The 144179-nt window shown below is 41.8% G+C and overlaps 1 protein-coding gene and 1 long non-coding RNA gene across 5 annotated transcripts; both read right to left on the bottom strand.

Annotated features, from left to right (window-relative positions):
- Positions 1 to 29403: 29403 nt before the first annotated feature.
- LOC112668651 (uncharacterized) lies at positions 29404 to 80791 on the bottom strand. Its single transcript, XR_004808447.2, has 4 exons — positions 80672 to 80791; positions 36393 to 36546; positions 34653 to 34845; positions 29404 to 29674 (listed from the first exon to the last, which is right to left on the bottom strand). It is a non-coding gene; the product is annotated as an uncharacterized LOC112668651 (long non-coding RNA).
- Positions 80792 to 84602: 3811 nt separating this feature from the next.
- EOMES (eomesodermin) lies at positions 84603 to 120577 on the bottom strand. Of its 4 annotated transcripts, none has more exons than XM_025461058.3 (6): positions 120381 to 120577; positions 88951 to 89105; positions 88179 to 88300; positions 87574 to 87732; positions 87424 to 87485; positions 84603 to 86470 (listed from the first exon to the last, which is right to left on the bottom strand). In XM_025461058.3, the coding sequence occupies exons 2-6, from the start codon at positions 89099 to 89101 to the stop codon at positions 85732 to 85734; spliced, it is 1233 nt and encodes a 410-aa protein (XP_025316843.1). In that variant the 5' UTR covers positions 89102 to 89105; positions 120381 to 120577; the 3' UTR covers positions 84603 to 85731. The 4 variants fall into 4 exon arrangements, with proteins under 4 accessions (XP_025316843.1, XP_035560651.1, XP_025316841.1 ...); XM_035704758.2 differs by lacking the exon at positions 120381 to 120577 and adding an exon at positions 91337 to 91473; XM_025461056.3 differs by lacking the exon at positions 120381 to 120577 and adding an exon at positions 90094 to 91330.
- Positions 120578 to 144179: the final 23602 nt, after the last annotated feature.

Raw genomic sequence — 144179 nt, 5'->3', positions numbered from 1 at the left:
GATGCCAAAGTACTTGATAAAGTCCATACTTTCTCTAATCGCTTAAACCAACAGGAACTACTTTGACATTATTTTTGTAGAAAAAACAAACAAACAAACAAACAAACAAACAAACTGTGGTCAAACTCTTTCCAGGAAAGAGTGATCTCACATTTTGAAGGGAGAGCAGCATTTCTCAAAATGTTGAAATAAATGAAATTTGTTTCGGATGAAAAGCCGGGGGTCTTGGGGGCCTGCACCTGGTGCCTAAGCCCAGCACCCACGGCGTGACCATGAATGGTGCTGTCGTCAGCAGCAAGATCCGGAGTGCCATTATGAGAAAATTGCAGGAATTAGGAGCTGATAGAGATGAAAAGCGTCCTGATTGCATTATGGTGGTGGAGGCTGAGACAAGCCGGGAGGACAAAGGACGTCCTATATGAAGGGACAATTTGCTTCCCTTGAGGATGTTTCCAGATGTCTGCAGCATGGACCAACACAGCAGCATTATGTCTGTAAACAGCAGGAGCAGCGGTTAGGTCAGGGGCTGATACTGCACCAGGTCGAAGGGCACAGATTTACTTGAGAGGCGGCCTGCCTAGATTTAAATCCTTATTTTCTGTTTACTGGCTATGTGATGGGAGCAAGTTACTCAACCTCCTGTGCTTCATCTTAAGTGAATTTTCGTTGTCGTAAGGCTTGCAGGAGACATCGTTGGCATTTTACCAGACTTCTTGGCAGCCCTTCAGTGTTTTCTGCCTCCCTTCTTTGGCTTCTCTCTATTTTTGCTTCCACCTGCACACGAACACCCACAAGTCTCTTTGGTGGACTTCCTCCGACCACTGGAGCTGTCCACCTGCAGGGGCAGAGCACTAGGAGGCCTCTGGGTTGTCTTTACCCTGGTCCCAGTTGTGGACCGTCGGGGGTCTCACTCTGCAAAAAAGCTCAAAAAAAAAAAAAAAAAAAAGAAAGAAAGAAAGAAAGAAAAGAAAGCTCAGCAGTCCCATCCTTTACACTGCAGCGCTCCCGAGTGCGATCAGACCGGCAGGATTGTGCCAAAATCGCCCCCTCCTCTCCTTTTTCATCCTGTTTCTCCTACTCCCTTATGGGTTAAGGCGCGCTGCTTTTAATACATCACTTGCACTTGAATCTTGCTTCAGGAAATTTAAATGAGTTAATACACGTAAATTACTCAGAACAATGCTGGTGCGAAATAAGAGCTTAATAAATGATAACAGATATTCCACTTAATGAGTCTTATTATTAAATGCTGACTTTGTGGTGTGTCACTTACACTCATTTTCTGATTTTATCCTGCTCAAAGCTGTGTTTCCTCCATGAGGGGAGGAAAAGCCAGAAAAATAAGCCAAGCTTGAGCTGGCAGGAGACGAAAGAGGACCCAGTACCAAAGTAAGGATTCAATAGCCAAAGATTTGAAGAATGGATGTTGGGGTAAGGGGGCAGCATCAAGTCTCAAGTATTGGTGGAGTTCACGGCCTCTGTTTAGAAATGGGACAGGGTGTGAGTGGATCAGTGTGTGGGCTGGTGAATCCTGGGAACAGCCTGTCCAGTTGAAGTGGATTTTCTGACAGATGGGAGAATGGAGTCCTAGGAGGTGGAGTTGCGTGCAGAGGGCAGCACAGAGAGGACCACATTTGCTTGCTGCACCCCCTTTCCAGCTGTGGGCTCCTAGCTTCCCCTGAGCCTGTCATAGATGAAGATAGGACACTACTGATGTCCCTAAGTGGAAATGAAAGAACTTATGAAGGAAGCACCAAGGTAGAGTACATTCCCAGAAGCAGGGACCATCCATCAGTCCCTGTCTCTCTGGTTTGCCCAGAGGCCACTGTCTGTAAGACGTGTGGCCATTATGTAGGATCCGATACAAATTTTTTTTTTCTTTTTTCCCCGCGTCAGTGATGAAGGGTAGCAGAATATGCCACCCTTTGACGCATTGGTTATTTTGAACCATTGACACTTGAAAAACAGCAATTTCAGGGAGAGAATTTCTCTGAACTCCCCACATCTGCCTAAGACACATCCCCTGAGAGGAACCCAGTTGTCATCGATCCCCTCGGGGAGAGTGGCATCCAAGGTAGGACTGAGTCCCATTGCAGAGGAAGAGTCTAGATGTTGATGTTGACTCCACCCTTTCAGAAACTGTCCTATCTCCCATTTGTTCTTTGAAGGGCCCATTCGTATTTCCTAAGAATCACTGACTCTCCTCTGAAAGGCCTATGTCCTCCTCCCCTTCCCTACTAAGCTACTTTTAATCTGAATTTTCATTAAGCCACCTGGGGAGTTACTCCATTTTCCTGGGGACATCCACATGTATACATAAAACACACATGTAAATAAACTTTGGATTGTTTTTCTTTTGTTAATTTTTTATTATGGGGTGATCCAGCAAATGCTCAGAAACATAAAGGGAAAATTATCTTTCCTTCATCACAATGGCAGAGACTCTTTTTTTTTTTTTTAAGATTCTATTTATTTATTCATGAGAGACACAGAGAGAGAGGAAAAGACATAGGCAGAGGGAAAAGCAGGCTCCATGCAGGGAGCCCAATGTGGGCTTGATCCCAGGACTCCGGGATCACCACTTGGGCCAAAGACAGACACTCAACCACTGAGCCACCCAGGTGCCCCAGGAGGGACTGTAATTTATGCTTTTGGAAATTGCCTATGGTTTTAAACACTGGGCCTTCTACATAGTGGGTCCTCAACAGTATTCAACTGGTTCATGTTTCACTGCATGGGTTTATCCTATAGAAACAGAACTGGAAAAAAAAAAAAAGCAATGCAAATTGTTACTGTTGCATTACAGTGTGATACAATTCACCAGTCCTATCTCCAGCTCCCATTTCCTAGTCTCCTCTATGTTCTTCTTGTATGTCAAATAGGGTGGTTATGTGTGGGTGTCTTTTTGTTTGTTGTGTGTTTGGGGGGGTTTTCTTGCAGAGAACTGATATCTATATTAAATTGAATTATTTAGTCCATAAACACAGTCTGTCCCTCCATTTGTTTAGATTTTAATTAATTTCTATCAACAATGTTTTGTGGTTTTCACTGTGGAGGTCTTACAAATCTTTTATTAGATTACTAGGTGTTTGATGTTTTTTATCATTTTATTTATTTTTTACTTTTCATCATGATAAGTGTACTCTTTTTTAAAAAAATTTTTATAAGTGTACTCTTTGACCCCTATCCCCTATTTCCCCCATCCCTTTAGCCACCTTGCATCTGGTAACCATCAGTTTGCTCTCTATAGTTAGCAGTCTGTTTCTTGGTCTGCCTCTCTCTTTTTTTTTTTCTCCTCCTCTGTTCTTTTGTTTTCTTTCTTAAATTCCATATATAAGTGAGATCATATGGTATTTGTCTTTCTCTGACAGACTTATTTTGCTCAGTGTTATACTGTCTAGATGCATCCGTGTTGTTGCAAATGGGAAGATTTCATTCTTTTTTATGGCCAAATAATATTCCATTGTATACATGTATACCATATGTTTATCCACTCATCTGTTGATGGATGCTTGGCTGCTTCCATAGTTTGACTATTATAAATAATGCTTCAATAAACATCAGGGTGCATGTATCCCTTTGAATTAGTGTTTTTGTATTTTTTGGGTAAATACTCAGTAGTGTGATTACTGGATCCTAGGGTAGTTTTATTTTTAATTTTTTGAGGAACCTCCATACTGTTTTCCACAGTGGCTGCATCAGTTTGCATTCCCACCAACAGTGCACGAGGGTTCTTTTTTCTCCACATCCTCACCAACACTTGTTGTGTCTTGTGTTGTTGATTTTAGCCATTCTGACAGGTGTGAGGTGATATCCCGTTGTGGTTTTGATTTGCATTTCCCTGATGATGAGTGATGTTGAGCTTCTTTTCATGTGCCTGTTGGCCCTCTGGATGTCTTTGGAGAGATGTCTGTGCATGTCTTCTACCCATTTTTAATTGGATTATTGTGGGGAGGGTGTTGTGTCAGTTCTTTAAATATTTTGGATACTAACTCTTCCGGCAGGGTGTTTTCTATTTCTCCTGTCTCCTCAGTGTTTGCATGGTTGGTGGACTAAGACAACACAAGCAGCTTGCATCTGCCCATCTCCCCTTCTTCCCTTCCTCCCTCCCAATAACCTAAGTGTGTAGGTGGAACGATGTTTCTGCCTGGGGAGAAATAAGTAGAACATGATGTGCTACAGAAAACACTGAGGTGGTGATTGCTATTGACTGAATGTTTGGACCCTCCTCTTACATTCATATGTTGACACCTGATCTTCAGTATGTTGGTGTTGGGAAATGGGGCATTTGGGAGGTGATTAGGTCATAGAGGCGAGGCCCTTATAAATGAGATTAGCGTCCTTGTAAAAGAGAGTCCTCAGAGGGCTCGCATCTTCTTCCATGTGAGGGCACAGTGAATAAACTGCTGTCTATAAACCAGGAAGCAGGCCCTTACCAGAGCCCAACTATGCCAGCACCAGATCCTTCAGACTCCAGAATGATGAGAAATCCATTTCTGTTCTTTGTAGGCCACCCAATGTATGATATTTTGTGATAGCAGCCTGAATGGACTAAGGCAGTAACCAGTGTTTTCTGTGCTTTGCTGTGCCTCTACCCAGTTGTGAGGTCCTACGCAGGTCTCTGGTATGTCTCTGGGTTTCAGTGAAATGAAGGGATTGGGTTAGATCTTCACTATCCAATAAGTAGCACTAGCCACATATGGCTATTCACATTTAAATTAATTACAATTAAATTAAATTAAGAATTTGTTTCTCACACCAGCCACATTTGAAAGGCTCAATAGTCACCTATATCTAGTGACTACTGCACTAGACAGTACAGATATATACCATCCCCATTCTGCCAACAGTTGTAGACAGCACCAGACTAACGGGCTCCCAGGTCTTTTCTAGCCCCAAGATCCAAAGACTCCACACCTAGGGTAAAGAAACAAGTTCACCATAGCCTGAAAATGTGATTAAATGAATTCAATCTCTGCATGATTTCACATAACTGTGGAAAGAGAAGTAAAATGGTCATGTATTATTAAGAGGTCTAGACATACTGAAAACAAAACAAAACAAAACAAAACAAAACAAAAGCCATGAAGTACCACTTATTTGAAGAGTTTTACTCTGGCTGAAATGACCTTGAAAGCAAGAACATTTATTTTATTTTATTTTAGATTTTATTTATTTATTCATACATGAGAGACAGACAGAGAGAGAGAGAGAGAGAGAGAGAGAGGGGCAGAGGGAGAAGCAGGCTCCATGCAGGGAGCCCGATGTGGGACTCGATCCCAGGTCTCCAGGATCACACCCGGGGCTGAAGGCAGGTGCTAAACCATGACCTACCCCAATGTCCTTGAAAGTAAGAACATTTAGATCTAACATGGCACCATCAATATCCTGGCTGGGCACTGATGACATAGGATGTTTCATGGCTGCATTGGATGGTGTTCAGCGGTTCTTCCCAGGCTTCAGAGCTACATAGGGCCAGTTTATCAGTGTGCCCCTGGCTGGCTGTTGCTAGAGACAGGAGCAGCTCCTCTGAGACAGCACTCGGTAATGCTGTCCAAGACCAGCCATCACCCAGGCCAGAAAAATCCACTCTGATTCTGCAGTCACATGTGTTCCCTGTTGTTTGGAGCAGGGCTTCTTAAATCAAATGTGGTGATGTGGTCCTGTCATGATTATCTGTGAACAGAGGTGGCTGTATGTAACTAATAAAGTAAGAATGTTTGCATTCTGGTTACATTATTGTTATGTTATTATTATTTACTAAGAATAGCAATTGGTAATTATTGTTTGTGATATTGATGATGACGTCCCAGGGACTGTGCTCAATAGCATACATCTCAAGGCTCATTCATTCCTCAAAACAGCCCTGTTAATGTGGGTCTATTTTACCACTGCCCTGCTCTAAGGAAGTTGTACAGGTCCAGATGTGTGTCACATCTCTCCTAATCCTCCTGGTGTCTATGACCACTGCCTCCATCAGTACTGGGGGGAGCTTGTGAGTGTTATGGTTCATGTGGAATATGTCCTAGGAACACTGCACAGGAGCACATTGAGGCCAGATAGGCATCACTTCTGCTGGATGATGATTGGGCAGTAGCTTCCTGGCTGGCTGCTGAGGCTGGGCTGTCTTCCCTAGATGGCTTGTGCAGCTACTCAACACAGGCAGCACTTCTCATTGGAGTGGGACCTGGAAGCTCCATGGCATTAAGTACCCACACAGCCTCTTGGTGCCAACAGCAGAGGATGCTCATGCTGTCTGGTGGAGCATGGAGGACTACATGGACCCTCTAGATCTGGTTCCTCTATCCCAGGACCCGCTGATCTATTCCTATAAGCCAGAGCAGTAGTTAAACATACCCACATAGGGTCTAATTTCATAAAGTTGTTTTGAGGAATGAATGAGATATGAGATATCTTTTGCACCAGGCTTGGCATGTGCTTGGCATGTGCCAAGCCTGGTGCAAAACATCCAATACATAATTCCATACATGGATAATATGGATGCTGGTATTGTATTGTTAGTAACTCATTCTTTGCAATTCGAAAATGGATCTCATCTATGTGAATGTTGTGGAACAGTTAAAATAAAGATTTGCTCTGACTAACCATACCTTCTTCTATGCCCTGACCTCCCCCACACCCAAAGCCTGTATTTTCAATAACATTTTACAAGTGTGGAAACTGAGACTCAGAGATACTAAGAAAGTTGTCCAAATGGATACCTCTAGGAACATCACCCCCACTTTTTGCATTTCCATTACACATTCTTGAATGGGAAAGAAATGAGGGTGACAACTGAGCACATAACGTGAAGACAGCTTGTGGCAGTGTGTTGAGCATGAGGATTTCATCAGTGCTGTGTGTCACAGCTGAAAAACAAGTTTTCTGAGAGAGTAATGTGTCACTATCAAGAATGGCTCACAGAAAGTGATGATGCGGTGTTGCTGCTGGCTGAGGCTGAAAAAAATTCAACCAACCAGCCAGCCATGTAGTCAAGAAAGACAATGACATAAGATCAATGTGGCCCATCTCTGGAATCCAGTTGTTTGCTTTGCTCTAAATCAACCCAGCTTCAAAAGCTGCAACCAGACAGAATTCTTTTAATGGCTAGAGGAATGTAGAGTTAGGATCTGTGACAAATACGTGAAAAATGCCCTCTCAGGCTGGACGGCCAGTTTGGACTTTGGGCTTCCATGGTACTTTAAGGAAGAGTCTTGGGTCGATTCCAGAATTATTTCTGGAGCATGGGCCAGATCTCAGGGCTTATTCTTCATTCTGTCATTTTCATTATGCTGTTTGCATTGCTTTTATTAATGGATTGGCCAAGGGCTACCTCACTTATTACTAAGACCAGGGTAATAAAGTTTAGCTTTCATGTTTGTAAAGTGCACATTCCTTGTAAGGACAGAGAAAGCTGTAGGGTGTGGCTTCCTAAAGAGTTATTAGAAAGTAGAACTTAACAGCTCAGAGTCCTGGATCAGCAGAGCAGGGTACAAGTTCAGTCTCACTGCCTCTTGGTTATGTGATATGAAATGAGTCATCCAATTTCTTTAAGCCTCAGTTTTCCCATTTGTCAAGTTAGAATAACAAGAGCATCCGTCCTGCAGGGTGGCTGGGAAGATTCAATGAGCAAAGGTCCTTTAGGTGCTTGGCACAGTGCCGGGCTTAAGGCAAAGCAGGGTTTACACTGGCAGTGCTCAAACGTCCAAACAGCCGGTCATCAACACACTTGACAACTGGAACGAGGAGCACATGGACTCATCAGAATGGATGCTGTGATCGCCAGCATCCATGCCGACTGGTTGATACCTACACTGTTTCTGTTGTTAAGTATTTTTATATATCATTTGCTGTATTAATCATTCAATCAGTGTTCACTCTGGTTATTATCATTGCTGTTCTCACAAGGAGAGGAATCAGAAATTCACAGGGCAGAGTGCCCTGCACAGTCCGTACCCATACATTGAGCGTTGTATTCCTGAGCCTCTCATCCCCACCCCTCCTTGTTGCCAGGAGGAAAAGGCTTCACCATAGCAAACAGCGTTCATGTGCCATCCGTCAGATGGGGAACTGTTCAGTGTTTCAGCTGCAATGAAACAGATGAGAACCCCTCGCTTCCGCAGCTGAATGCTTCCAAGCATGTACAACATCATCACCAAAAAATGATCATGTATCTTCATCAAAGAGAGGTAATCTTTCCTACCCCTTTCATGCTCAGTGGAGAAATGATGAGATCAAGAACATAGAAAACAGAACGAGCATGTGAGGAGACAGAGCTGAAAATGATGGATACTCCCATTTATTAGAACAAAAGCAGAAATAATGAACAATGCCACTTTGTGTTCAGATAATGAATTCATTCATGGAAGTCTTACAATGGTCTGGCATGTGGGATAAGATTATTTCCTTCATCATTTGCACCAAAAAAATGTGTGTATTTCCAAAATACACGTGTCTTTTGATTTTCCCCCATAGGGTTACTTGGGTTGTCTGATGTTGGGGTATTGAAACAATTGCTTTTGGTGCTCCATCCTTCTTAGAACACAAGCTCTCTGAAGGGTTCCAAAAGTATGCACAAGCACAGGTGCCATGAAATAAGGTAAAAATGCATTAGATGTAAAATCTTATTTTCCTAAAAACACTAAAGAGGATCATTTTATACTTTCTCTGTGAGATTGGGAATGGTAGAAATACACATGCCCAGAAGACATTTCACAGAGAACAACAGGGAATTAGAGCATTAAAAATAGCTAGGTGGTTCAGTTGGTTAAGCATCTGACTCTTGATCTCAGCTCAAGTCTTGATCTCAGTGTCATGAGTTCAAGCCCTACATTGGAGCCTACTTAAAAAAAAAAAAAAAAAAAAAAGCTTAATTGTAGTAGGATTTCCTACTGTAGTTCTTGTTGTCATATTTTTATGTTTGAACTGGATAGTTCATTGTTATATTTGAATTTATAGCCATTTGCCCTGGAATTGAGTTAAACTCACCATTGACAGTCTATTAATATAAAGCTGTTTGTCTTTTTTTTAAGGTTTTTAAATTTTATTTATTCATGAGAGACACAGAGAGAGAGGCAGAGACATAGGCAGAGGGAGAAGCAGGCTCCCTGTAGGGAGCCTGATGTGAGACTTGACCCCAGGATCCCTGGATCATGACCTGAGCCAAAGGAAGACACTCAACCATGGAGCCACCCAGGCGTCCCTAAAGCTCTTTGTCTTTTTTTTTTTTTTATTAAGATTGTATTTATTCATGAGAGAGAGAGAGAGAGGCAGAGAAACAGGCAGAAGGAGAAGCAGGCTCCATGCAGGGAGCCCGACATGGGACTAGATCCTGGGTCTCCAGGATCACACCCTGGGCTGAAGGCGGCACTAAACCGCTGAGCCCCCAGGGCTGCCCAAGCTGTTTGTCTTAAGAAAGAAAGAGGGTAAAGCAAGTTTTAAGGCAGATATAAACTGTGGTAGACAGATCCTTGTGTGGCTCCATGTTTATACCCTGCTTCTCCCTTTGAGTTTGGGAGAAATGTATTACTTGCTTCTAACTGATAGACTATGACAAAACTGATGTAATGTCACTTCTGTGATTATGCTATGATATGCATATTGTCAGCTTGCTAGCACTCCTTGGAGACTGGCTTTCTATTGCTGGCTTCACTAAGCCACCAGAATAGGGAGAACCATGTGGAAAGGCACTGAGGGTGGCCTCCAGGTGCCGGCCACAGCCCTGCTTGAGAGTCAGCGAGGAAGCAGGGACCTCAGGTCTACAAATGAATTCTGCCAACAGCCTGAGGGAGCTTGGCAGTGGATATTTTCCCAGTCAAACCTCTTATGAGCTCACAGCCCTACCTGAAGAAAAGAACCCAGCCAAACTATGCCTGAATTTCTAAGATTATAATATGTGTGATGTTAAGCCACTAAGTTTATGATAATTTGATACATAAAAATAGAAAACTAATACATAAACTCTCATCACTCAGCAAGTATTGCTGATCTCCTCTGTGACTAGCATGTAGCAAAACAGCATGGTGGTTATGAAAGAAATATGACCCCTGTCCTGCTCAGATTCTACTTGGAGGCAGAGAATTCTAGGTAAATGGAGGATGCAGCATACTTTATGAATTTCCCTAAATCTCTCAGATAAATAGAGCGCTTAGACTACCAAAACCAAACATAGAGAGGCAACATCGACCATAAAATTGCATTGCACATGTCCTTACAAACCCTAAACACATGCGGATAAAGACAAACACCCATGTGGGAAAAAGAACTGCATGGGATGAAACCAAGGTGAGGCAAATGGGCTCCACACAGCTCCTAAATTACACAAATGCTCTCACAAGAAAGCACAGTGGGTTGGTCTGAGAACAGCCACTCCAACTGGAATATGGTTCTACAAGATTCATTATGGGTGTGCATGCAGGGAGATGGTGAGGCAATAGGTCTTGACAGTGCTTGAACCACCTGGGCCCTGAAAAGCCTCAGAGCTAACAGACAGGAGCTCTTTTCTAAGGCAAAGCCCTGCAGGAAGGCAAAACTGCTGGACATAGAATCCAAGCTGAGCAGATTAGGACACTGGGGGCAAAGGAAAAAATAAGGCCCCAATATTAGTAGGGAAGGAAGCAGCTCAGATATGAGTTGGTCTCAGAAAGTTTGAGAACACACACACACACACACACACACGCACACACACACAGAGTTTCTTATCACCGTGAAAACAACAGGACAGTTCCAGAGCCCTGAAATTAGAAAAGCTGTCCTTTTTCTTAACACAAAAGAACATGTATTTCACTTAAGCAGTTACAAAGAGAAAAAAATCGTTGTAGAATCCTATACAAAATTACTAAAAGGAAAGAGAGAGCAAGGAGCAGAATAATGTCCTTATAGACGATGAAATCATGCCAGTGAAAACTAATATTTTAAAATGAACTAAAGTACAATAAGAAAATAACAGAAACTCTGAGAGGGGGCATCAATCAGAACCAGAAAAGGAGTATTTGAAAATAATGGTGACTTGGGGTGCCGGATGGCTCAGTCGGTTAGGTGGCCAACTCTTGATTTCGGCTCAGGTCATGATCTCAGGGTTGTGAGATCAAATCCCACATCGGGCTCTGCACTGGGCATGGAGTCTGCTTAAGATTCTCTCTCTCTCTTTTCCCCTGCCCCTCCTTCCCTCTAAAAGAAGGAAAATAATGGTGACTTAACATAGGAAAGAATTAGAAATAAGAGAAAAAATCATTCCATAAATAAAGACTAAAAAACAACACAGGAGAAATAGGCCCAGTAGATAACACCTACAAAGCAAGGCAAAGGAAACAAACAAACAAAAGTAAATAAGTGAAGAGATTTCTGGTTCTGGTTCTGGTGGAGTATCTAGAACTACACTAACCCTTCTACCATAAACAGTTATAAAACTGGACAAAATATAAGAAGCAGATGTTTTCTGGCATTAGATAAGAAGCTAAGGAAGCCTAAGAGTCCAGAAAAACAGAGAGGTTCATGAAGCAAGCCCTATGTTTGTCCCAGCTCTGCCTAGGGAAAAATGTCCTGATCATGGCACAGCAAGATAGAGTCCAAGAAGAATGACATGGCCCCATTTCACTGAGGTGACAGAGATCATATCTGGGGTCATCTAAAGATAGTAGATTATATGCTGGACTAAAAAGTAAGTGTATTAGATTTCAAAAGACTGAAACTTTATAGAGTATATAACACTCTCTGTCAACAACAGAATTAAATTAGAATCAATAACAAGATCTCGGGGCAGCCTCGGTGGCCCAGTGGTTTAGCGCCACTGAGTCCCACGTTGGGCTCCCTACATGGAGCCTGCTTCTCCCTCTGCCTGTGTCTCTGCCTCTCTCTCTCTCTGTGTCTCTCATGAATAAATAAATAAAATCTTAAAAAAACAACAAGTTCTCTAGAAAATCCCCCAATATACATATATTAGAAAATTTTAAATAATTCTTGCATCAAAGAAAAAGTGACAAGGGAAGGTTAGAAAATATGTTCAACTGAATGATAATTAAAAACAACATCTCAAAATTTGTAGGATGCTGCTAATGCAGTTCCTAGATGCTAAAGTTTTAAATGCCAATATTATCAAGGAAGAAAGTTTAAAATCAATTATTTAAATTTCCATCTTAGTAAACTAGAAACAAATCAATTAAACAAACAGAAAACAAAAAGAAAGAAAGTCACTCTTTATAAGTTGATAGCACTTATAAAATGCTTTTATTTCTTTTATTTCTCACCTATGTTTAGTAGTTTCTGATGCAAAAGTTTTTTTAGCCACATGGCCTTGCATTAGGGATTCTCCTTATTATTTTTTTTAGAGAGAGAGGAAGAGGGGGTGGGTACCCCCTTATGCCTGCACACACAAGCAGATGGAGAGGGAGAGAATCTTAAGCAGACTACATACTAAGTGTGGAGCCCTGCCTAGGGCTCAGTCTCACAACCCTGAGATCATGACCTGAGGTGAAATCAAGAGTTTCACCTCTTGATTCTGGGATCCCTGGGTGGCGCAGCGGTTTGGCGCCTGCCTTTGGCCCAGGGCACGATTCCACCTCGGGCTCCCGGTGCATGGAGCCTGCTTCTCCCTCTGCCTGTATCTCTGCCTCTCTCTCTCTCTCTCTCTGTGTGTGTGTGTGTGTGTGTGTGTGACTACCATTAAAAAAAAAAAAAGAGTTGGATGCTTATGTGACTGAGCTACCCAGTGGCCCCTTCATTATAAAGGTTTAAATGAAGAACAGAAATCAATGAGATAGAAAGAAAACAAAAGACAAAAATTTTAAAACCTTAAAGTTAATTATTTGAAAAGGTTAATAAATTGATAAGCCCCTAGTGAGAAAATGAGAGAGAAAACAAAAATTATCAACATTAGGAATGAAAGAGGGAACTATCTTTATAGATCCTACAAACATCAAAAGGACAATGAGGTAATATTAGCAAAAACTTTACATTAAGAAATGTAATAACTTAATTGAAATAAACAAGTTTCTTGAAAAGCTAAACTTAACAAAATTGAATAAGAAGAAAAAAAAAAGAAATTTGAATAACCCTATATGTGTGAATTCAACAAAATATTTCAAAACCTTCCCACAAAGAATGCTCCAAGATGCAATAATTTCATGGGTAAATTCTATCAAACATTTATGGAAGAAATAGTAGCAAGATAAATAAATTCATTTAGAAGACAGAAGAGAAGTTAATGAATCTATCTCATTTTTAGACCAATATAACTCTTATTAAAATCTGACAAAGACATTATAAGAAAATTACTGACCCCCTAATGATTATGTGCAAAAATGCTAAAAAAAAAAAAATTAGCAAGTAAAATACAGCAATATGTAAAAAGGGTAATGTATCATGACCACGTGGGATTTATCTCAAGACTGCAAGGTTGAGTTGACATCTAAGCATCAATCAATGTAATTTATGAAATTAATAGAATAAAGGAGAAAAATCATATAGCTATTTCAGTAGATGCATAAAAACTATTGAAAGGGCATTTGGATGGCTCATTGGTTAAATATCTGCCTTTAGCTCAGGTCATGATCTCAGGGTCCTGGGATCGAGCCCCACATCCAGATCAGCTGAGAGTCTGCTTCCCCCTCTCCCTCTGCCCCTCCCCACTGCTCTTGCATGCACTCTCCCTCTCTCTCTCTCTCTCTCTCAAATAAATATATAAAATCTAAAAAAAAAAAACCATTGAAAAAAATACTCATTTTTTAAAAGATTTTATTTATTTATTCATGAGAGACAAGAGAGAGAGAGAGAGGCAGAGACATAAGCAGAGGGAGAAGCAGGCTCCAGGCAGGGAGCTGGATGTGGGACTCGATCCCAGGACTCCAGGATCATGCCCTGGGCCAAAGGCAGGCGCTAAACTGCTGAGCCACCCAGGGATCCCCCCTCCTTTTTAAAAAAAATTTTTATTTATTTATTTATTCATGAGAGACACATACACACACAGAGGCAGAGACACAGGCAGAGGGAGAAGCAGGTTCCATGCAGGAAGCCCCCAAAATACTCATTTATGATAAAATCTCTCAGCAAATTAAAAATTGAAGATAAATCCCTAAATCCAACAATTGGATTATTTAAGAAGCCTACAGCTAACAATACACTTAATGATGTAAGAATAAATGTTTTCATTATAAGATTGGAAGCAAGGTAAAAGCTATCCATTCTTACCATTTTTAGTCAACATAGAACAAGAGGTTCTAGCAAGAAACATAATGCAAGAAATAAAAAATTTGAGGTGCCTAGCTTGGCTCAGTCAGTAGAGCATTCGATTCTTTTTTTTTTTTTTAAGGATTTTATTTATTTATTCATGAGAGACACAGAGAGAGAGAAGAAGAGACACAGGCAGAGGGAGAAATAGGCTCCATGCAGGCAGCCCAACTTGGGGCTCAATCCCAGGTATCCAGGATCTGCCCTGGGCTGAAGGCAGTACTAAACCGCTGAGCCACCCAGGCTGCCCAGAGCATCTGATTCTTAATCTTGAGTCATGAGTTTGAGCCCCACCTTGGGTGTGAAGCATACTTAAAAAGAAAAGAAAAAGAAAGAAAGAAAGAAAGAAAGAAAGAAAGAAAGAAAGAAAGAAAGAAGAAAGGAAGGAAGGAAGGAAGGAAGGAAGAAAGAAAGAAAGAAAGAAAGAAAGAAAGAAAGAAAGAAAGAAAGAAAGAAAGAGTAAGGGAAGGAAGGAGAGAGGGAGGAAGAAAGGAAGAGGTAGGTTTGGGAAAGAAGAAATAAAATACTCTGTTCACAGGCAAAATGAGTGTTGACATAGAAAATCCTAAGCAACCTATAAGAAATACAAAAACTAATATGTGGATTTACCAAGATCTTAGGACACAAGGTCAACTGAATTTGTATATGCTAGCAACAAATAATTAGAAAATGAATTTTAAATTACGTTATTTATAATTTTTACAATAGCTTCAGATCATTAATTACTTAGGAATACATTTCTTGAAAGATCTGGAAAATCTTTACATTGAAAACTACTACGCATTGTTGAGAAAAATTAAGGAAGCTCTAAATAAATTGAAGGATGTATCTGTGGATTGGAAGGAAGTCCAGTGTCCCTAAATTGTTCTATGAAGTTGATGTGATTCCAAAACCAGTAGTTTTGTTTTTTAAGGTAATGATGAACTTATTTTAAAATTTATATGGAAACACAAAGGATGTAAAATAGCTATAAAAACAATTTGGAAAAAAAAAAAAACAATTTGGAAGATAACAAAGTTGGATGATGTGGTGGCTTTGCAGTGTCAACTTGGCTAGGCAGAACTACATTTCCCAGAATTCCCTTCTTGTATGTTTCCAGGGCCTCAAGGGAAATTTTTTTAATGTAGGATTTGGAAAGCAGATAGGATGCAGCAGGCATGTCAGAAGGTTGGAACAGGTATCTTTTGGTAGCACAATGACATTGTTGTTTATCTGCTGGAGTGTGTGGTTGGCGTAGGCAGCAGCCAGGATTGCACCTTCTCCTGGGTCCAGCTGCAGATTCTGTGTCCTGGGCCATGTCTATGAAGATGGTAGGCAGTGACACCAACATAGAGTTCCAACTCATACTCATGGATTCCAGCTTACATCTATCTTCGTTTCCTGCCTACTTGTCCCATGGACTCGAAGCTCCAGGGTCTGACACTTAGTCTTACAGAGATTGTTTAGCCAGTTAGCACAATGGCACACAATCAAATCCCTGTCATAAATCCCTTTTTAATTGTATATAATCTTCAAATGGTTCTATATAATTGAACCCTGATATGGAGAAGTTATTCGGAATGGTTTCAACACCCACTGTAAAACCTCAGTTATCAGTATAAAGATATGTAAAGACAAATAGATGCTATTAGAAAGTCCTATGGTTAATTGATTTTTGATAAAAGGATTAATGCAATTCAATGGTAGAAAAGATAGTCTCTTTAACAAATGATGCTGCAATAACTGGATATCTATAAGAAAAAAAATTACCTTCTCCCTGTACATTACACCATACACACAAATTTATTCAAAATGGATTATACATCAAAGCATGAGAGTGAACTTATACTAAATTCTGAAAGAAAACGTAAGGTAGAAATCTTAGTGAACTTGAGATAGAGAAAATGTTTTTATTTTATTTTTTTTTAATTTTTTATTTATTTATGATAGTCACAGAGAGAGAGAGAGAGAGAGGCAGAGGGAGAAGCAGGCTCCATGCACCGGGAGCCCGACGTGGGATTCGATCCCGGGTCTCCAGGATCGCGCCCTGGGCCAAAGGCAGGCGCCAAACCGCTGCGCCACCCAGGGATCCCGAGAAAATGTTTTTATATAGAACACAAAAAGCAGTATGTGAAAAGAAAAATTATAAATTTACATTCATTGAAATCAAAAGTTTCTTTTTCCATAGAATCATTAAGAAAATAAAAAATGAAAAAATAAGCCACAAAATGGGAGAAAATATTCACAATATGTGTATCTGAACACACACAAAGGATTTGTGTTCGAATACGTAAAGAACTTTCACAACTCAATCATAAGAGACATATACCCAACTAAAAAATAGTCAAAACAATTTTAATTTTATTTTTATTTATTTATTCATTTAAGATTTTACTTTTTTATTCATGAGAGAGAGAGAGAGAGAGAGGCAGAGACATAGGCAGAGAGGGGAGAAGCAGGCTCCATGCAGGGAGCCCGATGTGGGACTCAATCCAGGACTCTGGGATCATGCTCTGAGCCAAAGGCAAGCACTCAACCACTGAGCCACCAAGGCATTCCAAAAAAATTTTAATTTTAAAAACAAATTTCTTTTTTCCAGGTGTTTGTTGTCTGATTTTTATTCCAATGTGGTGAAAAATTGGTCAGTTTTAAGTAGGTAAGTGATGCAATCTGATGATTTACATAAATTAACTTTTTTCTATTTCCTGTAACTTTTAGTACTGGCATATTATTACAAAATTAACAAAATAGTTCAGCATTTTTTTAAAAAAGCATCAGAGACTTTAGACACATCACATATGGACATATGGACACAAACATATATGTGGCTGAATAGCATATATTAAAGTCTTGATAAAAGAAATAAAAATTAAAACCACAATGAAATTTTCTTTGTGTTGAGTATAATAGCTAAAATGAAAACTTCTGATAATATCAAATGTTGACAGAGATATGGAGCAACTGAGAGGCTCATAAATTTTTTTATTCAGAGTGTTAGATAACACTACCTTGGAAAGCTTTTCAATCCTTTTTTATGAAGTTAAACTGTATACATTTACCAAATGATCCAGCAATTATATGTCTAGGTATTTATCAAAGAGGAATGAAAATATATGCTCAGTAATAAATTTGCATGCATAGCTTTGTTCATAATAGTCTTACACTGGAAACAAATCAAAGGTAACTATCATAACCATCAACAGATGAATAGATAAACAAATATAGTAGTATAAGTATACATTGGAGCACTACTTGGCAGTAAAAATGAATGCTATAATGCACATTATATATACGGATATACACAACATTATGGATGAATCTCAAAAATATGCTGAACAAAAGAATGTACTCAAAAGAGTGCATACTGTCTACATTTACATGAACTTCTATAGGAGTTAAAACGAATGTATAGTGATATAAATCAGATCAGTGATTGCCTGAGAGAAAGAGGGAGGACAGTAACAAGAGGATTTTTTAGAATGATGAAAATTTTCTACATCTTGACTGGAGTGATGCTTGCATAGGTGTAAACTTTGTCAAAAGTCTTCACCTGTATACCTAAAATTTGTGAATGTTATTGTACATTAATTATACCTTAATAAGGTGGATCTAAAAGAAATGTAAATTTCGTAGGTCCGTCCACTGAAAAGGCCTAGCAACAGTAATTAACCCATTGCCAATGGATACCCTAGCATTTTGACTGTGATGCCTTGGAAAAAGTGCTAATTCCAGTCAGGAACATGTACATTTCCATATACAAAATGAGCCTACTGCACTTTGTCATGCCATAAAGCAAGGTAGTTCTAAAGACTACTAGGATTGGTTTAAAAAAACAAGTGTCATACTAAAGTTCCAAAGATGTAGCAAATTAAGCATCAATAATAAGTTAAAACTCTCAGATATGTTTAAATCCACAAATTCATTACAATACTTAAAGAATATCAACTCAACTAATTGGATTCCTTTGGAGATGCTAGAGAACAACTTCATTATTTTTTAAACTGACAAATAAAAAATCAATGTTTATCCTGACATACTAAGCAAAAAATGACCAAATAGTTGATATGAGAAGTTACCCTTTATAGAAAAATTACAGTTAATAAATAATGAGTGATAAGGGTGCCTGCATGTCTCAGTTGGCTGAGCATCTGACTCTTGGTTTCAGCTCAGGTCATTATCTCAAGGTCCTGAGATGGATTCTCAGCGACGAGTTGGATTCTCTCCCTCTCCCCCCTTTCCCCCCATCCCCTGCTCACACTGTCTCTCTCTCTCAAATAAATAAATAAATAAATAAATAAATAAATAAATTTCAAAAATGAGTGATAGAGTTAGAATACTACCATCTGAATTACTAAATGTAGGCAATGATCCTTAAGAGTTGATAACATCACAAAAAAAGAAAGAAAACCAGACATTACATACCTCCCAGGAGAAATACACAGCACCATTTATGGTGTAGCTTTGCCAAAATAACAATGATTGAGGCTAAACCTGGTCAAATCTCCTGAATTGACTACAAATTTATGGGAAATACAAGGCATAAAGAAATGTGTTAAATGACACCACAGGGATGCAGCAACAAAATTCAGACTGTGGGAAAGCTTAAGTCAAACAGCTCAAGTTACTTCTACAAAAAATTGCAAGAAAAAAATAAAAGGGAGATGTTAGAGGAATCTATAAGTTAAGAGATGAAACAAATGTATCACAATGTATGGACATTATTTTGAATCAGAGTGAAATAAAATGAAAAACAGTATATAAAACAAAAATGTGAACACTGGATATTTGGTTACATTAAGGGATTATTGTTAATTTTTTCAAGTTTAGAAATAGTATTGTGTTGGGGGAGCACTGAGATACTAACAGATGAAGTGATATAATGTCTGGAATTTGCCTCAAAATATCAGGTGGGGGGACTGGGTGTGGTTACAGGTGAAACACGTTTGGACATATATTGATTATTGTTGAAGATGGGTTATAGGTACATCTGATTTATTAAGCTAGTGTCTCTATGTTTTGCATATGTTTAAGAATTCCCATCATAAAAACTGGAAAATAAAAACAATCTATTTGAGGGTGGAAGAGAAAAGATTGACACATCTGAAACAATTAGCAAATCAGTTAGATGCTGAGAAAAAGCAAAATTTTATCCTCCAAACTCTGTTTCAACAAAAGGGTGAGTGGTCTTAAGTTCTAGCCCCTAGAAGTCTCTGTCATGGGTATCTTGCTCAATGATTCTACTTTGAAGAGCAAAGTATTAATGGGGAATAGTATATTAACCTGGAACCACTTCAATCAATACTAGCTCAAAATACACGGATATCAAGTGGTGAAGCTTTTTTAAAAGCAATGCAGATATTTAATAAAGCTGTTATCATTATTCCTCTCAGTTGTAAATGTTGGCGGTTTATTATAAAGAAGCTAGTTTAAAACAAGATCATTTTTTTAAAAGCAACTCGGTGATTACATTGAGGAAATCGCGAATGTAAGCAAGCAGTCCTACTATTATGTGAATAGCTACCTGTAGCTTGAAATATATTTTCTAGCAATAGCCCCATAAAGGGTTTCAAAAAGGACTTATTTGGAAGTAAAGACTTAGCTCGAAGTAAAGATGATATCATCTGGACACCGCAATTAATGACTCAAAATGTAGCCTGAGTGATGACTAAGAACTTCAGTTGCAAAGAAGTTCTAAATAAAACTGCCTCATGAAATGTGAGATAAGACCAAAAGGGAGTATTTCCAAATCAAGATACGATGTTATATAAAAAGCTATTTTAAAAACTCCTGTGTGTTTAAATGAACACATTAAGCATGGTTAAGTAGACATTTGACTATTTCATTTACATCACCAAAAGCTTATGAGCTTAAATTGGGCATGTTTCTTTTTCCTCTGGTGGGGGCGGTTTCTCACTGGGAAAATGAGTGATTGCTTCCCATCTGGGGTGGCCTATATTCTGGTAGGTACAGTAAATTCACTGTGCTATAGGTTAGAATATAGATAAATGCAGGTGGTGGCTGTCAGGGAAGGGTTCGTGAAAAAAAGACGGGAATAAAATGGGTGAGTTCCGTACTAACAGTGTAGAGAGCTTTCCAGATGTGGAAGAAGAGATGAATAATATATATTTTCTTAACATTTTCTTTATTTACTCATGAAAGACAGAGAGAAAGTCAGAGACACAGGCAGAGGGAGAAGCAGGCTCCCTCTTTTTTTCTTCGATGAGTGACTCCATCCCAGGACTCCAGGATCATGCTCTGAGCCAAAGGCAGCTGCTCAACCACTGAGCCACTCAGGTGCCAGGAAGAAGAGATGAATAAAGACACATTAACAAAAGAATATTTACCTGGGGCTCTCACCCGAATAGTAGTTGGAAAATATTGGCTAGCATGGAGGGCCCAAGCAGATGACAATTAGTAATAAGCTATACATGTGGAGTGAGACCAGGTATGGAAGACCTTGACAAGTCAAGAGGGCTCTGGATAAATTCAAAGAGAGTGACGCTCTTTTCACAGTCAGGACTAACATGTGACTTTCATGGATCCTTGGCACTTCGGTCTTTGTGGGTCCCTTCCTTCATAAAAAAATATGAAAAAAAATATTTTATGACTACATTAGTATAAAGATTAATGTAATCCAGACTGAATTTATTATAATATTCATATTATTGTAGCTATTTTTTCTTCCTATTTTGAAAGAAATTAAAACATTTTCACAGTCCCCTAAAAGTATCATGGGACTTAGGCATTGTGCCTTCTATGTCTGGTAGATAAACTGGCTCTGATTAATGTTTGTTAATGTGTGTTTTATATATGTTACAGAGATTTTATGGTTAAAGAACTGTTACGGCTGTTTCATATATGTGGACCAACCATTTTCTGTATTTGGGGAGGCAGGTCTCACCTGGATCGCACAATGCTTCTTCATCGGCAAAGCTGGTTCAGGAAGGATGAAATCATTTTTTGCGTCTACCATTTGGCTATGACCATGAAACATGTCTTGCCTCCCCAGATGGAAAGCAGAATTTCGTGGGAGAATATAGTGTGTCTGAGAGGTTTTTATCTAGGCCCAGTCACTGGGGAAACAGCTTCTAGGACACTAGAAAAAAGATGATGCTCATCAAAATGGAGGTTGGAGTTGGTAAGGAAAGTCAGATCATTTTCTAAGTAAATTGTATTGGGCTTTGGGGCTGGAGTGTATTGCCTTAAGATCAAATACTTGAATCTGATTCTCATATTGTCCTTTAGAATTTCTATCACTACTTCCTTTTTGTGCTAAGACCAAAAATGCAGGCGGGGAGAGGGGGGCTTTGGGCCATTCTCAGGTAAGGGTTTTAAATGGCAGCAGAAAACCCTCGGGAGCTGATGTGAAACCGAAGCAGAGATCACAACCAGAAAAAGACTGCACAGAGAATGAGGAGCTTAGGAGGAGACTGCATGTCTACTTGCTTGATGGGGCTGTTCCAGAAGAATCAATTAGACAATACTTCCCTCCAAAACTACTGGAGTGCCCTGTGTCACTCTCCCTTTCAGGGTGGTTGATTGATCCTCTCTGAAACCATCAGGGCTGTAATGAAGAAACATTTATTTGCCAATAAAATGTAGTAGGGCCTGGAAGAGAGACACACTTATCTGAAGGCCAGTAAGGTTAGAGGTTAGAGGGTAGGGTGGTTAGAATTGAGGGTAGAGTGGGGAGGAGAACATAGGCTAGGGCCTTGCTACTCAATGTGTGACCTCTGGACCAACAGGATCTGCATTAGAATACATATTTTAACAAAATCCCCAGAAGATCTGTCAGTATAATTGAAATTTGAGGAGCACTGCTCTAGGATGTTAGCTGAGAGAATGAGGGAAGGGTAGGTTTGAAAAGCATAAGAAGGTAACAACGATCAGGCTTTGGAATCTTGATATTTTTAGAGATAGAGATGACTCAAATATGACTCCAAGAATACAAATTGGGGAGACTAAAGAAAACAAGTAATTTCCCAACATTCATTTGCCTCACAGATAATTGACGGTCTAATTAAAAATTGTATCCATTAATTAAAGCGCTGTCAGATCACATGTTTTGTTTGCCTAGTTTGATGTACCCATTAGCATTATTTTTATGCATTTGAGAATAATTAAGCTGTTCTTTTCCTGCTTGATAAATCAAACTCCGGTTGTGCTTACTCATATCCACTTCCCTCTTCATTATTTAATCTGGATTTCCTTTCTAATGTAACCTTGGACACTGCTCATTGTTAGGGCCATTGCAAGCAAGGTGCCATCTTCTTCAGTGTGTAACCTATTCGGTTACAATTTGGCATCATGAGTGTTACACATGTATTCCAAATATGAACCCCTAAGATGTTAGTTAGTACAGGGGACCGGTAAGAATGGTCTGGCACCCTGGTGCTATGAACGCGATAGACTAGCCATCATGGGTGACTTATAGGAATTCCTATATTGACAGTATAGGAATTCTAAATTGAGTGACTCTGGATTTCTCTGCTGGGTGAAAGAATCAAGAAAGGCAGGGAAAGGCATTGCATCTGTAAGGGGGAAGAGCACCCTCCTGGTCCTCATATACCAGGCAGCTATCCAGAGGCTGACAGAGTCAGTGACTTATCCAGATGTTTTGACTACATACTAGCTTCACAGATATTTGCAAATATCCTATAATTGAATACTTCTTCCATTTTCATCCCATCATTTTCTTTCACCAGGTAGGCATGCTTCTACCTCTTGCCCTCTCTCCCCAGATGCAGAGGGAAAAAGCACCAGTGAACACAATCTACCCATCGTAACCTGGCTACTTCCAAATTAGAAGTTCTAAATTGGACCAAGGAAACCTGTTCTCTGGATCTTTTTCTCCCCAAATGAAAGGAGAGAATGGAGTTCCTTTCCATTTCCTAAAGCTAAGGAGTGATGAAAGCTGCACATATTGCTTTTCATAATATATATGATCTATTCTTTAAGAAAAAGAAGTAATTCAGAGGAATTTTGGTGCCCAAGATGCTGAGAGGTTTTGGCTCATCTCTCAGGAAACAATTGCAAAGTGAGTTCAGTGGCCTACAGCTTACTCTACAACATTAGCTAACTGTGCTTTCCAAGCATTCTTGTTTCTCATCTCAGGTTCCAAATGTGTAGCCTGAAGGGCAGATCTGGTCTGTGGACATGTTTAGTTTGGACTACCCAGTGTTTTTACAAAATTTCAGCCAAAATTTAATAGGAAAATCACACATTCCTTGTATGACAAGGATCAGCTGAAAATGGCCAGTGAGTACCCCAGGGTGCCAATAGTCCTCACCATTCCCAATCATTTCCTGACTTCGAGGCTGAGAGCCCATGAAATAATAGAAAGTCAATATAGAAATATAGATATAGATATAAAGATACAGATATGTTGGTCTCTGACTCTGGTTCCTGGCACAGAGCTCCTAAAACCCTTACAATTTCCTAAGCCAGAGACAACTAATAGCATCTTTTATTCTAATATTTGGCCCTTGACCCCAGTTCCTGACACAGAGCTCCCAAATCCCTTGTAATTTCCTGGTCAATAATTATGCTTTTTGTTCCAATGAGGTGACTCTTGGTGGGCTCTAGGATGGGGGCTGGTCACCAGAATGACCAAGCCATAATTAGAAGCTTGGAACTTTCAGCTCTGCCTCCACTCTCCAAAGAGGGGAAAGGGCTGAAAAAGGGGTTAATGATCCATCATGTCTACATAGTGAAACCCCCATAAAAATGCCAAAGTATGGGGTTTGGAGAGCTTCCTGGTTGGTAAACACATCTACACACTGGTAACACAGCGTACTCCAATTGCGTGAGGACAGAAGCTCATGTGCTTGGGACCCTTTGAGGCCTCACACCATGTATCCCTTCATGTGGCTTTTCATCTTTATCATACCTTATATTATAGAATAAATGGTAAATGTGCTTTCCTGAGTTTTGTGAACTGTTCTCACAAATAACCAAATCCAAGGGCTGGTTCACAGGAACCTCTGATTTGTGGCCAAGTTGAACAGAAGTTGTGGGTAATCTGAGGATCTAGCACTTGGTGTCTAGAAAGTAGGAAGCAGTGTCTGATGAGTGTCTGAAAGTAGGAGGCAGTCTCGTGGGACTGAGCCCTTAACCCTTGAGGTCTGCCTTAAATCCAGTTAGTGTCAGAATTGAATTGACTTGTAGGATACTCAGCTGGTTTCATAAAAAAAAAATTTGGTATTTTTGGAAACAAAAGAATCCACACTCCTGGTGTTGGAAGTGTTGTGAGTGTGGCAGTAGTGTTAAGAATAAAGGAGAAACAGAAGAAGTGGATTTTCCTTTTCGGTGCTGGTTTTCATTTATTGAGCTTTGTACTTGCCCTTATTTTTCTTGAAGTAGAGAAATAGTTATCTGGGTCCATGTCTTTATTAAGAGTGAAGTAGCAAAAAGATAGATAATGATTCAAGGCAACTGGGAGTTTGCAAATTTCTTTTTGAGCTTCTAGAACATTCCTGGATATCCCATATGCAAACTGTATGTGTGTGTTGAAAGATAACTTAAGACCCTGGTTACTGCCTGGACCCTCTGGTCAATTGAATGAATGACTCCTTCCTCTCCATGATTTGGAAAAGAGTGCATAACTTGCCAGTGACAAAACTTAAATAAGTTTGCAGAACCACATGACAGTGTATGAGATGTTCCAACCTATATGTACCTTGAACTAGAGGAGAAGGAGCCACACTGTGCAGTGGTGTTATATAGGAAGTGTCATAGTATTTTCATTTCTGTCTTTCTGCGGAACCTGTTCTTAGCTCAGACTTCAATCAGGAAATAACTCTTCATGTCAAGGTGCCAAATAAAGACCTCTCGCAACCTCCCGCAGACCTGTAGCACAGCACACTAGCTGATATTGCTGTCAAATGAGTTGCTTATAAGAGAGTACCATAGACCGTGTGGTTTGAGAACCACAGAAATATATTTCTCACAATTCTGGTGCTGGAATCAAGATCAGGGAGCCAGCACAGTCAGGTACTAGTCAGAGCACTCTTCTGGGTTGTAGATTGCTGACTTCTCATTGTGTCCTCATAGCGTAGAGAACAGAAATAAGGAAACAAGCTCCTCCTGACTCCTATAGGGCCACTAATCTCATCATGAAGGCTTCACCCTTATGACTTCATCTAATCCTAATTACCTCCCAAAGGCCTCACCTCCTAATGCCAACATCTGGGTGGGGGTAGGTGGGGGGGAGGATTTCAACATATGAAGTTTGCAGGGACACAAACCTATAATCCATAACTCTGACCCCTGGTCAGGCTAGAGAGCGTCCTGTAAACAGAAGACAAATCTATCTGGGATAATGAGTAGAACAGCAGCCCAAATTTCCAGAGCACATCTCCAGGTTCCCTCCCATGAAGAAAGCAAGACAAAGATAAGAGTAAAATTCAAACTTTAAGTAAGTGCAGACCTGAGCATTGGGATATTGCATAGTGAACAGAGAGAAGACAGTTAGTAGAACCCTGAAGAAGAAAAATGCAGAAGAGAAGGTGATTCCCGTACCAGAAGAGAGGTGATTCCCTTAGCTGAGACCCATTGTCTACTCCCCTAACACTCAACAGTACTTCTTTAGCAGAAAGAACCAGAAATTGCTACAGATTGCTCTTGATGGGGTGCCAGAACAGTGGAAACTTCCTCCTCCTCCTCCTCCTCCTCCTCCTCCTCCTCCTTCTTCTTCTTCTTCTTTCTTTCTTTCTTTCTTTCTTCTTTCTTTCTTTCTTTCTTTCTTTCTTTCTTTCTTTCTTTTTCTTTCTTCTTTCTTTCCTTCTTTTTGTTATTTTGAGAGGGAGTAAGGACAGGGTAGTGAAAATGGCCAGATTTTTAATGTTCATGGAAGAGTCTCTTTTCAGGAATTCTTAGGAGCAAAGGAAGATAAGAGGGGTTCATTGCTCTGGACCCTCCCCCCTTATAGAACTGTCCTCCAAGGGAGAGGTAGGAAAACTTTGTAGGGGACAAGAGGGATTGAGAAGTCCCAGCTCTTACTCTTTTAAGACTCAACACCTTGAGAACCTCCCTTCAGTTGAGATAAGCCCACTGACAGCTGCCATCAGGAAAAAGCCTCAGAAAGGAATTCACCAGGAGGCAATAGAATGTCGGGGCTGGTAACCAATGTTCAGCACAGAGAGACGTGGGAAAGGGTGTGGGGGAGGGTTAGCAGTAGCATGGCATAGAGCTGAAGTCAAATACTTCACCTTATGTGAAGCACATGAAGTTAATTAAAAGAGCTGTAATTGGGGCAGCCTGGGGGCAGCCCCGGTGGCCCAGCGGTTTAGCGCCTCCTTCAGCCCAGGGCCTGATCCTGGAATCCCAGGATTGAGTCCCACATCAGGCTCCCTGCATGGAGCCTGCTTCTCCCTTTGCCTGTGTCTCTAACTCTCTCTCTCTCTGTGTTTCTCATGAATAAATAAATAAAATCTTAAAAAAAGAGCTATAATCTTGAATCAGTCCAGAGTTGGGGCACCATGGGCCCAGGCATCATTGGACCGGTAAGAGTCTCACTGTCACAGGGGATAAAGGTGCCTCAGACGGTGTAGGATCAGACTGAACACCCGTACCTGCAGCCAGGGCCCCAGTGGTATGAGACTCTGTGGTACTTTGCAGCTCTCTCCCCTACTACGCTGGTTTGAATAAGCCCCTGAGATTCTTAGACAATTCAAGGAATTGAGAGACATGCTGTACTTCTTGATAATATCAGTAGGGTTGAATCCACTCGAGGTGATCAATTGGGCCATAAGAGTTACCTGGTCTAGGTAAAACATAAAGACCAAATGCATGTGGTTTTCACCGCATTGCATAGAATCAGTCTTTACAAAAACCCCTGGCTGTTTTCATGTGACTCTCAGCTAAAGGAAGAGAAATACCTGGACAAGGAGTATCCTACTGAACCCTTGCACATGTGACTCTGTGGATGAAACAGGTGATTAGGCCTGCCTCGCTAATTTCTGCCTTAATGAGGTTATTTCCATCTGGATTTATAGATAGCATGGTTCACTTGCTCAGGTGTCTGAGGTGGGAGTGAGGAGGAGGCTGAAGATGAGCGACAATGGGAAAGAAATCTGTTCGCCTTCAATAAGACCACTAGACTGCCAGAGGGAGGCGACAACTACCTGTAGCAGGTACACTGCTTACACCTACCTACTCAAGGCAAGCCCTGAGCAAGTCTGATGGGGTAAGGGGGAATGTGCCATCCCCTGGGAATGGGCTGCAAAGGCACAGAAGCCAACACAGCAGTGGGGACTGGCTCCTCTCATCCCCCCACCTTAAACTGTGGGAGCATCAGGCTTGGGAAAAACAGCCGCCGGTCAGATGCACCTGGGGACGTTTCAGCATGTTCCAAGGTATAAGAATCAAGTTAGCACATACCAGTACAGCTTGAAATGGCAGATAATAAGCATTAATCTCCCTAATAAATTCATTAGTCAGCTGTATGGTCTTGAAAGAGGTTTGTACACTCAGATCATAAATTAAGCCATAGATAGACATTAACCTTCTCTGGCTTTGCTCTGCAAATCTCCCAGTAGCTCTAATGGGATCAAAAGTTTCTTGAGCCTTCCATAAGATCTAGCTTTCCTTTGCCTAATTACACTGATATAGAGCTTTGCAGAACATTTTTATGGTATAGTTAAAAAAAAAGTAATGCCTAATCTAACTTCTGTGGGCATATTTATTGGAAAAAGGAGTGATAAGGTACACAGTCATTTGGTATCTATTTCTGGGAACAGATATTCCCTAGGCCATCTGCGTAAGGAGCTTAGAAGATCTATCCATCACTCATGTGACACTTCTTTCAGGGTGGGCTCCTTTCATGCCTAGGGCCATGGCCTCTTGGTCCATAAGGCCAGCCATCTGGCCAGTTATCTTTCTCTCTGGATGCTCCAACTCGTATTCCCAGGGTAGTGCAGTATCTCTCTTACAGGGTTTATTTTTTTTTAATGTAAACCCAACCCAACATGGGGCTCAAACTCATATCCCTAAGACCATGAGTGTGTGCTCTACCAATTGAACCAGACAGGTATCCCATAGGATATTTTTTAAGATTCTATCTATCTAATCTATCTATCTATCTATCTATCTATCTATCTATCTATCTATCTATCATCTATTTATCTATCTATTTACTTACTTACAAATAAGAGAGACAGAGAGAGAGTGCAAGCATGCAGGGGGAGGGGCAGAGGCAGAGAGAACCTCAAGCCAACTCTGTGCTGAGCTTGGAGCCTGATGTGGGGACTCGATTCCGCTGCCCTGAGATCCCAACCTGAACCAAAATCAAGAGTCCAATGCTTAACTGATCGAGCCACCCATGTGCACCCAGTATAAGGTATTTTTAAGCTTAATTATACAACATCTAGCCAACACTTTGTATTCCCTGGATATAGAGTGCTATGGACTAGCAAAGCTTAGAGAGATACCAGGAACTCTTGACAAAATGGCTTTTCTGCCATTACTCTGCCAATTACTCCTCTCTCTTAATCCCTAGTCTTTTTTTTAATTAAAGATTTTTATTTATTTATTCATAGAGTCAGAGAGAGAGAGAGGCAGAGACACAGGCAGAGGGAGAAGCAGGCATCATACAGAGAGCCCGATGTGGGACTCGATCCAGGGTGTCCAGGATCACGCCCTGGGCTGTAGGCGGCACTAAACCGCTGCGCCACCGGGGCTGCCCTTAATCCCTAGTCTTATTTTTCCTTCCCCTCTGCCTTATGCTGTCTGCTCAACTGAGAAAATCCTACTTTTGCTCGCTATTCTCTCACCTCTTCCCTCTAAATCACAGCACACACGTTCAGAATGCTCACCTCTCCATATTCTCCCTCAACTCAACCCCTAACCCCTATCCCTTCAAAATCTGCCATCAACTTCTGCTATTTACTGAAACCTTTCCAAATGGTCCCTTGTACTTTCTCATTCCCTCTTCTATTTCACTTGTTAGCGTCTGGAGATACAGAGCGTTTGCATAGCAGAAATTGGTTCTAAAATAATTCAGAATTTAAATCTTCCAGGCAGCTGATAACCACCACCAAGGGGCAAATGAGAGCCATAGCAACACGTTGAATGTCTTTGTGACAGGCATGATTTTAGGTGCCTGGGGATATGAGGGTAAACAAAGCAAAAAATACCCTTACCTCCTAAAGCTCACATCTGGTGGCACAACCGATTGATTTGTTTAACTGTTGACTGTAGCCAAACCTTTTAGATTTTTATTGAAGTTCCTTGAGAGTAAACACAGTGAGACTTTGTACTTATAAACATAAGTATATACATATAAAAGTATAAACATACTTTTTAAAAAGTTAAGGTAAAAGGGTGCCTGGGTGGCTCAGTTGGTTAAGCATTTGACTCTTGATTCCAGCTCAGGTCATGGTCTCAGGATCATGAGGTCAGGTTCCATGCTGGGTGTGAAGCCTGCTTGAGATTCTCTTTCTCCCTCTTCCTCTGCTTCTCCCCCTCTTCCTCTCTAAAAACAATTAAGAAAAAGAAAAAAAACAAAGAAAGGCTTTTTTCCTTCTGTGTTTAGATGAATCCCTAATAATAATAATAAAAAAGATGAATCCCTAATGAAAACATAAGTACTGGTAGTTTACTGAGACTGTGATTGTCAACAAAAGGAAGATCAACAAATGCTTAGATCATTGATGGTATCCTGCTGATGGATTTACCCTTCCAATGAATTTTTTAAAAAGTAATCTCTATGTCCAATGTCTGGCTCAAACTCGTGACCCTGAGATCATGCTCTATCAACTGAGCCAGACAGGTGCTCCTTCTAAAGAATTTGTAATAAAAAAATTTTTAAATAAAGAATTTATAATAGAAGCTAAGATCCTTTGCATATGGAAAACTCTTATTTTACACAGTTAAACACACTTATCTATAACTGCTTATTGGTTTTTTACATTTCTCTATGTATTTTTCCATATTATGAATGCAAAATATAAGTTTTTAAGGGCAGATGACAGAAGAGAGTGTAGATGTATTTTCAATCCTTGGGTCTGCTTGTTGCCTGAACTCAGAGGTGACAGTCAAATATTTAAGGACACTTACAGTCATGCCTTGATCATTCAGAACATATATCAGCTGAACATAAGTCCCTGAGTGACTCCTAGAAACTGTCTCCTCTCAACCAAAGGAGAAAAAATGAAATTGAATATGCACATATTAGTAATCTGCAAATATGAGCACCAAAGTGTTTTTTGATTATTTATTTACTTTTGGCCAGCCTAGCATTGCTGAAAATTAAAAAGTGTGTGCATTTTCCAGTTGCCAAGGCTTTCCCCTCTGTATTGTATTTTCATCATTTATATAATAAGCCATCATACCTTCCTGGCCCATGATGGCCTCTGAGTTTGCAGGCCCTGAATTCGAAGCTTTCCTAGATCCCCCCATTTAGGTCTGACATTTCTGGTTCTGGTTCTCTCTCACTGCCTGCCTAGCATTGTGCTGTTTCAATAGGACACAGCAAGTCCATGGGAGACATAAGTTAAATATATTACTTTTAGATGCCTCTTAAGCTTCATCCTCTCTCCTTCCAATGATTTGGGTTCTGGATTCAATTTTATTGGTGATCATGGCAGTGACCAATTTTTAAGCATATTTGAAATTTTAAATCTAGACATTAAGAGCAATATGGGCACAGAAACTTCTCCCCTTTCTTCATCCATCCTGAGTACTTTAACTTTCTTGTGATTGGTTAGATAGGGCTGTTTCTGGTTGGTTGTGCCATGTGTCTGTCAGTCTAGGACAAAAAGCAGGATTCAACTGCATTGTGGGATCTTAATGATCTGGTCTGGTGTGGCTCACTTCTTAGGGGATGGTTTTGGGGGCTGGGGATGAAAAGGGAAATGGGAAATTGTTCAGTTTCATATCATGTAGAACCCTGTTGTCATGGCCTGCGATACCACACTGAGGCAGCCCAAAATTATCCTCAAATTTAAAAAACTTTTTTCAAAATGTGTTCCTGGAGCCACCTGAACAGTAGGTTAAAATGCAGATTCAGCCACCCACCTGGGTGGCTCAGCGGTTGAGCGTCTGCCTTTGGTTTAGGTAGTGATCCCGAGGTCCTGGGATTGAGTCCTGCATCAGGCTCCCAGTAGGGAGCCTGCTTCTCCCTCTGCCTATGTCTCTGTCTCTCATGAATAAATAAACTCTTTAAAAAATGAAGATTCCACTCAACATCACTTGGCATCAGGGAAATGCAAATCAAAACTACAACGAGATGCCACCTCACACTGGTCAGAATGGCTAAAATTAGCAACTCAGGAAACAACAAATGTTGGTGAGGATGCAGAGAAAGGGGAATCCTCTTACACTGTGTGTGGGAATGCAAACTGGCACAGCCACTGTGGAAAACAGTATGGAGCTTCCTCAAAAAGTTAGAAATAGAAGTACTCTACAACCCAGCAATTGTACTACTAGGTATTTATCCAAAGGATATAAACATAGTTATTTGAAATGGTACATGCACCCCAATGTTTATAGCAGCAGTTTCCACAATAGCCAAACTATGGGAAGAGCTCAAATGTCCATTGACAGATGAATGGATAAAGAAGATATGGTATATATACATACATACATACAATGGAATATTACTTAGTTGTCAAAAAGAACGAAATCTTGCCATTTGCAATGATGTGGATGGAACTAGAGGGTATTATGCTAAATGGATTAAGTCAGAGAAAGACAAACACCATATGATTTCACTCATATGTGGAATTTAAGAAACAAAACAGATGAACATAGGGGAAGGGAAGGAAAAATAAAATAAGATAAAAACACAGAGGGGGGAGAACCATAAGAGACTCTTAACTCTAGGAAACAAACCGAGGGTTGCTGGAGGAGAGGTAGGTGATGGGATAGGGTAACTGGGTGATGGGCATTAAGGAGGGCACTTGATGCAATGGGCACTGGGTGTTATATGCAACTGATGAGTCACTAAAATCTACCTCTGAAACTAATAATATACTATATGTTAACTAAATTAAATTTAAATTTAAAATGTTAATATATATATTATATATATATTATCCTATCAAAGATTCCTATCAAAGCTGTGCTCCAAATCCCTGTGACCCACTTCAGAATTTGCCTGCAGCTATGATGGATGATTCTCTGCATTGATCTCTTCACCATTCTGCCCGAGGTCTTTTTCTGGGTTCAGAGGAGTATGTTAGTGACACAGAATTCAACCCTCAGCAAGACAACCCTCAACTGAGAAGGGGAAGGAGCCAGAGTACACACCCTAGCTTCTCCAACTTCAGTAGGGCAATTCTAAAGGAATGTTTTTCATGGTCCTTTGGAGGGTTCCTAGCGGGACTGAGCCCTGGCTACCCATGGCAACAACCAGCTCATTAACGCAGTTCCCTGTCTGGCTTTCTTGCATACTTGTGTCTCTGGAAACCATGAGTCCAAGAAATTGCCTACATCTACATCTTTGTTTCACGGGCTCCCTTTGGGAAACTCAGAGTGAAGAGCCTCACCAGACAAGAGGTGGTCGAGTAATAGTGGGTAAGAGACTTTGACACTAACTGCCTGGGTGCACATCCAGGCTCCACCACTAACTAGGTTAATAAATAGTTAACTAGATATCAATCACTCTGAGCATCAGGTTCCTTATTTGTAAAAAAAAAAGGAGTAACAATAGTCATTACCTCATACAATTGTTGCAACAATTAAATCAGTTCATACATGTAAAGTGCTTCTAATAGTGCCTGGCACATGGTAAATGTATAATAAATGCTTGCTATTATTATTATCTAATAAATCAAAGTTTCTTGGGTGGGGCCCAGAAATATGCTTTTAAAATAAGCTCACCAAGTGATTCTCATGCACAATAAAATTTGAGAACCGCTGATTTAGAGACACACCCCTTGACATTCCTGTTCACAAGAGAACATTTTAGGAAGCTTACTCTATCCCGGCAGATAAGCAGCCAAACGTCTTTTACATGAGAAGGCTTGAGAAACAAAAAGTGGTGGTATCACTGTTCAGAGCATTGGAGGAAACAATAACAGGTGATTCCATGCTTTTGGGCTCACCAGGAAGTGAATTCATCTCTTTTTTATCACACAGTTTTAGCCATATTCCCATTGACCATTGGGTAAAATAAGTCCTAAAACACACTAGTCCTTTCAAACCACAGAAAGTCATTCCCAAAGTATGGTCAGGCTGGCAGTGTTGCCCATGATCAGTGGGGAGTCTGCTGGAGACTCTCTCTCCTCTCTCACGTGATTCTCTTACAGGCTAACAATCAAGGGTATTCTTGAAAACCTCTTTCCTTTTGTTGCCAGTGAGATACAAAAGGCAGAATTTTGGGGGATGTGTTTCTTTCAATCAGATACCAGCAAATGTGGTTTTTTAAAAAAATGAAATCTCTACCCTGCTTAGTACTTTAATCCTGCTTAGTAATAATAGTGACTAATGGGCCCCAAAGGTAAAATGTCCAAGGGTTATTCGATGAGCCTTGTAGGAACTCTCCTGAGTTTTGCAATACAGGGAATATTAGAAAAATGTAATTGTTTATCCATAGTAAGTCCTAAATATTTCTTGCATCTAGCTTGGCAAGGCATCTCACAGATGACATTCTAGTATTTGAGCCCTCTGGCCCAGAAAGAGTATAGAACAACAACAAAATGGAAGAAATGGAGTCACTTAGGAAATTTTTGGTTATTTCTCAAAAGAAAAATTATCTTAAAAAGGCAGAAAAAGGGGCAGCGGGTGGCTCAGCGGTTTAGCGCTGCCTTCAGCCCAGGGTGTGGTCCTGGAGACCCGGAATTGAGTCCCACATCAGGCTCCTTGCATGGAGCCTGCTTCTTCCTCTGTGTCTCTGTCTGTCTCTCTCTCTCTCATAAATAAATACAATCTTAAAAAAAAAAAAGGCAGAAAAAAGAGTGAAATGAATAGTTTGCTTTAGGTACATGGATTCTCCTTCTGGTGCCCACTGAGACTTACAAACTGTGTAGGTTCATTTCACCTCTTTTTATCTATCTCTGACTTTTTGGCCCATTTTCTGACTTATAACCAAAAGAATTTGGTGGTGGTGGTGAACCGATTTTTCTAGGTTATTTCTGGGATATTTGAGAAGATCTCTACTATTTGAGTATTATCTTGTTTGATCTTCATGTTGTCCCTGTGATACATCATACCTTCATTCTACAGATAGAGAAACTGAGGCACATAAGTTAAATGACTTGTCTGAGGTCACATAATAATGAGGAGAATTCAAATCCAAGCAGCCCAAGTCTTCACCTGCTGCTGCTAAATAGTGAAACACAAGATAGTGACTACTAACAAACAATTTCTTTCGATAGCAGATATAATGATAACATTTAGAAAATACTAGGACAGAGGTTAGATCTGAAATTTGAGATCAATTTTAAAATTTTTTAAAATTTCAGAGCAATTTTAGGTTTATGGAAAATTTGCAAAAATACAGAAAGTACCAGATATCCTTCACTCATCTTCTTCCAATGTTAACATCTAACCATGGCACATTTAACAAAAATAAGAAATCAGGGCAGTCCCGGTGGTGCAGCGGTTTGGCGTGATCCTGGAGACCCGGGATCGAGTCCCACGTCGGGCTCTCTGTGTGGTGCCTGCTTCTCCCTCTGCCTGTGTCTCTGCCTCTCTCTGTCTCTATGAATAAATAAAATAAAATCTTTAAAAAAAAAGAAAAGAAAAGAAATCACACTTAATTCGGCTACAGACTATTCCAATTTTACCAGTTTTACACTAAATGTCTTTTTCCATTCCAAGATCTAATTCAGAATACCATGTTGTGTTTAGCTGTCATGCCTTCCCCAGACCAGTCCAACTCATGAGAGTTTCTCAGTATTTCCTTGATGTCTATGATCTTGACAGTTTTGAAGAGGACGGGGCATTTTGTAGAATGCCCCTTAATTTGAGTTTGTCTGACAAATTTTCTCATGAGACTGGGGAACTGGGTTTTGGGGATGAAATCACGAAGTGCGCTCCTGATCTCACTGTATTAGGCGAGGGTATGATATCAACATAGCCTGTCACTGGTGATCTTAACCTTGACATCCTGGTTAAGGGTGTGTGCACTGTCTTCTGCTTTCCGTGCTCTATTCATCGGAAGTAAATCACTGTTAAGTATAGCCCATATGCTCAAGGAAAGAGGAATTCAGTTTCACTTTCTGGAGTGAGGAGTCTCTACATTTATTAACTGGAAGTCTGCGTAGAAGATCTGTCCCTTATCCGTCCTTTATTTATTCATTAGATCATTTATTTTATCGATGTATACTCAGGGATATTAAGTTTACTCCTCATGTTATAATTCAATATTATCATTATTTATTTTATTGCCCAAATTACTTCAACTTTGGCCATAAGGAGCAATTGCAAGTTTTGTCCCTATGTCCTATTGACATGCTCAATTCCTTTTTGTGTGTGGGGGTGTGTGGGGGGGTGAGAATTTGTTCATTTTTAAAACTATAAGATGCTCCAAACTCACTTTCCCTGTCCAGCCCTTTCTCTAAGCAGCCTTGATTCTTTTTTTTTTTTTTTTTTTAAGATTTTTGTTTATTCATGAGAGACACAGAGAAGAAGAGAGGCAGAGACAGAAACAGGGAGAAGCAGGCTCCCTGCAGGAAGCCCAATGCAGGACTCCATCCTGGACTCCAGAATCATGCCCTGAGCCAAAGGCAGACGCTCAACCACTGAGCCACCCAGGAGTCCCGAGCAGCCTTGATTCTTTATGTTGGAGATAGCCTTTAGAAACCAAGATCTTTTTCTTTTTTTTAAGATTTTATTTATTTATTTGAGAGAGAGAGAGAAAGAACAAACAGAAGGAGTGGCAGAGGGAGACAGAGAAGCAGGCTCCCTGCTGAGCAGGAAGCTCATTGTGGGGCTTGATCCCAGGATCCTGAGATCATGACCTGAGCCGAAGGCAGACACTTAATCACCTGAGCCACCCAAGTGTCCCCTAGAAACCAAGATCTTGACACTGGTTTTGTTCATCGCTTCTGGGTGTCGACTTCCAGGCCCTGTCAGCTGACAGAACAAGAAAACATACGTATGCATACACATGTTTGTATGTATGTACATGTATGTATACATATCTATATTTCTGTATCTAGCCATCTGCATGTACATATATTAAAACGCATGTTAAGGTAAATAAAATGCATATGTGTATATTAAACATATATTAATGTACATACCTTAAAATAAATGTGAATTTACACTGGTATGTCCTACTTTAATCCAACACCAGTAAAGCACATTCAGCCTTTCCCTCCTGGGTATTTGCAACTTCTTTCTCTGACAGTAGGTACTTCTTCACTCAATCCTGGTATACACTGCTGACCCATGGCTCTGCAAGAAACAAATTTACCTACTGGAGTAGGTATTTATGCAGAATTCTTTTTGCCTTTAGGCCTGCAGTACCCAAAGTTCCATTTTCAGAAGCTACTGTTGCTCAGCTCATTTTCCCTCCCTCCTTCCACGAGGTTATAGCCTAGTTTTCATTTACCATGACATTCCATTCTGAGAAGTGATAGATTTTTATAGTCCATTTGCACAAGGATTTGTTGAATATTAGGACTCCTGGAAGCCATGTAATGCTTTGTATGTTTTCCATGGATTTTAGTGTATTTATACATGAAAGCTCTATATATCATTGTTCAAATGGAGAAAAGCATCCATAAATACAGGAAAGCAAAGACAAAATAAAATAAGTCACCAGGGCGTCTATTGCCTGGAAATAACCATGGCCAAAATTTTAGATTACTTTCTTCTAGACCCATTTCGATAATAAATAAAAATGGCATTTTGCAATTCATATTATTTTGAATCTGCTTCTCCCCCTAAGTATATGACTAACATAAGAATTTTGATATTTAAAAATACAAATTAAAAAAATTTTCTCTCTCTTCCCCAGGAATTTCAGATTTGTAATTAGAGATGCCAGTAAATGCTATTATATCCCTACCAATAAACAACTGGGACTTCTCCTGACAACAAGAACTGATTAATACAATGTGTGCAAACATTAATTGATGGTGTGAATTAAGAATCGAATCCCCGTTTTAAAGATGTTATACACGCAGTGCAATCAAGGAAAGCATTTAACCAGATTTGTTCATGAATTTCATTGTGTGCTGTTGAATAGCTAATTTATAATTGCATTAGTCTGTAAAATAATCTATTAATAAAATTGGAAGTAAAATGGGGCATAGATTCATTATCTCCGTAAGTTGTGGATGCTCACTAAAGAACATTTTCCCTGCAAATGAGGTACAGACCTCATTATCATGCTCAGCAGAATGGGGAGTGCATCTTTGTCCTTTATTCTTCCCATGCTGAGTAATGTTCCAGCAACTCAACTAATTCATTAAAGTTAGTGGAAAACTTGAGTGCACGCTTAATCTTCTTTGGTGTTAATTAGTGTTGTTGTTGGCTTAAAAAATGGTTCATAACTTTCTGAACTGAAAAATCAATTGCTTATCAGCTTTGTAAAGGTAACTGCATTTTCTGCTACTAGCTCTTAGCCTTTGTGGAGAAAAAGCTGGGCCCTTGGGTCATCATTGCTTCCCATAAGCTTTGCATCCCCACTGCTATTTGCACTCATTAAAAGTCAGAATAAAATACCCAGAGAATCCACCTGGGGAATATTGTTAAGATTAGATTCAGAGAAATCTAAAAAAATCCACAACTAAATGGGAGAGGAGTGAAGAGCCTGAAGTGTTTATTCAACTAAGCAACCAACCAACCATCAATGACTCAGGACTGACAGCATGGCAGGCACTGCAAATATAGGGTTAATGATTTGGGGTGTCATGGCTGCACCACACAACTTCCAGCTGTGAGGAGTGGGGTGGGGGGGAAGAAGAGGAGTTAGAGGAGCTGGCCCTATATGCACTCCAACCCTGGGGAGACTGAGGACCCGATGCTGGGGGCCCAGACCAGCATGGTTAGCCACAGCAAGGCCCAGAGCAAGGCGGGCAGTGCTGACAACGTGATTTCCCACCCACCCAGAACCAGCCCCAAGTCCTGGTGGGTGTCCATGTCTGCCCCTGAGGTCCTGGTGGAGATGCCAAGTGTCAACTGTCCAGAAGGTGATCATCTGCCCCCATGGTCTCCCAGAAGATGATCAAAACGTTCCAAGATAGACAAGAGCACCAAATTCTTGCTGGTGATGCTGAGGGAGAATGGAGCTTCATTGTCTGGCCTGACTGCCAACCCCCAAGAGCTCAGCAACTGACTCTAAACCTAGAGACAGCCTTCTGCTCCATGTTCAAAGGAGAAGTTCTCTTCAGCCTCATGCAGAAGAAAACTGAGCTGCCAGTCACTGACAAATTGCTGTCTACAGTCATTTGTTCTGCCAGCTGCTGATCTCTCTGTAGGAACATGAAGAAAATGTTTCATGCCTGTTTCTTCTTCATCCTTGTTGCTATCCACAATGTCTCTTAGGAAGAGGGGAAGATGAGCTGGAAGGACCGTTTGCCTTCATACTCAGTCTGGATACCAGGGTACCAGTTATAAGTAGGAAGTGCTGCTAACAGGGCCAGTCCTTGAGCTGCACGACTGCATGGTCAAGCTATCGGCTCATATTCAGCAGTGCCCCTGTCAGAACTAGGCATCCAACAGCCTGCTGGAGGAGGAGGAGGTACCTACTGCAGTTGAGGCCACTCTCTGAACATCCCTGTACATCTTCATCTTCTTGTACAATAAAACTCTTGGCCAAGAGGGCTGGTTCTCCAGCTGGGCTCTGTGCGACCATTGGGACCGTGGTGCCAGGAGGTATACAGGGCACCTAGAGGATTCCAGAAGGAAACCCAAGATTCCAGGAAACATTCCAGGGACTCTGGACATCCATTCCCCATGTTGCCCAGCCACATTTCACTTCCAGTTTGTCAGTTAGAATTTTCATTCTCCCACGGGTGATTTTTGTCATCACAATAAAAATCTAAGTTTCCCCAATCTAGATCCACAATAACAACAACAACAATGACAACAACAAAAGACATGACCTAGGATTGACAAGAGCATGGGAATGTGAGCACCCTCACATAGCATTGATGGGAAAGTAAATCAAAATATCTTTTCATGAAAAGTAGTGGAAATTTGACAGTATCTATTGGTACTTAAAGTGTATATACTCTATTATCCAATAAGTCCAAATCTAGGAATATATCCTATGAAATATAGTGATCCTTATTTTTCATGAATTCTACATTTGTAAATTTGCTTACTCACTGCCATGAATTTGTAACCCTCAAATCATTACTCGTGGCATTTCATGGTCATCCATGGATGTAGAGGGGTAAAAACTTTGAGTTAAGAATTCATTGTCCCTATACTTATAGATGTGAAAAAAATCCATATTTATATAGTTCTTTCAGCAGATGTGTTGGAAATAACAGCATGAGCATTTGGAATTTACCTGGGAAGCAAACAGAAAAAGAAATTGCCCTTGCAGAGCTTATATTCTAGTAGAAGAAAGATCACTGCAGCACAGTTTGAGAAAACAGAAATATTAGAAAAAAACTCAATGTCCAATAAGAGGTGAGTGAGAGCCCAGAACCCCAGTAATCCCCCTCGTAGGTACATGTCAAGAGAAATGAGGTGTGTATCCAAAAAAGGACACATGCAAGAGAGTTCTTAGCAGCTTTATTTGTAATCAAAGGCTGGTCAAATTATGATACATATATACAAGGGAACATGCTACAGACATTGAAAATGATGTGGTTTAAATTTACAGACATAGAGCAAGTCCAGAAGTATTGAGGACTAAAAAAGTCAGTTTCAAAATACCATGTACCTTAGGCCCAAGTTTGTGAAAATGTGTAGTTATATTGACGTTCATACACACATACTCGTGCACTTGCACATACACGCTCACACATTTGTAGAGAGCTATTTGGAAGATTTTTATAAGGGCTTTCTCTTGGTAATGGGATTTCAGAAAATGTGTACTTTGTTATCTTTCTGTCTTGTTTCAATTTTTTTTAATGTTGAATATGAGAATACAATAGTAGTGCCATTTACTATTGCAAATCTGCAGTGGCCATGCTTTCAAGGATTTATATGCTTTACCAGCTCACCTTTTCTATGTATCTCTCAGAGGATCATGCATTTGTCTATATTTGTTTTTCAGGGAGTCCTGACTTGCCTGGTCTTTTCGCTGATGGTAGAGAGCAGGAACTCACACATGTCCAGGAACTTTCTACAAATGTCACCTCTCACCCCTTCCACTGAAACCCTAGAAGGTGAAGTTCCCAATAAGCCATGGTCTCTTTCCCGAGCCACCACCCTAGGTAGCAAAATTAGACATCTGTCACAGCCAATTCCCCATGCTCCCCACTCCCCTACCAAAGGAACAATTCAACTTTGGGTGGTTTGTTTTTGTTTTTGTTTTTAATATTGGAAAATAGATATAAGAGAGATTGTGTTCTCCAGTTGCCTAGTCAGCAAACCCAAGCCCTGGTTGTGAATAGTTGTGTTGGGGGGAGGTGTGACACTTCACTCTGCCTTTCAGTCCCAGATAAGAGAGAATGGCTTCTGATATGCCTGTGACAATCCAGGGGAAGAGGGGGATGGAAGTGGTCCCAGAGCTGTTTGAGATGATCTTTTTAGCTGTCTCATTAAAGACCCTTTGTTCTTGTGTGTGTGTGTGTGTGTGTGTGTGTGTGTGTGTTTAGTACTATTCAATTCAACACTTTTCCAATTATTAAAAGGGAGTTTTGTTGAAAAAAATAGGTCATGACTCACAGCATAAATCCATGCTCAAAACAGCTAGTAAACAAATGGACAGAATACTCATATCCATTTGGGCTGACTGTATCTTAAAATGTCTGCTTAGTTATTTAGTCAGGATTGACATGTCAGGGGTGCCTGGGTGGCTCAATCCATTAAGTATCTGCCTCTGGAACTCAGCTCAGGTCTTGATCTCAGGATCATGAGTTCAGGCCCCACATTGGACTCCACCCCGGGTGTGGAGCCTACTTAAAAAAAAAAAAAAAAAAAAAAAAAGAATAAAGATTGACATGTCATATGCCAGCCTCTTATCCAAGGTCCACATTCTGAGACATGTGCTATTTTTGAACCCAAGGTAGAGGCCCTGAGGGAGCACACATTGTCTGTGGGGCATTGAGATTTACAACTGTAAGGTTTCCATACCCCACTTGCTTTGTCTCAGGCAAATGCCCTCTCTAGCTTCACCAGTCCCCAGTGTGGGGTGCAGAGCTTATCATCAGTCTTGATGCTGAACTTCAAGGGATTCTTGAGCCCTGGTTCTCAAACTTAGTTACATGCTGTAATCACCAGGGACATTTTAAGAAGTAATAGAGCCTACATCTCTCCTCAAGATAATCTGACTAAATTGGTCTGGGAGCAGTCTAGATATTTGGATTTTTTTGAAACTTCGCAGTTGACTATAGTATACAGCCATGACAGGGCACCTGGGTGGCTCAATGGGTTAACTATCTGCCTTTGGCTCAGGTCATGATTCTAGGGTCCTGGGATGGAGTCCTGTGTTGTCAGGCTCCCTGCTCAGCAAGGAGTCTGCTTCTCCCTCTCCCTCTCCCCTTCCCCCAGCTTGTGCTCTCTCTCTTTCTAATAAATTTTAAAATCTTAAAAAAAAAAAAAATGCAGCCAAGTCTGAGAACCACTGTCCCAGAAGGCATCTTGTGGGACCAGATTGTATGCAGGGGGTCACATTGGCTTCTCAGAGGTACATCTCTCCCAATCTAATGATAATCCCTTATTCAGAGAGACTACAGAAGTAATGAAAGAAGCAGCTTCTCATTACCATGCTGTTTATACAGAGACAGACAGACAGCCTGCCTGTCATGGAACAGAACAGCAGCGGCTAAAGAGCTCCTTGCCCTCTATCGGTAATCCCAAGGATGCACCTGACAGGGAATAATATGACATTATGCCTTATTCCCAACGACTGAAACAAAAATGCCTTAGGGTGCTGTGGCGCTCATCCATGACTTGTAAAAAATAGCAGTTGTCTCCAATTATGGTGCAAAATAATCAGAAAGCATGTCTTCCGCGATATGCTCCCTATGCTTTGTGCATTGTTTTAAACACAGTCCTTTATTTCTCACAATTGCTGCCTCTTAATATAGTGAAGATGCATTGAGCACCAAGATGCAGGGTGCCACGCAAGCTGAGAAGCATTCCCACATGGAAAAGGAAGATTTTGCTTTCATCACATCAGTGAAGATCACCACCCTTCACCTCCTGCTGCCTCTTCAATTTGGCCTTCCAAGCAACCAAAAGACCCTCAAGACAGTAGCTATATGCTTTAATTAACAGCTACCACCTTATATCTGAAGCTGTGCTTGCCACAATGTCGAAGACTCATCTACAGATTTCGAGTGTAGTCACCAGTCTAAGGCAGGGAGCCATTCTGTTTCTTGTTCAAAAGCAGTTTCCTGAGGGCAAGGAAAGTGAGACTTTTACTCTCCACTCCCCCCCCCTCAGTTGGCCCATCCCTCATCAATTCAAGCTGAAGCAACAATTAGCTCGGCTACAGTTTAATCTCATTTCAAACACTCCACCCAATACGTCATTAATCCTCAGTGTTGCCTAAATCAGCAATAAGGTACAAAGGTTTTCTCAAACTGGCAGTTTTAGACCAGATACCATCATAAACCCAGAGGCTTACATGTAGTTCAAGGGTTATGAAGGAGAGAAAAACAAATCTCAAATGGACCTTCTTTGAACGCAGGGGTTCCAGTAGAAACAAAGGTGATTTTAATGTGGTTTTGGCTTCAAGAAGAAACCCTTGAACACATCCCACTTTTTCTGGTTGCTGATCCCTTGTCGCCTTTTACCTTTTTCTCCCACGTCGTCCTTCACTAGGAAACAGTAAGTGCTTGAAGTTCTTGAATTGTATTCTTAAAATATCCTCTCAGGTGCAGTTCACTTTGCCTGTAAGTCTCTCTGAAGATCATTGATTAGAATTAGAACTTTTCCTCAGAATTGATGGAGAAATGCCATTTGGCCCTCCAAGGTCATGAAGGACTCCGTTTAGAAGAACAACACATAATACTAAAACCTCAAGCAGAATTTCCCTGATCCTCATAGCCTCCTTATGTTTTTAAAACCGCTCTTGCTGCTTCCTGTTGAACAGCTTCAGAGACTGAGCCTCTTGGCTCTATGTCCACCATCATTTGGTCAAGCAAGGCGAATGTACATTTCTGGCCCAATTCCCTTTCCTTTGACTTCTCTGCTGGCTTCCGGCAGGAATAGGGAAGGGGCTGTTTTTAGGGGAAAGCCTACCAAGGTTGCTCACAACCAGATCTAAAGAGTTAAAGGATCTGACCCACAAAGGGCAGCAGCTATTTCCAGAATATGAGGCAAGGGGGGAGAGTAGGGAGTGAGAGATAAAAGATGCTACAGATCCTTTGTTTTGATCAGTTAAGGAAACACTAGCTGCCAACCCTAAGAACAGACAAGGACTGATCCTGCCTGACCACTTCCTTGTGGTCTGGCTCCCACATCCAGCTCAGGAATTTATTTTTCCCCCCACAACAGCCTGATAAACACTGTATCCTATCTACATGAGTTGGAAGAAACTGGATTCTGAGCTTTTCAAAGTCACATTCAAGGTTAATGTCTTAATCCTCCAGAAGTTGAATGTGTGTTGGAGATCCCCATCCATCAGAAATAGTGAGGGCCTGGGGCACCTGGGTGACTCAGTGGTTGAGCATCCAATTCTTGATTTTGATTCAGGTATTGATTTCAGGGTCATGAGTTCAATCCCTACGTTCGGTTCCATGTTGGGTGTGGAGCCTATGAAAGAAAGAAAGAAAGAAAGAAAGAAAGAAAGAAAGAAAGAAAGAAAGAAAAAGAAAAAAACAAAAAGAGAAAGAAAGAAAAAAGAGGGAAGGAAGGGAAGGAAAGAAAGAAAGAAATATTGGGGGCCTAAGGGGATGGGCTAGATTTCCAACTTTTTCCATAAAATGATTTCAAGGCACAAATCCAAGATTCTCTGCCCCCACACTCAACACCTTGCTGCCTGGCTGGCATATCACATATCGGTCTTCCATGGTTCTAAATGATTATCACTATTTCCATCCCCCTGAAAGGAGGTGAAGGCTGGGGACCAGTGTTTTACAGGGCAGTGTTTTGGGCAATTGTGCTGTGGATGGCCCTGAGCTAGATACAGTGCATCACCATTGTGTTCAGGAAGCTTGGCTGATAATCTTCGGGCTGTCAGTCAAGGCATGGGTTGCCAACCAAGAATGCCTGGAACTGTCACCTGGCTTCTTAGGGTTAACCCAAAATGCAGAACTATATAGAAGGTTAGGCCTGGGGCCATCCTTGAGCATAAGTAGCCTGCCTTCACATGGATCGTTGAGTAAACAAGCCCAGAGCGATTAAGTTACTGGGTGGACCAGTTTCAAAAGCTGTTGACAGTGCCAGGCCACGACCCCAGATTTCCTGACCTCTGGACCAGAGAGCTGTATCACCCTTAGTTTTAATAAGACTCAGATCGGCACTAATGCACAATATGCCTGTGTCTGCCTAAAGTGTTCTTGCTCCCTGGATGCCCCCTTACTTTTTTTCATCTATTTTTTACTTTTCTTTAAAATGCAGCTCCTTAAGTCTTCTCTGGCATCAAGTATGAGATAGGCGACCCTCCACATGGCCCACTGTACGCCCTACATGCACAACACCAGTAACATTGCACTGGAACCCCCCCACTAACTAGTAAATTCCTTGAGGGTGAAGATTATGACCATTTTGATTTGTACAAAAACAATGCCCGACACAACGTCTGACGCACGTTGGTGGCTCGTTCCTGTCTGGTGAATGACAATATGAGCAACATTATCATCAGTGCATGACACCCCCAGCCACGTGGTGGTAAGCTTCACTTTACGGGCTCTCTGGAATTCTACAGTCCACAAAGATGGCAATGACAATAAGCTATTTAAAAGACAAATAAAAACACATGAGTGTGTCAAGCAAAGGTCCTGGTGTTGTAAAAGCCCATTTTCCAGGTGAGGACAGGGAAGGAGAAATTCATGGAGGAGCTGAGATCATGGATATATAAAACTTAGTAGCCAGATCTGAATTTCAAGTGCCTCATAACGAACTCATGCTCTTGTCGCTAAATTTGCTGCCTTGTCACTGAGACAAGAAAGGCTTTCTCAGTAGGGTCTTCCTCCTCTGTCCCTTTAGGCAGAGAGAAGAGTGTGGGTTTCCCCGGTCCTGTCCCCACCATCTCCCATTATCTCATCTGGCCAAGGTTAAAGCATAACCAAACAGCTAAGACTTATTAGGTTCTTATCACTGGAAACATCAGCTTTGGAGGCAGAAATGGGCCCAAAGACTTCTTGGATGTGAGACATGTGAGACCTGTGAGTCATGGTGTACCTATTACAATTATGTCAGGATGGATGGAAAGGAAGAATGGCTTGCCTTCCTGGCTTGGAGCAGAGGAAACCGTTGGCTTCCTGCAGCCTTCCACCTCTTCACTGGTAAGCAGAGATTAATTCAGTCAGGCTCCTGGAAAAGAAATGTTCAGTCCTAGATTAGGACTGAAGTGTGTCATAAGAATACAGGCTCTTGCTGTTAGTAACAAGCATTCATCACCATTGATACATTATATAGTGGTTAATACTAATAGCAGCTATTATTATCCATTACTAGTATCTATTTCTACATCAGATTTAGGGTGGAGATGGAGAATAAGGCTCAGAAAGAACTGTGGTGAGAGGCTCTGAGGATGGAGGACACCCTCTGCTTGTTCTCGTCAATTCTGCAGCCTGGAGGCCTAAAGCCTGGGAGGCCACTAAGTGCCAAGCCCCCTGCTGGCCACAAGCTACAGTGACGTGGCTGAACTTCCCTTGAAGATCCATTCCAGAGCAGCGCTGGGGCCCCTGCAATGCGGAAGGGACATCACTTATAAAGCTCACTCCACTTAGTATAGCCAGAGCCTGAAATGAACACAGTGGGGTGCTCCTAGAGCCTCTAAAACTGCAAATGTTGATGGAAAGCGTGCACCTGCCTGGACACAGTGAGTACTTTCTTGGAGAGTCAGGATGGCTATAAGAAGCATCTCCTTTTTGACCAAACATTTCCAAATGGTTGGGTTTTTTTAATTACTAACTTCTTTCTAAAGTTACTATCCTAAAAAATACTGTGTTCTCTAACAAAATCAAACTGGGAACTCCAAGTTGTGGCCACAGAGGGAGAATGCCCAGATGGGAACAAATATGAATGAACCACACAGTGAGGACCAGGCCCTCCTTTCCAATGTACTTCTGGTGCTGTCTCACCTTGAACCCACCTTGCCATCATCAGAGTAGCCTCAAGGCACTCTGATCCCTCTGTGTCAGTCTGACCTAATTGTAAAAACTCTGTTCTCAAGGACTCCCTAATTAAATTAAAAAGGGTATAATCAATACCACAAAAAAAAAAAAAAAAAAATCACACAGGAAAAAAATGTGTAGGTTAAAAAAAAAAAAAAAGCACAAACTGTAAAATGAACTGGTTTCTGTTCCCCTGGCTGGTGGACTTTATCCGAGTTCCCCAGCTTAGGTTTCTGCACATCCCCAGCTCCAAAGAGTCCTGCCCACACCAGGGCAGCCATAATAGAGCAGAGGGTTCAGGATTTGGGCTCAGAAGGGAAATCGCTCATGTTCAGATCCCCACTCTACTGCTTACTGGTTCTGTGGCTTTGGACAAATTCCTTGACTTCTCTCTGCCCCAGCTTTCCTGCTGCCTTAATAGGATGCCCTTCATGGTGTTATTGTGGAGAATATCTGAGATAATACTCAATAACCACTTAGGATGGAACCTGGCACACAGTTAATGTTTGCCAAATGGTGGCTGTTATCTATACCTGGGGACATTGAGCTCAGTTGAGGTTCTGAAGGGTGTGTGCGCTCCTCAGGTGACTGACAATACAGAAGATTCTACTTTTTAAGTGCATCCCCACCCCCAACGCCATCCCCCACTATCCCAACCCATCCATCTACAGGAGGTAGGTTTCTCTCTGTTTTAATAAAAATACTATAGCCACAGAACAAATGCACCATTCCAAACTAGGCTTATAGAGCTATGCGAAGAGGATTGTTCTCCCATAGATTTCTATGCCTTTTGTCCTTTTTTGATAGGGATTTACCCAACTGCTCATTAGTGGTTTCCTTAATCCCTTGCAGGAAAATGGGTTCCTCTTGAACTTTGCCACATAGCATGTTTCCCAACTCGTGGACTGAAAAGAATGTGGAAATCTTCACTAGTCAGTGATGGGTAGCCAGAGATATCTAGCAACCACACACCTGAGAACTGAGAATTAGGAAGTGAGCCTCCACATATCTGTCTTGGAGCCTACAAAACTGATGTCACAAAATCCTGAGCTCTAGATGAACCTACTGCCCCCTACAGGCAAAGGGAAGGCTGGAAAAGACAAGGCTTTTATTAGTCTTTTCCTTAAAATAAAAATGTCTGACATCCACAAAGGAGAGGACTCCCACCAAACCAAACCACACCAAACAAAATATGGGGCTCCTGGCTGGCTCAGCCAGTAGAGCATGCAACTAGATGGATGTCAGGGTTGGGAGTTTGTGCCCACGCTGGGCATGGAGCCTACTTAAAAATAAATTTAAAAATAAATGTAACAAAACAAAACTCTGGTGTTTTTTTTTTCCTGGTGCCATAAAATCTTTATGTACTCAGGAAACAATTTTTGACAATTTATTTATGTCACAGGATAGGATTGTGGGTCATGTGTGATGTTTCCCCCCATTTTCCCAGAATTGTGAATAAGGGTCATCACTGAAAACAAAAGTCACCCAGGAGCACAGAGTCAGAAAACTCACAGAATGAAGCCATTTTGCTTTTCTTCCTTCTGCTTCCACAACCCCAAACCCAAGAGCAGGGGAACATAAGAGAATCGCCTGGGATGGTGGAGGCTGGCTGGCAAGCATTCTTTGTGCCGCCAGCCTGCCTGTGTGCCACCAGGACTAGGGAAGTAGCAGGGCGACAGGCAGTGTGGCGGGGGCTGTCAAGCATCCACACTCACCATCCTGTACCACACCCCACTTTCCCGGCTCCTGAGAGGTAAGAGGCACATCCGTGCCCAAATACCCAAGGGATGGCATGTAAGCTCTATGGCTACAGCCTTGTCTGACACTACCACAGCATGAGCAAGGGCTGCGCCCAGGTCTGACCAATGCTGCCACGAGCCAGGGGTCTGTTAGACAAAGTGGCTGGATTTCCAGAGGGACCACTCACACCTTGGAGGGCTACCTTGAGGCACCCCCTTTCAGCAGGGAGCATTGGAGCTCACAGAGAAGAGTGAGAGCAAAGGCCTACAATCCCCCCCCACCCCCCATTCCACTCCTAGCTCTTAGACCCCCAAGTCTAGTCTTTGGGGGTTGGCTGAGAAGGAGAAATGATGTGAATCAGAAATGAGAAAGTTTTAGATGAGTAAAACTGAACTTTAAGACTAAGATGGGCCGTTTTACAAATGAAAGTAAAAAGCTATAGTGTTAGATGAGGGACTTAATTCAGCACACTCATTTGAAATTATGGAGAAAACATGTCATGATTCAGACTCTTCCATATACCAGGTACTCACACCATTCTTCCTCCATCCCCAGTCACTGACAAGATAGAAAGTAATTTCTAATAAAATTACAGCTTCAAAAAGAGACCTGCTGCCTGAGGAAAATAGCACCAGGAACATAATGTGTAGCTCAGAGCTTCCAGCACCATATGACATTCACTGCCCAATAGTAGAAAAAAAAAAATAAGCTATCGTTCACTAAGAGAAATAAATAAACATTTCCTGGGCCCCAAGTTCTCAGAATTTATCATCAGATTTTGCTTATTGTAAGGAACTTTCCCTACAGCCATTTTTTTATACAGGAAATGCAAAGACATTTCCCATGTGATTTTGGTGCAGGGCCCAGTAAACAGCAGTCCTGAGAACAATGGTGAAGAAACAAGTCCTTCCCGGGATCCTCCAGCTCCGGCTGAATACAACACACCTGTGGCTTGTTTCTGGCTCAACAGGTATTATCCTCTCCGCACAAAGGAGCTCTTAAGCTCCAAACAAGCTTTCTCTCACTAATCTCCAAAGCATTTCTGTGGCAGGAGCACAGGAGACCAAGGCTCCTGCTATTTTAAAAACCATTTAACAAGGGGACTTGGGTTCATTGTGCCCGTGTCTCCTTACTTGCACCACCACAAATCTTAAGGGAACAAAATCACTACAGAAAAGCAAAACTAAAAACTCACAACAGTGAGCATGAAACTAAGAGACAAGGGGCACAGCACAAACTAATGTGGAAATGCTATGGCGTATCCCCTTGCTGTCTCCCGTCAGCCATGGCCAGACAGGGAATGGGGGGGGGGGCACCTGAAGCAAGAAACATCTTCCTCCACTTACGATGAGGCTACCTACTTAGAAACCCACTGTAAATTGAAAACATCCTACAGCGAAGTGCACTTAGTACCCCCGACCCTCCAAACATCCTAGCTTAGCCCTGCTGGCCTTCAGTGCGCGCAGAACACTTAAATTAGCTTATCATTGGGCAAAACCATCTCACCCGAAGCCTACTTGATAATGAAGTGTTGACTCTCTCCTATAATTTGGTGAATACTCAACCGAAGTGACAAACAGAATGGCCTAGACTGTCAGTGTCCCACCTGGTTGTTTACCCTTGGGATCACGTGGCTGACTGGGAGCAGACGCTGCCACTGCTCAGCAACACCAGAGAGGATCTCACTGCATACCGCCAGCCCAGAAGAAGATCCAAGTTCAAAACCCAAAGTTTCTACTGAATGTGTATCACTTTCACAACATCATAAAATAGAAAAATCATCAGTTGTGAGTCAGGGACCGTCTGTAGTAGCACATGCTGGCACTGTTTTTGTGGATGGTTACCATGGGAACCTGCCTCTCTGCTCAAATGCTGAGAGTCTATCAGGATCACATCCTTATGTTCCACAGGCCCAGAAGTAAAGTGTAGGAGGGAGGTTGGATGAGAGGGAGGGGTCAGCACTGATGAAGGATGTGAAGCAAATAGACTGTTGGAGGATCGGGACACATTTGCCTGCTCTGTTGGAGGTCTCAAGAAAGAGGCAGAAGACAGATGGGCCTTAGATGTAGGTCCTACTCTATATCCTGCAACAAATTCATTCATTCACTCATTTATACGCTTGCTCCTTCTTACATTAAATTTTATGGAGCACCAACCATACTCCAGGTACTCTACAGGATGCTGGAAATTTAAAGACCAAGAATATACAGTCCCCACCCTGAGGGAGCTCATAGTCCACATGGCAGACACACACACACACACACACACACACACACACACACACTCAATTAGCCATAACATGGTGTTAGTATGAAAATGTAAAATACCACGGAATCAAAACACTGAGAGCAATTATTTCTTGGGGTTGGTGTGAGGAGCTGGTAAGGGAAAGGTGTATTGAGAGGTTAATATTTGAGTGGGGTCGGGATCCCTGGGTGGCTCAGCAGTTTAGCCCCTGCCTTTGGCCCAGGGTGTGATCTTGGAGCCCCAGGATCGAGTCCCACATCAGGCTCCCTGCGTGGAGCCTGCTTCTCCCTCTGCCTGTGTCTCTGCCTCTCTCTCTCTCTCTCTCTCTCTCTCATGAATAAATAAAAATCTTTAAAAAATATTTGAGTGGGGTCTTGAGTGAGAAGTTTGTTAAATACACTGAAAGGGGGGAATGTCCAGGCACAAGTGAGGTACTGAAAGACTATCAACAATGACAGCGCTCACAGCATGCCCAGCTTCCATTCTATGTGCATTAGGGGCATTCTCTCATTTACTCCTCACAATGACTCTGTAGACTAAGTACTGCTATGCCATTTTACAGGTAAAGTAACTGAAGCACAGAGAGGTCAAATGCATTTGCCCACGATCACACTGGTATTAACATTGGGTGGCAGAGCCATGTCTCTGGCTCCCAAGCCCATCCTCCTAACCTTGGCATTATTAAGCTCATCCCACTGGTTTTGAAAGGCCAGATCACAGGACACATGGGGAAGGGGGAGAAATAAGACATGTGACTGTCTGGAAGCAGACCCTGAAACATGGGTGCCAGTGCAAGTAGTTTATTTAGGAGGTGCAGGGGGCACTGGTAGAAAGTGGGAATTGAGGTGGGGAAGGAAGGCAGCAAATGGGGAACACATTCACTGAGGCAGCTGCAATAGTGAGCAACTGGAGCTTACCCCTTGGAGCAGCTTTGGAAGTTGGTACAACACACACCTCTGTCACCTAGTGAGAAAGGTAAGGGTGTTGGGATATTCACACACCAACTCCATCGGCTTGTAGTTGAGGTTGCTCTTGGCGAATGTTAACTTCCTGGCACCAGAACAGAGTTTGTGTGATTGGGGAAGGGGAGTCGGGCACAGAGGTGCACCTGGGAATTGCTGGGGCATGTTGGCCATCAGGTGCTTGCATATGAACAGGGATGGGCAGGGTCTGCTATAAAATCAATCTTGCATCAGCATAGAAAGAGAGTGGAAGCTGAATTGAGAGGTCCAGTTTCTCCTAAGAGAACTTTCACCTCAAGTTTCTTTTGGTTTACCCTCACCAGGACATAGACATGCTTTTCTTTCCCCAACAGGGATTGTGTTCTTAGTTGTGGGAAACTGGTATTTTAGACTCTTGAACTTTATTACTTGGGTAAACGCCAGAAAACTTCACTACACAGTGTGGGTAGCTTCTATAGAAGATTATGTCATTCAAAGCTAAAAGCTGGAAACTCTATCAAACAACATTTATATCAGAGCTTGAGTAGGTAGAAAAGAAGGAAGAGGAGGAAGGGGAAGAGGCGGAGGGGAGAGGAAAAAAAAAAAAACTTCTGCTAAAACTAGCAAGCCTCAAACCCAGCTCTTGTATCTCACTGTTTGCACGAAACTTAGAATAGCACACAGAGTTTCCAAACCAAGGGAACCAGGAACTAACATGAGACCCCACCCCACCCCAGCTAACCTTGAAGCATTTATCTACCATGCAACATCCCTCTGGTTGGTATCCCCCTCACCTTCCCACCCCCTCCCCCAAGGTCTGATCTACCCAAGTTTTTGTTTTCCATTACAACTACAGTCTATGAAGGTAGGTGTTTATCCTTCAATTTGAACAGATAAAAACGAATAAATCCCAAACTTGTAACACCCCTGTGTCTGCTCCAGCAGGGGGTCGAAGGACACAAACCCACAAAGTCTGTTCTGTCGTGCAAAAACCTATGGGGTTTTGTTTCAGAGCATGTCCTAGGGCTACATCAGAGACTGATGCCATGGCTATGGGGCTAGATCACTCAATTTAAATGATGTACTGAGTACCTCAGAATACATGATACCGTTACAATTTTCAAACGTTAGGAAATTTTTGCAAGTAGAACTCTCGTATCCAACTTATCAATGGCAGAAAACAGGTGACAAGCCTGCTGAGCGGGGACAAGTGGGCACTTCAGAGTCATACAGAGGGAGAACTGTGTCTTAACACACTTACTTCCTTTGGCAAATGACAATTTCCTCTGATAGTCTCATAAAAAATTTTCAAAAAAATAGCCAACATCAAAACAAACATAGTGGATTCATTTAATAAGTCGGTATCAAATTTAAACGTGTTGAAACATAGACCATATGAAATCATGTGTAGACCACAGTGCGAGGATACCGTCGCCTACCTTTGACACGCTCAAGTCACTTTCCAGACGTTGCTTCATTTACTCTTTCATCCTCAGGAGAGAGGACAATTCTGGCAAGTTAGGAGTATTTCCTGCCCTTGGGTGGGATGGGATGGGAAAGTATGGCTGATGTTGGAAATTTTGAAAAGCACAGCAGGATTATCAAAACACCAAGAATCACCCCCAAAAGGTAAAAGCAAGAACAAAGGATTATCAAAACACCAAGAATCACCCCCAAAAGGTAAAAGCAAGAACAAAGACACCGGTGTCATTTAAGGACAGACAGAGCCTTTTACAGAGCAGAGTATCAAAGAAAGCTCATTAGGCCTGGCAAGGCTCATTAAAGAGAGCTTCAGACAGGGCACTGACTCACAGGAGGCAGCTCAAGTGTGGTCCAGGGTGGCATGTCCTCCCTGAGGCTGCAACCGCCAACAAGATGGTGATGGAAGGTGGGGGAGTGATCTGTCAGTGTCTTCAAGGGCCTCTGGGGCAGAGCCATGGTGCTCTGCCAGCTGTGCAACGGAGACTGTGGTTCAGCTCCATAGCCAGGGCTCGGTTACTGCACAAGACGACCTGTATAAACAGGCAGGTAAAGACCATCATCTCCTGGATGAGTAAGGGCTCTACCACTCATATTTATTTATAGTTTAGTTCTACCAATTAGCAAATAATGAAAGAAGTAGAGGCGATGATATCAGAAGAGTGTGTAAAAATCAAACTTCCTGGGTGTAAATTCAGGCTATGTCACTAGGACCACTACCATCTTGGGCAAGTAACCACTCTGAGCCTGTTTCCTCATCTGTGCAATCTGGATTCTACAAGAATCTTGTGAGGATTAAATAAGATGGCAGATGTAAAGAATTTAGTATAATACCTCCCAGTAAATGGGAACTATTATCTTGATAGTAATAAGTTACACCAAGGTAAGAGCAAAACTGATGTGGAAAATTGTAATCTATGTATGAGGGTTGTGGTAGGGGGACGTAGTGATGATAGGTGATGGTTATTATATCAGCCCAAGGTAGGCAAATATGGTTACTTTGGACATGAAACTAAGCTCTGAGTTTCCTAGAATCTAAGGGAAAAGGGAATCATTAAGGCCAAATTATTCTTGTTATGTTATTGAAAAAAATTCAGACATAATTCATTCTCAGTAAATTTGTGTGAAATGCAGGAGTAACACTAACCCAGCCTGCTTCTCTTCCTTCACTTCTCCTGAGAGAACTACTACCTCAATTATGAAGCTTTCCAGAGTGTCACTGCCTCAAGCCCTGCTTCTAGGGGACCTGATCTAAGTTACCCCTGTGACTAGGGCCCCAGATTTACTCTAGAGCCATCTCACCAATTCTGGGTAAGCCTTGATAATTTCATCAATTCTTGATCGCTCCTCCTGAGTAGATATTCGATGAGCATGTGTAGAAAGGCTTAGCATCATTATTTATTTATGGTCATGCAGGTCCAATGGGAGATCTGAATTTTAAAATTTTATTTTCTCAGGAAAAGTTGTATTTGCCTCATGTGTGTCTTCAGTAAACTCCAAAGAGGTGGGAATATGCTCATCTACTTTCCTTTATTTTACTGTGTGTATTCACACAAAGAATAGCTTTGCTATCTAAATTTTAAGGACTACAGTTATATGGCAGATTTGGTGGTAGAAGCAGAGGCAAAACTTTTCTAAGAATGATTGTGGAGAGGGACGCCTGGGTGGCTCAGCGGGTGAGCATCTGGGCGTGATCCTGGGATCCGGGATCCAGCCCTGCATGGGCCTCCCTGCAAGATCCTGCTTCTCCCTCTGCCTCTGTCTCTGCCTCTCTCTCTCTGAGTCTCTCATGAATCAATCAATCAATCAATCTTTAAAAAAAGAATGATTGTGGAGAGATGTATTTCTAATTGCCTCTCTGCTCTCCCTCCATTCGTAATGACCGCCACAACCACTATGTGTGTCCTGTGATGACTGCAAAGAAGGTTCTTGTTTGAGAAATAACAAAGCTCTAACCAGCTAAAGAAGAAACTGAGTTACTTTCAGAAGAAGACTAGGTAACACCACCAGAGATACTGTCATTACACTAAGAACTAAGGATTTCATGGGGCTCTCAAAGGAGATTGATCTTTTAGAATTTGAAAAATTAATCACTCATTGGAGAGATTTTGCTCACTAAGTGATTTCTGAGTGGAAAGGAAAATTTTATGGTCCCAAAATGTGTATGTGACTTCATATTCACCCCTTCTTTTTTTTTTATATTCACCCCTTCTTTATTCTCACATCTTTACTGAAGGTTCTTAGACATCGCTAGCAGGAATAAAAACTAGTAGAATCATATGGAAAATTCTATCAAAATTACATAATTTGAAATGTATATTGACACCAGAAATTTTGATTTTAAGAATGTATCCTGTAGGTAACTTAATATTTGCATGTGGGTATTTTCTGCAAGATTGATTCTAATAGAAAAAGACAGGAAATGACCCAAATGCTCATCAGTGAGAAACTAGTTAAATATATCTACATAAAGAAATGGAGCTTCAATAAAAGGATAAAAAGCCCTCAATGAATTGACACGGATAGATTTTAAAGACTGTTAAATTTTTAAAAAGCAAGGTATAGAACAGTATGTAGACCCAGCTACCATTTGCATGGGAGAAAAAAGGAGGGGTGCCTGGCTGGCTCAGTCAGTAGAGCATGTGATTCTTGACCTTGGGGTCATGAGTTTAAGCCCCATATGGGGTTCAAGCCCCATGTTGGGTATAGAGCTTGCTTAAAATAAACAAATAAATATGTAAGAAAGAAAAGGAACAAGAAATGTCTCTCTTATTTGCATGCACATGCATCAAAAATCTTTGGAAATAAGAAACTAATAACAATCATTTCCTTATTTCAGGTTAGGAAGAAAATTGGGCAGATGGGCACAGTGGTGGAAGAAAGACTTACCTGCAATGCCTTTTATATATTTGTTTTTTGAACTATATTTAATGTACCTCCATGTCAAGACAAATAAATAAATGTAATTTAAGATAATCTTTTAAAATGCTTATTATGTGCAGAGAACTTTGATCACCACACAGCTCTGCTTTCTAGGAGTTTCTAACCCAACTGATGAGATAGAGGCAAACCGTAATCACTGATATGCCACATTTAACCAAATCTAAAACACCATTAATTTTAAGTCATAGATTATATATGTGTCACTAGGAAAAGAAAGCATGTGGCTAATTAAATTATGGCACAATACTTCCTCTTCATTTACAATTTTCATGTTATACCTTTTTTTAGACACTCATTTACACATCGATTTTTATCATATATCACTCTTGCATGATATATGATGTACAAGAAAAAGTGAAATAGATTAAAGAATTCTTAAAATGTTTTCTTATTTCAGTCTAACTCTTTCGAATCTTTTTCACACAGTATTGTCCTTTGTCTTATCAAAAGGTTTGGTGACATAGTATTTCTAGAAAGTGTACCACTAGGGCAGCCTGGGTGGCTCAGTGGATTAGCACTGCTTTCAGCCTAGGGCCTGATCCTGGAGACCTGGGATCAAGTCCCACATCAGGCTCCCTGCATGGAGCCTGCTTCTCCCTTTGCCTGTGTCTCTGCTTCTCTCTCTCTCTCTCTGTCTCATGAATAAATAAATAAAATATTTTTTAAAAAAAGAAAAAGAGGGATCCCTGGGTGGTGCAGCGGTTTAGCGCCTGCCTTTGGCCCAGGGCACGATCCTGGAGACCCAGGATCGAATCCCACGTCAGGCTCCCTGCATGGAGCCTGCTTCTCCCTCTGCCTATGTCTCTGCCTCTCTCTCTCTCTCTCTCTCTCTCTCTCTGATGACTATCATAAATAAATAAAAAAAAAAAGAAAAAGAAAATGTTCTACTGATATTTCCAGAATTTTCTTCCATGCTGCTGAAAACCTTACTTGCAAATTTTGATGCAATAGTGATTGTAGAATGAATCCAAATTCCAGAACTATTGATATGTGGGGGGAAAAAGTGTTCTTTATAATTGCTTAAATATAAGAGAGGAACAATTTCAAGACAGAAGAGATTTGGGGTATCATGGAAGACGCCTATGGGGGCCAGAATTGAGGCTGGAGTTTAAAGAATGAGAGTGATTTTGGAGTCAGAGATGAGCAGGACAAATGAGTCATGTAAGCAAAAAAGCCTGGCAAATGAAGTGGAAATTACATCTGGGGGAAGGAAAAAAGACAATGTGGCCTTGTAAAGGGAAGAAATGGAGTTAAGGACATAGGACAGAAACTGGGACCCAACCGTAGTGCCCTGAATGGCAGACTCAGAGGTTCAGACTTTATCGCATAGGGAAACAGGGAATCCCCAGACAGCTGGAGACTCCAGCATTTGGGAGAGCCATCAATGGAGCCTTGGAAGCATTCATTTGGAGTAGAAAATATTAGCCAGGGACAACTTAGCTAGGCTGAAGAGTGGAGGGAACAAACAAACAGAACATCCAAAGAAAACCAAAAAAAATGTATACAGAGAGAATCCTGGGCCATAGAATTAGTGCCTGAAGTACTATTGAAGATTTTTCAGTTAATATTTTCCATTTTACAGATAAAGAGCATTTCCTAGAAGGCACATTATAGCTTGCAAGTGGCAGAACCAGGACTAAAAATTGGGTTCTGTGATTTCCTGAACAGCGCTCTTCCTAATGAATCATCTCAGCAAGTAGCAAAGGAAATAGTTTCAAGGAAGCAAGTAGTCAATAAAGCCAAATGATGGCGAGCAACGAAGAATAAGCCCAAAGAGGCCATTGGAAAATTGACCATTCATTGCAAATTCCTGATGACCTTCGGAAGTCTACCTTTGGGAGTAGTCTGGGTTGGAACGTGATTGTGAAATGTTGAAGAAAGCGGGAGGTTTTGCAATTAAAGGCACCATCAGGAAAAGTTTATTATTTTTTCAATGTTTCCTTTCAAAAGGCTCTCAGTACACTCCACAAAGGACTCTAGATTCAATATTATTATTTCCTGGAAATCCTTCAAAATCATGTGACACATTGTCCCTTGGGCAAGACAAAAATGTTATTCACAGGTGGCAGTCACCCAGATTTTCAAATCTTGCCTTTCAACTCTCAAAGAATCCATTGTTTTCTTACAAACAGAAATGTACAAACAAAGATGTTAATCAATAATAGTCTGGCCTATGGGTTTTCAAATTGCATCTCTATGGAACTTTCTTCACTGTGTAATTATCAAATACTGCTTTCTTGTACATCTGCGACACTAAACATAGTATATGTGGGCACCCGAACTGAGTTTCTTTCAGGTGAACAAAAAATCATATGTACCACAAGAAAGTCATCTTGCTAAATTGGCTACTACCGATGCCACTGTAAGCCCCTTAGTATCTCTGGGTGACACTTTTATCTTACAAACATCCTCACTAACAATTGAGGAAATTTAAATTAAAGCAATGAGGTGACATTTCATATTGGTAAATATGTATTTGATTGACAAAAAGTAAAATATTAACAATGTGTAGAGAAAGGGACTCTGGTTGGCATTAATTATTACATCTATTTTTTATTGCAGTATACTAGGATTTATTAAAACTAAAAATGAGGGGCACCTAGGTGGTTCAGGCGATTAAACGTCTGACTCTTGATTTAGGCTCAGGTTGTGATCTCAAGGTCCTGGGATCAAGCCCGGCTTTAGGTTCTACCCTTAGCAGACTGCCTGAGTATTCCAGCCTTCTCCCTCTGCTCCTTTTCCTGCTTTTGCTTATGTGTCCTCTCTCTCCCCCTAAAATTAATAAATAAGTCGTTTAAAAAAACAACAACAACACAACTAAAGGGGGATCTCTAGGTGGCCCGGCAGTTTGCCGCCTGCCTTTGGCCTAGGACGCGATCCTGGAGTCCCGGGATCGGGTCCCGCGTCAGGCTCCCGGCGTTGGATCCTGCTTCTCCCTCTGCCTGTGTCTCTGCCTCTCTCTCTCTCTATGTCTATCATGAATAAATAAATAAATAAATCTTAAAAAAAAAAAACAACTAAAAAGGAACACTCCCTATGACTTAACACTCTCCATTTCTATCGACAGAATAATATATGCACATACATAAGGAAGCATGTTCAAGGATATTTGCAATGGTTTTGTTTATAACAGTAAAAAATTAGAAACAACCCATATGTCCATAAGTTGAAGGCTGGCTAAATGTGTATGTGGTAAAAATATCAGTAGACCTGAAAGACACATGGTTGAATTTTGAAAAGCAAGTTGTAAATAGATATATTTAGTATAGTATCATTTACAAATACACATTGAATAATACTCTGAAGTCTCTGTGGATATACCAACATGTAGATATGTGTGTCCACATATGTGCAAGCACATACTCCAAAACTGGGAACAGAGCTGACCAGGGAAAAAGTGAGGTGAAATACCAAGACTTGGGGTTAGAGGTGGAGGAGGAAGGAGGAGAATTATAGCTTTATCTATAACGGTTATTTTTTTTAAAAAAAGGAGAGTGTAGTTATGTATAACGTCAAATTTAAATTATTTTTGAAGAAAAGTTTGTTAAATACTGTCAAAACCTCTGATTCGTTTAGGAGACTTCAACTGTGATGGCACTATGCAGTATAGCCTTGATGAACGTTAAAAACATTTTTCTACGTTTGCATGTACATAGAGCTGTATCTGTCACTGTCTGGTCGAGATGATAAAGACTTTAAAGGTATTTTCTGCTTAAAATAAAGATTGAAAATGAAAAATAAATATGCAAAACAAACATGAGGTTCCTTTCAACTCTGACCTAGTTTTGAGTCTGTAAGAAATATATTACTCCAGTTAAAGGCCCGAGAATTAGTATCTAGAGAAACAAATTGCCTTGTAGTTTAAAACAACAGACCAGTAAGTTTGCTAAGTTTCTAAGACCCTAATGATACAGATGCTGAGTGTAGCTTTAGGCATCTTTCATCAATGCCAGGCCTTCAGAATAAAAAAGAACATGGCTCATTGCCAAAAACATTTGCCAAGTCCCAATTTGCAAGCACAATTCAGCTCATTTGCACTTCTATCTTGATCTTGAGTGTTTCTCTATTAAGTAATAATAGAACAATGACTTTGTCTCTTGGTTGGAGAGAGCTATGATTTTGGGCAGACCATTCTTTGGGACAAAAATATTCAGAAATATATGTAGCTTCCCATTTCTTATTGGGTTGAACACTCTCCCATGTTGACCTCTTAGGTTAACTCATGGGGGATACACCATGAATGCCAAAGTACTATTGTATCTCAATAATTTGGTCAAACAAGCATTCATCGCTAGAAGGAAATCGTGCGGTCCTAATTTCATGAATGAGGATTTTCTAGTGTTCCTTTCTCTGAGGGCCTGAATTAATCAGCAAATTAGATCTCTTATCAATAAAAAAAGAGAGAGAGAGAACAGACCCCTGCTGAGACTCCGAGTCACATATTGAGAATACGTTGTGTTCAGGAACCTCTGATATTTGTATAAAGGAATTATGAAACTCAAGAAGGAGTTGATATGAACCATTGCCAACAGATTGCTAATGGGTGAGATGACAGGAGACATCTGTTGTTTTTGCCTGCCCAGACACCATTCCTTTTTTCTGGCAGTGCCATCCTGATTTCCCCTCTCTCACTCTCAGTTCATGAGGTTCAGGTTGGCCTGTCCCCATCACCTGGCTCTAGGAGTGAGCTCATGACTCAGATCTGGCCATCAGAGAATTCCATGCTGCCGGTCATGGTAACTGACTCATAGATAGATGCTTGACCCAAGCCAGGCTAATGAGAATCCAGGAAGCTTTACTAGCACTGCTGAGGGAAAGATGCATACATTGTGTTCATAGAATTAAATTCTGGAGCCCAAGTAGCCCTGTCTACTAAGAGTGTCTACCTAAAAATAAAGCCAACGCTTTGAAGAGCAGGGCCAAAGGGAGAATGACAGTGTTGTGATGGCATCTCTAAGAACTGAAGCCAGTGCAATGCCTTGAGATTCTCAATTATATGGCTCATTTTGGTTTTGTCCGTAATTTGAGTGGGGTTTTGGTCACTGACAACCAGAAGAATTCAGACTAACAACACCAGCCATACAGTATATTCAGTGTATTGTTAAGCAAGTCTGTGCAGGGACGCCTGGGTGGCTCAGTGGTTGAGAGCCTGCCGTTGGCTCAAGTCATGATCCCAGGTTCCTGGGATCAAGTCCTACATCAGGCTCCCCACAGGGAGCCTGCTTCTCCCCTTTGCCTATGTCTTTGCCTCTCTCTCTGTGTCTCTAATGAATAAATAAATAAAATCTTAAAAAAAATAAAAGGATGCCTGTGTGGCTCAGTCGTTGAGAGCCTGCCTTTGGCTCAGGGCATGATGCTGAGGTCCTGGGATTAAGTCCCACATCAGGCTCCCCACAGGGAGTCTGCTTCTCCCTCTGCCTATGTCTTTGCCTTGCCTCTCTCTCTCTGTGTCTCTCATGAATAAATAAAATCTTAAAAAAAAAAAAAAGCAAGCCTATGTAGACATTACCCTTCCACTCTGCTTACCTGAGTCCTAATTTTTCTTCAAAGTCTGGCTACAATATTGTTTTATCCTCATTCGAAGTCATCTAGAATCCCACTGGACCTTAGTGGGTGTCATCATCTTTCTTCATCTGAGTTCCTGAAGTATTGGCTATCATTCATTATTACCCCTGTTTGTTTCCCATATATTCACATATCCTCTCTCCTCCATGTTGATTAAAATGGATCTCAAGGTCAGGAACCACATGTACTGGCACCTCCCTATCTCAGTGACTTGTGTAGGTTAGGGGCTAAATAAATGTTCATTGATGATACATATAAAAGGCTGCAGCCTGCGTGATCCAGCTCTGTGGTTTTGTCTCAACTGCTCGCCAACATACACACATCCCCCCCAACCGAACATGTACCATATACATATACCCCACACATGCACAGAGCCTCAAGTAACCAACGCAGAAGGAGCTCCATCTCGTGTGTTGCCTTGGAGCCCTATTTGGGAGAGGACAATCCTAGCAGCTGAGCTCCTCAGAACTGTAATGGCTTGACTACACTGACAGACTGTTTGGTTTCTCCATCCCGGCCCTCAGTCCCAACTGAAACTCAGAGAAGTGAGGAGGGAGAGAACAAGCTGAGGAGAAAGGAGAGTCCCAGTGAGTAATACCCAGCCCAAATGAGTGCTGGGACTGTAAACCAGCTCCAGAAGAAAAACAGTGAAATGAAGTTTTGCTGCATCATAAGTACATGTTAGAGCAAACACACAGATTCACCAGGCACAGGCCCTGAAATAAATTACACAGGACTTGTAAGGAACAGGATCTGGGCGGGTGAGAATTTTAATAGCAACACAAAATATGACTCAGGCCTTGGCTCTGCCCCTCAGGCCTTTCCAACTCTCTGACCTTGGTTTCATCATCGCTCCTGCCACATAGCATAGAAAAGGCCTCTGCAGAGTTAGGCTTATTTTCCTTCCCCTACTTCCAGCTTCTCTGTGTGAGTGGCATGAAAGCCACATAAGGCAACCTCTATCAAAGAGGAAAATGAGTTTTTAAAATGGTTTAGGGTGGGGGATGGGCTAGATGGGGGGGCAGGTATTAAGGAGGGCACTGTGTTGAGCACTGGGTATAATATGTAAGTGATGAATCACTGAATTCACTGACAATGACTCCTGAAACCACTATTATGCTATATGTCATCTAATTAGAATTTAATAAAAATGTGAAAAAAAGAAAATAAAATATTTTAAAAGTATACATATATATTTTTATATTTATATATTACATATTTATATATTTTTTTCTTTTTAAGAGAGAGAGTACAAGTGGGAGGAAAGGTAGGGTGAAGAGAGAATGAACCCCAAACAGACTCCACACAGTTAGTGTGGGAGCCCAATGCGGGGCTCTATCCCATGAACACGAGATCATGACCTGAGCCGAAATCAAGAGCCAGATGCTCAACCAGCTGAGCCACCCAGGTGCCCCTAAAATAAAGACGTTTTAAAGAAAACAGTTAACAAGTGGGAACATTCACAGTGTAGAAGTCACCGAGAGGGGAGTGTTTCAGTAGCTACTTCGATCAGAGATTAACAAAGGGACTCCCCTTTGTAGAATTTCACTCAGTAATGGGATAGCGGTCCTCTCCTGAGCATGCATACCATTCCAAGCACCTCACTAAGCACTTTCCAAATGTCCCTTTACTCAGCCTTTTCCCCAACTATTAATTAGATCACTTCAAAATTCTGATTTTACAGATGGAGAGACTGAGGCTTAGAGAGAGTAAGTAGCTGTTCTAAGATGGAAACAGTCCTAGAGCTCAGGATCCTCTTACTCCATACTTTTACCCTCTCCATAGCATTTACTGTGATTATTTACTTTGTGAAATAAATGGTACCCAGAGAAACAGCTTTTCTCTTTGCTTGGTGGAAAACCTTAGGGAGGACACACCATAAAATTATAAAAGTCTTGGTTCCTAAGGACCTCCAGTACCCAACGCTTACACAATATCCTGACGTTACTTTCACAGAGCAGCCTAAATTCCCAGCTCCCAGGACGTATCCACCTTGGTTCCCTGATCCTCCTTTGCATGGAACTTGTTCTGAGTAGCCTGTCATTTTCACCAACAGCTTTTGTATTAAAACAGATGAGGGCATGGAGCAGGCCATCAGACATAAAAAACTGAGCTCTGAGAAGCAGGGTGCTTGGAACAAACAGAACCAAAAGAATGTCATGTACATTCAAATGACAGAGGTGAGCCTCAGGTCCGCCACCCGAAATAGGCTACAAGTAGCACCCTTGCTTGGGAATAGAGCCAAACAAGAGAGACCCATTCTTTCTACTTAGATATATAGACATTAAATCCCCAAAATTGTGGTTTTGGTTTTGCTCTTAATTTTGTTTGCTTTAAACTGTTTCTACTTCCAGTTCTGGAGAAGAGAATGATGCCCTTGCATTCACCCCGAATGTGCTTGGAGACCTTGTGATCAGGTTCTGTTACAAGTCATTTAGAAAAGGCTATGGGAAATAGAAGCTCTAGGCCTCCAGCACCTTCAGCAAGGCAGCTCATATAGCCGGATCATCCCTCTCCTCTCCCCCACCCCCCACCAAACCCAAGCAGCTTATAATAGGAATCGGGGCTGGCCAGACTGACAATGACACAGACATGGGCACTTGCCTTATCCTGTTGGGGCTCGTCAGGGAATACCAGCTGCCTGAGAGCACGCTCAGCAAGCTAGGCCATGGACGACTGTCCCACAGCTCTCCACTGGAACTTTGCTGGGAGCAGATTGCATCTGTAAGCTATTGAGTACAGGTGCACAATTATAGCAGCACATTGTTTCATTATTCTCAGCACCAGGCTTGAGAGCTCCAAGCCAATAGAAGAACTCACCCTGTTCCCAAGCCTTTTGTTACTGGCTCCTGACTCCCATGTCTCCTGGTCCTTACTCTAGTAGCTGGAGATTTCACAAAGAGTGAGAAATAAGAACAGGTATCCCCGGCTTATTTCCCTTGCTTTCTGCAGAGGTAAGAAAGTGATCACAGGGCATGAGATGCTCTAAAATGTTCCTAAGATTTTTTTCTGATCTTCCATCTCATCATTTACCTACAAAGGAGGTAAGATCACCCACATTTTAACTTTCAGGGCAATGTTTGCTCTCAGCTTGTGGGTCTCCCTGCTGGACTGGGCATCGTTTTTTTTTGTTCTCAGAAAAGAAAGTGGTGACACAAATCTGCCCTCTAGTGGGCAATGAGGAGAATATAAAGCGTGGGGAAAAGGAGCTCCCAGAGAAGAGAGATGCTTGAGATTTTGTTGCAGTTCCCAAAACTGACCATTAGATTGGGATTTTGCCAATACTGTTCAGATTGAATATGCAGATCATGTCTACCAAAAGTTGACTTGTGACTCTATAAATGTAATGGCTTGTGGGAGAATAGAAATATGACATCAAGAAGTGGAAAGCCACTGGGTTTGGAGTCAGCTTTGAGGGGCACTAGAGTCATGTGACTTTTATTTTTTTTTAAAGATTTTATTTATTTATTTATTCATGAGAGACACAGAGAGAGACATAGACAGAGACAGAGACACAGGCAGAAGGAGAAGCAGGCTCCATGCAGGGAGCCTGATGTGGGACTCGATCCTGAGACTCCAGGATCACACCCTGGGCCTAAGGCAGGTGCTCAACCGCTGAGCTACCCAGGTGTCCCTCATGTGACTTTCAGATCACTCAACTATAATCTGTCAAATTGGGATGATACTACCCATGTCATGAGAATGCAGGACATTCTGGAATAAATATTATTTGTACTAAGATTCCACTTCATGGATTCACCCCATGGCATAGTGTTTAAGCACCTAGATTCAGCAACCTGACTGCCTGGATCGAAATTTAGCTCTGCCATTTGCTAGATATATGATCTGGGCATGTTTTCTGGCTCTCTGTGTTTCAGTTCCTCCTATTACCAGAGGATAACATACTTTCCTCGTAGGGCCATTCTGAGCAATAAGTGAATCAATGTCTGCAAAGTGGTTACAATGAGATCTAACACAATATTTGCAAATACTTGTTTAAAGTTCACCATATTCCACAGTCAAATTAAAAGGGTATGTTGATCACCTAGGAATGCACAGCACAGAATTAGAGAGGTACAAGACTGTTTATAATCCAGCCAGGGAATAACAGTAAAAATAGCAAAGCTTTATTAAACACTTACAACATAGTAGGCTTAGAACTATGTATTTCCCTGTTTGATATTAATATTAAACAGCGGCTAGATGCAAAAGAGCACATGCCATATAATTCATTTATATAAAATTGTGGAAAGATAAAAGGATGGAACACAAATTAGTGGATGCCTTGGGGCAGGGCAGGGGCATTGGGTTTTGACTGGTAAAAGATGAAAATACATTTTCCAAGGTCAGAAGAATGCTTTATGTTTAAAGACTCATTCAAATGCATATTTAAAATTTTACTTACATAAGTTTAACTTCAGTAAAGTTGATTTTAAAAAAAAGAAACTTGAAGGGTGCCTGAGTGGCTTAGGCGGTTAAGCATCTGCCTTCAGCTCAGGTCATGACCACAGAGTCCTGGGATAGAGTCTTGCATCAGGCTCCCTGCTCAGTGGGGAGTCTGTTTCCCTGCTTATGCTCTCTTTCTCTCTCAAATAAATAATTTAAAAAAAACAAACAAACAAAATAAAAACCAAAAAAATCTTGAAAAACATCAATAAATTGAAATGTAGGAATTTAGCTGTCTAGAATAAAAGCTTAAAAATATTTGAGACAATCAGATACTTATAAGAAAATATGTAGTCTTAAATGTTTTTATCAATAAAAATTAAAAAGTGAAAATAAATGAACTAATAGGCATAAGAAACTATGAATAGTATAAACCCTTGATCAGGAGAATTAAAAAAATAAAATTAGGACTTAAATAGGGAAAAACAAAACACTGATTAAAAAAAGAAAAGTATGTAAAACTCTGAAAACCATGGGAAAACAGAGAACAAATAAAAATAGACAACATTAGGGTGTTATACTATATGTTGGCAAACTGAATTCAAATAAAATAAATAAATTAATAAATATATGTATATACATAACATTAGATAGCTATTAAGCTATTAAAAAGCTATAAACACTGGTATATCTAAATATAAAATGGCCATAGGAGAATACTGAAAGAAATGAATGATTTTTAGCAAAACATCACTAGAATTAACCCAAAGACAGGTAGACATTTTGAAGCAAGTTTTTAAAAGAATAATATACAAATATGTTGGCTGGAAATAGCCAGTGCCTCCCAGATGCCTCCAACTGCCACAGCCTCTTCCCTAGGGATTCCTTAGAAATCCTCCAACACACACATATAATACATCAATCAAAGGGTTAATAGCTAGCACAGTGGTGGGCCACCAGCTCTAAAGATGGTGTCCATCTGATTGGCCAGCACCTACTTTACCATATCATATTACCTGCAGGAAAGCACTCTTATAATAATAATAAACTAAGCCCAGACCCTAATTCTGTTTTACATATATGCACAAAAATAGCATTACCCTAATACCAAAACCAGGTAAAGACTCCACTAAAAAATGAGAATTTATTGGCAATATCCCTGATGAACACAGATGCAAAAATTCTCTATAAAATACCAGCAAACCTAATCCAACAATACATTAAAAAAAATCATTCACCAAAATCAAGCAGGATTTATTCCTGGCTTGCAAGCATGGTTCAAATCAATCAACATGATACACCATATTTATAAAGGAAGGATAAGAACCATACAATCATTTCAATAGATGCAGAAAAAGCATTTGACAAAGTACAACATGTATTCATGATAAAAACCCTCAACAAAATAGGGTTAGAGGGAACATACCACAACATAATAAAAGCCATATGTGAAAAACCTACATCTAACATCATCCTCAATGAAAAAAAACTGAGAGCTTTTCCTCTATGTTCAGGAACAAGACACGGATGTCCACTCTTACTACTGTTATTTAATATAGTACTGGAAGTCCTAGCCACAGCAGTCAAGCAACAAAAGAAATAAAAGGCATCCAAATCAGCAAAGAAGAAGTAAAACTTTCACCATTTGTTGATGATATGATATTCTATATAGAAAACCCAAAAGGCTTCACCAAAATACTGCTAGGACTGATAAATGAATTCAGTAAAGTTGCAGGATACAAAATCAATGTACAGAAATTCGTTGCATTTCTATGTACCAATAATGAAACAGCGGAAAGAAATTTAGGAATTAATCCCAGTTAAAATTGTACCAAAAACAATAAGATATGTAGGAATAAGCCTAACCAAAGAGATCAAAGACTTGTACTCTGAAAACTATATGACACTGATGAAAGAAATTGAGGATGACACAAAAAATGGAAAGACATTCTACGCTTATGGACTGGAAGAACGAATATTGTTAAAATGTCTATACTACTTAAGGCAATCTACACATTTAATGCAATCTCTACCAAAATACCACCAGCATTTTTCACAGAGCTAGAACAAACAATTCTAAAATTTGTATGGAACCACAAAAGACCACAAATAGCCAGAGCAACTTTGAAAAACAAAGCTGAAGGCATCACAATTTCAGACTTCAAGTTATATTACAAAGCTGTAGTGATTAAAGCAATATGGTACTGGTACAAAAATAGAATAGGAAACCCAAAAATGAACCCACACTATATGCTCAATCTTCCACAAAGCAGGAAAGAATATCCAATGGGAAAAAGACCGTCTCTTCAACAAATGGTGTTGGGAAAACTGGACAGCAACATGCAAAAGAATGAAGCTGAGCCACTTTCTTATACCACATACAAAAATAAATTCAAAATGGATGTAAGACCTAAGAGTAAGACCAGAAGTCATAAAAATCCTAGAGGAGAACATAGGCAGTAACCTCTTTGACATTGGTGTTAGCAATTTCTTTCTAGATATGTCTCCTGAGGCAAGGACATGAAAGCAAAAATAAACTATTGGGACCTCACCAAAATAAAAAGCTTCTGCACAGCAAAGGAAATAACAAAACTAAAAGGCAATGTACAGAATGGGAGAAGATGTTTGCAAATAACGTATCTCATAATGGGTTGGTATCCAAAAAACATAAAAAACTTATAAAACTCAACACCCCAAAATGAATAATCCAATTTAAAAATGGGCAGAAGACACGAATAGACATTTTTCCAAAGAAGACATATAGATGGCCAGTAGATACATGGAAAGATGCTCAACACCACTGATCAGCAAGGAAATACAAATCAAAACTACAATAGGATAAACTGGATGATGGGCATTAAGGAGGGCACTTGATATAATGAGCCCTGGGTGTTATATGCAACTGGTAAATCACTAAACTCTACCTTTGAAACTGATAACCCGCTATATGTTAACTAAATCGGATTTAAATTTTAAAAACCAAAAAAAAATAAATAAATAAATAAAAATAAATTTTAAAAGCTTACAATGAGAAATCACCTCACACTTGTCAGAATGGCTAAAATCAACAACACAAGAAACAACAGGTGTTGGCAAGGATGTGGAGAAAGGGAAACTCTCTTGCACCATTGATGGGAATGGAAACTGGTATTTTGCATTTTGCATACACACACACACACACACACTGTGGAAAACAGTATGGAGCTTCCTCAAAAAGTTAAAAATACAACTAACCTATGATCCAGCAATTGTACTATCAGGTAGTTACCCAAAGAATACAAAATTACAGGGGATCCCTGGGTGGCTCAGCGGTTTGGCGCCTGTCTTCGGCCCAGGGCGTGATCCTGGAGCCCCGGGATCGAGTCCCACGTCGGGCTCCCGGCATGAAGCCTGTCTCTCCCTCTGCCTGTGTCTCTGCCTCTTTCTCTCTCTATGTCTATCATAAATAAATAAATAAATAAATAAATAAATAAATAAATAAAATACAAAATTACAGATTCAAAGGGACCACATGCACCTCAATGTTTATAGAAACATTATCTACAAAAGTCAAATTATGGGAACAGCCCAAGTGTCCACTGACTGATAAATGAATGAAGACAATGTGTTATATATATATTATATATATATAAAATATATAAATTTTATATATTTATATTTTTATATATATGTCTTTATATATATATGTATATATATATATATAAAGACAATTACCATATAAATTTCATTCCTATGTAGAATTTAAGAAACAAAACAAATGAGCAAAGGGGAAAAGAGAGAGTGTGAAAGAGAGTCATATCAAGAAACAGGCTCTCAATTATAGAGAACACAGGGAAAGGAGGGAAACTGAGTGGAGAAAAATTAGAGAGGAAGACACACCACTAGAGACTCCTAACTCTGGGAAACAGACAAAGAGTTGCAGAAGGGGAGGAGAGTGGGGGGATGGGATAATGGGCGATGGATGGGCACTAAGTAGGGCACTTGATGAGGTGATCACTGGGTGTTATACTATATGTTGGCAAATTGAATTTAAATAAATATTTTATTTAAATTATAGAGAGGGATGCCTGGGTGGCTCAGTGGTTGAGCATCTGCCTTCAGCTCTGGGCGTGATCCTGGGTCTGGGGATCAAGTCCCGCATCAGGCTCCCTGTGAGGAGCCTGCTTCTCCCTCTGCCTACGTCTCTGTCTCTCATGAATAAATAAATACAATCCAAAAATTATAGAGGACAACCTGGTGGTTGTGAGAGGGGAGGGGTTGGGGAGATGTGTTAAATAGATGATGGGGATTCAGGAGTGCACTTGTGATGAGCACCAGGTGTTGTATAGAAGTGTTGAATCACTATGTTGTACACTTGAAATTAATATTATCCTGTATGTTAACTAACTGGAATTTAAATAAAAACTTAAAAAAGAAAATACTAAATTCACAAATGCAAATAAAGCACAGGTATATAAAAACACAATCCCCCCAATAGCATGGTTTTAATAATAACTGAATGTTTAGAAATGCAATTATCATTTAAATTAACAGAAGATTATACTTTGGACCAAAATGTTATTAAGGTTTGTTTTTCATTTCGGCCTTGTGACATTTGAATCACCTGCCCACCCACAAAATCTACCTTTTTGTATATATAGTCATGGAATTTCTACATGTAGTTAAATATTTAACTACCCCTATTTTCTAGTAGATTTGTACCTAAACACTTTTATCAATATTCATATTATTTTATTATGAATTACTTTTAAATGTGTCCTTTATACTTTAGGTGATAATAATCACTTCATAAAATTAAGAATATAAGCAATTATACTATTTATTAATTTCACTTCAGGATAATAAAGGGAGTGCTATGGGTTGAATGTGTCCCTCCTCCTAAATTCATATGTTTAAGACTTAACCCCCAATGTGATGGAAATGAGGCTTTTGGGAAGTGATTAGGGTGACAGGAAGTCATGACGTAGAGGCTATCATGAAGGGATTAGTGCCCCTACAAGAAGAGACACCACAGATCCCAGTCTGCTCTCTCTCCCCACACACAGGCACTAACAAAAAGCCGTGTGAGCAGACAGTGAGGTGATGGCCACCTACAAGTCCAGAGAAGAAACCTCAGATTGAAACTCACCCTGCTAACACCTTGACCTTGGACTTCTAGCCTCTAGAACTACCAGAAATAAAATTCTGTTGTTTAAGCCACAGTCTGTGGTATTTCATTATGATAGCATGATCAGACTAATACAGCGGATGTCATGAAATATTTTTAATGAAGGCAAGAGAGCTTTAGGACTAATAGGATCAGGAGAACTGATTTCACACCTAAGCTATTCCAACAAATTTAAGGAGAAATTTTTCACTTTTTGAGGCCTGGAATCCACTCTCTCTTTGTAATAGTATCTGATCTTTCTCAGATGTTATTCTCTTTATTAGTGCATTGTATTTGGATTACTTGGCCTCTCAATTGGATATAGACCTATATATCCTTTCATTGCCCGAATACTGCCAAGTATAGGTAAGAGACCCAAGTTCAGAGAGTTGGAATTGCCTTCCATGACTTTGAACCTTGAAAAGACTATGTATAAAAAGAAGAGAATATCAAGTAATGCCCTAGTGTCAAGTATGATTCTTCAGCCTTTGTCAACTCCCTTTCAATAAATTATCCCTATGGTTGATGGAGACATTGTTTTAGAGATCCTACCTAAAGTAGTAAGAACAGAAAACAAAAGAAGTATTACATATAGTAAAAATAAAGATACAAGATCTTATTTGTTGATAGCATGATGACTATATAGAAACCCTAAGAAACTTTATTAGAATTCTGGTGTAAACTAGAGAATTGGGTAAAAGATCTGAAAACAAGTTATATAAGGAGAAATCAAGAGCTTTTTAAATATTGCTAATAAATTTTAAAATTAAAAATTAAAAACATCCTCATTCATGATTAACTCATATAATACAGAGGAACAAATTTTCAACAACAAATTAGGATCTATAAAAGAAAAGCATAACATAATTTTAAAAGGTATAAAATAAGACTTCGGTAAGTAGACATATCATCTTGGCTAGAAATGCTTAATATCTCAAAAATGTAAGTTTGATCCAAATTAATATAAATAGGGGATCCCTAGGTGGCTCAGCGGTTTGGCGCCTACCTTTGGCCTAGGGCGCGGTTCTGGAGTCTCAGGATCAAGTCCCACTTCGGGCTCCCTGCATGGAGTCCTGCTTCTCCCTCTGCCTGTGTCTCTGCCTCTCTCTCTCTCTCTCTCTCTCTCTCTCTGTGTGTGTCTATCATGAATACATAAATAAATAAATCATTAAAAAAACAAATTAATATAAATAAAAATCACAACCCAATTTTTTTCCTGAGAAAGGAAAAAGGTGTAAAACGTTTAGAGATTAATATCTCCCCCATTCCATGACTTGTCCTTATTCTCTTAACAATGTCTTTCAAAGTAAAGTAAGAACTTTACTTTCAAAAGTAAGTTCTTACTTACTTTTGATAAAATCCAATATATCAGAATTTTCTTCTAGGAATAGTACATTTGATGTCAGAGATTGCTTAGAAGTCTTTGCTTATGTCCACAATAGCCAAACTGTGAAAGGAGCCTCGGTGTCCATCGAAAGATGACTGGATAAAGAAGATGTGGTCTATGTATACAATGGAATATTACTCAGCCATTAGAAACGACAAATACCCACTATTTGCTTCGACGTGGAGGGACCTGGAGGGTATTATGCTGAGTGAAATAAGTCAATCAGAAAAGGACAAACATTATATGGCCTCATTCATTTGGAGAATATAAAAATTAGTGAAAGGGAATAAAGGGAAAGGAGAGAAAATGAGTGAAAACATCAGTGAGGGTGACAAAACATGAGAGACACCTAACTCTAGGAAACGAAGAAGGGGTAGTGGAAGGGGAAGTGGGCGGGGGGTTGGGGTGACTGGGTGATGGGTACTGAGGGGGGGCACTTGGTGGGATGAGCACTGGGTGTTATGCTATATGTTGGCAAATTGAACTCCAATTAAAAAAAAGAAAAAAAAAAGAAAAAAAAGTCTTTGCTTGACCAAGATCACAAAGCTTTTCTCCTATTTTCTTCTATAAATGCTAAAATACTAGATTTTACAGTTATGTCTATTATCTATTATTATTATTATTATTATAAATGCTAAAATACTAGATTTTACAGTTATGTCTATTATCTATTATTATTATGTCTATTATTATGAACAGATTTGAATACAGTGTGAAGCATAGATTACATATGATTATCCAAGTATCCTAGCACTTTTTATTAAGAAGACTACCCTTCCTCTACTGAATTGTTTTACAGTGTTGTTAAAAGTCAGGTATCAGTTGTAAGGGTCTATATCTAGATACCCGACTGCATTCCACTGGTCTATTTGTCTGGCTTTCTGTCAACTATATATACATACTGTCTTGGTTTGTGCAGTTTTATAATAAATCTTAAAGACAGAATCCTTCTTTTTCAAAGTTTTTAGGCTATTCTAAGTCTTTTCGATTTCCAAAGGAATTTTAGGAATCAGCTTGTCAATTTCTAGAAAATAAAGCCCCCTGAATTTATGTATCAATTTGGGAAGAATTAACTTTTTAGCAATATTAAGCCTTTTGATCTGTGAACATAATATAGCTCCCTGTTTATTTAGGTCTTCTTTAAGTTTTCTCATCAATGTTTTATAGTTTTTAGAGTATAGGTCACATATTTTGTCAGTTCTATACCTAAGAATTTTTTGATACCATTTTTAAGTAGTATTCTTAATTCAATTTCTGATTGTTCATTGCCAGTATGTAAAAAATACAATAAACTTGCGTGTATTGATCATTTATCCTACAACTTCCACTAAAAAAAATGTACTAGTCTTAATGACTTCTTTATAGAATTTTGTCTATGATCATGTTATCTTTAAAGGCAGTTTTACTTCAACCTTTCTAATCTGGGAGACTTTTATTGATTTTTCCTCCTTCTTAAAACTTGTTAAAACCTCCAGTATTATATTAAGTAGAAACAGTGCAAGGAAACATCCTTGCCTTGTTCCCGATCTAGAGAAGAATGCATTTTACTTTTTGCTAGTAAGTATGATATTAGTTCTAGGTTTCTCATGGATGTCCTATAACAAGGTTGAGGAAATTCCGTTCTGCTACAAGATATTTGAGAGGTTTTGCTGGGAATGAATGTTGGATTTTATCAAATGCTTTTTCTGCATCTATGGAGACCATCTATGGAGACAAGCATAGTTTTTCATTCTTAGTCTATAAACATGGTGAATTTCATTGATTTCGGTGGGGGGAGGAGTCACTGATATTTTTAATGTCACATAAACCTGGGATAAATCTTTGTTATTAGGCTCATAAACAGGATTATTATGACCTATTGATAAATTTATTTCATTTTCATTATGAAATAACCTGCTTTATTATTTACTCTAAAGTCTACTTTGATATTAATATAGCCACTCTAGATTTCTTTTGATTAGTGTTAGCACATGCATCTTTTTAATCTTTTAAATTTTAACCTATATATGTCTTTATATTTAAAGTGAGTATCTTACAGGAAACATATAGTTATGTCCTACTTTTTAATATGACAATATCTGAATTTTAGTTGGAGGGGTTAAACCATTTACATTTAATGTGATTACTGATATTTTGGATTTAAATCTACCACATTGTTATTTGTTTTCTATTTGTCCATTTCTATTCTTTGTTTCCCTTTTCTTCTTTTAGTTCCTTCTTTGGGTTAATGAAATATTTTTTATGATTCCATTTTATCTCCTTTTTGGCTTATTCGTTGTCATTCTTTTTGTGTTATTTTAATGGTTACTTTAGGATTTTTAGCAAACATCTTTAACTTATCACAGTTTACCTTCAAGTCATACTATATCACTTGTACAGAATAAAAACTCATGATAATAAACTTCCATTTCTCTCCTCCTAGCCATTGTGCTATAATCATATATTTTACTTCTATGTATGTTATAAATACAGCAATATCTTATTTTCATTTTGAACAGTTGGCTTTTTGTTTTAAGATTTTATTTATTTATTCATGAGAGACATAGGCAGAAGGAGAAGCAGGCTCCATGCAGGGAGCCCAATGTGGGACTTGATCCTAGGTCTCCAGGAACATGCCCTGGGCCGAAACCACTGAGCCACCCAGGCTGCCCTAAACAGTTGATTTTCTTCTAAAGAGACTTTGAAAATAAGAAAACAGTCTTTTATATTTAGCGAGGTAGTTACCATTCCCAAGGCTCTTAATTCCTTTATGTAGATCCCAGATTTCCATTTGATATCATTTCCTTCTACCTGAAGCATTTCTTTTAAACATTTCTTAAAGTGTAGGTCTGCTGGTGATGAATTCTCTCAGCTGCCAAGTGTCTGAAAAAGTTTTCATGTCATCTTTGTTTTTGTTTTTGTTTTCATCTTTGTTTTTGAAAGATATTTTCATTGCATATAGAATTCTAAATTGATGGCTTTATTCTTTCTGTACTCTAAAGACGTTTCACTGTCATCTACTATACTTATTTTCTGCTATCATTCTAATCTTTGTTCCTTTGTACGTAATGTGTCCCCCTCCACCACCACCCCCCATCTGCTTTTGCATTTTTCTTATCACCAGTTTTAAGCAATTTGATTAACATGAGCCTTTTTGTTGTTTTCATGTTTCTTGTGATTGGCTTTATTGAGCTATTTGGATTGGTGAATTTATAATTTTCATTGCATTTGAAAGTTTTGAGCATTATTTCTTTAAATATTTTTTCCATGCCATTCTCTTTTGTGGACTCCAATTGCATGTAAATGAGGTTATTTGAAATTTTCCACAGCTCACTGAAGCTCTATTCCTTTTTTTTTTTTTGTATTTTTAAAAATTTCAGTTTTATTGGGGTATAACTGACATATAAAATTGTAAGATATTAAAGTATACATTGTGGTGATTTGATGTGCATGTATGTTGTGAAAGAACTCCCTCATTGAGTTAGTTAACATAGCCTTCATCTCACATATTTATTTACATGTGTGAGAACATTTAAATTCTACTCTCTTAGCAAATTTAAATCACACAATATAGTGTTATCAATTATAGTCACCATGTTTTACATTTGATGCTCAGTTCTGAGCATCAATTATTATTTATCTTACAACTGAAAGTTAGTATCTTTTCATAAACTTCTTTCTAAAAAAAAAAAAAAAAACTTCTTTCTAGTTCCCCTACTTGTCAGCCTCTGGCAACCACTTTCTTACTCTCTGATTCTGAGATTGACTGTTCTTTTCTTTTTTCTTTTCTTTTCTTTTCTTTTCTTTCTTTTCTTTTCTTTTCTTTTCTTTTCTTTCTTTCCTTTCTCTTTTCTTTTCTTTCTTTCTTCCTTCCTTCTTTCCTTTCTTCCTTCCTTCCTTCCTTCCTTCCTTCCTTCCTTCGTTCCCTCCCTCCCTCCCTCCATCCATCCCTCCCTTCCTCCCTTTCTTTCTTCTTTTTTGGATTCCACATTTAAGTGATATCATACAGTATTTATCTTTCTCTGTTTGGCTTATTTCATTTAACATATCTTCCAGGTCTATCCATGTCACAAATGGCAGGATTTCCTTCTTTCTCACAGCAGAATAATATTCCATTCTGTGTGTGGGCATGTGTGTGATATCTTCTTTATTCATTTTTCTGTTAATGGACACTTAGGTTGTTTCCATATCTTGTCTATTGCGAATAATGCTGCAATGAACATGAAGGCGTAGATATCACTTTGATATCTTATTTTCAGATTACTCCCCCAAATGGGATTGCTAAATCATATGGTAGTTCTACTTTTTAAAAGACTTTATTTATTTTGAGGGAGAGAGACAGCATATGCATGAGTATAAGTAGAGAGGCAGAGACAGAGAGAGAGAGAGAGAGAGAGTCTGAAGCAGACTCCACACCATTAGAGTTTTCAAATAAGTTGTCAATCCTGAAATATAATGGAGTTTTCATGTAAGAATCCAGATTTCCAGCTATTATTGAAACATCTTCTGGAACCATCTCAAATCAACTGTAGTGTATTTAGAAGTCTAACTCTTAGCAATCAAGGCATTGGGGATGAGTTGCTGGGGTAAGCTCTGGACTGCACATCTTCATTGCCCCCAGTTTTACTCTTTTCTCCATTCCTCCCTGTATCCAGGAGGTTGACTTCTATGACAGCATCAAAAGATGTCCTGGTTCTCTGGCTTCTCAGTGGGTTTGGCCTATCAGGGACACTGGCAAGGGACCGGGCGGGGGCGGGGGGGAGGGTGAGGAGGGGAGAAGGCAGGATGAGAGTCTGGTTTCCTCTTTGCTAGCTTACTACAGATTGGTCAAGTCCTTCTTAGAAAGGCTGCAGCTTTTAATGGCCTTATCCACACTCTTCTCTCTCTCTGGGTTCTAATGGCCCTGCCTAAGTACAAGGAGACTTGGAAATATAAAGAAACTAATGGGAATTCTAATGGAATACTTAGTGGATATTAGTGCCCTGACAATAGAGACTCTGCAGGAACATTTATTCCTCAGTGCCAAGCTAAATTCTTTTTGCTGAAAGGGAAAGAGTAGTGGGAAGGAGTTATTAAGGCACCCATCTCCAGATTAAGATTTAATTGTATTCCTAGAGACTCTCTTCTCTTTATGTTCTTTCAGAAGAGCGTTTCATCAATATGAGTAGGATCATCTCCCCCCCGCCCCAGTCTAGTCTATTTACAAAATGTTTTGACAGCTCTGAGTAGAAAAGTCCCTAAAGGAAATATTAGATATAACCATATCATTCTATTCTAATCATATTTTATATTCTATAATATCAGCTTAAAGATATTCTTCTCTGGAGCACAAATACACATTCCCACATACAAGCATGCACAAGCATTTCTGTACAGTACCTCAATTCATGTTTCTCTGCTTTTCTGCAGCCGCTATGTGGTCTTTATCTGCAGCCTTCTAAATATTTAGTGATGAGCACAGTCTAATTAGTTGATTCATTAGATCAATAATCACCTTTTCTTTTTTTTTTTTTTTTTTTACAGGAAAAAGGTGGAATCCTGCAAGAAGTAAAATGCTGAAGAATGTTTTTGGACTTTATAAGATAAAGATAAAACCTGCCTGCTAATATTAAGAATATCAGAAAATACCAGCGATTATGTAGGATATAGGACATATATTCTGTGGATTCTGTGCATTCACTACCCCAGAGCTGAGGATAGATCAAAGTGCAGGAAGCAATAGACATCACCTCATGACAGGCTTAGCTGTTTTTTTTTTTTGTTTTTTTTTTTTTAAGATTTATTTATTTGAAAGAAGAGAGAGAGAGAGAGACAGCATGGGTGGGAAGGGGAGATGGAGAGGGAGAGAGAAAATCTCAAGCATACTCTGCATTGAAAATGGAGCCTACTCAGGGCTTGATCAGAGAACCCTGAGAAGGGTCATGGATGACATCACCTCCCTAGAACAATCATCAAGTTATTTAATAGTCCTTTTTATCACTTATGATCCACATATGATGCTTTACCTTATCAATTCCTGAAATATACCTGTAAGGGGATTAGGAAATTGATAATTTTCCCTGGGAGTACAAAAGCAAATGGAAACATATTTTATCACTTTGTTATATGCTGGTTTTATGTGATTTCTTAGCAATCTGTGTGTAGCAAACTGTTTCAATAAATGTGTATCATCTGCTAAATCTTGCCAAGTCATGTACTTTGTTTATTTTCTCACTCAATTTTCTATGGCCTATGTTCCCCAGAGGGCCACAGCTGTTTCCTTGTGGTGATATATAACGGGCAGAGACCTTGGCTTTTTGGTTTACTCTGTCACATTCACAGTGTCATTGAGAATCATTATCCTGAAGAGATACTTGCACCCCCACATTCACTGCAATATCATTCATAATAGCTAAAGCATGGAAATAACCTAAGTGTACATTGATAGATGCATAATAAAAACTGGCATATAATATATACTATATAATGGATTATTTAAAAAGGAGGAAAATCTTTCCTTCTGTGTCGACATGGATCAACCTAGAGGATGTTCTCCTAAGTGAAATAAGTCAAACACAAACACTGAATGATATCACTTATATGTGGAATGAAAACAAGCCAAACTAATAGAAATAGAGAATAAGGAGCACCTGGGTGGCTCAGTCGTTTAAGCATCTGCCTTCGGCTGGGGTCATGATCCTGGGGAGGATCAAGCCCCACATCGGGCTTCCTGCTCAGTGGAGAGTCTGCTTCTCCCTCTGTCCCTCCCCCCATGCATTCTCTCTCTCAATCTCTCTCTCTCAAATAAATCAGTAAGATCTTTTAAAAAGAAAATAAATAGATAAAATGATGTTTGCCAGGTGTTGGCAGCAGGGGCAAAAGGAAAATGAAGAGATGTTGGTCAAAAGGTGGAAGACTATGAAGAGTCCAGTTATAAGATGAGTAAATGAGGATCAAGCGTAGGGCAGCATGGTGACCATAGTTAACAATACTGTATTACATACTTGAAAGTTGCTAAGAGAGTAGATCTTAAATGTTCTCACCACACACAAACAAGTGGTTATTATGCGATGTGATGGAAGTGTTAACTAACCTTATTGTGGTAATCATTTCACAATATACACGTGTATTAAATTATCAGATTGTACCCCTTAAACTTAAAAATATCATATCTCAATTATATCCCAAAATATGGGGAAAATACGTCTTTAAAAAGTGTCATAGAATTAAAGTTTCTTGTGTTTATGTCATTGGTAATAACAGATGTACTGAAATTTATTTCCTTTGTGAAACCCTTAATGAAATAATGGATCTAGTGGACAATCATCAATGGACAACGGCATGCCTCAAGGAGAGACAAGCCAGATATCATCATGAGCCTTTTGATGGAATATATTACCTTTATGAAATATTGTCAAACAATAGAACTTGGGGCGGCCTGGGTAGCTCAATGGTTTAGCTCCGCCTTCCGCCCCAGGTGTGATCCTGGAGACTCAGGATCAAGTCTCACGTGGGGCTCCCTACATGGAGCCTGCTTCTCCCTCTGCCTGTGTGTCTCCCTCTGCCTCTGTGTATGTGTGTGTGTCTCTCCTGAAAAAATAAGTAAAATCTTTTTTTTTAAAGTTCTGTTAAAAAAATAGAACTTGAACAAGATCAAGTCTTCATGTGTAATTACCACTTTACTGGAAACCCAGAGCCAAAGGATCATGTTTTCACAATGGGGATGCAATTAGCAAAATCCAGAACCTAGAAAATTAAAATGAATGACTTCTGCAATACATTTTAAGGAGAAATAAAAGAGGAGAACAAGGGGAAGACGACTCAATTAAGAGAATGAAGTGACGCATCAATCGACGTGTGGGACTTATTTGGATCCTGACTCAAACAAACCAACTACAAAAAACAAACGAACTGGAACAACAACAAAAACTGAGACAATAAAGGAAACATGCTTGGATATTTCATGATACTAAGAAAAGATTGTTAATTCTGTGAGTGTGATCAATTTATATATATATATATATATGAATTCATATATATATATGAATCTTTATATTTTAGGGCTAAGTATGGAAATAATCATGGATTAGATGTCAGGATTTCTGGGATTTGTGAATAAGGTGGGGATTACAGGAGCAAACAAGAGCAGCCATGAGTTGGAAGACAGATATCTGTATCTGGAAGAAGATAAATGAGGGCCCATTGCTCTTTACTTTGGTGTATGTTTGAAATTTTCTGTAACTTTTTGAATTAATGAAGAATCATTTGCCAATGCATTTGAGTTTACCAGCACACATCATGTATAAAACCGGTAATTAATAATACCTACTAATACTTGGAGCTACGCAAGTTTAGAAAGCAGTTCATTTACCATCCCATTTCCTCCTCCTGGGTCCTACTGAGAGAGATCCATGTTGTTCAAACCCCCACTTTGCAGAAATGGATGCAACTCAGGGAAGCCCAGGGCAATTGCTGCCAGGAAGCCACAGTCCAGAACTAGAACTTAGAGTCTTAGAAATTCCACGTTGTAGGCTCCTCCCCCCCCCCCCCCCCCCAGCAAGGAGTTTTAAAGGGAAAGAGTGGGAGTGGGATAAAGAAAATAATTGTTTATTATTCTCCAGGACCTGCCAGAACAGCGACTTCGGGAAGCCCTGCCGGGTGGGCAGGTACTCGCGGTGGCCACCAGATGGCGAAGGCTGCTCGCCGCCCGGGAGAACCGCGCTCGCCCCTGGGCGCCGACCCTGCAGCGCGACGCGAGGGCCGAGGGCGAGGCGCTCCGACTGCGCGCGGAAAGCAGAGTCGAACCTAGAGTTAGAGAAGTTGCTGTGCGAGTCCTGCTGCCTCCACAAGCTTATAGAAGCAAGTTTAGGGCTTTTTAAGGAGACCTGGAGGTGGGGGATTAAAGTGGAGGGTGCACGCCCTGCTGCCCAAACCAAGCAGTGACTCGCGCGTGGGGGTTGGACGAGGATCCCTCGGAAGCCCGCGCCCTGGGGGGACCACCTCCAAGGGTCTGCTCCGGACATGGCGCAGCTAAATCCTCCCGCTGGGGACCTCGATGCTCCTCTTCCGCGAAGCGCAAAGGGCTCCTAGGGCCGAGGGAGAAAAGAATAAGGGATAAATAGACCTTTAGGAGAGAAGGTTTATTTTTCCTTTCAGCCATAATAAGGGAAAAGTCGGTGGCCCTCAAGGTCAGCGTCCTCATCATGTTAAAAAAAAAAAAAATGTCTGTTGTAACTTCAGGCGTCATTCCGGTCCGGGAAGGCGGGGACCCCAAGTGTGTGCGCTGAGCCCAGGCCTCCGCGGGTCGCAGGATAGGTGACCTCCGTCCCGGCGAGGAAAGGTGCAGGGTGGACAGATTGCGCGGGGTCGAGACCACCCGGGCCGGAGCTCGAACACCCGAAAGCCTGCATTTGAAGGATGGGAGACGGAGGGGTGGGGATGTCACAGAACCGGACTCAATCGGGCTCATTGCAGTTTTGCAAATGGTCTTTAAAAAGCGCCTCCCGGTGACGCCGAAATCCCCGCCAGGTGGAAAGCCAAACCTGGGCAGTGGGCGCGCAACGTAGTGGGGGACATCGCGGCGCGAACGCGAAAAAAAAAAGGATGCAGCCAGCATCCAGGCGAGTGGGAAATGAGTGATTTTAATTTCTGTCCCCCACTGGAGGATCAATTTCGATTAAAATCAAGGGACCTGCGGGAATGTTTTTACTCCGGTGCGTTTCCTTTACACCTGCAAATTTTTTAAAAAACTGCATCATCAGCACCTTCGAGAGAGAGAGAGAGAGAGAGAGAGAGAGAGAGAGACTTGTTGGTTCAGAAAGAAGGAAGAGACTGCAGAGGAAAGGGAAGGCTGCGAGTCTGCCTTTACACCAGTTTAAAGCTAATCAAAGGTGTCTGGAGCAGAGGGAGGCAAGGACCAAAAGCTGATCCCGAGCTTGAAATTTTCCATCACGGAGTTGGGAGACGCTTTGCTGCAGACTCCGAGCGGGCTCCAAACCCCGGCCCCCGTTCCCGGTTCGGCGCGCTAGTCAGCAGCTTCCCCCATCGCTTACTTCTTTTCCTACTCTTCCGGCCTTTCCCAGTGGGCGGCTCAGCACCCCACTGCCAGGACGGCCACCCCAGGCCCCAGCGATTCGCAGCTTCGGCACCCAGAGGGAGGAACCTGGGACCAAGGGGAGCGACCTTGGGGCGGGGTGGGGAGCGCAGGGAGGCTCCGCCCCGAGTTCTTCCCAAACCAGAAAAGACTTCCAGGGGCTACCCGGGAGCTTTTTTTTTTTTTTTTTTTAACTCTAACAACCAAAAAAAAAAAAAAAAAAAGGCTATGTAAAGGACAGCGTGGAAGATGGCAACACCATTTCCAACTCAGAGTCGGGTCCTTTTTGCACTTCGTTCTCCTCTGGGCTCTCTCATTGCACTTTATTCGCTTTTGTTTGGAGCAGGAACCGAGGTGGAGCGAACCCCGGCGGAGCAGCGCAGCGGACCCCAAGCCGGGGTCTCCTTCTTGCGCCCGGGAGCGCCGCCCTGCGCGGGTGCAGACGCGGGGACCCTGGCAGGGAATGTAAACAAGCGGGGCGCCGAGCCCTTGATCTTTATTTAAATAGAGGCTTGTTTATCGGTGTCATCCTAGGAGGATTAATTAGATACATCTCTTCACAATTTGGTGTCTGACACTCCATCTTAGGAATGCCTTATCACAAGGTGTTAATTGGGGCCACTCAGCCACTTACGTTTCTATTAAACACTGTGAGGGACTTTTCACAAGTACCAGGTTCTTTTTACTGTACGGTGCAAAAATATACAGGACTCGAAATAGACTGGGGCCAGAGTCAGCTTTATCCCGGCGGCCGGGAGCATTCTCGGGCTTTCTAGAGGGCGGAGCACCGCTCCGAAATTCCGTCGCAGCTCCCAGGACCTTAAGGTGCCTTGGGGGCGGGCGGGGCGCCGTCCGGGTTGGGGGGCGCTGCAAGCCCCCCCTCCCGAGGCTGAATCTGCCATCCACAACAAATACACAAAACCAGGTTTCGAGCTTTCGCTTCTAGCGTCGTAAAATTCCGGGCGGCTTTGGCAAAGCGCTTTGGACAGACACGGTCACAGACCCGGGGCAAGAGTCCCGGCCCCCGAGGTCGCGGGCGGCGGGGGAAGGACTCGGGCGCAGGGAGGGTGCGGGGAATGGGAAGCTGGGGAGAGGCTCCCGGCGGCCTTAATTGGGCGCGGAAGAGGAGGAGGTCCCGGCTGATTGCTCGCCTCCCAGCAGCTAATCCTCTTAGCAGCTGCATTTCCGCGCCACGCAGTTTAGCAAAATGACCCTCCCGGCAGACCTTTACCCCGGGAGGGTCAGGAAGGGGCTGGAAGGGTTTGCAAGCTGGGCCAGAAGCCGTCTGCTGATAAGCCTGGCGGGACGTCTGGCTGGGGGACAAAGGGCCCTCCGCCCCACTCCTGGGTTTAACTTTTCGGCGGGCCCGGGGCTCAGCCGGGGGATGCGGTGGCCTTCGCCCTCCTGGGGAATGAGCCAAATAAACGGAGCTAGACTCCGGGCGAAGCGCTCCCCGGACGCTGTTTGCAGAGCGGAGCTGCACGGGACGACCGGAATCCTCGTTTGTAAGTGTCGCGCCCGCCCCTGGCCCGCGGCGTCCCCGGCGTCTCCCGCGTCTCCGGCCGGGTTTGCCCGCAGCGCCCGGCCAGCGGCTGCCGAGGGAGCGGCCCGCGACGCCGGCGGGGGCGCCCGGGGCTCCGCGTACCGAGAAGCCGCAGGTTGCAGCCGACACTGGAGTTGTGGGCGGCCCGCTTCCCGCCGCTTCAGGGACCGGTAACCCGTGGGCGCTCAAGGGGCCACGGGGTTTCCCGGGGAGCCCACGTGGGTCCGGGGATGGGCGGCCCCAGGAGAGCCTAGGAAAAAGCCCGGAGAACCAAGTGGTCGCGGGCCGAGGCGGGGCCCGGAGTCCAAGGGCCGGGAGCTGAGCTTTTCCAGGCCAGGTTAAGCCTAGCAATGGGCAATCCTGCATCTCTGCAACCTCCCCTCTCCCCCCACCCCCGCCGGCAGGCCCAATACCCATTGTCCAGACTTCCCAGTGGGGTGAGGAAATAAACCCATTCATCTTCAAGAAAAAAAAAAAAGAAAAGAAGATAAACAAAAGCAACCCCACCCCCTTGTGACTACAGTGTCCACTTACAGATTCTAGAGCCTGGGGGAGAAGGGGGGCGGGTAGGGGACTTAGTGTTCATGCTGGAGGGGGTGGAGGAGGAAGCAAAATGATTTTCAAAACAAAGATTAAAACCCTTAGTACAGAAGACAGCTCTGCCCGTTCCCTTAATGAACCACATTTATTAAAAATGACTAAGACTGTACATAAAAATCCAAGGTATCTAAAAAGCCTATAGGAGCTGTGGCATCCGGTTTTAGTTTCTTCACATTATCGAGCTGGGTAGAGGGGATGGCAAAGAAAGAGGGTGAAGTAGGAGTTTTCATTAAACACGTTTCAAGTTAGTACAGAGTAGCTGAATACATTCTTAACTATCTAAGAAGTAAACAGAATATTCCCCAATATCCCAGATGATGAGAGAACCTATCCCCCTGGCCCTGCAACTGCTGTCGGGTGATTTGTGAATTCTTTACAAAGCCAAAGCACCAGTTTTACATAATCTCAGACACATAAGGAGGCTATTTGTACAATATATCCCACATTATTCTACAGTGGATCTAAGCACACACAAAACTGTACACTTTAAAATTCTTCTTTTTTTTCTTTTTTGGCGACTCCCTCGCCTGCCCTCTCCTGAGTCCTACTAGCCACCCCAGCATGTTAGCAGAGGCCTAGCAAGTGAAGCAGTCCTGAACTAGGGGCAAACATGGCTTGCTGCAAAAGCCTAGGAGGAAATCAGTCAGGTAAAGCCAGCACCTTCACATAAGGTTTTTCTCACCTCCCAGGCCTAGCATCTTTTGCCCCTAGCAGAAAGTAACAGCAAAAAGTCCCCCGTTGAAGCTTAAGGCCCAGCCCTCTCTTCCAGAAGCAAAACACCTTGCCACTCTGGGATTCTCCTTGCTTACAGATTTACAAATAGAAACGAGAACCGAAGCTTTTGACCCATTGGCTAGCGCTCAGCACTCAAATCTTCACAGCCCGATTCTCGGAATGTTTAGTGCCTCCAATAAATAAATCCAGAACCTCAAATAACCTTCGAATTTTAAAAACGCTTTACAGTCCTTCATTAATTTTATTTAAAAAAGAAAAAAAAATGGCGAGGCTCATTTCAGTTACCTGCAGCAATCAAAAAGCTTTGGTACCTTCTTTTAGAGGATTGCACAAAACGGGATGCATCGAGGTGGAATGCAAACGTCTTTTTGGCAAACCTAGGCAAAGAAGACAACAAAAAAAACACCACCAAGTCCATCTGCAAAAAGTGAGCTCATTTTGACGAAGTTAAAATAACTCTCTAGGGAGTTGTGTAAAAAGCATAATACCCCCCCATGCCTTTTGAGGTGTCTTTACTGTACTCTTCAGCGTTAATGTCCTCACACTTTATGGAGGGCGAATTTTCATTACTAGAGGTGCTAGGAGACAGCCGCCGTCGCTTACAAGCACTGGTGTATACCCCCGAATCATTGGAATCGAGAGACTTGATGGAAGGGGGTGTCTCTATCCAAGAAGAGCTAATTTCTTCTTTGACTTTCTCCTTGGAGAGCTGATCTTCAGAGAACACAGGGGGGCTTGTTCTGGAGGTCCATGGGAGTCCAGCTGCCATTTTCCTCTGATAAGAACCCCGACCACCCCAGCCTGCCATGGCAGGGAAGGTTGGGTCAGGGTAATACCCCAGGGCGTGGGACGTCTGGAGGGGCAAGGATTTAATACCATAGGGGAGCAAGGTGCTGGAAGTATATTCAGACTCATAGGAACCGATGTCTAGTTTGTTGGTCCCAGGTTGTTGGACAGGCGTGACAAGCCACCGCTGGGGAGGGTTGGCCACCTCTTCGCTCTGTTGGGGTGAAAGGAGGCCGTTGGTCTGTGGCACGGTTCTCTCGCCATTATAATATCGGGCTTGAGGTAAAGTGTTGACAAAGGGCTCCGGGAAGAAGGATTGAACGCCGTACCGACCTCCAGGGACAATCTGATGGGATCTAGGAGAATCCGTGGGAGATGGAGTTAACCTGTCATTTTCTGAAGCGGTGTACATGCTACAATATAAAGAGAAACACTTAAAAAAAAAAAACCCTAATGTTGTCCCCAAATAACCACCTCCCAGAAATCAAAAAAGCTCACATAGTAGGCTGTACTGGGAGCACTAGTCTACTGGAGTGGAGGGATGGAGGTAGGAGATGCACTGGTCTACTTCAGCTGGACTGTTGGCTCATACAAAAAAAAAGTTTCCTCCCAAGCTCTAGGTGTTTAAAATATAGAAAAATCTGCCTTTCCAGGTCCTAGAACTTGGAGAACAGTGCAATTCTCCTTTGTCAGTGTCACAGAAGGAATGCTGGCTATGGTGTTAGAAATCCCACATGTAAATGGTCTGTTGGGGCCTTACTGTTTAATGTTGTGAAAATGACATCCTCTTAGTTTTAGGTTTTTCTTATGTAAAATAATAATAATAATAATAATAATAATAAGAGAAAGAGTAATAATACCCAATCCTAAGAGGCAAAAAAAGTGGGATCAAATGAAAGGCATATAAATGCAGATTATGAAAATTTCAAATCGCCACTCAAATGTTAAAAAAAAATAGCTCCTCATTTTAGAGCCCTTAACATTGCTTTAGAAAATGAACAAAAGGGACGCCTGGATGGCTCAGCAGTTGACCGGCTGCCTTTGACTCATGGAGTGATCCCAAAGTCCCACATCAGGCTCCCTGCCTGGAGCCTGCTTTTCCCTCTGCCTATGTCTCTGCCTCTCTCTCTCTCTGCATGTCTCTCATGAATAAATAAATAAAATCTTTATTAAAAAATGAACAAAATCATTCCATGAAAATTCCAAAGCAAGATTAGCCATGGGGGGGGGGGTGCGCAAAAATAAAAATAGGTGAAAATCCCAAACAAATGTGAAATCTCTTCCTAGAACGTTCTCTGGGAAGTGTCTGGTTATATATGTCCTGTTCAAAGACGACCGTGCAAATATGAATAAAAGCTGCACTTACGAATCGTAGTTGTCTCTGAAGCCTTTTGCAAAGGGGTTATGATCAATCTTTAGTTGAGTTATCTAGACAGGGGAGAAAAACAGTCGTTGAGTGCTTTGTCACACTGGATCTAGCTGTAGAGATTCTTGGGACGTTTAGGAGGACACTCACATCGGTGTTTTGGTAGGCAGTCACCGCAATGAACTGCGTTTCGGAGAAGGTAAAGGTCTGAGTCTTTGAGGGCTCATTCAGATCCTCCACACCATCCTCTGTCACTTCAACAATGTGCAGTCGGGGTTGGTACTTGTGTAAAGACTGTAACACTATCATCTGGAAGTGATACAGAGAAAGAGTTGCCAAATCCAAAGAGTCTCTTAGATATAAATCTTAACAAACTACACGTCTTGGAATGGGACTCCTGCTTGCTCCCCCACCGACAGTTCCCTTGTTCTATAGCCACTTTTTAAGATCTTATCATTGCTGCTTTTGAAACTTAAACCCTAGCTAGCTGGGTATGCATGTTTGAAAAACACTCTTTTCTCTTAGTTTACAAAGTCTCCCGAAAGACTTTAGCATTTCTTCTCCTAACAGTCAACTCACTGTTAACCGAAATCTAGTAAAAATGAGAAAGGTCAAAAGGGAAAAAAAAAAAAAAGGTCAGAACTAGGTAAGCAAACAGGTGACACCTGCAAATATTACAAATACAGTGAAGAGTATGGAAACTTGTTAGGAAAGAGATCTATGGCCAAAAGACACCCCATCCTCTGTCACTCTACCTGGGTGTTGTTGTTATTTGCGCCTTTGTTATTGGTGAGTTTTAATTTCCCAAAGGAAATCTCCTGTCTCATCCAGTGGGAACCAGTATTAGGAGACTCTGGGTGAACATACATTTTGTTGCCTAAGAGAAAATGAAACAAAACACAAAACCCAAGCAGATAGGGCTGATTACAAATGGACATAGGGGAGGGATGTCTGTTACTTCTGGGCAAAGATCTGAGAGATAGTCTTCTGGCACAAGGCTCCCCAGGACTCTGCTCTCCACTCTCCAACTAGACTCCACTGACAGCCCTCCCAGGGCCCCTGTGCTCCCTGCCTTCAGTTGACAAGGCAGTCCTCTTAATGCTACCTCCAAGTAAAAATGAGAGCCACCAGGAGATGTCTCTTGAAGGTCAATTTGGGCCCTTCTAAAGCTGGAAGGGCAACATCTCTGATGGAAAGTGGCTGGGTTCTCATGTGGACTCAACCTTGAGCAAGGCCTTCTCAAGTGAAGGTTAGAGTGTCAGGAGCCCTTTCCACTAGAGCATTTCATAGGAATTGGTGGGGGGACTAGGGTCATGGTTAAAAGTATCCAAGTTTATACTGGTAGGCAAGAAATGTGACTTGGCAGTTCTCTCCCACTCTCCCCGTTTCAAACAATCAATATCAAGCAAACTCAGACTAACACCTCTAGGCCCCAGACCAGGGTGGAAAGTGTTGGATTTAAATGAATTTTTTGAGTCAGGGGTTCCCCGCCCGCTCCTCCCCTGCCTGGGCCTCCTCTCTCCTCACCCTGCATGTTACTGTCCGCCTTGCCGCAGGTCACCCACTTGCCCCCCTGGAATCGCCAGTGGTTGGGGTCCGCCAGCACCACCTCTACAAACACGTTGTAGTGGGCAGTGGGATTGAGTCCGTTTATGTTGAAGCTCAAGAAAGGAAACATGCGCCTGTGCAAGGGAACAGAACCAGGATCAGCGATTTGAGTCCAGATGCCTGAAAGCAGGCCAGGTCCGCCCGCATCTGGGGTGGGTAGGCGGGCGTAGGACATTTAACAGCCTACAGGAAGAACCGAACACCGGTACAGAAAGGGCCCTAACTCTGCGAAATACACCAGTTGTCAACTCTTGGAACGTGTCTGTTTTCTGAAACCCTTTGCCCCAAAGTCAGTATTTCCCAAATTGAGGTGCTACCACACCTTCTCCCCACTCAAGTCCTTAATTTTTCTACCAGGATGTTAAAAACCATTCTTTTCTTCTACGTTTAAGGGCCAGAGAACAACATTCAGTTGTTCCTGTTAAAATTTTTGAATTGTGCTCGCCAGGTTAAAAGCTCCCCTCGAGCGCCCCTCTCCCGGCACCCACCGCTCACTTCAACCATTCGCACCCACCGTTAGCAGTCGGATGGGGATCAGAACTTTCTCACGTCCCGAACCCCACCAGGTCCGGCTCCAGGGCCTGCCTGACGCACTGCCGGACCAGCTAAGCCTCTGATGCCGCCTCCCCCAGGCGCCCCACGGCGACTCCGGCGCCTAAAGCTGCGGGAGCCCCCCTGCTGCGCTCAGGAAGCCAACCTTTGCGCCTCTCCCCCGCCGCGGCTCCTCGCGGGTACGCGGGGACGGCTCGGGATGCCGAGCGGGCGGTTCTAGGAAATCCAGCTTTGTGGACAAGCCCCGATTTCCATTTCCGCCTCCTCGCCGGTCCAGATGAGGGTGACGGGAGGGGAAGGGATGGGCGGGGGCGCAGCTGCAACATTAGCGCCGTGCACAGAGCTGTGCGCGGGCGGGAGGGACACCCGACTGGAGGTGCGCGCGGGAAAGCGCCCTCGGAGCGTAGCGCTGGGCGAACGGGCACCGCTCCCTCACCCCCGGCCTTCCCGGACCACGCAGTCACTCACTCAGTTGTCATTCACCTCGGGGCCCCTCCGCGCTGCTCTCACCTGCCCTGTTTCGTAATGATCATCTCGGTTTGGTGGCGGTGGAATTTGAGCCACAGAGGCCGGTTGCACAGGTAGACGTGGGCACGGAAGCCGGAACCAGGAACCCCCAACCCCCCCAGTCCTCCGCAGGACCCCGCGGCGGCCGCCCCGGGGTACGGCCCGTAGAGCGGGGCGCCCTGGCTGTACTGATAGGCCCCCGGGCCGCCGGCCCCGCCGCCGCCGCCTCCCGCGCCGCTACTCGCGCCGGCTCCGGGGCCGAACTGCGCCCTCCCAGGTGGGCACACTGCCGCGGGGAAGCCGCCGGGGGGCAGCATGGAGCCGTAGGGGTAGCGCGCCCCGTTGGGAGCAGGGTACACGGATCCGTGGGGCGCCGCGGCCGCCGCCTGGTAGGGGAAGAGCGAGCAGGGCGCGGCCAGCTCGGAGCCCTGAGGCCCGGGGGACTGGAGGTAGTAGCGCTCCGAGCTCAGGCTGTCCATGGAGTACCGCGCGGTGGCGGCGGCGGCGGCGGCGGCGGCCGCGGCGGCGGCGGCGGCGGCGGCCGAGGGCAGCTCCTCCTCCCCGCAGGGGGAGCCCTTGCGGCCGTCCGGGGGCCCGGGCTTGGCCACTGCCGCGGCGCTGGCGAAGGCGTCCCCGGCGTCGGCGTCACTGAGCATGGCCGCGGGGGCCCCCGCGCTGGCGGCCGTGGGCTCCCCGCTCCCCGTCTCGCACGCGAGGCTGCCAGGGAACTTCTTGGGCGCTTTGTCTAAGTCCAGCCTCTGGGGCGAGGGGGCCGCGCCAGGGAGGTGGCCTGCGCTCCCGCCGCCCCCGCCTCGCGCACTCTCCAGCGGGTAGAAGTGCGCGCCGGGCAGGTTCACCGAGCTCACCAAGAGCTGCTCCCCTAACTGCATGCTTTGCGAAGCGCGGACGGCAGCTGGCTGCTTCCTCTCCTCCCGCGGCCTTAATATAAAGGCAGGATGGGGGAGCCAGCGCCCTCTTCCGAGGGGAAGGTAACTTCCCCTTCCTCCGGTGCTGGGGCTACCCACCTGGCCGCTCGCGGGCCGCTAAGGCGCGCGCCCGCGCGCCCCGAACACAGCGCCCTTTCCGCCGGGAAAGCGCCCTGGGTTTGAAGGCAGGAGGTGGAGGTTGACCGAAAAAGCACTCTCCTTTTCCTTCCCCGTCCTTCTGGCCTCTCTGGACCCCCGGCCTCCTCCGCGCTCACCCCCCAGGAATAAGAAGATTTAGATCTCTGGCCCTATCCACCCACCAGCGCTGCTATAGCCTTTCTGCCCTTCTCGACTGCCCAAGTGCGGGTCAAGTTGACCACTTGGAAACTTGCAGCCTGTCATTGGCTGCTTTATATATGTGCGGCCAGGGAGGGGCTTCGCGGCCCCACAACCCGGGGGCTCTCCCATTGGCTGACGGAGGTGACACTAATTCAATTAGGCATTTACTAATTGGATCATGTCGACTGCGACTTTCTTTTCCTTTAGGCCTTTTTTTTTTTTTTTTTTTTTTTTTTTTTTGAGACTGTCCTACTGTGAGAATCAGTCGTGGTGTCCGTATTTTGCTGGAGTTTAGGGGAACAGGGTTTGGGGTCTCCTTAGCGGGGTCCACTGCTGGCACAGAAGTCATCTCGGCACTCGGAGAGGAGGATGCCGGGGCGGGAGCAGGTTTTAGAGGCTGGCACGAGAAAGGCTCTGCAAGCCGAGAGCTTGCAGGAGGCACCGGTCCCAGAGGGTGGGGATCTGGGCAAGCGAGGTTTCTCTCCACACCAGGAGTTGTAGCTTCAGGTACACTTTCCTCCCGATGGTGGGAGGCTCCCAGGCCTTCAGCACACAAGAACCCCATTTTGTTCGGTCCCGCTCTTTTACTTATCGGGAAGGGTTCGTGAAGAAGAACCTTGCGCTCGGCTTTTGGGGTTCCGGGGTCGGTGAGAGCACAACGTCATCCTTGAGGACCCAGCTTATGAATCAGAAGCCCGGGTGGGGTGGGGCACTGGAGACACCCTCATCCTCACGCCCACACGCCTGCTTTCAGGAGGCAATCGCATTTGCTCCCCACAATTCAAAATCCACCGCAGCTCAGTTTCCCTGAACCTCGGATTCCCTCCACACAGCATCTTCAGCTGGGCCTGGCACCAAGAGACAAAGGTTCCCCAGCAGCAGTGCGGTTGAGATTCCCTGCGCCTCTCCTCTGCGGCGCAACACAGAAGGTAGAATAATTAGTGAAATAATCAGTTTGATATTGAATCAAGCCCTTTTGCCCCAGCTGCCTGTTTCTCCCTTGCGTTTCCGCAGACAGTAGAGTCAAGAGTGGTGCCGTCTTATTTTATTGTTTTATTACCGAAAAGGGGGGAGGCACGTCTCATTGCGGATAAGGAGAAGCATGAATATTCGCTGTTAATAAGCAATTACAGACGCGGCTTGTAAGCGCTCCGGGAGCGCATTTTCCGGCTGAGATGTTGGGACTCTGCTTCCCCAACCGAACGCGATCACACGGGAAACTCGTAGCCCACAACAGATGAGGCGGCCGCAGGATTTGTTGAGGGCACACGCCAGTGCAGAGCGCCTCGAAGCCTTCCGACCTGGGCTCAGACCGCAGCAGCGCCAGCCGACATCGGCACGTCTGGGGTAGAAACCGAGACGGTCCGTAACACACTCGGACGCTCCAGGGAATTTACCAGTTTTTCGGGGGGGGGGGGGAGGAGGTGAAAACCGGGGGTGTGAGGTTGTCAGGGTCAGGCCACAGTCAGTGGAGAGCGAGCACATGAAGCGAGTGGGCCGGGCTGCGGCCCCGCAGGTCCAGGGCAGAGCAGCCCGGGAGCGCGTCCCTGCAAAGTGGCCCAGAGCGCGCCCTGCCCAGCGCTCCTAGCACTTCGTCCTGCCAGTAGAGTTCGGGTTTGACGTGGCTCCCCGCTCTGCCCACCCGGCCATCCACTCCCACCTTGCGCCTTTTGTTTTACTTCGACCCATGGAAGTCTGGGAGAATTGAATTTTTCAAGTACTTTGTGCGTTTGAAGACTTCGTCATTTCCAAAGTGATGGGGAGTCCGCGGGGGGTCCCGAGAACCGGAGAGGAAGGGGCTGCGCGGTTCGGGCCGCTCGGAGACGTAGTCCGGGTGTGGGGAACCTGGTTACACGACTCGGACACGGGCTTCTCCACGTTAGGCTGGACCTGAACCGCACGCGGGACGTGTGAGGGAAAAGTAGGGGTGAGATCGAATCTCACATTATTTGGAGATAGGGTGGCTGAGGGTAGATACCAGTTTTGCGCTTTATCACAGAGAGAAAGCGGGCTTCGGTGTCCCTTCAGACTGCTTTCGAGGCGGCCAGGGAAGCGCTGCGCGTGGCAAAGTGCCATCGCAGGCAACAGGCATCGTTCCGACCCACTCTGGCGCAAATAACGCGGGCCAGCTGTCCCCCGCGCCACATCAGAAAGGGTTGATTTTATTCCAGCCCCAGAGCAAGCTCTGAAAGCGCGTGGGTTCATTCTGAGTGCTACCTAATTATTAAATATATACACTGTATGTGTGATCAAGATTAACGTGGACTCTTGGCGCGGGAAACTGCAGTTTATATCTCCTCATCTCCCCCGATATATCTATTATTTTACCCAAACTTTAACACATTTGACAGATGGAGAAATAAAGAGGAATTCAAAGAGAATCCAAATCCAAGCTGCACAAAACTGCTCTGAAACCTGGGATTTGGGGAACATGGAAAACATATCCATGATTTATATTGCATTTGTAAGTTACAAATTACTTTTTGACATCATACAAAAAGCACTGTGTCAACTAAAGATGATTTTTCCCCCCCGACAACATAAAGAAATCTCATTGTATTGTATGGTTTTTCCTGTATTGACTAATTGCATTATCATTATCGTCACATATGGAATATACTAATCTAAATGCCTGAAGAGTTATAGATGAGCAAATCTGTGATTTCCTACTTGGAACGGATTTTCTTTTGCTGGCCCAATTTTACTTATAATCAGAGAAAGAGACATAAAAAATATTTTCATGTATCCCAGCCAAACTTTAAAATCCATGCACTCTTTTCCAGAAATAGGAACAGAAAAGAAAGCTAAAGCAGTGGCTTCAGTGAACATGTCAGGCAGCACCCTCCTAAGATTGGGTGGGCAAATAACAGCGCCTTCCAGCCTGTTTGCTGTTTGATTTCAATTACACCCCAAGCTTCATGAAATCCAAATGAGACATTTATTGAAAGGTGCCTGGTTTTATGTGGCTCAACTGACAGTGTATTGGAATACATTGAACAAAAACATCAACACTGGGGAGGAAACGTGGAGACCCCTTGGAACCCCAGACCCAAATGCCGGCTGGATTAACTCAAATCTTGCACCTTTCAGCCTGAGCTGGAGCAAGCAGCACCCTTTGAAGGCTACCAGAAAGCCCAGGCCAAGCCTGTGTGTGAGCCTATGGAAGATCTTTATGCTCTACTGGTTTAAGCGATCAAACCAGCTTCATGCCACCATCTCATCCTGAGAACACAAAGTTATTGCCAACCCGGGGCCAGGTGACCTCTTTACCCATCTCTCCCCACTTAAAGGTAACCACTATCGGTACATTCTTTTAAGAGCAACACTGAGAAGCATTTTGCTAGAACAGGAGTATTACACATCAAATACATATGCATGTATATAAGTTACAGGGGTGAGTTATAGATGAGTGCAGTGATATATGGTTTTCCTCCTGCCCTGCCCCCCCCTCCACACACAACCAAGGGGGCCCATATAAATGTCCCAATAAATTCTATTATTTTCACCCCCACTAAAAATGTGTTATCAAAACACCGTCCGTGTTATTCAAACACTTTGTAAATTCTGAGCAGACTTGCTGCCGGTTCTCCTTTTAACCCTAGGAAAACATTCCAACATTACCCGGTCACCAGCGCTTCGCCTGGACTCTGGGAAAACGTCAATGGGTGTTTTGTGGTGAGTTGGTCCTTTAACTATTTATCTATGGCCTTTTCTTTGTTGATGTTACATTTTATTTCACCATCTCAGGTTAACTCTTTGGCCCTTTGTTCTCTGCTGGCCAGACCTGCCACCTCCACTGCGCTTTGCAAAGGGGGAGGGAGCTTTCATCACGGTAAAGTTGTTCGTGTTTCACTTTTTTTTTTTTCTTTTAAAGAAAATGTCCTGTAAGATAAAACACTTTGGCAAGGACAAGTAGTTTTGATTCTGCTGACAACAGCAAGATACACCCACCAACCCAGTTTCACTTTTATAAGAATTTATATTTCACCATAACGGTGAAATAGACTGATCACTTGCTTTAAAAAAAAACAAAAACAAAAACTCGCCAGTTCCACAAATGTGTGAGGCAAAGGACCTTAAACCTTAAACTCACTTTATTTTTTTCAAACAAACATGGAAAATTTAAAGTATTTTCTGAGTTATCAATCTATGTCCTTAGATTGCTAAGAGCAAATATAGTTCACTGGCAAAATCTGAGGAGGTGGGAGAATCGTGAAAAGAAAGTTAAGAAATATACCCAAAGTTGCTCATTATGAAAAATAACTGATGTTTTCTTAAATATTGAATCAAGAATCTTTTCTTATGAAAGTATTTTTTAAACTGCAAATGAATTCCTGGATTTCAGTGCTGCCTTATCATTATTATATTCACATTTATGGAAGTACATAGATTTACATAAATACAAGAAAACCATGTGGGAGCAAAGTAAATGAAGTAAAATATGCTCAGAAATAAATTATGGGGCTGTTTGGCTAATTATTGCTACATTAAAATACAAAAGGATTATACAGGGTTCCACCTGTTTTGCTTACTTTTGCACCCTGAAAGTCCTGACACTTAGTAGCGGTTCATCTGTTAACTGAAAGGAAAGGGTTACTAAACCAGAACAGATAAACTAGCTCAAGGACTGTCAGGTCTCAGGCTTTATAACCATAAAGACCAAAGTGAAAATGCTATTTTCTCCCATTAAAAGAAAAAAGATAACACAGATCTTCCTAAGTTAATGGACCTGACATCTTTATCTTTTTAAGACTTCTTAGGACTTAAAAAATCTTTTCTAGACCTTTTCTAACCAAAAGTTATTACATTATTGCATGGCTTTTCCTGTGTATTTCAAAGTTGACCCACTTCCACAGGAAAATAGAAAAGTTAGTGCTGGAATTGCAGTACAGCTGTTGATGGCAGCGAGCAACATGCAGCCAAGGAGAAATATCATCTTGAACATAAATCACCCGCATGTCACTAAGAGAGCTGACAGGCCGAGCCTATGGCAATGGATGTTTCAACAGAAGGCACCTCTATGGTACAGGTGCGGCAGGATGTCTTACACAACAGGTGGGCAGGATCCGATCCTGTTGACCAAAGCTTCAAAATGACCAGGCAGCTGGAATCTCCCATTCAGGCCCCCAGTGAGAAATGGGGAGAGGGGAAATCTTGGTTGGGGAGTTACTCAGCAGAGAGCTTTAAGCCGGTAAGATAACCGGGGAAGAGAGGGGGAGGGAGAAAGAAGGGCACCAATGAGATCATTCCATAAACTAAGAGAAAAGCAGAATGTTCTATGCAGAATTGTATGTACTTGTGGTTGTACCTTTTACTAGCTTTGTGAGTCTGGGTAAGCTCCCTAACCTGCCTCCAAGGTCCAACTTGTAACAACAGCATACAGAATGTAAAGCAATTAGAACAGCAAAAGTCTTTCCTATTACTCCCCATCACGCTTCTGTTGAGCTCTCTTCTTGCCCTCTTCTTACTAGATACTGGGGCGAAATGAGGATGCCTAAGCCATAGTCTTTTCTCTTCCAGGGATTCCCATGCTACTGGGGGAAGGCTAGGAACCAACAGGTCAAAAGCAACACGAACTAGAAGTAGCAAGCAGGATTGAGTCAGTTAGAACCTGAGGGGAGAGTCCCCAGTTGCTGATAGAGCTTCTTTCAATTTCCCCAGAACCTCCTGGGATGGAAGGGGTGGGGGAGGGGTGGAATCCAGGGCCCTCCCCTTGAGCGCGGCTGGAAAGGTGCACTTCAAAGCGAGGCGGCTGGGGCGCCCTAGCCCGGGTGCGCCTTCCGCCCCCTCCAGGCTCCCATTAGCATTCTGTTTTTCCCAGGCCTCCTGGCCCTCCCGCCTCCTGCCGGGATTTTGCCGTTCTGGCCGATTATTTGTCAAAGAAAAAAAAATAGGGTATTTAGCTCAGGTTTTGTTGTCCACCTACTAGGTTAAACGCCCGACCGCGAAGGAGTTGAGTGAATGGTCGGATGCCTCCCGCAGGGCTCTCCCTCCAGGAGAAGGCACCCTAAATGGGGAGGAGGGGGTCCTTAAAAGCACACCATCTGGATCCGCTCGTTGGGGGGGCCCTGCGGGCCTCAGTGGAAGCATCTGCAAATTGAGAGGACGTGAGCAAAGCAAGATCAACCGTAGAGGGCTGCTGCTGAGGAGGGCCCCAAGTCCTGGTCAGCCTGGACCGCTTAACCACTTAGCAGGGTCCGGGAAGGTCCGTGGAACCCCCTCCTCCCAAAGATTGCAAGGAGTCCACAGGAAAGGAATTTCCAGGGGGAGCAAAGAGCATCTGGAGTCATTACTTCATCTACTTGGGGCCGACTTGTCTCAAATAGAGCTGATCCTCCAATCCAGAGCCAAAGGAGGAAAATAAAAGCAGCAGCAGCTGACCATAGGCCAGACTCCCTGCTTTATCTCTGCGATCTTTTAAAATCGGCACCTTAAAATGTTTTTAACAACCCATTTTACAGAGGGGTAAAGTGTACTTGGAGAAATGAAGGCCCTTGCCCACAGGCACACCGCTAAAAATGGTAGCCCGGGTTTTCCAATCCTGGCGGTCTGAGCTGCGGGGCTCTCAGTTGGAGGGGTTAAGGATGCGTGAATGGGGAGGGGTGTGGGGCATTGTTTTCTTTGAGGGGTTTGGCTTCCAGGTAAGTGTTGGAATGGGAATCCCCTATGAGGGAGGAAGAGAGTGGATGGCACTCGCTGGACCTTTAGAATGAGTCTCTTTTATGGAAGCTGGGCCCCATAACTCTACTTTAAATACCAATCCTGGGTTCAGGCTGGCATTCTTGCTTGGGACTTCTCTCTACAAGCTAGGGCCGGGCCAAGTCCTTGGTGTACAATATTCCACGTAAACCCTCGCTACCTCTTCACGGAGGTAGGTGCCTTTATCATCCCCGTTTTACAGATAGGAAGGAAAACCGAGTTTGAAAGAGAGAGAGATCAAGTAAATTGCCCGAGGGCATACAATTTGGGAGTTCCTGCTCCGGCGGACCTGATTGCTGGGAGGGCAGTGCTCTTTGCCCAGAACACTGAGACCTTTAATAGAAAACCGAGGTTTCTGGGCTCGAGCTTTGGCAAAGGGGCGAGCCACAGAGCGAGCAGTGGCGAGCGCTGCCAGTTCTGGCCCCCCTGCCTGTCGCGTTTCCTTTCCCTTTCCCCTTCCCAGTTACCCGGCGCGCAGCGCAGCGCCCAGGCCACGCGCTCCAGGGCTGGGATTGCGGGCGGTGGGGCCTTCCTGGCTATCTGGCGGACGCTCAAGCCTTTCATTTGGGGATGGGCGGGGAAGCGAGGCGGCCTCCCAGGTCGGTCTCTCCAGGCGCGCCCGGCCTCTGCGGCCGCCCTAACCTGGCGACACGCAGCCCAGGGACCGAGTCCCGCCCTCAGAGAAGCAGACGGAGTCTCTCGGAGCTGGGAGCGCGCAGCGAGTGCCTCTTCCTGACGCAAGATAGAGCCCACCCACGCCCCGGTGTGTGTGGCCCGAGCAAAAAAAAAAAAAAAAAAGTCAATTCCAGGCGGGGCTGAAACCGAAGCTTCTGCGCGCCAGGCGTGGGTTCTCGGCTTCTGCCCCGCTGCAAGCGCAGAACTCCTAATGCACTCGGGTAGCCGAGCGCCTCAGTTTCCCCTGTCGCTTTCCCCGCAATCACCCGGGTGCCTTGCGTGATTAGATATGGGAGTGTCCCACATATTTCTGGTCTCCGTCTTTGCCTTTTCACTCCGCGAGCCTTTCTGTCTGTATAATGGATAAGCCTAGAAGGCAGAGGCCAATTTGAACTTTCTTGACTTTACCAACCAGAGATAAATGTATATACGTATTACATAACATATTGTATGGTTTTATAATAAAATATAATACCTTCCACAATAGAATGCGTTATATACAATACCATACAATATATAGCACAATATAAAATCTATCAATCATCTATCTCTATATCTATCCATCCATACTTGCGTAAGGCTTTTAAAAAAAAACTCAAAGGCCACCAGGTTGCATCGTCTGGCACACACCTTGGCCTGACGGCGAGCACGATTAATTTCTTGTATTCTCGGGGCTTATTATACGTTTTGCACCAGCAAGTGTGTGTATGCACCCGAGTTCCTCTTCATCTGTCCCCCACCCATCTGCACGCTTTTATAAGCACTCTTCAACAACTTGATTGTTTTCCTTTGAAAATACGCCTTCAAGTTAGTTCCTGGGGAAGTCGGAGTTTTTGCAAGCTCAACACACCCCAGGGCACAAATGACCCGAAAAGCTTAAGTAAATTAAATTGGTGTTTGGGGGCTTTCCTTGCAGCTGCGCGCGCCGACGCCGAGCCGAGCCGAGCCGCGAGCCCCTGCGAGGCCGAGCGCCTGCTGCTCGGAGGCCCCGGAAGCGCGCGCGGCGGGAGGAGCGCTGGGCACCGCGGCAGGCGCAGCGCCCCCTTGCACGGCGTGCGCGGAGCCCCGCCTGGGCCTCGCAGTGGGGGCTTTCGTGCCTTTGAGACCCCTCATTGTTCGTACTCTCAGACCCCAGAAGCAGGTAAACAAGCTCTCGGACCCTGCCCCGTGCTCCCGGGGCTCCTGGGCGGGGGAGCGATCTGCTAGACAGTCCCAAAGCTGATCAAAGAGGAGGACCTGGAGGGGACCGTCGGCCGCATTAACATCCCGCCTGGCTGGGCTGCGGGGGGCGGGGATGCAGTTGGGTAGACGCAGGCCAGAAATCGCGTGCGGCCAAAGGCCCAAGAAATGACCCAATCTGAATTACTCCCTAAGTCCCCTCAGGCTGGGGGCGCCCAGGTGGCTCAGGCGGGCGTCGGCCTTCGGCTCAGGGCATGATCTCAGAGTCCAGGGATCGGTCCCCCCGTGTTGGGCTCCCTGCTCCACGAGCAGCCTGCTTCTCCCTCTTCCTCTGTCACTCCCCCTGCTTGTACTCTCTCACTGTCCCGGTCAAATAAATAAATAAATAAATAATCTTTTTAAAAAAAATCAATCAATCAATCAATCAGTCAATCCCCTCAGGCTTAATGGCAACTCTTGAGTAAGCCAAAGCTCTCTATGCTTCTTAGAAGATGCACTGTGAGGCTCAGCTTCTAGGAGGGTGCTCTGGTGCGAGACTGTATGGACAGTGTTGACAAAGATAAGCTTCCATGTCTTTAGAAGCTGGTGGGAGATACAAACATAAAGCAATTAAGAAAATATCAGAAAATCATCAAACAGGCTAATGCAGTGGTTGCCAATCTTGGCAGAATCACCTGGGGAGCTCTTAAAAATCCCAATGCCCCCGTAATATCCCAGGAACAATTAAATCAGGATATCTGAGAGTGAGATGCAGGCATCAGTAATACTGGAAAGTGTCTAAATGATTTCAATATGAAGCAAAGTTGGAGAACCACTGGGCTAATGGGCTCCGGGGTTGATGGAGGTCTTTCTGAAGAAGTAACATTTGATTTTAGAAGGGAAAGGGGAAAAGACTGTGAGGGAAAACCCTGTGCTGGGGTCCTTTGCTGGCTGGTACTCTGGGATTGGCAGTGGAGAAGGGAGAAAAGGCATTTTAAGAGCAGAAAGAAGCAAGTGATAGCTGAGCATCTGGTCACAGTGCTCTGCATCCCTGGGAAGTCTTTCAATTGCCCAGTTCCTAGGGAAGCTTTAAAGATCACTGGAAAATACCTAGTTTAAAATGATTGATTTTATTTCTTTTTTACTTTTTAAAAAATGATTGATTTTAAAACACAGAAGTCAAATAAAGCATGGAAATATTTTAAACATAGAATAATGCCAAAATGCTTCTTCATGAAGTATTTCATAAGGACATCATAAATTCTAAGATGCTATCCATTAACATATATCATTATCTTGTCACTAAGAGAGAAAAGGCCAGCTCCTAAAATTTTAATTTTGTGCTTACTTAAAAAACTGCTTTTTTAGACCAAGTGTTATTTTCATATTTCATTCCTATATACATAAAAGGAAAATAAAAGCTGGAAGCCCAGGTCAGGCTCTCACCTGACCAATAGTGATTGTAAGACATCATTGGTTATAGAATGCTTCTGAAAAAAAAAAAAAAGAATGCTTCTGGATTTCCAGAAATTAAAAGGTGTGTCCTAGAATTTATGCCAACCAGCATCATCTAATGAGCTCACTGCTCAATGCTTTACACCTTTTAGTTCATTCAATCCTCACAACTATATGAGGTTGGAACTATTTTTTATTAACATTTTACAAATAAGAAAAGAGAAACATTGAAGGGTAAGTTACTTTAAATCAAACCACTACTAAATTGCAGAGATAGGATGTAAACCCACTGGGGTCTTAACCAGCACACTAAGCTGAGAAAATTGTCTCCATTGAGTCAACTGAAGCTCAGAAGGGGAATAGAGGTGAGGGGAAAGAAAAGACTCCAGAGCTTAATTAAGTGGTAGAGTGAGGTCTCTATTTCAGTTGGACCTCAGTTTTATAAATGTTTAGGGATAGAAGCAAAACAACATTATACAGCGAAGAGCATTCATGTCATCCATTAAAAAAACTTATAAGGAAATGATAATCTGCATTTTTCAGGCCATATTTTAAAAATAAACTTCCAAAATTCAAGTGTAGTACATACTGAAAAGTACACATATCCTAAATATATAGCTCAATAAATTTCTCCAAATCAAATGCCCTTGTATAACCAGCAACCATGTTAAGAAATCCAGTTTTGCTTGAACTCCGGAAGGCCCCATGCCCTCTTCTGGTCAGTGCCTGCTAAAAGGTGGCCACCATTTTGACTTCTATCACCATCAATTAGATTCCTCGTTTTTTGAATTCTGTATTAGTGGAATCTTTTTTTTTTCTCCACCTGCGTGCCTCCCCGCCACCCCTTGCTATATTAATGGAATCTAATAGTGCTTCTTTCATTCAACTTGTTTGGGATATTTGCTCAATGTGATGCATATGATTACATTTGTACATTCTTCTTGCTGTGTAATATTCTATGGCGTGCATATATAATTTGTTCATTCTGCTGGAGACATTTGGGTTGTTTCCAGTGTGGCTTATTACAGAGAGTATTAGTATGAACACTCTTGGACATGTCCTTTGGTGAATATCTGTAGTGCATTTCTATCAGGCCTCTGGGATTGCTGCATGATAGAGGTCAGATCATATATTTTTATTTTTATTTAAGTATTTTAAAAATTTTTGCTTAAATTCAATTTAGTTGGCAGCGTATTATTAGTTTTAAGAGTAGAATTTAGTGATTCATCAGTTGCATATAACATCCAGGGTTCATTACATCAAATACCCTCCTTAATGCCCATCACCCAATTACCTCATCCCCTCTACCCACCAGACCATATATTTTTATATTTTTATTAGATTTTACTTATTTATTCATGATAGACACACACACACACAGACACACACACACACACACACACACACACACAGAGGCAGAGACAGGCTCCATGTCGGGAGCCCGCCGTGGGACAAGATCCGGGGACTCCAGGATCGCCCCCTGGGCCAAAGGCAGGCACCAAATCGCTGAGCCACCCAGGGATCCCCGGGACCATATATTTTTAAACAAGGTTTGTAACATTTTAAAGTCTTATATTGGGAAGCCTGGGTGGCTCAGTGGTTGAGTGCCTGCCTTTGGCTCAGCATGTGATCCTGGAGTCTTGGGATCAAGTCCAACATTGGGCTACCTGCATGGAGCCCGCTTCTCCCTCTGCCTGTGTCTCTGCCTCTCTCTCTGTGTCTCTCATGAATAAATAAAATATTTTAAAAAATAAAATAAAATCTTGTACTATTTAAGCATGGCAACTTTTACTTATAGGACTGAATTGTAACAGTGCTAGGGAGTATTAAGGGAAAGAATATCATGTTAAAGAAAGAAGGAAAAGATAAAGAAGAGGCAGGAAGATCAATGCTAATGATACTTTAGCAGACATTTAGTGTTTTGTGTTCTGGTATCCAAGCCCTAAATGTTTATGAATGCTTACACTTTTTCTATAGATCATTGAACGTCCGTACATAAGGGTGTTGACAAAGCAGGCAGGGATTGGGAAGTACTAAGAATGCCAGAGGAAACCCCTCGATTTCCCTCCATCTTATATATTTATGACTCTAGCAATTGCCTCAGTTAAAAATTTCTAGCATAAATGTGGAGGCACTGATACTAGTAAATTCTCAAGTCTCTGCAAATTCTCAAGGTTTTCCACTGATACTTTGTTTTTTATAATCAACGAAAAACTTTTTTCCCTCTTTAGGATATATGATGTTTGTTTAGGAAAAAAAAGGAATAGTGAGAAAAAAAAACCCAACAACCCTGAGCACTTGTAACCAAAGCTCTAAGTAATAACCCCTCTTTTCTCTTTGTGGCTACATATAGGGTTACTAATGGGTATCTTACCTTGTGTCCATCTTATTCGACTTGTTTTTCCAAAAAAAAAAAAAAAATCCTATTTTATTCAGACATTTATTCCTTCCTCACGTGACTCAAGGAAAGGTGATCCTAAACCCAGCATGGGGGAGAGCCTTCTGTAGTGTAAGCCAATCAGTATGTGTTGTTTCAATGGAAATTGCTACTGGTCCAGACTGAGGGGGATAACTTGGAGTCCATGGTTAGGCCAAAGGTTTATTTTTTCCTTTCACAGTCCTACTTATGTAGGAAAAGGAAGCAAGTAGCCTGATGGCCTCGGGCACCATCGTAGGATAATGAGCGGTATCTCTTTAAGGGACCCAGTGCTCAAGCAACAGATAAGAGAGGCAAAGACTCTGGATCCTTGAGGACTTCTTTGAGTTGCTGATGGTTGGACCTGCCCTACCTTCTGAGATAATAATTAGGTTAATGTGTAAGTTAATTTGAATCAATATCCTAACTTTAACAATTGTGTATCTTTCCAGATATGGGTGGACATAATGTTACACAAATATAATACAAATGTAATATGCAAATATACAAACATTGTTCAACTTTTCCTGTTATAAGCAAAGCCACAATAAACAACCTTGCATGGAAATCTTTACATACACTACACTATTTCATTGTGTAATGTATGTAGTGATCTACACTATTTCATTGGAATGAATCCCTTGAAATGGTGTTATTAGACCAAATATATTTGTATAAAATTTTAGTATACATTACCAACTTACATTCCCAATAAAAATGTTTAAGAACATCTATTTCTCCTCATTCTCACCAACACCAGCTATTACTTACTCTTCTAGTCTTTGTCATTCTGGTAAGGAGAAGATTACTTTATTTCTAAAACGACTAATGAATTTGTGCATCATGTTTAAATTTAGTAGAGCTCTTTAGATATCACATATATCATACTTTGTAGAGTGTTACAAGTATTTCCCCTTATTTTAGCATTTATCTTTCTTTCTCTCTCTCTCTCTCTCAGAATATGATGACATATTCTGCACAGAAAGTTTGAATATCTTTCTTAATACATGTTAGACTTTAGGTGAACCTGTAGAAAAACCAGACCATCTTTTTTAAGATTTTGTCCAATGTTTTCATATCATGTTTTTTTTGATACATTTGAAATTAATTTTGAAGAATAGAATGGTGGAAATTCATCTTTACATTCTAACAAGTAGCTAATGAGTTGTTTAAAAACCATTTACTGATTAGCCCTAATCTAAAGTGCTTCAAAAAATATATACTACATTTCCATCTAAACTTGGGTATACATGGATGGAACTGGAGGGTATCAGGCTGAGTGAAGTCAGTCAGTCGGAGGACAATCATCATATGGTTTCACTCATACGAGGAATATAAGAAATAGTGAAAGGGATTAAAGGGAAAGGAGGGAAAATGAGTGGTAAAAATTTGATAGGGAAACAAAACAGGAGAGACCTCTAGCTCTGGGAAATGAATAAAGGGTAGTGTAAGGGGAGGTGGGCGGGGGGACGGGGTAATTGGGTGACAGGCACCGAGGAGGGCACTTGATGGGATGAGCACTGGGTGTTATATGTTGGCAAATCAAACTTCAATTAAAAAAAGAAAAGAAAAAAAAGAAACTTGGGTATACTTTTGGGTTCTATGAACAGCATTGAACATTTGGCTTTTTGTTTTAGTGACATATTCTTTTTCTTAGCTTTATAATTTTCCCCATAGCACCAAAATATACACCGCTTTTTTTTTTTAAGATTATATTTACTTATTTGAGAGAGAGAGAGAGAGAGAGAGAGAGAATGAGAGAAAGAGAATAGGGGAAGGGGCAATGGGGGAGGGAGAGAAAGAATCTCAAGCAGACTCTGTGCTGAGCCTGCATTCAGCCCCAGGAGGGGTGTGGAACCCAAGGAGGTGCTCACTCTCAGGACCCTGAGATCATGACCTGAGCAGAAATCAAGAGTCAGCTTAACCCACTGAGCCACCCAGGTGCCTCTACACTACTTTCTTTTTAAAGCAATTTATTGGCTATTCTCTTATTAGCCAAGAAAGCCATTCTTTTAGATGAAACTTAGAATTGGAGTTTTGATCAGGATTGCATTACACTCAGTTACACTGGATTACATTGAATCTAAAAATTTATTTATAAAAAAAAGATGTCTTTACTAAATAGACTTTCTTTCCAAAATTAATGTATCTAACATTTACTCAAGTGTTCTCTCAATATAACCTGTACATTTTGTGCATGCGGGCTTATATCTTTCTTTTTTTTTTTTTAAAGATTTATTTATTTATTCATGAGAGATATATATAGAGAGAAGCAGAGACACAGGCAAAGGGAGAAGCAGGCTCCATGCAGGGAGCCCGACGTGGGACTCGATGCCGGGGCTCCAGGATCACACCCTAGGCAGAAGGCAGGCGCTAAACCACTGAGCCACCCAGGGATCCCCTGGCTTATATCTTTCTTGATAAATTAATCTGTATGTATTTTTGTTGAGTATATTGTTACTCCTACTATAAAGGAGATCTTTTATTACATTTTCATTTTTTTTTAAAGATTGTATATATTTACTTATTTGAGAGAAAGCAAGAGAGAGAGAGAGAGAGAGAGAAAGTATGAGTGCGGAGAGGGCAGGAGAAGCAGAAGGAGAGGGAGAAGCAGTCTCCCTGATGAGCAGAGCGCTTGACAGGGAGCTCCCTGGTCCCTGGGATCAGGACCTGAGCTGAAGGCAGACGCTTAACCAACTGAGCCACCCAGGTACCCCTACATTTTCTAATTAGATTTTATTTGCTATAGTGAAGCTATTGATTTAAAAGAATCATCTTGTTATTAACTACTTTCTGAATTCCCTTATGACTGAGTAGCTTTACATTTGATTATCTTTTGTTTTTTCCCATTATCCACCTAGACATAGTCATAATCCCTCCTCTTTTCTAATAGTTTAATTTTTGAATACTGAACTATCTTTTACAACAAATGTTAAATATTAGTGTCACTAAGCTCTTTTATCTAACTTTAGTGGAATGTTTCTCATATTATTTTTTTTTTGTGTTTCTCATATTAAATCATCCAGTCTGATGCTAAATTTTGAATATATATGACAAATGTAGGAATTTAGAATACATTTGAATATGTTTTTGTAAATACATAGTTTGTGTCTGTATTTTGTGGATTTATGCAAATTAAAGAATTTGCCATCTACTCTTAGTATCTAACATAATGTCACATCTTAAAAAATTAAATAAATAGCACATTTATGGGGCACTGGGGGGCTCAGTCAGTTGGGCATCTGCCTTCAGCTCGTGTCATGGTCCCAGGGTCCCGGTCCTGGAATTGAGCCCTGCATCAGGCTCCCTGCTCTCCCCCTACTTGTGCTCTCTTGCTATCTCTGTCTCTCTCAAATAAATAAATAAAATCTTATAAATAAATAAATACATGAATAGGATGTTTATTCAAACCAATTATTTTTAAGGTAAAATTTATTAAGGTATGCTTTATATACAATGAAGATTCACTTTTTTTTTTAAAAGGTTTTATTTATTTATTCATGAGAGGCACACAGAGAGAGGTAGAGTGGTAGGCAGAGGGAGAAGGAGGCTCCCTGTTGGCAGCACGACATGGAACTCAATCCCAGGATGCCGGGATCATGACCTGAGCCAAAGGCAGATGCTCAACCATTGAGCCAACCAGGTACCCCTAAAGATTCACTCTTTTTAGAAATGTGTAGTTTGATAAGTTGTGACAAATGTATACAATTGTGTAACCAATACCATAGTCAAGATAAGGAAAGTTTCCATCACCCTGAAAAATTCACAAGTGCTCCTTTGTCATCAGTCCCTTTTCACAGCCCCCTCATCTCTGGCAACTCTGGTTTCCACAGATATTAGTTTAGTTTTTCCTATTTAATCTATCATTATGGTGAATTTTACTAAGAGATTCTCTAATATGTAATACCCCTGTGATCCTGGAGTAAACTGACTATAGTCATATTTTATACCCATATCCATAGCACATTGCTAGACTTCTCATGCTAATCTATTATTTGGGAATTTTCATAAATACTTAAAAAAGAAATTGGTCTGTGTTGTCTGTCAGATTTCAATCACAATAGTATGCTAACTTTGCAAAAATAAGCTAGAACTTTTTTTTATTATCTATGGAACAGCTTAAATACCTGTATCAGTTTAATAAGAATGTATCCCTGAAATGAATACAACCTGGAAATGCCCTTTAAAGCTTTTTTTCTATTTTCTCTTATTCTCATCCATCTATTTAGTTCATAAATTTTCAAACGTTTTGCAGTTATACCACATAGTATAGCTATATAATATAGCGATCTGTTTTACATAGTAATATAGTCATGCTTCATGTTTGGTCTCAATTCTGCCATTTTATTTTATGATTTTACTTCTTGCCACCTTTTTTGTTTTCTTCTTTTTGTGTGTGATGCAGTCTATATCTTTTGTCTTCTTTTCTCCCTCTCCATACTTTACCCGTATTTCAGAAAAAACCTGCTGTTAGTGACTATTTTTATGGCTTTAAGTAATATATTTAAGTTTTTAAAAATTTTAATTATTTATTATTATTATTTTTTTATTTTTTTATTTTTTTGAGAGAGAGAGAGCATGTGCACATGGGCAGGAGGGAGGAGAGGGAGTGGAGGGCAGAGAGAATCTCTAGCAGGCTTCACGCCCAGCATGGAACCCCATGTGGGGCTAGGTCTCAGGATCCCAAGATCATGACTTGAGCCAAAACCAAAAGTCTGGCCTTTAACCGACTGTGCCACCCACGTGCACCCCTTATACTTATGTTTTTTTATGCCTCAGAAACACAACTGCTTTTATAGACTATTGTGAATAAGGACAACCAGGTGGAATGGACGTATCATGGCAGAGTGTGTATCTGTCTATTTCATTCACTGCTTGGATTCTCAATGCCTGGTGCAGGGTCTCAGCCATAGAACATGTTTCATACCTTGAAATCGACTGTGTGAATGAATTAGTACAGCCACTGCCTCACGCCTTTGAATTTCTGACTGTAGACTTTGAGATTTAGTTTCCAGTCCATTGTATCTACATTATACCTATCTTCTTGTAAGTTTGACATGTTGTTTTCCCTTCAAAAAATAAGAACATTTAGGTGTGCCTGGATGGTTCAGTTCCTTAAGTGTCCAGGTCTTGATTTGAGTTCAGGTCATGATCTCAGGTTCTGGGATCGAGCCCCAGGGCAGGCTCCCTGCTCAGAGAAAAGCACAGACACAGGCAGAGGGAAAAGCAGGCTCCCCCAGGGAACCCAATGTGGGGATTCAATCCCAGAACCCCAGGATCAGACCCTGAGGTGAAGGCAGATGCTCAACAACTGAGCCACCCAGGGGTCCCCTTTTCATCTTCTTTTTAAAAGATTCATCTATTTGTTTGAGGGCAAAGAGAGGTAAAAGGAGAGAAAGCATCTTCAAGCTGACTCCCAACTGACCCTGAGATCATGACCTGAGCCAAAATCAAGAGTTGGATGCTCAACGGACTGAGCTATCCCAGTGCCCCTCTTCTAGATTATTCTTATCATGGTTTATAATAGTAGGTTATTTGCTCCTTTGTTTTAGCATGGCTGGCTTATTCTTTGTGTAGGATGGCTTTTGTTCATTTTGTTTGTTTTGTGGAAGAAAGTGTTCTGTAAGCCTGGGCCACCTTTTGCAGAAGTCTATTTTATATTTATTGTATTATTAAGTTGTTTGTTTAGAAATGTGATTTTTCATATTCACAGTTTTCTAGCATTTTCTTCTTTACAATACTGTAAACATTAAACAGATTTACACTTGGCTTTTCTAATGTTTGGGGGTTTTAGTTCAGTTTGCTTCACCCAGACAACTATTGTTTGTGGGGGGTGTTCTTAGACTTGTCCTGAAACCAGACCTGATGCCTATTAAGACCCAGGCAGATAAAGTGAATGAGGGAAGCAGTGTTACTGTCACTTTCTTGTCTCTTAATATGTTATTGTATTTTATATCAAGATCAATTATACTGCTTGAATTTTTAAAGAACTCTTGTTGAAATCCCAATTTTTATTTTATTTTTTAAAGGTTTTATTTATTTATTTGAGATAGCACAAGCAGGGGGCAAGAGGGAGACGGAGAAGCAGGCTCCCCAGTGAGCAGGGAGTCCAACTTGAGGCTTGATCTCAGGACCCCAGCCCAGGATCATTACCTGAGCTGAGGCAGACACCAAACTGACTGAGCCACCCAGGCGCCCACCAATCTTTTATTTTGACGATCATTTTCCATAGTTTTTTGTATTTCTGGTTAAAGTTCTTATTGTGCATTATTTCATAATGGGTCATCCATTTTTTTGACACACATACATTTTATTTCCATATTCCACATGCAGAAATATGATTTGCTTTCTGAGTCTATTGTATATTTTCCACTTTCAATAGAGACAGAAGGTTAAGTGCTATTTGATTTTTTTTCTTAACTCCACCATAAGAAAACACAGCTCAGGCAAGATGGTGATAATACCTGGTGTTTACTGCAGTGTATATGTGTGTGGGGGGGCACTATTTTAAGTATTTCGTGTATAGAATCATTTAATTCTCATCACAAAGTTGGGTAACAGCTATTATCCCACTTTACAAATAAGGAACCAAGGTACAGAAAGATCAGGCAACTTCCCTAAAGTGAACACTGGTCAAAAATGATGGAATCTAGATTAAAACCCAGGCAACCTGGTCCAGAGTCCATGCCCTTAGCCACCATGCTTGACTGCTGTCTGCAATGCAGCCATCACAAGTGCAGCTGACATTAGAGATTGCAGACAGAATTGGAAGTGGGGTGTCTGTGGCACATTGGACCCCCCCATCTAAAGAGACAATCATGATTCAGCCCTAGCCCACTGCCACCTGGTGAGAATAAGAGACTACTTTTGTTAATTCTTCTCATTTTTATTCAAGAAAGATCAGAATTTAGATATTTGTGCAAATTTCTGGATTTTAAAATATTGAAAACCATTTACATATCTTAAAATCCAGAAAAATGTTGTCTAGGGCCAAGAAAGCATATCTGTGGGCTGAATATGGACTATAGGATATCTAATTGAACACCTGGTATAGACCATCTCTTCTGGACCCAAATCTACTTCTTAGATGGCTCACTATGAACAAAAAGCAATAAGAGAGATAAGGTAGAAAAATGTTGTTTATATACCTTTTTCCTTTTTTTTTCCTTCTCTTCTCCCCCTCCTTTGTCCTGGTCTTCCTCCTTCTTTTTTTTTTTTTTTTTTTAATGTTTTTATTTTTATTTATTCATGAGAGAGAGAGAGGCAGAGACACAGGCAGAGGGAGAAACAGGCAGAGGGAGAAGCAGGCTCCATGCAGGGAGCCTGACGTGGGACTCGATCCCGGGTCTCCAGGATCACGCCCCGGGCTGACGGTGGCGCTAAACCGCTGCGCCACCCGGGCTGCCCTTCCTCCTTCTTTAGTAGGATTATAAACCGTTGCTACCAAAAAACTATAGTTGGATTAAATGAGCTTCCAGAATAGGGAGAAAGACTTTAGCAGAGTACCAAATAAGTCAAAGGATCTTAACAACTGACTCCAGGTATGTGATTTATCTTGGACAACATAACGCTTTTCCTAGGACTACAGCATTTTTTCAGTGCCAGCTACATTTAACACAAATTTAACACAAATTTATAAAGGACTGAATAGGTGCCAGGCTCTGTCCTAGCCTTGAGGATGCCAGGATTAATAAGGTTAGATTTATGTCTTTTAGGATTGTTAAATCTATTAATTCTTTAACATTGTCATTATTATTTTTTTAAGATTTTGTTTATTAATTTGAGAGAGTAAGAGAACAGAGGGAGAGGGAGAAGCAGACTCCCTACAGAGCAGAGAGCCAGATGTGGGGCTCGATCCCAGGATCCTGAGATCATGACCTGAGCCACTTAACCAGCTGAGTCACCCCAGCATTCCTTGTTACTATTATTATAATGTGATCTTACAAATGTTACTGGTAATACAAAATGAACCAAAGAATGGCAACAACAGAAAGAAGACAATTTAATTTGAAAGAAAAAATTATATTTTTAAGATGTTATCTAGAAAAAGTGAATGTTTGAATTAAACCAAAGAATCACTACTTATAGATTGCTTGTTACTTATTTATTTTTTGCATGCCTTACTAGATCTTTAAAGATCTAGTATTACTACTGCTGAGTACAATGCTTAAACTTGTGATTCCAGAGAAAAGGAATGGATGTAATGTCAATCTCTTTATCTGTGCCTGTAAAGACAGAAAGCAATATTTTTGCCAGTATATTATCTTTGTCTAAGAAGGCCAATAGTATACTTTCAATTAACTTTCTGTATTTAGGAGTTCAGAGTATACACATTGATACAAAATGAACTGCAGCAACTGGATGTGGAGAAGAGGACTGTTAAGTACCCCAGATTTATGAAAATTGTGCGAATGTCCTCAGATTTCCCCTTTCAGAACATGAGGAAAGTGGCCAATTAGTTTTCTGTTGAAAATTCTCAGATGTGTGACAGAGTGTGACAGTTTAGGGAGTGAAGCCGTTTCTCCATTAAAACTAGCCGTTGAACCTCTATTTCTTCTCTCTCTGAAGAGATCTGATGGCACAGGGCATAGGGACCTACAGGATAAAGACTTGGTTTTCATTCTTAGGTTCATAAATATATGATGGGCAAAAGGCACCAATTAGATGATTGAAACTTAAGGTGATAGTTACTTTTAAAGTTATGGGACAGGACATTTCAAGAATTTGAGGAAATTTTATAAAAAATATCTTCAAGGGGTACCTGGGTGGCTCATTTGGTTAAGCATCTGCCTTCAGCTCAGATCATGATCCTGGGGTCCTGGGATGGAGCTCTGGCTTTGTGCTCCCTGCTCAGTGGGGAGCCTGCTTCTCCCTCTTCCTCTGCCTCTTCCTAGGTTTGTGCATGCTCTCTCTGTCTCTCTTAAATAAATAAATAAAATCTTTAAAATATTTTTCAAAAAAGAAGTCTCAAATTTCTTTTTAGCTTCCCAAATGGTTGAAATTAGAAAACAGGAAGATGATGTTTTTTAACCATTACCAAAAAAAAATGTAAATCAGCAGTGTAGATTTGAATGTTTAAAACTCAGACCTTTTTGGAATTTACAGAAGCTAAGCAGTCAATCTTTTCTAACAATATTGGGACTAAGGGAGGAATTAAGAATAGAATTAAGGTATCTTTAAAAGAGTAAGGAAAGCATATGAGTAGCACATGCCCACACTAATAGGATGCAGCCCAGACTACAGTTGCTTCAGGTCCTTTACATTTCCATATGAATTTTAGATTTAGCTTGACAAATATCTATAAAGCTGCAGGGTTTTTTTTTTTTTAAGATTTTATTTATTCATGAGAGTGAGAAAGGCAGAGACATAGGCAGAGGGAGAAGCAGGTTTCCCTTGGGGAGCCTGATGCAGGACTCGATCCTAGGACCCCGGGACCATGACTGGAGCCAAAGGCAGATGCCCAACCACTGAGCCAACCAAGAGTCCCTATAAAGCTGCAGCTTTATTTTTTTTAATGTTTTATTTATTTACTTGACAGAGATAGAGAGCATAAGCAGGGGGAGAAGTAGGGAGAGAGGGAGAAGCAGGATCCCCTCTGAGCAGGGAACCAGATGTGGTGCTTGATCCTGGGTCCCTGAAATCATGACCTGAGCCAAAGGCAGACACCTGACCAACTGAGCTACCCAGGTGCCCAAAGCTGCAGCTTTAAATGAGTTTATAAAACAAAATGAAAAAGAGGAGGTAAATGAACTAAACACTTAAATTACTTAAATCACTATTTTAGAAAAAGAAAAACGATGTATTCATGCATATTTTCATTTATCTTTGTTAATTTCTTCCTTTTATTGTTCCTTTTGCTATGAAAAAAAAAAAAAAAGCCTGCTGGGATTCTCATTGGGACTACATTAAGTCTAATTCATATCTTAACAATATGGAAGAAAAAGGCAGAGTCTTCCCCAGAAGCTCCTGGCTTCTTCTCTAGTCTCAGACCTGAAGTAGCTTTCCTATCCTGGTCATCACTGAACCAGTGTCTGTGCCTAGAGAGATCAGGCCACTCCTGGCCTTGGGGATGGCACACACACAACCTCACAAACATAGAGAGTGGTAAGGAACAGGAAAGGGGGAAAATGAATACTTGGGGGTAACAAACACTAAGTCACTGCAGAAGACATTAATCTAGGGATGGAGGTGCTGGGGAAGAGCACCAGGGGACTCCTGTCTGTTCATCCTCCTGCTCAGCATCCAGCCGGACACTTACTGTGTAACCTTCACTATACAAAGTGCTGGGTGTATGGGAATGAAGAAGACACACAAGATCTTTCCTTTCAAGGAATTTGTAAAAGAGGATACAGAAGACAAACCAGAAAACAAGTAGGTAAGGCAATTGCAGATCCTAATACGAGTGAGGGAGAAAGTAGAGCCAGTTGGTATGAAAAGCTGATGGGAGAACCGCTCTGGACAGAGAGCCCAGGGAAGCCCACCCTCGGGGTTCCTATCAGCCCCAAAGATGGGCAGCAGCCTGAATCAGGAGGAAGTGCATTTTCAGCATGGGGGCAGCACACACAGCACCCGCCATGTGAGGACCAATTTATGATTTTCTTGAACCTGAAAGGAGACGGTTCTGGAGACAGTGGCAGACAGTGACGTGAGAGGAGATGAGAAAGGTGCTCAGGGACCAGATCGTACAGCACTCGTGGTCCCCGAATAAGCATTTTACATTTTAGTCTAAATGCTATATAATAGCAATATGAGCAGCAGAGGATTATAAGCAGGATTTATATTTTTAAAGTATCCCTCCAGCTGTCAGAAAAGGAGTTCAGAGTTTGTGAACTGGTCTAAGCAAGTGATGCTAGTGGCTTGAGCTCTGGGTGTTGCAATAAACATGGAGATCACTGGCTTTAAGAGATGCTTTGGATTAGACACTGCTGGGCTTGTTGATTAGGTGGATGACATATGTTTGGGTTTGGGGTGGGACAGTGACCACAGATAAAACTTGAACTGGATTCTATGCAAATTCTGATGAAATCTGCAGAGATTTTGGGATATGAGTACATACAGTGAGACAGCTACCTCAAATGAGTATAGAGAGCAATTCTTCATTAAATGGTATTGACAGCCCAGCTCAGCAATTGTGGAGGGACAGGAAACTTCATTTTATTTTATCTTTTAAACCTGTTTTTGTTTTTTTGTTATTTAAGTTTTATTTATTTAAGTAATCTCTACACCCAATGTGGGGCTCGAACTCATGACCCCGATATCAAGAGTCACACATTCTTCTGACTGAGCCAGCCAGGAATCACAAGGAAATTTCATTTTTAAACCTATACCTTGAATAACATGTCAAAATTAATTCCTGGTGACTTTAGAGTGAAAGATTTTAGAAATAAATACCCTCATATATCACATTTTTGGAGCATACTTAATTTTCTATCTTAGAAAAGATGTTTTTATAATTACTGAGGAAAAGAGAGACAAATTTGACTATAAGAAATAGAAAATGTGCATAATTTAAAAAACATCAAACCAAAATGAAACAGTGGAGTAAGGAATACTCATTGTAAATATCATATGTCAAATAAGGGAATAGTATGATAAGTGATAATGAACAAAATTTTTCATGAAAGAAGATTGCATCTTTAAAACAAAGATTTACATTACTAGTAATTCAAACAATTCAAAACAACTAAATCAAACCCATGAGTCCCTCTTGCCTAAGGAATATTTTTAAAACAATAAAACCTAATACTGCTGAAAGTATCAACTGTGGTGCTGTAAATGGATTTACTCCTTTGGGAACCAGATTTACCCAAGGAATCAAGGACCACAAAAATGTTAGTATCTTTTACCACAACTTGAGGTTTGCCTCAGTGACTCTTCTGGACTGTTCTCTTCCATACCTCCTCTCCAGTCAATGCAATGGAAATATCTGCGGATTTGAAATGCTCTGCGTTTCTGACTTCATCATTTTAAAAGTGAATATCTATGGGGCGTTTCAGTGGTGCAGTCGGTCAAGCCTCCAACTCTTGGTTTCAGCTCTGGTTGCCATCTCTGGGTCTTGAGATCAAGCCCCATGTGGGTCTCTGCGCTCAGGGCAGAGTCAGTTTAGGATTCTCTCTCTCTCCCTCTGTTCCTCTCCCCTCCACTGCACATACTCATGTTTGAGTGTTTTCCCTCTTTCTCAAATAAATAATCTAAATTTAAAAATATGAATATTTGTGTAAAATGCATATAAAATCAGGAGAGGAATATATAACTTTGAGAGAAGTTGTGCTATTTCAGTCTGATAGGTTAAAAAATGGTATGTTACCTTGATTTGCATTTTAAAAATTAAGGACTGAAGTTGAGGATTTTTTCCATGTTCATTACCATCTGCATTTCTTTTTAAAAATTAACTATTTGGGGTGCCTGGGTGGCTCAGTGGGTTAAGCTTCTGCCTTCAGTTCAGGCCATGATCCCAGGGTGCTGGGATAGAGCCCTCTGTTGGACTCCCTGCTCAGCAAGGAGTCTGTTTCTGCCTCTGCCAGTTTGTGTGCTTGCTCTCTCTCTCTCTCAAATAAATAAGTTAAATATTTAAAAAAAAAATCAGCTATTCATTTAAATTGGATATTTTAGATGAACAAAACCTTGTTAGTTACTACCAACTTAATTATTAAACATTAATCTTTTGTAATACATATTTTAATACATCAGTTTTGCTTAAAATAAGCCTTCTTAACTGCTACTACAGATAGTTTCTTAAATTGATGGCTGGGACAAGTCAATTATTTGCAGGAGACATCTTCAGCATTCAGGAGTCGCTATCTGATTGGTTGAATTTGGATATGATTCCACGGGTCCTCACATCTGCTAGTGACACACTCAAGGCAGACTGGAGGATTGTGGTTTTTTTCTTTATATAGAATGTAATAACCTTTATTTGTTCTCACTATATAGCTGATGATCTCCAACTTAGTGGCTTTTGCAGATGAGATGCTCTAATGTTGCACCAATGTATGGCTAAAAACACACATACTTATATTGTGGAATTCTCCAAATTGTCACAGGTGTGAGAAAGTGGAAATTGATTGTTTTCCAGTGTTTCATGTTTGATGTTCCCTAGTTGGCCTGAGAGGTTGTGGTCTTGGGGTCTAACAGCACTTGGTTCATCTATTAACAAGATGCCTTGAGGCACCTGGGTGGCTCAGTGGTCGAGCGTTTGCCTTCCGCTCAGGCCTTGATCTTGGGGTCCTGGGATCAAGTCCCACATCAGGCTCCCTGCATGGAGCCTGCTTCTCCCTCTGCCTATGTCTCTGCCTTTCTCTCTGTGTTTCTCATGAATAAATCTAAACATTTTTAAAAAACAAACAAAAAAACCAAGATGCCTTTGACCAAGATGACAACCCGATGTCTAGCTGCAAGAGCCAAGGCTAGTTTCTTCTCTATCAAAGAACAAGCTAAGAAAGGAAAGTATAGCAAATAAAGGACAAGGTGGGAATGAGGCAAGACCACTGGAGTCTATTCTTGTGACCACTTGAGTTACCTTGTGTTTTTCTTCCTGATGTTGGCCAAATATCCAGAGTGAATTATCTTAGGTCTGGTTAAAGCAAGAGTTGGAACAGACACTGTGCCACTTGGTTTGACATGAGTATATATATCTTTTAAGGATTTGTCTATGGTACTAGGAATCCTGTTTTCTTGAGAGGAGTTCTCTCAGGAGAGTGGCACAGGATGTGTGCAAGAGAGAGGGGTGGTGGCAAAAGGCATTCAGGAAACCTAAGTATGAGACCAGAATGCAATGAAAAGAGGAACTATCCATGCACCACCATTTACTGGCTAGGTGACTCAGCACTTTCTCCGTGCTTCAGTTTCCTAGAGATAATAATTCCTACCATATAGGTTTGTTGTGAAGATTCAGGGAGTTCATTCAGGAAAAGTGTTGTTAAAAGTATCTGGCACTAGTAAGTAGTCAGTAAGTATTAGCATCATCAGTACCGTCACTATTAAGAGGGTCATCCCTCCTGGTCCATCTATAACAAGTCACTTTCCCATCAGCTGAAGTGTCTGAAGGTGGATGTTAAAGATTGTTGTGCTAAAGGGAGAATGAGACTTTCCCAAGGATAGGATGTGAGAAGAGAAAAGAGAAGGGAGAGACATTTTAAATCCTATCCAAAAGGAAGAGCCACCTGTAGGGGTAATGAGGCCACTGAGAGACTGTGGAGTGGACTGATGGGACACTTCAAATAGCAGAGGGGAGAGTGGCCAAAGAGAGGAAATGCTTCACCTGTGTCATAGGAAGTGCATGTTCCCTCTGGTGGTCTCCGAACAAAACATGAAAATTCCCGGGAAGGAGAATCAACTTTCATCAATTGGCAGCCTCACATGTCATCATATGACAATGACAGAATCAGACCAGTGAAAGGTTTCTGCTTCTTTTCATCATCTTCCCGCTGCTCTGATTCCCAGAATGAGTCAGCAATCCTGATGGGAAGAGGGGAGGATGAGGCAGGAGGTGTGGGGATGAAGAGCATGAGAACAGGTTCAAGCTGCTTCCCCCAGCTTCCTGTCTTCAGAAGCCTCCAGAGTTAAGAAAGGAGAATGTTTTACTTTAAAATCATGTTCGAAATTCATGATTAGTATATGAGATTACAGAGGTTTAGCTACTAAGACAAGTTTTCTAACTTAAAATGATTGTAATCCTGCCTGCCTTCCTCCCCCCGCCCCCTCCCCGCCACTTTCTTCTTTACAGAGTTATTAGAAAAATCACAGGACTGAGTTTTCATCCTGAATTTTATCCTGGGGCAGAGGGCATTTCCACATTGAATGCATTTTAGCAGGAGAGTAGGAGGCCTAAAATAAAGACGAGGTCCAGTTACATGCTGTAAGTTCTCTTTGTTTAATATAACACTTTTTTTTTTTAAAGATTTATTTATTTATTTTGGAGAGAGAGTTGTGCGAGCATCCACATGCCCAAGTGGGGAGAGGGGCAGAGGGAGAAACAATCCCAAAAAGGCTGAGCACTGAGCTCCAAGCAGGGCTCCATCCCAGGACCCTGAAATCTTGACGGGAGCTGAAAACAAGAGTCAGCCACTTAACTGACTGAACTACCCAAGTGCCTCAAGTATGACATTTTTTAATGTCACTATGAAGGAAGGATAATAAACCATCTGAAGACAGCTTCTCTTAACCGGATTATGCACATAAAACAAATTGTCCACATTTGCACCATGTTCTTTTATTCTGGTGTCACTGCTAGTTTTGAAGGATTTTATTTGACAGATGGTACCTAATGCAGCTTTTCCCCCCTCGCCTATTGTGAAGAGGAAACCATTGCCAAGATTTCACAATATGAAAATTGCTCCTGTTTCCTAAAGGGCAAAAATGAATCACTTTCTTTCTGGATTCTGAACAAGTTGGGATGGCTCAGAAAGGCATTGCCGTGGTTTACTTGCCAGAGTGCTGACATTCAGTGCTGTATATTTTTCTGGGAGAAGGTTTCATATTGTCTCCCTAGAATAGCCAGCCAGTTCCTAATGTTAAAGTGCTAATGTTGGAAGCAAGGCATTTACGTGGCATAGATTTCCGTGTGTGGAGTTACAAAAATTTTGTGTTTTTTAAACTAAAGCAGTTTGCAATGTGTACCAATTATGACTTTTTTACTCCTAATCTTGGCATTGTTAAGGAGTTCTTAGTTAAGCTCCTGGTAGTTGAAAACAGTAATAACTTGTTTTAAAATGAGAGATTGAAACATCAACTCAGCTCATTCTTATTATGTCTAAATTGCCCTTGTTTTTAAAGATCTGTACAAATTACCACTTCTTTCAGAAGGCTTTCCTAAAATTTTCACTTTTAGCAACACATCACTCTTCTGGTATTGACTTTTATTTTCTCTCTCATCTATTTTGTTTTCTTTGCCTAATTTATTTTGCACTGCCTTCTCAACACATTTATATGCTTCATAATTTTGACTCAGATATTTATAATATATCTAAGATACAGCTATCTATGCAATTTATGATAAATATTCCCATAACCTCATACCATACCATACCAAGGCATTTGGTAGGACCTCAGTGAGTCTGATTATGAGCATAACTGCTTTCTAGGAAATTAGTGTTAATGAGGAAACAATTATTAATTAAATAATTAGACTAAAGAAATGGTTCTTAAGATAGGAGCTGCTATTTTTGCCCTCTGCTTCTGTTAAAGGATCCCTCCCCCGCCTCTATTTTGCCCCTTTCCATTGATCTGCCATGTGATGTCAGAGAACTTTTTTAAGCTGCACACCTGATTACGCCATGCCTCTGATCAGTGGCTTCCCATGATGTGATCTTCAGGATAAGAGTCAAGGTGTGTGGTCGGCTCCCAGGGTTCTTGTGATCTGACTGCTTATCACTCTCCCAGGCTCCTTCCACTCTTTCCAGCACATGCTTCAGCCCCACCCCAGAGTCCTCCTACAGTGACTGTACAGGAATTTGCCTGGCCTTGTTGGCTTTCCACCCCCCCTCCCACCCCCCCATGCTAGGTTGAATTGTGTCCCCCACCCTTACTCATGTGTTTAAGTCCTAAGCCCAGTACCTACAGAATGTAGCTTTATTTGGAAATAGATTCACTGCAGATGCAATTAAATTAAGATGAAATCATACCTGAGTACGAGAGACCCTTATTCCAGTATGATTGATGTCCTTGGAAAAAGGGAAAATTTGAACACACACACACAACCAGAAGGAGCATTGTGTGAGGATTGCAGTGATGCTGTTACAAGCCCAGGAATCACCAGAAGCCAGGAGGCAAGCCTGGGACAGAGTCTCCCCCAATGCCTTCAGAGGGACACCTCAATTTCACACTGCACTTCTAGAACTATGAGACAATAAAGTTCTATTGTTCTAAGCCACCCTGTCAGTGGTTCTTTGTTATGGCAGCCCTAGAGGCTAGGACATCTTCTTTACACTTGGTAAACTCTTACCCGCTGTATTCGGTTCAGCTGTCTCATCTTTTGGAAGCTTCTCCTGACATTCCCACCCTCTCCCACTGCTGAATTAGGAGTCTCTTCTGGCTCTTTCTTCAAATCTTTAAAATTTGACCATTGATTTCTTTGCTTGTGTCTCACCATGATCCACGTCTTATTCATCACTTTATAGCAGCTCCTTGCTTTCTTATCTCAATACATGATATTGAACAAATGAATTTTTACCTTTTTGATGACTGTATCAGCAGCCCTGTGGAGAAATATTTATTTCAGAGGAATGTGGTGACATTCATTTTCTAGAGAGACATCTAGAGGTATAAAACACTGGAGTGAAAATAAATGATCAAGGTTACCTAGCATCTCTATGTCACAGCCAAGAGCAATCTTCCACATTTGGGATTTAATATCAAAACATTTTAGAGACTTCCAGAACCTCCCTTTTCAGATAGAGAAGCTGAGATCTGTTTTGTTAGCTAGAAATGTCTCCTCATTTGCATGGGAAAAAAGTCCAGGAAAGAATGAAGTTCATTTGTTTGGATGCATATGAAACAATTAATAAGGTTAGGGAGTTCTGAGAAATTTAAATGAAGAGTCAGAATGTAGACTTATCAAAAAAAAAAAAAAAAGAATGTAGACTTATCTTGTAATGTAAACTCTTTTTATCTCATCTCAAGACGAGTGGGTGGATCTTCCACCATGGAAGAGTGTCAAATTTCATTTAAAATGCATCTAAGTATACTTTCCCCTCAGCTCTCACTGGTCCAAATTTAGTCAACAAATCTTTGTATACAGCAGAAGAAAGTTCATTTTAAAACGATTGTTAGAATTTAAGAATCCTAAAGTGATCCAATTCAAGGCTCTCCTGACAATAATATTGATATAGTCTGAGTCACAATTCTAGTGCTACCTCCTAATACAAATGAGTAAAGATTCCATGGCTAGCCCTGGGTACCTAAGCACTTTCTGCTGCTGGTCTTCAGGAAATTCACCGTGGACCTAGTTGAAAAACAAAATGGAAAGGAGTGGAAGGATCACATTTGTGTCATAAGCAAATCCTTTCTAAATCATCAGGAGACTGCAGAGATGGCCACAAAGAGATTTTGTCAAGGGTTTTATACAACTAAAATCAATGCATCCACTTTATCTGTTTTGAGCATACTGGGGACGCAACCAGAGATGTCACTTAGAGTTAGAGCTGCTCAGAAACCTTTAAGGTGTCAATTGACCATATTTTTAGGTGCAGAAATGTTACATGGACACACCACAGATTCACCAGTGATTTACTTTTAAAATCTGCAACAAATGGACCCAGGAATCTACAAGGGAATAAAAATATCATGAGAGCAAAGCTGAGTTGAAGCAGGGTAACTCAAAATCAATATTTTGCTTTTAAACTCTTAAGGGGAGACCCAGGAGGGCTGCACTCATTTTGTCCTCCTTACTTATTATCCTCAGAGGATGAGGTAAAAAGTGACAAGCCTGCTCCTTACTTCAGTCAGGACATTCTCTGCTAACAAGCCACTTGTTAGAATCCTTAGCTTCAATTTCCTGGTGAATGGCTTTTTAATAGCTAGGCTATCAGATGCTGGTTCAAAAAAAAAATCAGACTTACTTTCCATATTATATAAGAGAGATTGCATTTGGGGAAGCAGGCAAAGGATGGTCAATGTCAAACTTGATGGAGGAAAAGGGATCCTCTTGTTAGCTGTACCCATGAAGTAAAGGGAGTTGGAACACCACACATTGCGGCTGAGCTGTTCCTGCTATGAGTTAGAATTCCTTGCTATTAACTCAAACTATTTTCTGTCCTTGTCCAGGGACAAGCAGAACTGCATTTCCATTACTTTGCTGGTACCTGCAGTAAGTGCAAACAGTAAATTGAGGAGTAGGTGGGAATTTTATTTAAGGAACAGCCTGGGAATAGTTTTTATTCTGAGAGGATGACATTATTTAAGTTTTCTCCTTAAAGAGCCTACTTTTTATTTTTTATTATTTTTTATTTTTAGATTTATTTACTCATGACACAGAGAGAGGCAGAGACATAGGCAGAGGGAAAGGCAGGCTCCATGCAGAAAGCTTGATGTGGAACTTGATCCCAGGACTCCAGATCACGACCTGACCCCAAAGGCAGATGCTCAACCACTGAGCCATCCAGGTGACCTGAGCCTACCTTTCAAAAACAAAACCGAAACTAAGTTTGATGATTTCAAGGGTTGAAACTATTTAGAAATCAAAGACAAAGGTCCTGGTTCAGTGTGAAATGTCCCCTCAACACCTGACTTCTTGGCTTGTTGTGCTTGCTCGATAAGCATGGCTGGCTTGAGCATTTCCTTCATAGAAAAGACAGGAAGAGATGACCTCAGTGGCTTAAATTTTACTGTTGTCAAGGAAGAGTGGGAGAAGTATTATGCAAGATGTGTGAAGGAGAGATAATGCTCAATGCACTCATATATAAAAATATTTCCTGGTATAGTATTTAGGGTCCAAACAGGAAAACAGACACTGCAACAGTTATGTTGGTTGAGAGAATTTCTTTTTCTTAAGCTTTTGTTTTTTTTTCCCGTAAGCTCTACACCCAAGGTGGGGCTTGAATTCACGACTCAGATCACGAGTTGCATGTTTCTCGGACTGAGCAGGCCAGGTGCCCCGAGGGAATTTAATATGAGGAATCAGCTATACAGATTGATAATACTGAAAAACTACACAGCAGTGGTTGAGGTAACTCAGAGACAGTAATTCCAGGAGGCAATTATGAGCAGAAAAATGACCTAACCACAAAGGGTTAAACCAAGATAGTTTTTTTTTTTTTTAAGAAAAGAGTATTGAATTATTTTGCTCTCCCCAAGTGCAAAAAACTTTTTTCTTCCTTTTCTTTTTTGCTTTTTCAATTTTTAAGTGAACTTAAACTTATTAGCGCATTATTGGGAATATAAATGTAAATGTATTTACTGGGTTGGATGTGAGGAGGAAAATGATTTGGAGACAGCAGATCTAAAGAGAAACAAACAAATAAGCAAGTATCTCGCACTGTGAACTCCTTGCAGTCTTTAATTCACCACTGGATCTGCAGCCTGCTATACAGTGTCTGGCCCGAGAAACACAATAGATGCTCAGTACAATTTGTTCTGATCCCTCCCAAGTTGTAAGTGCTAAGGGCATGAAGGTTGCAAGGTATTATGGAAGTCAGTAAGAGGGGCACTCAAAACTGATCTGCGTGGTTAGGGAAGAATCACAGGGAGTAGAAAGAGAAGGAGGTAACTAGGTGACAACAGTGCAGCAGAAGGTAAAACCACCTGCAGGTTTCCTGACAAGTGTACTAGAAGGAAACCAGGTGGTTGAGGTGGAGCAGCAATGGGGGAACGAAAGGATGAGGTGGGCTATGGTCAGTGTTGCATTCAGGATTTCAACCACTTTCTGAGTTAACCCACAATTTATTTTTTTACTGGAGAATAGTTTATTTCACTGAGAAGCTAAGTAATATTTACTGCACCATTCTCGTAAGATAATGCATATAAATAGAAGTATTTCAAGGTAAGGAAGTGTTGAGTGAAATATGAGAGAACTAGAACAGTTAAGTGGGAACTTGGATATGTGCAGACTTCTTACCAGCTCTGTGATCAAATTGTATATATAAGGGCATACTCAGGATAGATGAATAGGTAGTTAGATGGATAGATAGATTCTGTAGGAATTTAAAGCAACTATTTGTCTATTTTAAATTATTTAAGTGAATTCTTCTTTGTAATAAGGTAAATAGCACAGACAAAACTAAGGTTCTTTACCCCACATTGAAATCCTGCATCAGGGCAGCCCAGGTGGCTCAGTGGTTTAGTGCCCCCTTCCGCCCAGAGCGTGATCCTGGAGACCCAGGATCAAGTCCCACATGGGGTTCCCTGCATGGAGCCTGCTTCTCCCTCTGCCTGTGTCTCTGCCTCTCTCTCCCTGTGTCTGTCATGAATAAATAAATAAAATCTTAAAAAAAAAAAAAAAAGAAATCCCACATCAAAATCCCCTATCTTGATATAAATACTTTGGAAGTTATGTTATGACTCTAATTTCTTTCTCTAGGTTTTTTTTCTTCTCTATGCATTTATATACATATATATGACCTGTAGAAAAATACAGAGTTATAGTGTTTTTGTTTTTAAAGTAATTTGTGGGTGAGCCTAGGTGGCTCAGTTGGTTAAACGTCTGCCTTTGGCTCAGGTCATGATCCCAGGGTGCTGGGATCAAGCCCCACATGGGGCTCTCTGCTCAGTGGGGAGCCTGCTTCTCTCTCTCCCTCTGCCCCTCCCTTTGCTTTTGCTCTCTCACTTTCTCTCTCAAATCAATCAATCTTTAAAAAAATGTAAGTTGCATCGTACTGTCTATATTTTTCTCCTAGTTACCTTTTTTCCATTTCACATTGATTCTTAAACAGTGTTTTATGCTGGTAATCTCAATCTAATTTAATCTTTTTAGCTGTGAAGTATTTTCCAATATGGAAATAATTCCAATATTTCCAAATAGTTTACAATTACAGACATTCTATCATTTATTCTATTCTTTTGATAGAAATTTAAGTTGTTACCAGTTTTTTAGTCATCACTGACAATGTCAATATAAACAAATTTCTGCTTTCATGGAATTTACCCTAGTTGGGAAAGAGACAATAAACAAAATGAAACAAAATACAAAGGATATTAGAAAATAATAAAGTGTCAGGAAAAAATTAAGATGGCTACAAAATGTCAGATGGGAAGGTAGCTGTTTTAGGTGAGGAAAGGCTTTATTGTGAAAATGATTCCTTTATGACCTGAAGGAAGTGGGAAGGGACATAAGGATATATAAGAGACATACTACATGTCTTTGCTACTGGTTGGGAATCCTCAGGATTTTTGAAAGCTTATTAGCAATGCTAGAATTATTTGTAACATATAAGAGCCAACTGAAGTATGTTTTTAAAAGATTTTATTTATTTATTCATGAGAGACATAGAGAAAGAGGCAGGGACATAGGCAGAGGGAGAAGCAGGCTCCATGCAGGGAGCCCAATGTGAGACTTGATCCTGGGATCCAGGATCAGGTCCTGAGCCCCAGGAGCTCTGGATCATGACCTGAGCCAAAGGCAGATGCTAAACCACTGAGCCACCTGGGTGCCCCTTAAGTACTTTTTTTTAAATACTACTCCACTATAGTAAACATGGCTTCAGCATTTGCCAAATTGTATTTTTGTGACTTTGTAAGTTTTCCATTTTCTGCCTTGGTTAACCACTTTTTATTAGCTTATTTATCTATTTATTTAATACATTTTCTCAGTTTTGCTAAGTATAGTGAGCCTTTGGATTCCCAGTTGAAACTATCTAGTGCTTTTATTCCATAGCTTTTTATATCCAGATGAGGTTGACCAGACTAAATGAAATATTTCTACTGATAGTGTATATATTCTATCCATTCCTCTGAGAAATTGGGTCTTGGTGTATGGGGTCACAGACTCCATTGAGAATCTGATGAAAGCTATGGATTATCACTCTGAGAAACACATGTATTTTTGTCCTCTTCCCACGAGATTTTGCATCTGATAATAGTGGGTTCAGAGATATCCAGAAATCCAAGCATAGATCAGAGTACAGGGGATCCCTGGATGGCTCAGCGGTTTAGCACCTGTCTTTGGCCCAGGGCATGATCCTGGAGCCCCGGATCGAGTCTTGCATTGGACTCCCTGCGTGGAGTCTGCTTCTCCCTCTGCCTGTGTCTCTGCCTCTCTCTTTCTGTCTCTCATGAATAAATAAATAAAATCTTAAAAAAAAAAAAAGATTAGAGTACAGAATAAAACAAAACAGAACAGAACAAAACAAGAAAGGAATCTTTCTGAAACTCTAAAATCTGTCCCCAGTATAAAAATGATCTCTGGAGAACCTGCTAGCTGAGTCACATACATTGGAGCCTCTGAAGGACTGCCTGGTTTTACCTGTGCTTCAGCATAAAGCTGGAGCCCATAAAAAGGAGTGAGATTTTAAAAAACTCCACCTCTGAAGTTCATTATTGTGTTTACTCTAGGATCATTTAATTTATTGTGTTTTGGGATGCCGGGGTGGCTCAGCAGTTGAGTTCTTGCCTTCCGCCTAGGGCATGATCCTGGAGTCATGGGATCAAGTCCTGCATCAGGCTCCTTGCATGGAGCCTGCTTCTCCCTTTGCCTATGTCTCTGCCTCTCTCTCTCTGTCTTTCATGAATAAATAAATAAATAAAATCTTTTAAAAAATGATTTATTGTGTTTCTTTGTCGAGGTCCACAGGAGAAAGTTCTTTGTCTTTTTAAATTTTTATTTATTTATTCATGAGAGACACAGAGAGGCAGAGACACAGGCAGAGGGAGAAGCAGGCTCCATGCACGGAACCTGATGCAGGACTCGATCCCAGGATCCCAGAATCACACCCTAGGCCGAAAGTAAGCGCTCAACCACTGAGCCACCCAGGCATCCCAGAAAGTTCTTTGGGGGATGCAGATTTGGGAAAAACTTTTATACTTTCCTGACCAATGGATTTATTTTAATTTGCAGTGTCTCCTGGAAATCCTATCATCTTGGTGGCTGCTAGAAAGCTGAGATCCTGTGGAGGGGCTTCTTTTAGAATGGGAGAGGTTACAAGAGAAGGCCTTCTTTTCCAAGGGCTGTTTGATAAACAGTGTGATAAATGCCTTGGGGAAAATGTTCTCAGGTATTCCTCATAACAGAACTATGAAGTAAATGCTCTTTTCAATTTCCATTTTCTTGAGGAGGAAACTGAGACTTGGTAAGTGGACTTGTTCAAGGTCACAGAAGACTAGTAGGGCAGAAGTATAGACTTAGTTGTCTGACAGCAAAATGCTCTTAGCCACTCTCTAATGCTCCCTTGCACGGCCAGTATTTAGGATACTTAACCTTTCCTCTTTCTCTGCCTTGCCATCCTGCTTTTATCCCTGGTTTCATTTTTTTTTTTCATGTGTTTTAATTTTATTTTATCTTAATGTGTTGTATACTTCTTTGCAAGTTGCCTTACATTGTTTTCGGAAAAGGGAGAATATCAAGGAATAAACACAGATATTTCCGGGTAGTAATTGTGCACTGAGTAAACTTAGATAAACACTTAGAGCCTCCCTATCTCCTAATTTATTTCCCCCTGCCCCAGAGTGCTATGCATACTTCGATGCTTTCAAAATCTTATCTAATCAAGACACCGAATATTTTATTTTGTTAGAAAAATCCCATATGCCAGTCCTTTCTTTTTCCAAACAGGTCATTTTTGCCATTATTTCTTCCCCTTTGAGATAATGTATTTATGATTTCCTCCTTTCAAGTTAGCGTTAAAGTCCTTACTTCCCTCCACCATCCTGTATGAATTAGCAGGGTTGGTTTTTTTTTTTTTTTTCCTCTGAGACATTGAACCCTTCTTTATGGAAAGATGGTTCTGTAGGAGGGTAATACATTGGGATTTGAAATGTCGGCTGTTCAGCATTTCTTGAGAGTCACTGATGTATTATGTTTACATCAAATTGCTTAATTTCTCAGGGTTTTGGCTTTGACATCTAGGAAGTGATGGCAAGACATTCACTCTATTTTTCTCACAGGGAAGGAGTAGTTAAAGATCAATGAAGCTTTCTGAATGAGCAGGAAGAGGTGCTGGGCACCCAGCAGGGTGGGGCTCAGTGCTGTCTCTGGAAGATCAAAGAGCTGGGCTGTCTCCTGAAGTCTCTTCTTCCTTCTGTTATTGCAGGGACCTGGATGGAGGCCATGGGTGGGCTGAGGAGGAACAGTGGAGGAAGTAAGGGAGGGCACCAGGGAAGTGTGTATATGTTTTCAAAGAAAAAGGACTTCTGGTGAAGGAAGAGCATATGAAGATGATTCCCCTCTTGGCCATAAGTCAGAAAGGATCTGATTGTGCTTAGCCCTCTTAGAATGGTAATAATGCCTTTTGAATGCTTTTTTCCTCCAGGTTTCCCAAGATTGCAGAACTGAATTTCTGCCCTTCTCCTTATTATCCTTTTCTTTTCTCCTTGTACGATGGCACACAGCCCTCCGCATGGGGTGATGCTCATCATTCTTCCCTGTGGAGCCTTCACCCTCCACACAAAACCCACTCAGCAGACTATAACTCTTGCTTGCTGTCTGTTCTTTGCATCATAAACCTACTCAAAGGATATCATTGAACTTTTACCTCTCTCACTGTCTCTTAGAACATTTTCCCTTTTTCATTGTTTGTGACCCTGCCAGATATTTTTCTCCACTCAGGGAATGTTGATCAGCCCCCACTGCTGTTCCTGCAGAAGCCCTTCTCTCGACCTTGTTTTGAACAGAAAAGCATGACTTCTTAGCAAAAGTTCACCTCGGGAGATGAGCATAAAATGTAGCTGGTGGAAAAGTCAATTCTGTGATGAGGGCAACAGCCTATCTCTTATTTCTTGTCCAGTCTATGAAGCTCTGGAACAGCCCACTGTTCAGGGTGCCTTACCTCTTTCTGCTCCAGCCAACCTAGGACTTCTACTTCAGCCATGTAGTCCTCTCTTGGTGACTGCTTCAGCCGGTAGCACGCCAGGGGTTTGATCCATGTTGCTTTGGTTTCTTTTGAATGACTTCAGGTCTGTTGCCTTAAGGAACCATGACTTATGGAGCTTTTTGGATTAGCATCTTGCTCATGGCAGTCATACTCCCTACCCCACCGCCCTTAAAGTGACTTGCCTGTTTATCTTTTCCACATGATGGAAGAAGTGTTCCAGCTTCTCTTTCACATGGTGAGCATGCACCCAGGCCCCAATCCCTCCTCCAGCTGCTTAGAACTACAGTAATGACTGTGTTTTCTTTCTCCTTAAATCCTGTATGGGAGACGTTTGCAGGATTCACTGAATAAACAATAAAAGAATCAATTGACAGGCTAGCCAGGGAGATGGGACAAGATTCTCTTTGGAGATAAGGTGAGGTGATACCAGGGTCATCAGAATGATTGAATTTGGCAGAACTACTATACAAAAAAATAAATAAGTAAACCAAAAGATGTTTTCTTTCTCCAATCCCATGAGGAGGTACTGGACTGCAAAGGCTCAGATTCTCTCTTCTTGGCTTCCTCCAATTGGGGTCAAGAAAGTGAGTACTTTGTGCACTTAGGTGTGTTTGGGTTTATTGGCAGTTACATTGCATCGCTTCTATAGCTCAGGGCTGGGTGAGTCCAGATCTACAGGTAGAAAAGAGCAGCTAGAGACAGGGTATTGTTAACGAGGCTCTAAACTGGCTGCAACCTAGGGGAGGACAGGGAGTCATGGACACCAGTGGCTGCATACACAGTTGTGACCTTCAGGAACTTGAAAGCAGACCTGGTGGGCACCAAGCATTCCCTCAAGCAGGCAAGAGCTGAACTGGAACCACCGCAATATCAGAAAATGACTCTTTGTGGAAGGGTCTCTGTTTCATTGTTTGACCAACTTTGGGTGGGTGGGAAAAGACTTTGCTTTTCTCATGGTGACATCAATTCTGCTTCCACGTCTTCAAAGCTTCTCATTATGCCTCCTTTCTTTTTCTGATTATCATTCTTTTTTGCTTCCCATTCTATGCTTATTTTTTATTTTTTATTATTAAAAATATTTATTTATTTTACAAAGAGAGAGAGAGAGTGTGTGTGTGTGTGCATGTGAATGGGGAGAGGAGCAGAAGGAAAGGGAGAGAGAATCCTGAGCAGACTCTGCACTCAGCAGGAGCTTGACATAGAGCTCCATTTCAAGTCCCTGAGACCATGACCGGAGCCGAAAATCAAGAGTTGGCCACTCAACCGACTGAGCCACCCAGGCACCCTTCATTCTAATATATTCTATATTATTTTCAAAGTATGAGGTGGAGACAGAGGAGGAAGCATGGTCCAGATAGGTAACTCAGTGTAAAGACCTAATCCTATTTTTGAGCCGGCTTGGAATAGCTTTTTTATGTTTGTCTTTCATCGTGTGCATTTGGACAGAGATCTCTGGAGTCCTGGCACTTGCAGCATGACCTTAAAAGCTTTGAATCAACATCCCCTGGCCCACAGACTCCTTGCCCCATGAGGAGATGTATGGCAGAGAAGCACCAGACAGTGTCGTGTAGAACAATGCATCTCAAACTATATTTGGTGAAGGTCTGTTTCTTTAATATTTATAATGATTTTAGAAATAATATGTAATATTGTGGACCAATAATTTTGTAAAATTCAGTCAAGTGCATAGATGTTGTGGCAATGTCAAGTCATGAAAGTTTCTGAATACTTAGGCTTACTCTCTATATTTCCCTTGCTGCATGAGTGTAACTCATAGTTTCTGGACTGACAACAGGCTGTGAACCACCTATTGAGAAGCGCTGCTCAAAAACCCTCTTCTCTGACTTTAAGAGTAAGGGTTGTCATCTGTGGTTTTAGTAATAAATTCCTTTTTTCACTCAAGCTCATACGGTTTCTATTATTTGCAACCAAAGGAATATAATAACTTATGTAGAAAGTAGCCAGCTTTTTTCTCTATTTTATTTACTTATTTATTTATTTATAGATTTATTTATTTGAGAAAGAGAAAACATGTTGGGGAAAGGGGTAGAGGTAAAGAGCATCCTAAGCAGATTCCACACTCAGCATGGAGCCTGACATGGGGCTCGATCCCACCACCCTGAGCCAAAACCAAGAGTCCGACACTTAACTGAGTAAGCCATCCAGGTGCCCCTCAATGCTCTATTTTAAAGGACTCATGGAGATAACTCACTGGCCCCACCCTTTTATACATGATGCATTTCTTAAACTGTAGACTCTCATCAAGTGATATGATTACACACTGTAATGCATGCTTTTGTTTCCAGAGAGTTAAGATATATTATATCCTTAATTGTATCTGACATCTGACATTTTAGGTAGTCTCCAACAAGATAGTTCTAGATACTATGTATATTCTTTAATTGTATTCTGGGGTGGTTTTGTTTTGTTTTGTTTTGTTTTGTTTTTAGTGTAATCTCTAAGCTCAACATGGAGCTTGAACTCATGACCCCAATATCCAGGATCAAGAGTCATCAGCCAGGTGCCCTGTTTTTGCTTTTTGTTTTTTGTTTTTAAATTGTACTGTGTCAATAAGTTAAATCCTTGAGCATCTCATCGAAGGTAAAGATTTTCTGTTTTTGAGACACAACATATTTTTTACCTTTGTATCAACTGTGTTAATTTATGACCCATATGCTATATACAAGTAGTGCATGTACTTCCATTTTTCTGTGTGGAATCATTCATCTTCAATGTTATTCATCAAACAACATATTAGTGTCCATATCTGGTTACGTAGATATATAAATACTTATAAAAAGAAATAGATAAATCTGTCTATCTACCTATTGAATTAATAGTATGAACATATCATGTTCAAAAAAGTGAGGTTATTCAAAAGCTGAATATTGTGGAATTTCATAATAGTATCTAATAAGAAAAGTAAAAAAGAAAATTCAGAAATATTTCATGTAAAATAACTTGAGAATTGTGCTCTAGCATAACTAAATATATGGTGATGTGTATATATGTAAATGAATCAAAGCTTTTTATTCAATTATTTGTCTGCTATCTGCAGAAAATATTCATCCTAGAAGCACATTCCACTTTTGCTCCTCTCCTTCCCTCCTCCAATTCCATCTTCTTTTCTCCCCTCCTCTTTTTACAACCCCTTCCCCCAGTTTCTTTATTTCTTCTGTAATAATTTGCCAATTATCTACTTATGGCTGTACACAGTGCTAAGTGTGAATATGGAAAAGTATAGCAAATGGTCCTTACCATTTGCAAAGTCACTGGGGAGATCAGATACGTACAGCTCTGCAGAGTTAAGCAGCTTCACACGAGTTAAGGAACCAGCTCAAGTATTGTGGTAGAGATAGCAGAAGTAGAGATAGCAGAGGGTAGTATATATAATGGTGTATATAATGAGAAGTGCTCCAATTAGGGACTATGAGTTCGCAGGAGGCAAAGAAAATGTTATCTGAGGACTTGAGGAGCCAGGGAAAGGGTCTCTGAGAAAGCACATTTGGAAGTGAGCCTACAAGGGAAACTAAGACTTGAATTAGCAAGGAAGTCTGGGCAGGAAATTTATGAGATTTAAAAAGGCACCAGGCAAAGCAGCCTGGTATTCTTGGGGTAGAATGTAGGATGATTTGTCTAGACCAGAGAAAAACTAGAGACAGGATGTGATTGATCTGGCAGAGAATCAAGAATTGGTTCCTACTATGGACCCATTAATTACCAATCTATTGATCTTGTTCCAACAGGATTCTTAGACTATGGCTCCTTGTTTGGGGTTCTCCAAGGTCAAATATCAGTGCCTTGCTGTATTCCTTGGAATTCATCTCTGCTCTCTACACTTATGAGGCTGTTTACTGCAAATATGTACTTTTGCCTTTGAGTTTTAATCTCCCCCCACCCTGGCCATGTGAGCATGGTTGCTGGTGCAAAGGATAGGCTGGAAGTTTCAGAGTTAAGTCTCTCAATTGATGTCCGATGAGAACTTGGTGGGTACCTATTCCAGATCCTTTGCCCTCCAGTTGGGATAAAACCAGGGTTTGCTTTTGTGTCCCAGGGTTCCCTATCGGGAATGAAATCTAGTGTCCCACAGTGGACGTTGTAGTATTGGCCATGCACCATTTATTGACTGCATTCCTTTCCATCTCACTTTCCTACTGTCTTACTGGGGTTTCTCAATGTCCGTTCCCAGATGGACTACTTGCACTTGAATCTTGTGTCTCAGAGTCAAATTCTGGGGAATTCAAATCAACATACCAAGTAACCTCCTTTTCTGCATATTGGTTTCATTAATTGAAAACGGATTATCTTCTATATGCAGAACACCTCTCCATTGCAAGTCCTTTCAGTAGATAAAAGATGATATGACTTTTGGATCAAATGGAAACACTGATATATTAATTTTTAATGGTAAGTGTTATAATAAAGAATGCCCCCATAGAAGTTTATTTCTCATTCATGGAACACTCCACTGATGTTTTTTTTCCAAGCAATCAGGGACCCAGTGTGGCAAAATCTCTGTCACTGACAATTCCGTGTAACTTCTAGGGTTTTTCTAGGGGCCATCTCCATCCTAGTTAGTGGGAAGGAGGAAAGAGCATGTGGGAGAGTGCTCACAGAAGGGTGTGTGTTTCTGCTCAAGCCTGGAATTGGCACACATTCTACTTCTATTCCACATTCTGCTTCAACCAAATTCAGTTACAAGGTCAAATCCAAGTGTAAGGGAGGCAGAAAAATGTGGTCTAGCTGTGTGCCAAAAGAAGAGGACATGGATATTGTTGTACAACCATCTTTGTCAAAATGGACATGTTAATTGAATGGATGAGTAAAACAAAAGATAAATATTCCATGTGGGGCTGGGAATGGTGTCTGTCTGGCCCATCATTGTATGCTTAGTGCTTGCAGCATTCTTAACACATTCAAGGCGATAAATACTGGGGTGAATTATGCATGTCTACCAGTTCCTCCCTGGGAGTGTGTAATGAATCTCTACGTATCTCTTATTTCCGTGGTTCCCTTGAGCTCACCTTGGGGTCTGAATTCAGATGACAATGTATTGGGAGCCAGTGAAGTTTCTGTACTGAGGGAGTATCTAGACTATGCTGTCCAAAGGAAGAGAGACTTTTTTTTTTTTTTTTCATTTTCCAGGCTTTATTGTTTCAAGTAGGTTTCTCATTTGGAATGGAAGGTCATTTTTAAAAATGTAAAAAATGAAAAAAATGTTTATCTCCTAACAAATGCTATGTGTGCCTCAACTTTTAGGGATGTGGAACATCAAAAAAGCTCCTCCACATGACAGCTGAGATGTTATCATAAAATCACAATAGGGGGAATCTTGCTGGCTCAGTTGGGAGAACATGTGACTGCTTGATCTCGTGGTTGTGAATTCGAGCCCCATGTAGGGTATAGAGATCACTAAAAAATGAACAAACAATAAAAAATACACACAATATTTAGAAACAGAATTTTGATACCTGAAATATAACAAACTTACAAAGCTTTTCCAGTATTTATAAGCTGTTTCTGTGGATTTTTTAGAAATCTTCTAATATTTTAAAACCTTTTATTAATGTAAAAATATATATCAAAAGTCTATGGTTAATGAATTTTCACAAACTGAACACATTTGTGCAGCCAGTGCCAAGATCAAGAAGCAGAATTTGCTATCATCCTGAAAGTTACCCTCACACTTCCTTCTAAGCCCTACTTCCTCTAAAGAGGTAAGTTATAACTTCTTTTAGGTAGCCTAGAATTGCCTGGTTTTTGTACTCAGATGAGTTAAATAATATGCTATATACTCTTCTCTGTTTGGCTTCATGCACTCAAAGTATCTTTGTGAAATTCACTCATGTTTATGTAGTCAGTCCTCACTGCTGTATTATTCAATTATACCATTATTCAAATATACCACCATTTATTATCCACTCTATTGGGATTTTAAAATTATTTTAAATAAAATTTATTTATTTGAGAGAGAGAGAGAAAGAGAGTGAGCATGCACTAGTGGAGGGAAGGAGCAGAGGGAGAAGCAGACTCCTCAATTAGCAGGGAACCCAATGGAGGGCTTGATCCCAGGATCCTGAGACGATGACCTGAGCCAAAGGCAGACACCCAACCGACTGAGCCACCCAGGCTCCCCCTATTATCCATTCTATTGTTAATGAGCTTTTGAGAGGTCTCCATTTTTGGCTACTGCTGGCACTGGTGAATTTTTTTTTTTAAAGCGGTGCTTGGTAATGAAATTACGGGACTCTATTAACAGAGCTCTGTTATTGTCAATTATTCCTTTTTCAGTAACTGGATTTATTTTCTGTAAGTCAAATAAATGATGGGTGTAGGTGGGAGTTAGGAAAGGGAACTAAAGGGGAGGCCCTGTGCAGTGCGGAGGTCGCTGGTGTCACCTGCCAGCCGGGGCTCCTGCGCGGGCTGTTGGCTCCCCGCCCCGCGCACCCCGCCCCGCGCACCCCGCCGCAGCTTCAGCACCCTGGCCAGAGCGAGGCTCAGGCTCAGGTCGCCGTGCGTGGGGCTTCGGGAGGAACTGGGCAGCCCTTGCGCTTCTCCCCCAGACCAGCCCTTAGTGAGCCGCCTGGCCCTCTACGTATTGCTCATACGCCGGAGGGGCTGCAGGTCCGGCCACATCCCGACCAGAGCCACCGTGAGAGGCCACCTGGGACCTGAGCAGCTGCCGGGTTGCCTCGAGGCTGCGACGTGGCGGGAGTTCCCGCAGGAGTCCCGAGAAAACCAGGCAGGACACGGGATGACCTGGTCAACACCAGTGCCTCAACTGGGGCCCCCCTGGCCGCTGCCTGCGCCCAGCACCGCCCCGAGGCCATGATCTGCGTCATTTCAAATCCGGTCAACTCCACCGTCCCAATTGCAACCGACGTTTTCAAGAAACACGGAGCTTACGACCCCAATAGAATCTGGGGTGACGACCTTGGGCATCGTCAGGGCCACCTCTTCTTCCTTCCTTTCTTTCTTTCTTTCTTTCTTTCTTTCTTTCTTTCTTTCTTTCTCTCCTTCTCCTTCTCCTTCTCCTTCTCCTTCTCCTTCTTTCTCCTTCTCCTCCTCCTCCTCCTCCTCCTCCTCCTCCTCCTCCTTCTTCTTCTTTTTAAAGAAAACGGCAGCCTGCTTTTATTGATGCACGCATCGGCGGACCTGCGATTGGAAGGGGCGGTGTGTTAACATGACACTCGTGGTTAACGCAACGGAAACGTGAGCGCAGGAGATGGCTTTGCAGGGACAGGATGCCTTCATAAGTCAGGGAAACGGACTGCTAGCTGGCTGCCCTCTCATTTCAGGTTCTTCACAAACTCCTCTCCCTTCTTGATGGAGGCCTTCAGCCCGGGGATGGCTTCTGCTATCATCTTCTCTCCAAAAGGGGACACCTTGCCAATGCCTAGATTCTTCTCGATGCCCTTTTCCCCCAGCAGCAACGGTATGGAGAAATAGGCACAGCCTGCTTCCTGGGATTTAACAAAGGAACATTAGACAACTGCTTCCTTCCCGCGGGCCACCACTTTCACTGCAGAACTGAAGTGTGTGGATCCCGTGGGAGTCAACCCTGTTGTCGGGGGCCTTGCCGGGAAGACCATCACCCCCCGCCCCCCGATCTCCCAGTGCACCCCCAAGGTGGACCTTCCCCAGGACCCGCTGGCAGCCGTCTCCGGGCGGGTCCAGGAGGCCGGCCTGAGGTGGTGAAGGCCAGAGCTGGGCAGGCTCTGCACCCCTGTCCACGCGTGCGCTGCAGCCGGGCTTGGCTCCTCCCTTGTGGATGCAATGAACGGGAAGGAAGCAGTTGTCCAATGTTCTTTGTTAAATCCCAGGAAGCAGGCTGTGCCTGTTTCTCCACATCGTTACTGCTGGGGGAAAAGGGCATCAAGAAGAATCTAGGCATTGGCAAGGTGTCCCCTTTTGGAGAGAAGATGATAGCAGAAGCCATCCCCAGGCTGAAGGCCTCCATCAAGAAGGGAGAGGAGTTTGTGAAGAACCTGAAATGAGAGGGCAGTCAGCTGGCGTTCCGTTTCCCTGACTTATGAAGGCATCCTGTTCCTGCAAAGCCATCTCCTGCCCTCATGTTTCCGTTGGGTTAACCACGAGTGTTGTGTTACCATCGCCGCCCCTTCCAATCGCAGGTCCGTCGATGCGTGCATCAATAAAAGCAGGCTGCCGTTTTCTTTTTCAAAGAAAAAAAGAAAGAAAGAAAAAAGAAAGAAAGAAAGAAAGAAAACTAAAAAAAAAAAACCTGTTATCTATTACTGTATGATAAAGAACTCCAAAATTCAGTGGCTTAAAAATAAGTTTTATGATTTCTCATAATTCTGTGGGTTGATTGAGTTAACTGAGCAGTTCTTCTGCTCTGAGAGGTGCAACTAGAATCCTCATGTGGCCGCAAATCATCCCGGGAATATCCAAGATGTTCACCCACATGTCTGGAAACTTGTCTGTTTCTAGAATGGCTAGAATGGCTGAGGGCTGCCTGCACTACCCTTCCTCCTTCTCTCTCTATATCAATACTTCCCATTTATTATGAATCTAGCTCAAGCTTCTTCACGTGGTGGTTGGACCCCAAGAAAGGGAAAATGGAAGCTACATGACCTCTTGGGGCTGAGGCTCTAGAACTCACAGAACATCACCTGTATTCTATTAGTCAAGGCAAATCACAGGGCCAAACTGAGATTCAAGAGGAGGGCTATTGGACTCCCTCAGTTGATGGGAGAAGCAGTGTGCTTTTATGGATGAAAAGAATAGTTGGTAGCCATCTTTGCAGACAATCTACATCAGTAACTTATCTTGTTTCCAGCCAGAACTTGGGGGGTGGGGGGAGGAAGACTGTGCTAAGTCTTTATGGTTATGTGGAGAAATGAGTAGACATTGGTATGGGAAAGGAATAAAGTTGATGGCATAGAGGAGGAGTGGGTGCTGCATAGCATTGGAAGGGCAATGAAGAGTCAGGATAAATATATCATCTGCTGCCCTTCATTGCTGTGGGTAGATTCATTCATCTAGCAAATATTTAATGCAGGGGACATGAGACAGTATAACAGACTGAGAGATAATTTCTGGGAACTACAATATCCTTCAGGACTGCCTGTTCAGATGGCAGTAAACATTTAGAAATTAGATTGCTCAAAGGACAGAGAGAGGGACAGAGGTAGGGACTCAAGGGAAATTGGGACGCCTGGCAATCATGGAGGGAGGGTTGTTACAGAAGCTAGGGGGAGAACGGCCCAAGATGATTCCTGAGGTACTCGGTGGCCTGCAAATGCATGGCAGGTACTCACAAACTTTTGTACAGGCTTAATTTAAGAAGCTATGTAGTAGAGAAAGTTTCAGGATTGTTGAGAAAATAGAACAGTCTATGAAGATGTTCAATCAATGTGTTGGCTGTAGGTGATGGTTCTAGAGGATTGCCAGGGTTTTGACCATTTGATTCACCACTGGAAAAGGAAAGATTCAAATTAGGAAAACCTGGGTCACCATGGATTTTTGCAATTGGTTGAAGGGGAGACACATTTCGGAATTTATAGGCCCCCAAATTTGAGTCAACTCCAGGTGATATCCCTGATGTTTTTGGTGACCCAAAGAGGATGTCAAAGTTTAGGGGGCTGAAGGGAGCTCTGGTCAGTAGGGCAGCAACATTATCAGTGCACTACTCATATCACTGTATCCACACCACTTCAGCACCTGATTGTCTTTGTCTCTTGTCTTTGGAGCCAGTTCTGTCACTAGAAGAGACAGGATTTGGTGTGTAAATAGCCCAATTTCCTTGTTCCTCAAGAGACAACCTTGAGGTGTGTGTTCCACTTTGGCTCTAAGTGAGATTAGGCTCCAGCAGCCTACAGTTTGTAGCTGGCTTGATAACATATGCTTTAATGACCACCTTGCTTTCAACTGTTTTAAAATATAGTGTATTAACAGACCAGTCAGATCAGGTAATGATTGCCATTGGAAAGGTAGTTTGTTACTCATAGCTCCCAAGAGGAGGGGGAACTCCCTGCCACAGGGGTTTAGTGGGGTAAGGGGAAAAGAGTGAGGTTGGTCAGGAGGCAGAAGGAGAGGGGAAACTAGGAAAGAACCCTTATTGTGGTTCCTCGAGAAGGAACAGAAGGGGCAGGATAAGTGGGTTTAGCATTGGCTAGTTGGAATAATTTCAGCAGGCTCTAAGGCATAGGGGTTGTTCCTAGTTGTCTGATACCTGGTCCTGGGTGACTAGGGCAGGTGATTAATGGCCTGGAGTATGAAAGTCCAGTAACAGAGGTGGTTAGGATGTGGGCTCTGGATTGACTGGCTAATATTTGAAACTCTCTCATGAGCAATTTTTAAACTATTTCTAGGAAATGGTCAACTCTGGGAGGTGTGAGGGGTAGTCCCTTCCGACCTCCCATTCTCCCCAAGTCTCTAGATGTCAAAGCATCAGAATACAGAATATAAAAGACATGATGAATATAGACTCTTACTCCTCCTCTCCCATATCCAAGTTCTTATCTTTTCCCAGATAAACAACCTGAATTTGAATCCTTCTCTAAGGCTCTGCTTCTTGGGTAATCAAAACTAATTCAGGTGGTTATGGTGACTTGCAAAAATCTGGATTCGGGTAGCTCAAATAAGACAGAGGCAGTGAAAATAGAAAGAAAGGGGTTCTCCAGCATACATACAGTATTTTCACTCTCAGAATTGTGTTAGTTGAATCAGAAAGTATATAGGTATCTTTTTTTCCAAAACAACTTCAATCCTCATTAAAATTTAATCCTAATCCTTATTACTGGCTGCTTGATTGGTATGCTGGAGCAAACTCACAGCACCCCATTAGAACTGATTTCTAGGGATGCCTGGGTGGCTCAGCAGTTGAGCATCTGCCTTCGGCTCAGGACGTGATCCTCGAGTTCTGGGATCGAGTCCCACATTAGGCTCCCTGCATGGAGTCTGCTTCCTCCTCTGCCTATGTCTCTGCCTCTCTCTTTCTGTGTCTCTCATGAATAAATAAATAAATAAATAAATAAATAAATAAATAAATAAATAAAATCTTTTAAAAAAACTGATTTCTAAATATATAGAAAATTTGAAAGCTGGTTGTCGTTGTTGTTTTGAAAGCTGGTTGCTAAAATGTTAGTAGCTTGAAATTGGTGATGATGGGGATATGTACCTAACAGAAAGTAGCAAGTGCTGCAAGTCAGGGGTTGTCTTCCATAGGAGTTGCTTTACTAGCACACCACTGCTATAGTGGGAGGTTTAGGAATAAAAGAACAAAATGTCATGGAGTTTTAGTATTGGGAAAGTAATCAGGAATCATCTAATATAATTTCCTAAATCCAATATAGGAAATGAAATCCAGAGAGGGCTAGGGAGAAAGTTACCCAGAATGAGAGTTGGTGGCAACACATCAACCAACATAATTCCCTCAGTAAGTAAGATTCCTCACAAATCTCATACCTGGGCTGGGTTTTAAAACCATTATGACTATTACTAGTACTGGCATATTTTTCCATTTCCATATTTTATTGACAAAGTAGTGTGTGTGTTGAGGAGGGGAGATGGAGCAGGAGAGAGAGAGAGAGAGACGGAGGAGAGCCTTCCACAGTATTCCCCACTGGAGTTCAATGTAATAGAAACCATTTTGTTACAGGCTGCAGAAAATAAATAAAAATTCCCTGAGCATTTGTTGACACTGTAAATATGGAAAGTCTGTTATTTAACAGTAGTTAAATAGATGCCAAGGGGGAACATTGTGACAAAATCTCAACCAAATATTGATATGAACATATTTCTGTTTGCGTGAAAATATGTTCCCTCCGTATGGAGAAAGGAAACTGTAAGGAGAGAAATAAAACAACACATTGACGAAATGTTGAGTGGAGAAGCTGTTTATCTGCCAGAGCAAACCACTCCTCTTCATTCTGTGAATTTTCCTAGAGAGGTTGTCATGAAATTTACTTACACAAGTGGGAAGCCAAAATTGTTCCATTCAGGGAAAAATGACAGATTTTAAGGACTGCTGTTTGGTAAGGTTGAAAATACACACAATATGGTTAGGTTCTGAGCAGGTATTTTGACTGAATTGTCAGGGCTTTTTAAGTCCCAGAGAAAAAGTTAAGTGATTTCACTTTGAGACAATGGTGCATATTCATGTATTTACCTACAGAAATTTATGTTTGATATCATGATCCTTGTTCCTGAGAGTCCAACATGTTTCAAATTCGGTGCTTCCAGCCGATAATTGATTCCACAGGTTTAGACCCTCCAAGTCAGATTCCAGATTAAGAAAAATCAGAATATTACCCTCTCATAGCCTTCTTTTCTTTCCAAATACGAGACATATTGAAACCATTATTATGATTGAGACTACTGAGAAAGAAGAGATCAAGCCAGAAAGATGAAAAATAAAACAACCCCTAAATGCATCATACTAGTCTAACTTCGAGAAATACAAGAGACAACTCCTGATTGAGGGGCATTCTACAAATACCTGCCCACTAATTCCCAAATGTCAAGAAGAAGTCTGAGAAATGGCCACAACCAAGAGGAACATAAAGAGACAAAACAAACAAACAAGCAAAAAAGGAGAAAAAAACAACTTAATGTGTGTGTGGTCACAGGCGTGGGCTCCTGGAGCAAGGAAAGGACAGCAGGGAGAAACTGAGGCAATTTCAGTAAGATATGAATTCCAGTTAATAATAATATATCAGTGTTGATTCATGAATTGTAATAATGTACCCCGCTAATAAAGGATGTTCAGAATAAGGAAAACAAAATGTGGGATATACGAGAACAGCCTGTGAAATCTTTGTAAGAATTTTGTAAATCTGAACCTGTTCTAAAAACGTTTAATTTATTAAAAAAATAAATCAGAAACTTACTTGGCAGGGGTGGGGGTGGGGGAGACAGAAGAACTGTTAGGTTTGGCTTTTATTTTTATTCATCGTTTGTGTACAGTCTTATCTCACTGCTGTCAGGAGAAGCAGCCACGTGCTTGAAGCAGGAAAAGGGAGAGAAAGAGGATGAAAACATCAAGGACACTTGAGGACCTGCCAGTGATAGTACATAGTATCAAATCGGACCTGGCTTTAAATTACCCGGTACTCCAATCAGTGGGCACCTCGCGTCCAGGAACCCTCTCATTCTTATTCTACATGGGAACAGTTATGTCTGTGGGAGGGAACTGGGAAAGAAGAGCACGAGCTTATAAAGTCCACCTCCTTTTAATGGGGCCCTTATTGAGGAAAAGAGACTAACGGATAGTGCCTATTGCTTTTTATGCCTACATTTATTTCCTGCATTTGTCTCTTTCTGTGATGGTCTCCAAGGATGGCCACCCTTAATTCCTTTCCTCCCCATAGGTACATGCTGCTCTTCACATCAAGAGGTGGAATCTAACTCCCCTCCTCTTGGATCTGGGTTGGGCTGAGTGACTTGCTTCCTTGAGAAGTGGGGAGGAGCTGACATTTTGGAACCTCTGAGGCTGGGCCATAACAGGCTTCATGGCTTCTTCCTGGGCTTCTCAGGATGCTTGCTCATGGGACACTCTCTTTCAGGACTCTCCTTGGAAACTAACCACCATTCTGTGAGGAGAATAGTTGCATGAGAGGCCCCCTATGGGTACTGTGGTCTCCACAGCCCCAGCTGAACATCCAGCATTGACTGCCAGCTGTTTGAGTGAGCCATGTCCCATGTCCAGCCCAGTTAAAGCATCATATGGTTCCAGTGCCAGCCACTGTCTGACTCGAACTGTAGGAGAGATCTCAAGCTAGAGTAGTCTAAATGGGTTCAGTCGACCCATAAAGTTGCATGAGAAAATAAAAGATGATTGTTTTAAGCCACTAAGTTTTGGGGTGGCTTCTTTTTTTTAAGATTTTATTTATTTATTCATGAGAAACACAGAGAGAGGCAGAAACATAGGCAGAGAGACTAATGCAGGACTCGATCCCAGGATCACGACTTGTGCCACAAGCAGATGTTCAACCACTGAGCCACTCAGGCGTCCCTTGTTCTAAGCGTTTCATACAGATTGACTAACTTAATTCCAAAGACAACCCAATGAGTTTGGTACTGTGATCATCTCTATTTCTTTTTTCTTTTTTTAAAAGAAACTGAGGCACAGAAAATTTAAGAAATTCATTGAGTGTTGGCTAGTAAGCATTAAATCCGGTTTCAGACCTGAGTCATCTGATTCTAAACGCCATGTTTTGGGGGCATGCATCTAGGGGCCCTGGATGGCTCAGTTGGTTAAGCGTCTGCCTTTGGCTCAGATCATGATCCCAGGGTCTTGGAACCGAGCACCAAGCTGGGCTCCTTGCTTGATGGGGAGTCTGCTTTTCCCTCCCCCTGCTTGTGCTCTCTCTCACTTCATCTTTCTCTTCCATGAATAAATAAAATCTTTTTAAAAAAAGAAATAAAAGCCATGTTGTCACCTGTCACTCAACGTCTGCAAATTTTAATAAGGTGTATTTACTTTAATTAATCAATTAATACTTATTATAATTAATTCCACATGTATAGTTAGCTAGGCATTGGTCTTAGGCTTACCATTAACTGTGCAAGGTAGCCACCTTTGCAAACTCTTTAGTAACAAGGCCTGCATTCTTGTGTGCATGAGTAGGAAAAATGAGACACATATATATTCTCTTCATAATTTTCAGCTTGTATACAGAAAAGCGATGGAAAGAGTGAAATTGAGGACAAACAAACAGCAACACAAACATGGCATAGGGTCTGACAGATTTGGGTCTGAATCCTGGCTCTGGCTCTGGAGCTGATTGCAAAGCTCTGCTTAGTTTCCTCATCTGTGAGAGGCGGGCACTGATCCATTCATTTTACCACAGAGAAGTAAATGCATTTTTGTACATTCAGTACCTGAGCAGAGTGGGAGAAGCAGGTTAGCAAAGTTATGAAAATCTTGGGGTTTGAAGTCAGACAGACTGGGGTTTGAAACCCATGTCCCAGGCCTACTCAGTATATAACTTCAGAAAA

Source organism: Canis lupus, chromosome 23 (genome assembly GCF_003254725.2).
Source record: "Canis lupus dingo isolate Sandy chromosome 23, ASM325472v2, whole genome shotgun sequence".
In the NCBI taxonomy this organism is placed as follows: Eukaryota; Metazoa; Chordata; class Mammalia; order Carnivora; family Canidae; genus Canis; species Canis lupus.
This window is presented reverse-complemented; position numbering and strand designations above follow the sequence as displayed.

Bases quoted from the DNA above. Each gene is read 5' to 3' on its own strand.
- EOMES (XM_025461056.3), bottom strand. From the start codon at position 90,980: ATGCAGTTAGGGGAGCAGCTCTTGGTGAGCTCGGTGAACCTGCCCGGC. The intron at 88,301-88,950 runs GTGAGGAGAGAG...ATTTTCTCTTAG, and splicing joins GGCGGACAGTAACATGCAGG to GCAACAAAATGTATGTTCAC. The intron at 87,733-88,178 runs GTAGAGTGACAG...TATCACTTCCAG, and splicing joins CAAATAACAACAACACCCAG to ATGATAGTGTTACAGTCTTT.